This window comes from Amphibalanus amphitrite, unplaced genomic scaffold, assembly GCF_019059575.1.
Source record: "Amphibalanus amphitrite isolate SeventyFive unplaced genomic scaffold, NRLGWU_Aamphi_draft 000041F_arrow, whole genome shotgun sequence".
NCBI lineage: Eukaryota > Metazoa > Arthropoda > Thecostraca > Balanomorpha > Balanidae > Amphibalanus > Amphibalanus amphitrite.
Genome location: NW_024881537.1, coordinates 1356318 through 1500496, shown reverse-complemented (window position 1 = coordinate 1500496; position 144179 = coordinate 1356318). Strand labels below are relative to the sequence as shown.

Here is a 144179-nt window from a genome sequence, read left to right as displayed (position 1 = left end):
GGCCCTGCCGTCCCCTCTGTAGTCTGTACCGTCCCTGAGTCTCCTCAGTGTGCTCCTCAGGCCCTGCCGTCCCCTCTGTAGTCTGTACCGTCCCTGAGTCTCCGCAGTGTGCTCCTCAGGCCCTGCCGTCCCCTCTGTAGTCTGTACCGTCCCTGAGTCTCCGCAGTGTGCTCCTCAGGCCCTGCCGTCCCCTCTGTAGTCTGTACCGTCCCTGAGTCTCCGCAGTGTGCTCCTCAGGCCCTGCCGTCCCCTCTGTAGTCTGTACCGTCCCTGAGTCTCCGCAGTGTGCTCCCCAGGCCCTGCCGTCCCCTCTGTAGTCTGTACCGTCCCTGAGTCTCCGCAGTGTGCTCCTCAGGCCCTGCCGTCCCCTCTGTAGTCTGTACCGTCCCTGAGTCTCCGCAGTGTGCTCCTCGGGCCCCGCCGTCCCCTCTGTAGTCTGTACCGTCCCTGAGTCTCCGCAGTGTGCTCCCCAGGCCCTGCCGTCCCCTCTGTAGTCTGTACCGTCCCTGAGTCTCCGCAGTGTGCTCCTCAGGCCCTGCCGTCCCCTCTGTAGTCTGTACCGTCCCTGAGTCTCCACAGTGTGCTCCTCAGGCCCTGCCGTCCCCTCTAGCTGTAGTCTGTACCGTCCCTGAGTCTCCGCAGTGTGCTCCTCAGGCCCCGCTGTCCCCTCTGTAGTCTGTACCGTCCCTGAGTCTCCGCAGTGTGCTCCTCAGGCCCCGCCGTCCCCTCTGTAGTCTGTACCGTCCCTGAGTCTCCGCAGTGTGCTCCCCAGGCCCTGCCGTCCCCTCTGTAGTCTGTACCGTCCCTGAGTCTCCGCAGTGTGCTCCCCAGGCCCTGCCGTCCCCTCTGTAGTCTGTACCGTCCCTGAGTCTCCGCAGTGTGCTCCCCAGGCCCTGCCGTCCCCTCTGTAGTCTGTACCGTCCCTGAGTCTCCGCAGTGTGCTCCTCAGGCCCTGCCGTCCCCTCTGTAGTCTGTACCGTCCCTTAGTCTCCGCAGTGTGCTCCCCAGGCCCTGCCGTCCCCTCTGTAGTCTGTACCGTCCCTGAGTCTCCGCAGTGTGCTCCTCGGGCCCTGCCGTCCCCTCTGTAGTCTGTACCGTCCCTGAGTCTCCGCAGTGTGCTCCTCGGGCCCCGCCGTCCCCTCTGTAGTCTGTACCGTCCCTGAGTCTCCGCAGTGTGCTCCTCAGGCCCTGCCGTCCCCTCTGTAGTCTGTACCGTCCCTGAGTCTCCGCAGTGTGCTCCTCAGGCCCGCCGTCCCCTCTGTAGTCTGTACCGCCACCTGAGTCTCCGCAGTGTGCTCCTCAGGCCCTGCCGTCCCCTCTGTAGTCTGTACCGTCCCTGAGTCTCCGCAGTGTGCTCCTCGGGCCCTGCCGTCCCCTCTGTAGTCTGTACCGTCCCTGAGTCTCCGCAGTGTGCTCCTCAGGCCCTGCTGTCCCCTCTGTAGTCTGTACCGTCCCTGAGTCTCCGCAGTGTGCTCCTCAGGCCCTGCCGTCCCCTCTGTAGTCTGTGCCATCCCTGAGTCTCCGCAGTGTGCTCCTCAGGCCCTGCCGTCCCCTCTGTGGTCTGTACCGTCCCTGAGTCTCCGCAGTGTGCTCCTCAGGCCCGCCGTCCCCTCTGTAGTCTGTACCGCCACCTGAGTCTCCGCAGTGTGCTCCTCAGGCCCTGCCGTCCCCTCTGTAGTCTGTACCGTCCCTGAGTCTCCGCAGTGTGCTCCTCGGGCCCTGCCGTCCCCTCTGTAGTCTGTACCGTCCCTGAGTCTCCGCAGTGTGCTCCTCAGGCCCTGCTGTCCCCTCTGTAGTCTGTACCGTCCCTGAGTCTCCGCAGTGTGCTCCTCAGGCCCTGCCGTCCCCTCTGTAGTCTGTGCCATCCCTGAGTCTCCGCAGTGTGCTCCTCAGGCCCTGCCGTCCCCTCTGTGGTCTGTACCGTCCCTGAGTCTCCGCAGTGTGCTCCTCAGGCCCTGCCGTCCCCTCTGTAGTCTGTACCGTCCCTGAGTCTCCGCAGTGTGCTCCTCAGGCCCTGCCGTCCCCTCTGTAGTCTGTGCCATCCCTGAGTCTCCGCAGTGTGCTCCTCAGGCCCTGCCGTCCCCTCTGTGGTCTGTACCGTCCCTGAGTCTCCGCAGTGTGCTCCTCGGGCCCTGCCGTCCCCTCTGTAGTCTGTACCGTCCCTGAGTCTCCGCAGTGTGCTCCTCAGGCCCTGCCGTCCCCTCTGTAGTCTGTGCCATCCCTGAGTCTCCGCAGTGTGCTCCTCAGGCCCTGTCGTCCCCTCTGTGGTCTGTACCGTCCCTGAGTCTCCGCAGTGTGCTCCTCAGGCCCGTCGTCACCGGACAGTAACCGGCTGCGCGTGCACTCGGCGCTGATCGGCCGCCGACTCTCCGACAACGAGCTGCTCAACCCGCCAAAGATCCGCGTGGCGTCGCACTCGTGCGGTTCGTCGACGGGCGACCTGCGCGCGGGGCTGCTGCCCATCCGGCGCCACTCGTCCACCTGCTCCAACGAGCGGCGCAACTCCATGTTCAACCTCTCCCCGGCCACGGTAAGAAGGAGGAGGGGGCCGGCACGAGGAGGGAGGTGGAGGGGAGTGGGCGTGAGTGACTGGGGAAAGGTTAGTGGGTGAGTGGGAGGCGCAAGAGTTGATAGCATGACGGGAAGGGTATCAGGATAATTCTGTACAGTCTGTTAGTTTGTGTTTCCAGTCAATGTGTTTGTAAAGAGTGTCAAATCTAAATGTCAGTTTATGTTTTATTGTTAGCATTGTGCTTCCTCCCAAAAACACGTCTCGCACACCTAGCTTTTTGGAATAACTATACAAAATTTATCCAGTGTAGAAACGGATACTTGTATCAAGCATTGATAAGTTATCTTTATGACTATTGATAACCTACCACGAACAACTATCTTATCCTGCCTGTAAATATTGTGTGTCGCCGTGTCCGATGGTCCTGTCATCGCTGGTGCTGTTCTGCCTTTTAGCTGAGTCACCGATACGGTCTGGTGAGTTGGTCTTTCACCCCCGGCCGTCGGCAGAAAACGCATGTCTTTAGAACACGGTAGTCGGTAGAAGTCGCCGCACCAACCTGGTGTAACACCTCATCCTTGTGTATGCAATGCACACTGCACACTGTACGTCCCGCTAACACGTACCTACATTTGTGCATGCCCGTAGTTACACCGTTGACAATTGAGTGTTACATCTTATCTTCTCTAGACTACGTCGCTGTTCAACAAGGGACTCAGCGCTTACCGTTTTGCGATAGTTTTTGTTTCCTGACATTGCGTATGCGGTTTATTTATCATGTTTACTGTCAATACTACAAGTGCTACAAGTTTGCTGCCTCAGCAAGAACAAACAATTGTAAAAATATCCAAAGTTCTCTTTTGACGTAGCCAGATACAAACACAGCTAAGTAATTGTGTGATGTAATGCAAGCATTGCAAAACATTGTCTGGGCAGCTTTTGGACTTAGAAATATGCTCATTGTGTTTCGTTTTGCGCCTTTTTTATAACAAAGTTAGACGAAAACTCACCTATGACACATCTAGGACATTGCATATGTGTTTGAACTGACGTAAGCAGATTTATGACGTTTGTGTGTAGGTCCCACATTTAGTATGTAAATACATGAGAGTACATTTTTGGAGCATCTGGTTAACACACTTTGTTTTTATAATGTTGTATTAGTGGACTAATTGGCTGGTCGTTGAGCATTAAATATGTCCAGCAGATATTGTTTTCTGATCTCATTAGCTCCATACAGGTCTTGTTTTACATTTGAGAAATACGGATTACGGAGCATTACACGTTCTAAGGACGCTCCAGAAGACCCTGAAGTTAGAAGTTTCAGGCGAAATAATGTTTTCCTTCATAGGGGCTTCCAATAAAAGCATGATGGAAACAAAATTTGTTACTTCAGCATTCTCAGTAAGGAATAGGTACAAATGTCAATTTTATCTTTTGGGCAATTGCATGCATACATTTAGCGCAGTAACACAAATGATAGAAAAACATGTAATTAGTTTACCGTGGGTAACCGTGCAACACGTGTTCCAGACATATTTGGGGTTGACCCCGTCCTGGCCCGCCCTACCCCGCCGAGACCCCGTCCTGGCCCGCCCTAATCCCGCCGAGACCCCTCTGTGACCCTGCCCTGACCCCGCCCTGACCCGCCGCTGACCTGCTCGCCAGAGCGGCTCGGTGCCCAACACCAGCCTGCTGACACCGTCTCCGGGCTCGATGGGCCGGCGTAAATCGGCGGCCGGCGCGGCGCTGGGCGCCGTCGGCCTCAGCAGCTCCCTGAAGCACCGGCGCAGCTCCTATGTGGCCCCCGGCTCCAGCAGCGGCATCCTGCAGCAGCTCAGCACCGGCGTGGTGAGTCTGCAGCCAGACGGCTGTCTGTCTGTCTGTCTATCTGTCTGTCTGTCTGTCTGTCTGTCTGTCTGTCTGTCTGTCTGTCTGGTCTGGTCTGGTCTGGTCTGGTCTGTCTGTCTGTCTGTCTGGTTGGTCGGTCGGTTGTCCGGTCGGTCGGTCTGTCGAGCTGGTTGTCCGACCGACCGGTTGAACTTCCCGTCTGTCTGCCCGTATGTTTGCCCATTTGTCCGTCGGTCGAATATCGGATAAATTCGGGCTCAACCGAAATCAAGAAAAATTAACTCGTCAAGAAGTATACAAATCAATTGAAAGGACTTCTAACAATGTCTAGTCAAAATATAAGGAGATGTAAATTTGTTTTGGTTCAGACGCGTGCAGTTTATTTCATTTTTTATCGAAATAGGAGGAAATCCATGCATGGTTTGGCATCCCTTCGGAAGACCTATGAATTGGAGGCCATTATGTGGTTCAAGGAATGCCGGTTCCAAGTCATTCACAGTTCATACGGTCCGCGTTTCATGAGTCGCACATACCTCATCACTCGTCATTGCACAAAATACATCAAGCATCCATGTGCTGGACAATGAATATATGGCATAGGTCTAAGAAAAAAAGCGATTATTTCGAATGCCCAGATATTTTTTCCCAGCTATGCAAGATATATAAGAGAGGAATAATTGGACACTCTTGTTCCGAGAGATCTGGAGAACAGGCCGGCCCTGGAGCATCCGGCGTAGAATCGTGATATTGTTCCCCGGCCCATTGTTAGCTCGCCTTAAATAGAACGATAGCAATGCCCGCCGAGCTCCCGGAGAAGAGTTTCTTCCACAAGGCGGCTTGTGAAGATTTCTGTTTGTGAAATCGGCCATTTAGAAATAGAATGAACGGAAAATATCAGTGAACTGATAATCAGAAGCCAGTAGTTTTAAAACTTGACGATTGATTAGGCCGGTGCTTTGATGGGCGCTCCGCCGGCGCTGAATGAAAATTGTGGAAATCAGTTCGTATATGCCAAAATCTCAGTCAGATTGGTTCACCTATAGTGAAAACTCCTTTCTCTTGCTTCGTTCCGAATGCGGCAAGTAAAACATGTTATATTACAAAATATTTTGTCGAACAGTCATATTGGTAATGTAAATATAGTTATATGATATGCATGAAACACATGAAACATCCACGAACTTACAGCTACCGCCTTTTATCGCTTTGGTGATAAACACATTTTTACGGGGTACTGACTACTGAGCCGTCCTATAGTTGGCTTTGACTGGTCTCACCCCCACCCTAATAAGATACTGACCGCCGTGATTTCCCGCTCTGAGTGGCACTCAAGTCCCAGCACTTCCCATTTCCAGTTCATCAGAAGTTTCCCCATTAGTTTGTGCGGTCTCGGCAGCGGCCTGGCGGTGCCGCTCCAGCCCAACTGTCCCGATAACGAAGCCTGGCTCCCATCAATAAAACGTCGTGCCCATAAGGCCGGTACAACGCCGGCGTTCAACTGTATTCCGACCCTTACTGGTGTCTGGCATTGACTGTGAGGGTACGCGTGGCTGCGACACTTGTATAATGCCGGTGAATGGAGTTAGTCAATAGATCAGAAGAGCATGGCTGCTATGCGATGCCATTCAGAATACCACGCTCAAAAAGAAGATGGTCTAAAAGATTGACAAGATGTCGTTAGGACGCCTTCCTTCGTTTCGCTTTTGTTCACCATATGTGGCACGAAAAATATTGCTGAATGGTGGTATGGATACGAAAGAAAGCAGAAAGTGTGAAGTGGTGAGATAACGATTGCCTGGTTATAAACAACCTTATTTTCAAGCCACCGAAACACTAACGAAGAAGACAGTTTTCAGCAGATGTACTCACCTACTGCTGCGAAAGCAGAAGGTTTCTCAAATACGTGACAAACTGGTCCGGACCGGGTCGGGTGATTTACTCATGATTTCAAGATGTTCCTTTGATTTAGACTGACCTTACAAACACGTTTCACACTCTTTTTCAACAAAACAGGTAACAAATGCCTAACCAAATTATTGACAATTTGATCACGATTCAGGCTGATAGGTATGACAAAGATTACGAATTGATGTCATCTGAATAATACCTAATGAATACCCATAGGTGATGCATTGATAATTCGCGTCTGTGCGCCATGTTATAACGCTTCATTCACATCTAGGTAAATAGGTATCTGGGTATGATAAAATCACCTGTGGCATTAGGTTACGGGAATCAGCAATGCTATTTCAGTCACGTAATTTTAAATTTATATTTTTTCGCAAGGGTAATTCGCGCAAGACAAAGCGGACAACTACTACACCAAGACTCTTGCGATGGTATCTCGTTATATATTTCTGTTTCCAGTAGATCTGAATAAATATCTAAACGGTTTCTACTTGCTTAGCAACGAATCAGATATAGTACACACCTGAGTTGACCGGTTCATATTGCCTTGGAAATGTGCGCCTATTACCAGTCTAACCTTAGCAGTGTCATATGTCCTTGCCAAATTAATCTATTTTGGGTTGTAGGCAGAGCGGCAATTCTCCTCTACTGGTTGCGGACTCACGTTTCGCCACCAGCTATTTTCTGAGCACCTGCCGACCGTCACAAAGTTGAGCTCGGCCGATCGGCGGCGACCTCATCAGCACCGGCGACAACTTCTCGCCGCACGACGGCGTAATCTTCTGCTCAACTAAAACCGTTTAGCGGCGCTCTCCACCGTCGCTAACTAGCAACTTTTCTGCGGTGACGTCACAGGACAGTATAGACTCGCGGCCGTTCAGAGGGTGCTCAGGTGGCCGCCGGCGGCCGGTAACGGTTCATGGCGTCACGTGCGGCCGGCGGCGCCCATCAGACGCGGGATCGCCGGTACAGCGGCCACCTCGGCCGTCCCTGAGGACCTCTGTGGGCCGCGGAGTCCCCAGGTGGGCCGGGGAGAGGCTGCGATGGGCCCGGCACGGCTCCGCTGTCCGCCGCGTACTTACACAGCGCCCCGACACTGTCATTAGCTCCGGGTAACTGGTGGCGCGTGCTGATGAGCCACCTGCGCCCCTGGACAGGAGACAGGGCGCTCCCCGGGCGCAGGAGGGACACCGTGATGATTTTTCAGCTCATCCAATCACAAACGTAACATCAGTGGCGGATCCAGGGACGGCAAATAGTGCAATTACCCCTCTCAAACGGCATAGTTTTAGCATTACACCTATTAGCATTACACACGTACTGATTACGGTACGGTGCATGGAAACAACCACTAAATTGTTATGGTTTGCCCCTCCCAAAACTCGGAGCTGGATCCGCCAGTACGTAGCATAGCATGTCCATCAGTAGCATACAAAATGTGCACGGTTTTGTACGGCTCTGCAGTGTAGGTAACGGGCCATAGCCCATAATATTGGCTTTGTTCTTTTGTAATGAAAAATTAGCTCAGTTCTTGATAAGCACCTACGGCTCATGCCGGCGCAGTACTACCTAAGGCTCATATCATACGACATAGATACAGTTCATCTGTGCCTTATGAACTCGTCTTATTGAGTCTTCATGCTCGTCCTAACCAGCTGCGATCGTCCGAGCGGCCTTTCCGGACGGGTGTCCAAAATCTATGTAACTCTAACGGGCTAATGCTACCGATTTGTCCGTGTCCGAGAGCCGTACGCTGGGATGAAATCTCTGCTGACCCGTGAAGTGATACAAATCGGCCGGCGCGCAATATTGGCCCACTGTGCGGCGCGCGCGCGTGGCGAAGGGCCCTCTGGGCGGCGAGCGCGCCGTGTATGATGTGCTGTTCACAAATCCCGCCGCTCTCTGCGCCGCAATAACGCATCCTATTTGCATTCAATTTCACAGGATCAATAGGCTGCTGCACGGCAGCTGGAGTCTCTCTCTCTCTCTCTCTCTCTCTCTCTCTCTCTCTCTCTCTCTCTCTCTCTCTCTCTCTCTCTCTCTCTCTCTCTCTCTCTCTCTCTCTCTCTCTCTCTCTCTCTCTCTCCTCTCTCTCTCCTCTCTCTCTCTCTCTCTCTCTCTCTCTCTCTCTCTGTCTCTGTCTGTCTCTCTCTCTGTCTCTGTCTGTCTCTCTGTCTCTGTCTGTCTGTCTGTCTGTCTGTCTGTCTGTCTGTCTGTCTGTCTGTCTGTCTGTCTGTCTGTCTCTCTCTCTCTCTCTCTCTCTCTCTCTCTCTCTCTCTCTCTCTCTCTCTCTCTCTCTCTCTCTCTCTCTCTCTCTCTCCCTCTCTCTCTCCCTCTCTCTCTCTCTCTCCTCTCTCTCTCTCTCTCACTCTCTCTCTCTCTCTCTCTCTCTCTCTCTCTCTCTCTCTCTCTCTCTCTCTCTCCCGTCTATTATTTTCATCGAGGGGCCAACCCGATTTAATCCTATTTTGATAGGGGGGGGGGGCATTCCACGATAGATAGTACCAGGCCCGTCACCCTCATCTCTCAGATTTTAATGAAAATCGGTCCTAGGGGTAAGCATAGGCCCCAAAGACGCCTGGCAAAACATCAGACTTCTCAGATCAAAACTTTTTGAGTTATATTGCATTACATTTTTTTAACTTCGGTATGTAACGGTGAGTTTGATGGCCTATAACTCAAGAACGGTTTAAGCAACCAACAAAAAGTAAACAACACTAAGCTTACGATGAATCAAAAATTAATATTACTATTTAAAAATTCCAAAGAAAAAATTTCATTGTTGAGCAAAAACCTTAATCTTTTTTCATTTGCCTCTAATGACTTTAGGGACCAAAATTTTTCACATTTTTATTTTTTCAAAATAATCTTCATGTCATTGCAAATCGACATGCAAAAAATTAGAAAGGTGTTCTTTCTATAAGTTCCTCATTTTCCCGCAAACAAAAAGGGTTTCGGAGGGGTTGATACGACCCCAGCACGCCGTTTCGCTTCTAATAGAGCTAGAGCCTCGCGGAAAAAACGAGCGTGTGTGCCGTTACAAGTCGCAGCGATTGGTACCCGATTTTAAGGTCTCAGGTTAACCGGTAGCGTCTGAGGTCAGGTCACGTGACTGAAGTTACGGGTTCGGTTTTTAGTAAATAACTTCGCAAAAAATGGCCGCAGAGCCGCGATTTTGGCATCATTGTGTTCGCCTAGCTCAGGTGCATCGAATGGTATACTTTTTGCTAGGGTGAGGTCAACTTAAGTAGTTGACCTCAAGTCAAGGTCAGGTCAGAGCCCCTCAGGTCACGAAGCTGGGCAAAGGGTATCATATGGCATATCATTCGATTCGGAAGGTCTTCCTGAGTCTATTGGTGGCTTTCCCGACTCTCTAGCTCGATTTGATCGGGAGTTATTGACGAAAAACTCGTAAGACCCTAGTGACGTCATAACTGACGTCACGCAAGGTTAACAATGCAAAAGTAAAGCATTGGGCTTTGCAAGGAGTGCATGAAATCACGATACCATGTACGTGGGATAGTTTTAGATCATTCTCGGCACAGTTTTTATATTTCCCCATTGATTTATAACAGTGATGTCACGTGACCGACCTGACCTCATGTAACCTTGAAAAATTCCCAGATATACAAGTTGTGAGACCTCTGGATGACACCATGTATGCGTCCTGTAACTTTCATCTCGGACAGCTATGGTCATTGGCGTCCAAAACAATGTCAGAACCAAACAGCCTTTTTAACCCTCGCGATTATAGGAAAGAGGGTTGAATGAACCCTCTTTTAACTTTTTTTTCAGATGACTCAGACTTGAATTGAAATTTCAGTAACCCGTGATGTCACTAGGCAGCTTTACCACGCCATTTGTAAGCTCCCATCCCGAAATCACTATTCGAAACCGTTATCGTGACGTAAAATAAATACATTTATAGAAAGAACACCTTCCTAATTTTTTGCATACTTCTTAACAATGAGCCAAATATTTTTTTAAAGAAATAAAAATTCAAAAAAATTTGGTCCCAAAGTCCAAAAAATACAAATGAAAGAAAACTCGATATGTCATATATCAAAAATAGTGTATTTTTCGAAATTTCAAAAATACATATTAATCTCTGTTTCATTGCAAGTTCAATGTTATATAACATTTGGCATTTGAATAATCCGTCTCAGAGTTACAGCCCGCCAAAGTTAGCGCTGCAAAGCAAGATCCAAAAAATGTTATACACCATAACTAAAAAATACTTATCTGATAAGCCTGAAATTGTTACAGATGGATTCAGAGCCCCTGATTACCTCTGAGACCAATTCTCGTCAAATTCCGAGAGATGAGGGTGTCAAATTGGAAAAAAGTGGTACGATCTATCGTGGAATGCCCCAGGGGAGAGTGGGGTAATTTGGCCGCTTTTTTAGAAAACGATGTAACTTAACCCTCGCATGTGTAGGGGGGTCGGATGGACCCCCCATGGTTTTTCGCATATAACTCGCGTAAAAAGCGGCCGATCGCGACGAAACTTTCAGTACCCTCGCATTGATCAATTTTACACCTACCCTGAAAATTTCATGACCCTGACCCAAATGACCTTTGACCTGTGACCTCTTTTCCGAGACCATGTTTGGCCAGAATCGCGATTTCGCGTATGTCGGCTCGCACTAGCCGCGTGTTTGCAAGCTTTTCGTAGTTTCAAACGTTCAAACATGTGATTTGATGTTACTCCCGTGTGTGTCAAGGTCACCTGAAGGTCAGGTCGGGTCATTGACCTTTGGTGACCTCGGGTGACCTCGGTTCACTTTTTCGAGTTTTACATGTTTCTAGGCTAGTTTTTGGAGCTGAATTCGAATTTAGCAACCATTTGAACATTTACGAAGTAGTTTTGGTGACTTCGTAACATGTTACGAAGCTGTCAGAGGCGGTTGACACGTACTACGAATACCCGTCACGACGCCTACTGGTTGACCTGACCTGACCTGACCCGACCTGGTCTAAATGCTTCAAGACATCATCTGTGATCAAAACTAACACGAATTTCGTGATCAGCACCCCGAAAAACCCCTTAGCAGCCACACTTTACGACTTTCAAACAGGTCCCGATTTTCCCGACTTTGGGTCATTGACCTGACCTGGAAGGTCAACCAATGACCTAGGACCTTAAAATTGGGTATCATCGGCTTCCTCTCGTCACGGGCAACACGCTCGTTTTTTCCGCGAAGCTCTAGCTCGATCAGGGGCCAAACGGCAAGGGGGGGTCCAACCGACCCCCACCCCCCCTACACATTAGAAGCTGGCAAACGCCGCACACATGCGAGGGTTAAAATTGACGACACATTTCTGCATTTTTTCAACGCTGTCAGGTGTTGCATTTATTTTACTTTACTTGACAGTGAACTTGAAATGATAGAGTAATTACTTATATTGAAATTGTGACGTATTACAAAGGTCTGCAAGGCGGCCAAATTGCCCCACTAGCAGGGTTATTTGGCCGGGGGTGTGGGGCAATTTGGCCGGTGTTAGTTAGTTTGCGGTCGGGATTTTCTGTTATATTGCGAGTCAGCTTCAGATTCAGCAATGACGTTTGTCCTATGACGCATTTACCACATTTTGGAGGTTGACTCATGGAGTCAAAGGGGTCAAAATAGCCAAATTAGCGGCTCTAGATGCGAAGACAGTTTTTTTACGAATAACTTTTGAAGTAATCAAGCTAGGCCAAAACTTCGAGTACCATCGTAATTCTCTCGTCATTCCGCATCGAAACTTATCTGTGTTGACCTCGAGAAGTCAAGGTCAAAGGTTGACCTCAGGTCACGTTACCTCAGGTCGCTTGACCTCAAGGTCACGTGATTTCAAGGTCATCATGCATATATATCATTCGATGCGCCTTGGCGAGCTGAACAGAATGAGACCATTTGTGCGGCTGTACCATTTTTATATGTAAGGATTTATTAGCAAAAAACGTTTGGTAACCTTTGATGACGTCACATGCTCTTACAGTTGACCAATCGGAAGTAAGGCATCAAAGTAGTCAAAGTTGGTCATGAAACATGTCATTTATGGTACAATTAACCATGAAAACTCGGCCGTCCCAGCATAGTGACCATGAGCGCACCGGCCAAGTTGCCCCGCTAGTCCCGGCCAAATTACCCCATATTGCCATTCTAAAAATTTTTGTGTATAAAGTCATCACGGCTATACGGAGTTACATGAAATTGCTCTTGGAACCGCTGAACACCCCCAAGAATGGCGCTATAATGTCTGAATTCGTTTTTAGCCCAAATACATGTTATACAACTTTGTAAACAGAAGTAAAGGTTACCATTTGCTAATGAAATTAACGTTTTATTAATTTTGAATAAAACTACGAGGGGCAAAGTTTTGACATTTGTCCTCCAGTTATTTCTACCCATGACAAATGAATAGAGACTAGAGTTATTTCACTCGCTTTTATTAGACATCGTACAGGTGGGGGCGGCCAATTTACACCACCGGCCAAATTACCCCACTCTCCCCTACAATGATTGAAGGTATCACCTATGTTTGGTGTTCTGAAAATGGCTATGGCCGAATATTGATTCGTTACTTAAGTGAGATCCATTTCTGGAAAAGAATGAGGTTGCACCCTCTCCTCTCCTCTCGTTACTGTCCTATCATTGTCCGTAACTACAACAGGAACAGGACCGCAGCCATCTAGCGACCAAGATATAATAACGACCAGGTTGCCATGATACAAAGCGTTAACTTTCAGAGACGACCTACGAAAATGAGAATACAGAACTGGAAAACAGTCAACGCTATAAGTTGTCTTCGCCAGCTGGAGCGTGAAAAAGTTCACTTCAAACTCTCAAAGTTGGTGGGCAAACACTGCCGCTGCCGTTATCGATTTCGTTCGGTGGCGTCCAATCAACTGGGTCCGGTCGTGTTCGTCTGCCGTCTCAAATGATGCCGCTATTCTGAGACTGGGTGCGCCGGCCGTGCGGGGGGCCGGTCTCACCGGTGCAGTGGCCTTATAGGCTGCCTGCGACGGCTGACTGTCTGTGACCCTCTGTGACCGGTCACCGGCCGACTGTCTGTGACCAGTCACCGACCGACTGTCTGTGACCAGTCACCGGCCGACTGTCTGTGACCGGTCACCGGCCGACTGTCTGTGACCGGTCACCGGCCGACCTGTCGACTGACCGGTTACCGGCCGACCGCCGGCACCAGTCCACCGACGCTCCAGCGATAGTAACACGACGCTCCACCGGGCGAGCCGCAATCACGGCCGGCTTTATGATGGTTACATAACGATCAGCGCTGCGCCGCGCGCCGCATACGCCGCCGAGGTGTGTCGCGCAATAAACCGATCCGGACACGAGCGATTTGCGCACCGCTGGTTTACTGAGCCGTCATCGGAAACTGCCCGCCCATCGTGGAGCCTTTTATGTGCCGGCTATTACTGCCCACACTGACCTGCCCACCTGATTTATTTCGGACTCGCTAATACTTACATGCCGCTGACGTCAAGTGGTATCTGTTTCCGCATTTGCGCACAACCTAAATGTACATAGGCGTTACAGCGAGAAATGCCTGTGCACATTTTCTATTACTGATCCTTCAACATTTGTATCCACTTGGAAGCGACTTCGTATCTTTGCCAGAGTGCGCCTGGCTAGGTAGCGCTACTGCTACATCTCGTTGCCTATTTCATGCTATGCTCAGCTACGCTGAAGGTATAAGTGATGGTCAATTAGAACGTACTGTTTCCGAGAATGTCTCGCCACGTCCGATTACGTTACCTATGCTACGAACTGGTGATTGGCGAAACTCTGCATTCGCGCCCAAGAAACCATGACCTCTCCAAAATCTAAAGACTTTTAGTGGTCCGTGCCCCGCCTCCTTCCCCCAAAGAGAATCAATTACAATATAAACTGATGGCACCCGTTCATAAATCTACATGCTAATGCTTCGGACCTTTGACAACTTTTCTACCGAACGACCACGATCGGTGGGTCAGCTACCCCCCCCCCCCCCCACCTCAACAACTGTTCCTGCCGGTCGACGGAAATCAGCTGAGCTCTCCCTCCCCGCTTGGAATGATTCGCGCCGCTGGATCCACCGGAGCCGAAGCAATGTCGATCGTAAAGCCAGGCTGAGCGTCAATCGACAGCCAATACCTACCAAAAGGGCAGGCAGAGGAAGCGGCGAGCCCAGACTGGGCCGGCGAGCCGTAATACATTTAACATAAATAAATGCATATACCTCAAGGCTTTCTGCTCAGGATTGTCAACATATCATAGAAAGTTTTGAGGTAACTTCTAGACAGCTGTTTTACTCGTTTTGTCTCACTTTTTGGCGACGTATTGAAAATGTGTGACAATTGACACCCACCCACCTACCTACTGCGTCGATTGGGAAAGAGAAGGACGATAGTAGTTGTAGTGATGTGACGGGAGACTGTTCAAACACGAGCGAATAAATTGCCTTAATTAGCAGCCTTTCACGTTGCTTTTGTCTGTCAGCCACTTTCGGTCTATCATGGCTGATTGATAGGCCGATTAGCCGTCACGAGCAGCCGAGCGTGAAAAGTGGCCGGCGTGGATCAAAGGCGCCGCACGACCGCGGTCCGTCGACAGTGGCCGTATACTGCCGCTGACGGTACCCGGCTAATGCCACCGTTTCCATGGCAACAGCCACGGCGGGGTGGGCTTTTCTTTGCGATTAAGCACGATTGATGGCCATCCACGTGTTGGCCGGGGCTGCCCGAGTGGGGACGCGTCACGAAGTGGGCCTCGCTCCACCCAGCTCAGGGACTATCCGGCAGCGTCCACACGATGATTATAATGAAATACAGTAATTTAGGTGCTAAAGGAAATATGCTAATGCAAGAAGCTGTTGAAAACATTTAAATAGTTGACATTTTTGTATAGAATCTGATTGGTTGGCAAAATATCGATCAAACACGCCGGCTTCTGGCCAATGTCGATGGTTAAACTCTAAGAAAAAGTTCCTAATTGGTTCTAGACCCAGGGTCACTCGGATTCAATTATGGGACAGTTTCCGCTAGAGCTCATCTATTGGTAGTTTTTATACATGCCTACCTGTTACCCATAACCAAACCGTGGCTAAATCATTGGCTGATTAGCATTCAGGACCTCAACCTAAGATGGATTCTCCCACCAGGCAGCATTCCATTCCTTTCCCGACCATATAATTTATGAGTAAAACCATAAGTCCTGCAGCACAGATTGACGTACCTACACCTACCCGCCGGCCCACAGTGATGCAAATGGGGTTCACGAGTGGCCATAAATACCAAAAAGTCAAGTTTACCAAACCGAGTAAATCGCTATATGGCTAACCAAAGGAATGTTTGGCGCATCTGGATTCACATAGTTTTCATATTTTTGTCAAAACCGGCCTCGTGTATGGTTGTCAGAAGTCGTGACATTTTCTATGTCGTAAAATGACTTTCAGATACTCGCAACTTCAAACGCCGCTAGCGTGCGTTCATTTCATACAAATGACAAAAATTATGCATGGCAATGATCCCTAAAGCCTGCTGCTTCTCATGCCGGGTCACAAAAAGCCGCATCTTTTTTGGTGTGGCGGTGATCTAATCATTTGTCATCATGTTGCGATCGCAGTTTTTTACTAAGAAATATTTGCTTTCGTTTCACCTACAGCAGTTTACACAGTGTGTGCCCGTTGGTGCACCATACCATATCATTCCCTAACCATTTCTGAGTCACACTGGGAAAGAATTAACCCTATTCCTGGCGGGGGGGGGGGCTTCAGGAGCCCCCCCCTGAGGTTTTTTGGTTATATCTCCCAAACGCGTTGAGCTAGGAAGCTCAAATTTTCTGACTTTTCCTAAAAGGCTTCTACGCAACATGTCTGAAAATTTTGAGTTGATCTGACCTCAGGTCAGGTCACCAGAGGCGGTTTGGTGACGCTACCTCAGAAAAGTTTGCAATCACGCCAGAGCTAGAGTTTTTGACCGATCAATTTCTTCTCTTCAGGGTTTAGTTAGGGTACCAGTATGTGCAATTTGTATATCTCGGAATTTTGATATCGGTGACCTAAGGTCAGGTCAATTTCGCGACCTCCCCATTATAAGTCAATGGGGGAAAAATCAACTCCCTGTTTTTACCACTAAAACCGGTCGGAATGGCCCCATATACCATACATGACTTCATATACGATCAACCTTCACTACCTTGAGGTCTGTTTTGCTGTTGGGCAGCTGTGAGGTCATGTGACGTCATCAAAGGTCACCAAAGGTTTTTGGCCAATAACTCCGTACAGGAACAAGATACAGACGCGTGGATGGTCTCATTGTGTTCAGCTCGTCAAGACGCATCGAATGATATACATGATGACCTCGAGGTCACGTGACCTGAGGTCAACCTTTGACCTTGACCTTTCGAGGTCAACATATATATCATTCGATGCGGATTGACGAGAGGATCACGATGATGCCCTTAGTTTGTTCCTATCTTGACTAATTCGAAAGTTATTCGAGAAAAACTCTCTCCATATTTAGTGCCGCCATTTTGACTTTTTCGACCCCTGTGACGTCATCTTTGACCTGACCTGAAAATGACCTTTGTAAAAATTGTAGATCTTGGTCGTGCGTATCCGATGCCGTTTACCGCTTGTCGCTATCTTGCTTCGTTCTCGAGATCTCAGGGGGGGGCCGAATCGGCCCCCCCCCCCCCGCCAGTTTCTTGTCCCGGCGGAGCCCGCCAGGAATAGGGTTAAGGCGCTAGCACAGGGCAGACCGGCGCTATTGAAGTTTTTGTCCGGCGCGGTCGGGTGTCGCGGTCGGGGCGGATTGCTTTCACCGCGGATCGCAATTTCGACGGACGTTTAACTTTGAACTGCTATAAGTAGGTCAAATATTGGCCGTAAGTCAAAAGTAATATGCTCACTCGCGAGATCTTGTCAAGAGCAATCCATTGGTTTTTGTCGCGAGGCGATAGGACACTTCGTTTAGGAACAGCAGAGGGATGCACCGACGAACCCCCGCTGAGACCGCCCGCCCGCGGCGCGGCCGCCCGGGCTGCCCACCGCGCCGCGGCACCCGACCGCAACGGACGAAAACTTCAGTAGCGCCGGTCAGCCCTGTGCTAGCGTCTTCATTCTTTCACAGTGCGGCTCAGAAATGATTAGGGAATGCTATGGTATGGTGCACTAACGGGCACACACTGTGTAAACTGCTCTGGGTGAAATGAAAGCAAATATTTTTAAATAAAAAACTGCGATTGCAACATGATGACAAATAGTTAGATCAACGCCAAACGAAAAGAGATACGGCTTTTTGTGACCCTGCATTAGAATCCGAAGACCTTGGGGATTATTGTCATGTATAATTTTTGTCATTTGTATGAAATGGACGCACGCTAGCGGCGTTTGAAGTTGCGAGTATCTGACAGTCATTTTACGACATAGAAAATGTCACGACTTCTGACAATCATACACGAGGCCGGTTTTGACAAAAACATGAGTCATGTTTTTTCAGACACCCCAAACACTTGCCTGACTGGCCATATTACGATTTATTCAATTAGGTGAACCTGAAATTTGGACCTTTTCACTATTTATGGCCACTCGTGAGCCCCATTTGCATCACTGTGCGGCCGCCACTAATTGTTCTTAGATTCCGTGGGCTGAATAGAACCGCCAGCCCGTGATTTTACGAGTGGGCAATTCGCTCGGGTAATCAATAATTGGCAGCGATGTCGGAGGCCGGAGCTGGTCTCGGTCCACATTGCTCAAGGCTAATTAACCGGGCTCCTTCGTCAGCTGGCCTTCCGGACAGTTAGCTGGGCATCAAACACACCCCTGTGGACCCCAAACACGAAAAGACGGTGTCACAGAGGCCGTATGGCGTGTCTACCACCTACTGTCTGTTGAAGGCACGCCGACCGCCAAGTGTCACCGCAGCCACATCTGATGGAGACCGTGCACAACACGTGTTGGTTGTGACTCGGCACGGGCTGGCTGTGACACGACACGGGTCATCTGGTCCCGTGACACGGCACGGGTCATCTGGTCCGTGACACGACACGGGTCATCTGGTCATTGGTCCGTGACACGACACGGGTCTGACACGACACGAGTCACCTGGTTCGTGACACAGTTGCGATAAGTGTTGTCCTCCATCGGCCATCCAACATGCATTAGGTATTGCAATGGCCGGCCGGCAGCACAGTCATTTCCCCTTGAGGAACCTAGCCCATGTCTTACCAGCCGGTTTGGTGTGCCCAGACGCTCTACGTCGTCTCGGCACGGGTTTTCTGTTCGTGCTGCCCCGGTATATACATACCTACCTATCTACCTACCACAAGAACTATCCTTTGGAATGCAGCGGCTCTTTTTTCAAGGCGGCAGACGACATTAGATTACATAATGATCTGCGCTTTAGGTATAAGTCATTGCTATGTCGCCCCTGGCCTGATATCTTGGCTGGCCAGACGGTGGTCATGGACTCGACCGCGACGACTTGAGAACTTTCATCATGCGATAAACCATAGCAGTTGCATCGAACAAAAAGGGAAATGCTGTGTTACTTTTGGTCCGTGGTCGGGATGTGTAATGTGTATTCACTTACTTCGTAAGTAGACAAATGCAATGTTGCGTGCTCGTCTGTCGATTTTCTGCACTACATAGCCAGTCAATGGAGGAGTGTCGCTCCTACTAACGTGTCAGTATCAAAAGGTCCAAGTGTCCCACGTCCACTTAACAATGGCCCTAAGAATTTAATGAAGCACACTGCACAGAAAGTAACCGTAGTTCCAAGTTAAACCTGCCTACGAGATTGCCTGGTTTCATATTCGCTCTGTAATTAATTTCTAATTTTCTGTTCCAGAGTCAACTATTCAAGTGATTCTTCTACGGGCACTATTAGACAGACTTCTGACAAATCTGCACCGGCCTGGCCACCCGTCGCACCGCCAGCTCCGGCGGCAGCAGCCGGCCGCCGGGTCTGACCTTGAGCGGTTACCATGGTGACAGATCGGTGTGATATGGACGCGGAACTGACCGGCGCGGTGCTGTGGAACCGAACAAGGTGTGCGCCACGCAGAACTTCGTGTAATGAGCTCACGCCCGCATTCGTTGGTAGCACCATTCATTTTCGATTGGGCCATTTTAGAATGCATCAGAAACGCACCAGTCAAACGATCTCAAGTGACAGGTTCTCAGGCCACCAAAGCGATAGCAATGCGACGGGGACAGCCGAACTCGGCGTGCTGGGTCCCGGCGTCCGAGCGTGACTGCGAGGTAGGCTGAGCCGCAGCGCCGGTGTGTGATGTGGGACAGTCTACGCCCCAGTGAAGCGCCGCGGCGGCACGGCACGGCGCTGCTCCTGCCGCGACTTTATCAAATGCCGCGCTGTACAGTTAGTGTGTCGGGGTCGCCTCAACCCTCGCTCTGCCGCGAAAGTGTGGAATGGGCTAACGGGTGGCGCCATACGCCCAGCATTGGACCAGGCCGATACTGAATTTGCAATTCCCCCGGTCTCGTTCTCAGTCAGGGCCCGTGAAGACGACCAATCTGGCGCAGCCCGGGCCGCCCCGGTTCATATCAGTCACTGGAATACACCGGTGTGATACGGTTGGCACCGCACGCGCTGCGCCGCGTGACAGCGAGGGTGCCTATGGTGTCCCGGTGACTAGGGTGTCTATCCTGCCGGGGAAAGGGGGCAGAGCCCGGGGCAGTGGGGGAGGCTCTCAGTGCATGCCAGTTAACGTTCTGCGTTGTTGACTAACCTCGTTAATGGAACAATCATTAAGAATCTTTATCGATTTTGGTCGTTGTGAATAAAGCGTCTCCTTCACATGGCAGCAAAATGCATCTCCGGCTTCCCTTCGTAAGTTCCTGCGTTCAAGATGCAATCTAAAGGCATAAAGGCATAGTCCATCAATATAAACGCAGCAGTAGGATACACGTTGCTTCTTGACTTTATTTTCAGCGAGGTATGACACAAGGCTCAATGATCAGACTACAAATGAACATTACGGAACCACACTCGGTCCACGGCATTACCGCCTCATCAGAACGCGACATGAACGGACAATGCCCGAAAGAGGCGATACACTATAGAGGTGCGTCAACCTGCCTATCCCACACACTAGGCAACAGGCTGACACGGGGGCAGTTTGGGTGTCACAGCCTGACAATGGCTCTAACACAGCTCGAAACAAGGCATACCTACTGAACACTGAAACAGGGCACTTAGTGACGCAGTCGGTCACGCGGCTAGCTGACTGCCTAGCACACGAGCAACAACGTGCGGAGAAGATCAAAAGCGAGAAGGTCACCAAACACAGGTTGACAGACCGGAAAACGCCGCACCAGTCTCAGTGTTCCTAGAAGGCGGTGGCGGACACTAAATCGGTCTTGCCGGCAGGTATCGTGTATCACATCAGACAGGTCCCCGGCGCTCTGCCTGGGACGCGGAGCACGGTCCAAATCACAGACTGCCGCACAGTTAACACCAGACTTCAGTCGTTCACATTGGGCACCCGTCGGCTGCGCTGCAGTAGCGGGCGGGTTTTATCACAGACACCCGTGAGTGGCGGCGCCGTTCGAAGCAGACACACCCCATTCTCGACAGACGCCGGGCCTGAAGGCGGCAGTGACGTGCGGCTGAGATCAATGACACTGGCCGTTCCGTTAGCTCTCGGTCAGTCTCCGAGAGCCCGCCTAATACGGCCGGCCGCCGCGGCACTGGCCCATCACCCGCTGCCGGCCGGCGACCCGTGTCGATCCCCCCCCCCCCCCCCGACAGATCCACACGCCGGCCACGGTCCCGGCGCTGCGAACAGCCCTATCACAGCGCCGCACCTGATACAGACGATCAACGGCACTGTCCGCCGGCCCAGAGCGCCGCTAATACCACCACTCCGCGGAACAGCCAGATGCTTTGACCACACACTCGCCGAGAGAACGCAAAAACAATCAGATCAGACTCCTGAAGTGCACTTATCCTATTCTGAGCCACGAGGGCGGTATGCGCTGCCCAAGTCACGTGTTGTTCGGTATTGTTAGACATATTTATAAAATATGATGGCCAATAGTTGCAAACCAAAATGATAAAAAATAAAAAATGATAAAGAAAAAGATTTAGATTTTAATTACCATTTTGGTTTGCAACTATTGGCCATCAGATTTCACGTGTTGTTCCGTGAATGACTATCCAGGGGTCTCTCACGTAGGTAACAAGACATCCCCCCATCTCCGATAATCCAAGCTCAGACTGTTTTCTGAGTCCGCCTCAGTGACACACCCTCCACTCGCATGTCACCACGGGGCCGAGCTCGGGTCAGCTCGAGGCCGCGCCGCGCCGGTGGCCGCCTCACTGCTGCGGCAGCGGGCGTTTTCGTGAGTAGGTGCGCGGGGCGCCCGCGGCTCGGGTGGCGAACGGACGGAAGGAGGGCGCCGCGGCGACTCCTGCCTGATCAGACGCGACCGCGGGCGGGCCAGCAGGAGACCCTCCACGGGAGGAGATGCTGCCGCAGGGGTCGGCAAGGCACGGCTCGCAGGTTCCCGGGGCCGCCAGCCCCAGCTCTGACCGCTGCTCCGGACGGGTGGCGGCCACAGACTCCTCGGCAGATATCCGCCCAGGTGTGGGGGCAGCTGGCTGCGCGGCAGGTGACTCCGCAGATCTCTGTACCACTGGCTGTGTAGGTGTTTGTTGAGCGGGCTGTAAAGCTGCCTCCACGGGTCTCTGGCCGGCTGGCTGGGTGGATGTCTGGGTAGATGTCTGGGTGGATGTCTGGGTGGATGTCTGGGTAGATGTCTGGGTAGATGTCTGGGCACATGCGCTGGAGGCAGGTGCCTGAGCCGCCAACGTCCCCTTCTTCTTCTTCTTCAAGTATGTTCCCTCTCTCTTGCGCTGTTCACTAGCGCTCTCTGAAATCAGTAGATACCGAATTGTAAAATGAGTAAAAGCGAAATTCTCCCAAAAACAAAAATAAGCGAACTAAAACTACTGAAGAGCAACAGGTAAACACTGACAACAATCACTTGCAAGGTATGTAACGTCGTATGATACATGATTCCGGTACCTGACATCAAAACAAACCACAGACAGCGAGCGAGCAAGAGAGCGAGAGAGATAGAGAGAGATAGAGAGATAGAGAGATAGAGAGATAGAGAGATAGAGAGATAGAGAGATAGAGATAGAGAGACAGAGACAGAGACAGAGACAGAGACAGAGACAGAGAGAGAGAGAGAGAGAGAGAGAGAGAGAGAGAGAGAGAGAGAGAGAGAGAGAGAGAGAGAGAGAGAGAGAGAGAGAGAGAGAGACATGGAGATGGAAATGGAGATGGAGATGGAGAGAAGGAGTAATATCCCCTCCTCCAACCACCCACACAAAATATGCACAGTAACGCCAGACATCAGCTGACTGACGGGGAGATCGAGTCGTCTGTAACCCGGCTTCAGACTGATACATTCCAAGCACAGGAGTTACGGCTGAAGATGAACAAAAGGTCATCTGCCTTGGGATTCCGCAGGGAACCACTTACTTCATTTAATTCATTTATTCAATCGAAACGCAGGTCACGCTTATCCAAATCGCCTTGCCGGTGGGTAAATCTTCCGTAAAAGTGGCTACCTTCCTATGGCAGCCAAGGATTCTATAATCTGAACCCGGTGCAAGGAAGCAGCCATCGACCTCCACGTCCAGCGGCGGCCAGCATTAGGTAAAGCCGGCCTGTATATGGAGGATGCTCCCAGGACATGTTGACTAGAACGAAACGTGTGCTCAGAACGAGACATGTGCTCAATTAGGGAAAGCCAATCGCATCAGTCGCTGTTTGTGAGATAATGTCAGAATTAGGATTCACTCCTGATTTCCATACAGGATTGGCCGTTACGGTCCACTGTACATGCAGGAGGCTGGCGCCAGATGAAAGGAACGGCCGGCGTTGGTAAATGAGCGAATTTCAGGCGAACCGCGGTCGATACAGCGACAGGTCAGTGCAGATCGACTCCCGTTACGCAACTGCGAAATGAGGTTACCGTTGGGAGAATGGCGAAATGGTAATGAAACTTATTATCCAGATGCCATTAGGCATTGAATGAGACAGATCCATAAATGGTAATGTCAGACCATGGTCCAATACTTAAAAGAAGCATAAAATAAGTCAACGAAAAATACTTCTAATAAATCAATGTTTATACGGAATACAGGAAATGATGTCCATCAAAATGCATTTTTCATCAACCGTCCAGAGACCAAAGTGACTAGAGCATCTCACAACTGAACGGAAGGATTTGCAGGATTTCAAAGTAATTTATGTAGCGGACTTGGCGAAAATATCGGTCTGGGGCATATCGTAGCATATCCATCATCAGTATCGTCAGCACATTTCAAACGTAGCGGTTTGGACGCGACTGAAAAATGAGATATCATGGCTATCATGGAGAGTTTGATCCCGTGTGAACTCAGCACTCCATCGGTCTCAGATCATACTATTGAGCAAATGGTAACCCATTTCATAGATGCCGCGTCGTATTCCCGACCACCCTGGTTCTTTACATCAGACCGGCGCAAAGCAGTGCTCTCGCTCAATTCTCATTTCACCTGTACTTCCCATCACGAGGCCCCGCTCCACGCCCTCCCGCGGGCCGTGTGAACTCAGGGCCGCCGCTCTCGCCCTGCCCCGTCTGACGGTCCGCCCAGTGCCGTGCCGCGCGGCCCGCCGTTCCCGGGCCGTAGGGAGCACGCCCGACGGCCATAGCACGGCGCGGCGGCGCGGCGCCGGCCTCCGAACGGGCCGATCGCGCGTGCAGCTCGAATAATGCAGCGTCATTCTACGAGCAGGTGCAGTACGGAACGGCAGCTAACGCAGTGGCCATGGCCGTTTACCCAGAGAACCCTGTCGGTATTGGGTATAGCTGAATCGATGGCATTTCACTAATGAGAAAACTTTAATTGGGCATTCGCTAGGACATTTGCACGCAAAATATATTGGAAATAACATCCATGCATATTGCATATTGCATATTTCATAGGCTTCATAAATCGTAACAAAATACGGAGCATGATCCCACCATATAACGGGTTGTTAAGTATTAAAAAGGGAGCACAATTGAACATTGCACAGGACGGCCAATAAAATTGAATTGTTTCAACAATTTAAGCCCAACTGCCCATTTCAGTCAATAATAGACACACTGCAGTGGAGCAAACGGCCGTAACGCTGCCATCCATTTCAAGCATGAGTTCAAAGGTTTGGAATGCGCACATCCACCACCTGATACGAAAATACAAATTTAACGGCAGCGGCACATCGCAATAATCCTATTACCCACCCTATCATTGATATTATACTGCTGCATGCGGCCGTCCGCCTCTCGTACGTTGGCGTTACTGGATTATCCGAGCCGCTCCCGTAGGGTGAAATCGTGCCGGGCTGCCCGCCCGGCCGGGAGGAGCATTAGCCGGGCCGTGCCAGCGCCGCCAGCCGGCTCAGTGCAGGGCCGGCACGTGCTACCATTTGGAGGGACGTGCCCCGCCTCACACGGAGTCCCCTCACCCCTCCCCCGTCTGCAGGCGATAATAAAACACCGGCAAAACCTGACATATCAAATGTGGCGCAAAAAAAAAGTTCACCAGGCTCGATATCACAACGGTAGGAATTCACTAATCTGTGAATCGCTTTCGTAGATTTCAACCTCGAACATTTTACGTAAAGTCAAACTACTCCAAGAAGTCTTTTTGTTTCTTCTTCAGACCCTGGTGCCCATTTTCATTCTGCGCTGCTTCGGGGCCGAATAGCAAACAGAAAAGCAGAATGGAAACACTAAAAATCCAGCGGCGGTGGTGCGGCAGCATGGACAAAGAGGACAACAAAGGTCGTATTGGTCGACATACCAGCTGCAATCTCAGAAAAAAAGTGAAATCCAATTTAGTAAATGCCGGAAAATCCGCAAAACATGATTGCCGTACAACTATCTTTTCCATTTACGAAAACACCCGTATGAAGGGTTGCACCAGGCTGCCTTAACATTCTATGGAATTCATTGTAATAGCAGATGAGTTGAACCATCACACTGTTGGTAACAACACATTGCCACACTTGTTCCATTGTGAACCAGTGCAGCAGCAGAGTGCGTGTTACAGTGACTCGGTGAGCGGTTCATCCCCGTCTGATCAGGCAGCGAGTGATGAGCGTGACACCGGGACCAGCGCAGCACTGAGCTGCACCTAATAACGTCGAGTCGCTGGGAGGACTCGCGGACCAGCAGAGCCACCTAATAACGGACGCAGCACTGGGAGGCGCCCAGTCAGACATGTCTGGATAGTCAGCGGGCTTCCGGAGGAGAAGCCCAGCCTGAAGCAGCCACTCCAGCCTCAGTGATGAGCGCAGGCACCGGTGAGTTTCCGAGAGGGACCCAGCCGGATACAGCCACTCCCAGTCTCATTAATAAGCCCAGGCACCAGTGAGTTTCCGGGAGACAGCCAGCCGGATACAGTCAGTCCCAGAAAGGACCGAGTCAGGCAGTGAGTTTCCGGGGGAGGGGGAAATTCACGGCTTCAGCCGGGAGTAGTCAGCCGGATAGTCAGTCCCGAGAAGGATCCAGTGAGTTTCCGGCAGGGGCCCAGCCCGATACAGCTGGCCCATCCTGTGAGAAGGACCCATCTAGCCAGTGAGTTTCCGAGAGGGACCCGGTCGGATACAGCTACTCCCGGCTGTATCCGGCCTAGGTAGCCGGGTGAGTCCCCCCCCCCCCCCATTAGGTGGGTCGCTCGGAGTGCACGCACGCCCCCTCCGATCGGGGAGGGGGAGGGGGTGGTCCAGCTCGAGTCATCAGGTCGCATACTGCGTGACCAGATGCTTCCAAGACCTCCTTCGACGGGATCTGAAAAAAGGAAGGGCTAAACCCCACCAGGGATACCTACACGACAGCACGAAAATCAGTGGACAAACCAGACCGGAGTTACACGATACGGATCGTCGATGGGTCGCACGGACCTTTGCAAAATTACAAGGGGAAGTCGGTGTAGAGATTCGCATGCTCCTCTTCAGAATCGCTGAAGCATTCAATTAGCTACACAGTCTGGAAGGGGTGGAGTTGCGCATGCAGGCCTAGCAGAGGAACGAAGACGGACAGGCGTTACAGTGGAACGGAATTACGCAGGCATACTGCCGACTAGCAGACACTGATACGGCCTGACCATGAGAATTAGGTGAGGCTGCTGGCTGAACACCACCAATACATTCCGTGGGCACTGGCAATGGACATCAGTACCGACAGTTTTCAGCGGAGATAACCTAACCGAAGCCAGCGGCACATCACGGTCCACTAAATCTCCGCCGAACCCCGGCAGACTCGGAGACACCAGCATGAATCACCAGTAGGCGACCGCCGCACAGTGGGCCAGGCGCTTCAAAAAAGCGGAATTAAATCAATGAGCACAGTTGCGGTGCCAAAAATGATTCGTTACAGGGTAAAATATCATGCTAAAGCCGAATCCGATATCCATTTTCAAATTTGATTGGTTACGCTAGGTCGCTGACCTATGACGTCATTATTTAATTTCTGCGCTGCACATATGCCTGGGACAGGCGGGCACTATGCCGCATTGGCCGCGCGTTTGCAGTCTTTTCGTGGTTTCAAGCGTTCAAACATGTGATATGATGTTGGTCCCATGCTTTAGGGTGGATGTAAAGGTCACCTGAAGGTCAGGTCAGGTCATTGACCTTCGATGACCTCGGTTCACTTTTTCGAGTTTTACATGTTTCTGGGCTAGTTTTTGGAGCTGAATTCGAATTTCGGAACCATTTGAACATTTACGAAGTAGTTTTGGTGCCTTCGTAACATGTTACGAAGCTGTCAGAGGCGGGTTGACACCTACTACGGATACCCGGCAGGACCCATACTGGTTGACCTGACCTGAGCTGACCCGACCTGGCTTAAATGCATGAAGACATCATCTGTGATCGAAACTAACATGATATTCGTGATCAGCATCCCGAAAAACCCCTTAGCAGCCACACTATACGACGTTCTAACAGGTCCCGACTTTCGGCCATTGACCTGACCTCAGAGGTCACCATTTGACCTATGACCTTAAAACCGGGTACCGTTGGCTTCGTCTCGTGACGACCTACACGATGGTTTTTTCCGCGAGGCTCTAGCTCAATTAGGGGCCAAACGCGAGGAGGGTCGCATCCCCCTGTGCCGTCGAGGGATGCAAAACGGCCTATGCCGGCGAGGGTTAAACCCTTATTTGTCCATTTCGCGCAAAAATGCGCAAAATATTTGCATTGGGCAGCAAGCTATACACCTTGAGGAAAGTCAGGCAGCAAATATCTTCGTGTTGTTCGGTGACGTTTTCTTTATATCCTTATATAAATTCATTGCGTCGTTGCACTACCACGGTTCCGAACAGGCACTGTAAACCCCACCGCTACTAGTAAGCATGAAATAGTTCCCGGGAACTTGAGTACGAGAAACATGCGCAGAAATACCGGCTGTTTTTTAAAGCTATTTTGTACGGAATAACTTTAATGATTTTACGCTGAGAGCTTTTGAACCGGGGGAACGGAAAATGGTACACAGCAGTCATTTCCATCTCCAGTCGGTAAGTCCTACTTTGCGACGTTATAGCATTATCTGCCTTGACATTGGGGAAAGGAAACTTGCTTATTCGGAAACTTTGGACATTTTTACAATACTCTATCCCATAATTACAGGAATTTCACCGAAGTTGATTTTCGACTTAATTCCGCTTTTTTGATGCGCCTGGCCCACTGTGCGCCGTGATCTCACCGCACTGCTGGCTCATGGCTGTCACCCCAATGACAGCTGCACCGAGCGGGGTCAGCGCGCCTGCGCAGTGCCACCTAACGGCGCACACAGCCACCCAGCGGCCCGGCACTCGTTCCATCACACCGCCATCCAATCGGGACGGGTTATTCCATCCAGAGTCACAGAGTCATCGGATCGGGGCGCACCGTTCCGCCTCCTGTCATTCGGTGGGCACCGGACATCCAATCGGGCCGGCCGTGCCTGGATGGCCTGGATGCGGCGGCCACGGTCGGTGGAAAACAGATGGGGGTCATTAACAACGGCCGTCGCAGGCTGTGCACCGCCGGGATGACATTACCTTATTTAATTCGAAACGGTGGGACACAGTACAGCCAGGAAGACTTATGGATATGTCGGCAGGCAGTTGCCGAAGCTTGAACTTGGGAATGTCGTTACACTTCTATAGCTGCCTATCCTAAGCGACTCTGTTTAGGTTCAATGGTGATGTTCACCAGCGCTTAAACTTGACTGCGACTACAAGCAAATCATCTTAACGAGGTCCCTGACATTTTTATCGCGATCACGGTCGGCAGTATGACAGTAAGGGCAGTGTGTGCAATATTCCAATGACCCATTAACCCGCGCGGGGCTGGGGGGGGGTAAATTTTACCCCCCCTCGCGAATTTTTGCGATATCTCAAAAACGGCGGCGCGCAGCGCCGCCAAACTTTCAGTACCTTTTCTTACATCAATTTGACACGTTCCCTGAAAATTTGAGCGAAATCCGTCGGAAAATTTTTGAGAAATTGACGTTTTAGTGACGTCATGTTCGCCATTTTCGCCTCAAAAACGGCAAAAGTTCAAACGCCGCTAACATCTTCATTTTTAAAGGAATCAAGACGTAACAAAAAAGGTTATACGTAATTCTACTTTGTCTATCAAATGGCTATCTCGGTTTTTTGAAAATTTTGGATTTTGGCCTAAATTTTTTCAAAAAACTGACTTTTTTGGGAAAATCATTATAAAATCCAAAATTTTGAGTCTATCGAAAAAACCGGAATATATGTCAGAGAAGTGGTCTATGTGCACCTACATACCAAATTTTAGAAGAATCGGTTCAAAAATGTGGGAGTTATTCAAAATTTTATGACGTCACGACACACAAAATTTTTGAAAAATGACTTTTTTGGAAGTTCTAGACCTCGTACGGAAACAAAAATAGCACCATTCGATTCGCCGTGAAAAACTGCATCAGATAGACACCTTTTTAGGCCTTAAAAACCAACTTCAAAATTTGACCTCACTTGACCTGACCTTGACCTGACCTCGACCTGAAATTCATCCAGAGGTGGTCCATATCACTTATTGAGTGTGCCTATTGAATTCTATGAGTAAAATGACCCATAAAACATGTGTCGCACATGCCCTTTTCTATATTTTGTTTTTTGGTGACCTGACCTGACCTGACCTGACCTTGACCTTGACCTCTGAATGATATTGTATGCAACGAATATTGTCTTGGTAGCCTAAGAACACGTTTTGGGCGATCAGTCTCAGTCCATGACTCCATTCTTCGGCAACTACGGTGCAAGGCCGATACTGTAGAAACTTGCAATTTGTACCCTTGACCTGACCTTGACCTTGACCTCAAACTTTAAATTAAGTGCATGTTTTTAGTAGTTCGTGATGAGAGCTTTCGATTGGCGTTTGAATTTTCCCAATCGGACCATTAGTTTGGGAGATAACAGGGGGGGTAAAATTTACCCCCCCCCAGCCCCGCGCGTTCGGCTGGAGACCCCAGCCCCGCGCGGGTTAACGCTGGTGTCATTTTGAACTGTCGCAGAGACAGAGGGTGCCAGTGCCCACGGTGGTGGTGATTTGATTTTGGCGAACGATACAACTACATACAATGTGTGTTTTATCACACATTACTTCAATCAATGTGTTCTTCAGCTGTATAATGTCAACAGCATCCATCTATTGTGCAATGCAACCATATCTTTCAAACCTTACACTTAACCCTCGTCCGTATAGGGGGGGGGGGGGTCGAACGCCCCACCTCGGTTTTTCGCGAATAACTTGCGTAAAAAGCGGCCAATCGCGACAAAACTTTCAGTACCCTCGCGTTAATCAATTTTACACCTACCCTGAAAATTTCATGACCCTGACCCAAATGACCTACTTTTCGAGACCATGTTTGGCCGGAATCGCGATTCGGCGCATGTCGGCTCGCATTAGCCGCGCGTTTCCAGTCTTTTCGTGGTTTCAAGCGTTCAAACATGTGATATGATGTTGGTCCCATGCATTAGGGTGGGTGCCAAGGTCACCTGAAGGTCAGGTCAGGTCGTTGACCTTTGATGACCTCGGTTCCCCTTTTTTAGTTTTATATATTTCTGGGCTAGTTTTTGGAGCTGAATGCGAAATTAACAACCATTTAAACATTTATGAAGTAGTTTTAGTGCCTTCTTAACGTGTTACGAAGCTGTCAGAGGCGGGTGACACCTACTACGAATACCCGGCAGGACCCCTACTGGTTGACCTGACCTGTCCTGACCCGACCTGGCCTAAATGCATGAAGACATCATCTGTGACCAAAACTAGCATGATATTTGTAATTAGCGCCCCGAAAAAAAAAACATAGCAGGTACAATTTAAGACGTTCTAAAATTTAGCATGTCCCGATTTTTCCGACTTTCGGGCCATTGACCTGACCTGGAATGTCAACCACTGACCTAAGACCTTAAAATTGGGAATCATCGGCTTCCTCTCGTCACGTGCAACATGCTCGTTTTTTTCCGCGAAGCTCTTGTTCGATTAGGGGCGAAAACGGCAAGGGGGCCCAACGCCCCCCCCCCTTATACGTTCGCGGAGCAGGTGGTTAAACACCAATACGGGCGAAGGTTAACCCGCGCCCAGATGGGGTCTGCCGAGCAACGCGGTCTGATGGGGGGGGCGGGCATTTTGGCCCCCCCCCCCTCAGATCTCGAGAACCACGCAACATAGCGACAAGCGGTAAACGGAGTTGGATAGCCCCAACGGGGAACTACCTTGTGACCCAATTTCATTGACCTCGGTTAAACCAATGACGTCACAGGTCAGGTCAAAGGTCGAATTTTCACCGTTTACTGGCATTTCAAGAAATGCGTTGTAAAATCGAGTAAAATGCATTTCATTGAAAATCATCGATGGGGGAATGTTCTTCAAACACATATTTTGCTATTTGAGGTCACTGATACCAGGTCAGGTCACAGAGGTCAGGTCACTGGGCGGGTCACAATATGAAAGTGTCGTGTGATACATGTTTTATGGTCCATTTTACATGACAAATGCGATTATGTGGGTCAGACAGACTTTAGGGCCAGCTTAGGTCACGTTTTGGTCAAGGTCAGGTCAAGGTCAGGTCAAGGTCAGGTCAAATTAGGTCAAATTTCAAAGCTGATATTTTTGCATAAAATGGGTATCGATTCGATGCAGCTCGTCACGGGGAGTTCAATGGTGGTCTCCGTTTTGCGCTACGAGGTCTAGAATTGCTAAAAATTGAGTTCAAAAATTTGACGTCATCAATTTTTAACAGTTTTTTCGCTATAACTTGGCCAAAAAAAGAGGTATCGATCTAAAATTTGGTATGTATATCGAAGAGCGCAGGGACTATCACATATATTCCGTTTTTTTTTCGAAATTCGAAATTTTTTTGAAATTTTTTTGAGTTTTTCTAAAAAAAATCATTTTTTTTATTTTTGGGGGTCAAAATCCCAAAATTTCGAAAATCCGAGATAGCAGTTTTGTAGCGCCGTCTTTTCTCTACACAACCACATAAAGAACTTTAAAATTGCTTGTTAACTGTAGAATTTGTGAGCGTTTAAAGATGCCATGTTTTTTGCTCATTTTTACTCGAACATGACCTCAGTTTGACCTCAATAACTCCTGACCTGAGGTGACCTGTGACTTGAAATTTTGTGTGAAGGTGTCAAATTGATGCCCGGTAAGGTACCCAAATTTGCGCCGCCGTTTTCTCGCTATTTAAGAAAAACCACAGGGGGGGGGGCAAAATGGCCCCCTCATCAGGGCGCGGGTTTTAAGATGACTAAGTAATGTTAAGCAGTGCAATAAAGCATGAAGAAAATAAATCTTAGCCTTGAAAATATTAAGCATTTATGGGCATATAATCACTGGCGGATCAAAGGAGAGGGGCATTTGAGGCAATGTCGTCCCCCCCCCCCCTTCCACGCAGCGTCCGAAATCGATGAATATTTGTCGTTTTCTTAGAAAAAAACAAACTTTATTACCAAAAGTTTCTTTAAACTGCACAGCAATGCATAAAAGAATCGAAATCCAAAGAGCTTTTAGAATTTGGAGAAACTTTTCGAAGGTATGTCACCCCCCTCCCCCCCTTCCAGCGTTCGAGAGCGCCTTCCTGGAAGTTGGAACCGCCTATGAATGCAGCTAAATCCATAGCCATTGGCCATTAACTACATGGAACGCTCATGAAATTTGGATAGAGCACCCGACATCTTGCAATTATTAGCGCCCACTGGACCACATAAAGGTAATAACATGATACTGATTTGTCAGCGTTAAGTGAAGCGCAGACTGTTATAGATCCGACTGCAGATAGTGGTGGCCGAAAGACAGTGAACAATTGTTCTGGGATCATTCAGTGAGGGTTTGATGGCAAAAAAAACTACATGAATAAATGCGAAATTGTTGTTACAGGTTCGCATGATGGTGTTTACATATAAATATTTGTGGTCGTTGTTTCGAGAATTTGTAGCATTCAGGAATGGAGCCAGAGATTCTGTAGCGACTAGCTAGTCAAATCCTTCAGAATTTGGCTCGTAAGAGAATGTTAACATAAATGCTAGCGATATGTCATAACTCATAAGACGTGTGATTATGGAAAGGAAACTGGCAATCTACACCAGCAGCAAAGGATAACGGAATTTTGATACTTCACGCGTCACTCGTCCCCCTGGTTCCCGGTGCACTAAATATATCGTGTACGTACGGCCCTCCAGGTATAAAGTGATTGGTTGCCAACATCACAATTATCGATCTGCGTTGATGAATATGTCTAATGGGCAATGGCTGTTGAAAACCACTGCCGAAATGTGTGCACGAGCCCTCTTCTCATTTGTATTGAGTCATTTTACACGACTGTCTCCGTCATTTAAAGTTATTACACCAAAAGCACATAGGCTAACCAACCACTGTTTTGCTGGAGGGCCATACACTGATACCAGCCCGTCGGCTGCGGCCGGCGCCACCTACCGCGCTAGCCGCTGCCACCTACCGTAGAGGGCGCCGGCGGGCCAGCCACGCAGGTCGGCGTGCGCCAGCAGCTCGTGCATCGGCTGGCCGAGCAGCGGGTGCTGCTGGGCGCCCACGCGCTCGCGCAGTTTGACCGACAGCGGGCTGAGCAGCAGCGCCGGCGGGATGTGCAGACAGTTGGCGGGCGCGGCGGCCAGGTGCGCCAGTGCGCCGCGCAGCTCGGCCGGCACCAGCGACAGGTCGGTCAGCTGCCGCGGCGCCGGCGCGCCCGACTCCGCCTGCCGAGAGCACAGAACGGCACGACGGTCAGGTGCGGCGGGCGAGGTCAAAGTATGTACAATGAAGCAGACGAGCCTTTCTGTTAAACTGCCGTTAAGCGTTATATGAAACATAAAAACAAAGTTCGCATAACAAACGATACGAGAGCATCCGCGGCCATTCGCCGATGACGTTTTGTGAGATGTCAGACGCGGGAGGGACGGCAGGCTCTCACCTCCTCGGCGCCGACCCAGGCCTGCTCGAGCCGCCGGATGCGCTCGTTCTGCCACAGCCACTGACGGTGACGGTCCAGGTGGACGCTCTGCAGAAGCGCCGCCAGGTGCTGCATCAGCGTGAGCAGCCGGCCGCTGGTGGCCGCGCTCGGCTGGGGCGGGATCTGCGGCGGACCAGGTACCCTTCAGTCAGTGGACACCGCACCTCCCGTCAGCGGACCAGACACCCTCCAGTCAGCGGACACGGCTCCATTCCCTCAGCGGACCGGGCACCTCCCGTCAGCGGCAGCACGCTCGGCGGAATAGAGAGCGCAGGTGAGCTCGCCATGAGCCAGCAGTACTTAGCTTAGGGTATGTATTCATCGCTCCCCAAAGAAAATCGCTCCCATTACCCACCCACTACAAATCGTCCCTGTCACTCCTCAAGCTTACTTTGTAGGATGAACTCTTCTCTGATATCCTCCCGAACGAGAGGTCGATTTCTGGGGCAGGCTAGAATAGGCATATACTGGCGCACGTAATGCAAACGTGATGCTAGTGAATCTAAATTGGGTGGCGTAAAAAGTTAATGGGAAATAACAAAAAAGCAATGCTTTTTTAAATTAAAAATAATCATTTCGATTTTTTATCAGCCGTTGAGACAGAAAACAATGTATGGATGTACAACCCGATCTGGTGCACCTTTATCATCCGACGAACAGCTAGCAACATCTGCATTTCTACGATAAATTATCTTGTGGACAGGGTGACTCGAAAAACTCGATAGAGTCGTGCATAGATAGCGCAACTCACTAGCGCAACTAGTGAGTGACATCACAACCTGTATCGGTATTAGTGATCACTTGGCAGTTCTTTTCCAACTTGATGATGTTTGTCGAAGGCGAAAGGTTAGGAGAGAGGTCAAGCTGTTTGATAAGGCAAATTTTGATCTGATTAATTATCAGTTATATCAGTTATACCTAGGCTTCTGCGATAATGCACCAGGAAGAACGGTAGACGAAAACTGGCTCGAATTTAAAGCATCTATAAAGCAAGTAGAAAAATGTATTCCAAGTCGTAAAGCCAACACTAGTGCTGACCCCCCGTGGTATAGCCCCGAACTCAGGCGCCTTGATGACAAACAGCGAAAGCTACATCAAAAGGCTAAGGCGTGTAGGCAAGAGGAGTTTTGGCGTAAATACAAAGAACTGAAAAGGGTCGTAAAACGAGCCCATAGGCAAGCAGAAATGAACTATAAAAGGAAGCTTGGTTCCCTGATTAAAGAAAATAGTAAGTGCTTTTGGAAATACGTAAAAACTATGCGCGGTCAAAAAACAGGAATCTCCTCTATTCGGTCTCAAAGTGGTGAACTAGTGGTAGATCCAAGAGGAATAGCCAATGTGTTAAATATGCAGTACAAAAAAGTGTTTTGTGGCTTGAGTGATGCACCTGAAACTGTTCCATCGAACTATCGTGTAACTGAGTCAATGGGGTCTATGCTGCCCGTAGAAATAGACTATAACGGTGTTGTAGGTCTATTAAAGAACATAAACGTAACCAAGGCCCCTGGACCTGACGGCATCTCTGGCGCTATTCTGAAATATTGTGCCAGAGTTGCTGCAATGTTTTTAAAGATTATATTTGAACAGTCCTTAAGTACGGGGGATGTGCCCCAAGACTGGCGCAGGGCATCAGTTCACCCAGTTTTTAAAGGTGGTAATTCAAAGCAGACCGAGAATTACCGTCCAATATCCCTTACTTGCATCTTCTGTAAATTGATGGAGCGCATTTTAACTTGTGCAATCACAACTTATTTAGAAGAAACAAACCTATTTTCGCGGTTTCAGTTTGGATTCCGAAAGCACTTATCGTGTGAGTCACAATTAATAATGTTGTGTCAAGATACTTTCTCGTCACTTGACCAAAAACATAGTGTAGATCTTGCATTTATCGACTTCAGCAAAGCTTTTGACAAAGTGTCACATTACCACCTCTTAAAGAAGCTTGAAACGTACAAGTTAGATAAAAAAGTAATTGATTGGATTAAAGCATTCCTATGTAACAGAAAACAAAGTGTTGTGTTACATAATTGCCATACTGACGAGATACAGGTAACGTCAGGAGTTCCGCAGGGAAGTGTACTCGGGCCAATTTTGTTTCTCTTATATATAAATGACTTGCCTGATAGAATTGATTGCTCGATACGCATGTACGCTGATGATGTTGTACTATACACAGATGTTGTAAGTAACATAGACTCTACTCATAAGTTGCAGACAAACCTAGATGCATTATTGCAATGGTGTAAGGATTGGAAAATGTCAGTAAATGTAAATAAATGTGCTATAATGAGAATGTCAAGAAACAAGCGTGCGGCAGTCCCAAAGTACTTTTTCAATAACTCAGCAATTCCAGTAGTAGAAGAGTTCAAATACTTAGGAGTGTTCATTTCGAATACTTGTAGCTGGCAAAGATATATACAGTATGTGGCTAGTAGAGGTAACCAAATGTTAAGATTTGTGAAAATAAATTTTAAAGGCTGTCCACAAGTAGTAAAAGAAACAGTGTATACATCTTTAGTTAGGCCATTAATAGAATATGCAAGTTGTGTTTGGGATCCCAACGCAGAAGGAATGAAACACAATTTAGAGATGATACAGAGGCGTGCAGCTCGTTTTACCTTGAACGATTACAGTAGGGATAGCAGCGTCACAGATATGTTGTCATCAATTGGCTGGGACACGCTGGAAGCACGACGCAAAGTTGCCAGATTGTGTTTTTTGTTCAAATTGTACCATGGCGAGAGTAGACATGACACTGATAATATTATTCTTAGGCCTAACTACATAGGGAGGAACGATCATCCCAAAAAGATAAGGCGGATACAATCGCGACTACTATCATACCACAATTCGTTCTTTCCTAAAACTATCCGAGAATGGAACCAACTTGATGTAAATTTAGCCGCAATAGAGACGCTTTCTGACTTCAAAGCGATGTTGTAATGTGTGTACTTGTAGTGTATAATGTTGTGTTCGATGTGTATTTGAAAGAGGAGACTCATGCTACGACCAATCCAGACGAATCGAATTTAGTACGATCCACCGACCATCACCAGGACCTACCAATGGTATTTGTGATGTTTTTCTATGAATACAAATGAATACAAAACTGCTGATCCACCTCCTGAAGTCTCAACGTCGTTAAACGATTTTCGGAGGAGTCACGGGAACGGAAGATTAAAAAGTAGCACTATTTAGCTCCACTGAGCGAGACTGAACGGTACACAACGATTCGTCCACCGACTTTACTCCGTCAAACCTACCTACGTTACCGAAAGCTGCATTATTACGAGCGAGCGAGCGCAGCGAGCGAAGCAAAGTCTTTTCAATATAACGGAAAAATCTCAGTATGAGCGGCCCGGCCCGGCCCGGCCTGTAACGCTTTTGAGAGGCTTATATCTCAGCAACCGCTGGACCGAATGGCCTGCGGTCTTTTTTGCTGGGTAGCACCATCCCTTCTACCCCGTAATTAACTACTTTTGATACATCTCAGTGACCGTCGTGGCACGTGCCACGAGAAAAGTCAAGGGTGTTCAAGCAGTTTTGCCAAAGTAATGATTTTGAGAGGCCCATGCCCCATATCTCAGCAGCGGCTTGAGCGATTGTCTTGCGGTAATTTTTATAGGGTAGCTGCATCCCTTCTACCAAAGGTCGGATACTCTTGATCTATGTGAGTGACCCCCACTGCACGTGCAAAATACAAAAAGAAGAGGTGCCAAATTTGTTCCCATTTCAGTAACTCGGTAATTACTGGGGCGATTTCGCTGAAACTTGGCAACAAGGTAGGCACCCACCAGGCAATGCATACCCATGTGTTGCGGTTAGGGTGCTACTGCACGTGCGCACGTGCAGGGGGCGTTTCCAGATCTCGAGAACGGCTGGGCCGATTGCGCTCAAATTTGGTACACGGTTGGGGACCGGTTAGTAGGGTGCCGTGCAAAAGTCGGTTTGGACCCCGTTTGCACGTGCGCACGTGCAGAATGCCGCTTCCAGATCTCAGGAACGGCTGGGCCGATTGCGTTCAAATTTGGCACACCGCTAGCGACCGGTTAGAAGGGTGTTTTGCACAAGCCCGTTGGAAGTACCCTCTCGCCCTTCCGCACGTGCATGGCTCGCTATCTCGCTCGCTCGTTCTTCGCCCAAAAGGCGTTTTACTGGTGTATAAAGCGGGCAGTCGTATTTCAATAACTCAACTGGAGTAAAATGTCAACCGGGAATAGTTGCATGCTATGAAGCCAGATATATTTTTATTACGCACCCGGTGACACGGTTATGTCTCGCGATAAATAAATCAATATTGACATGGGTGCCCAGCATGCTCACATTGTCACGCCAGATTTACAGGCCGCCACCGAAGCACATCACCGCGAGCTGTGCGTGTCGCTGAGCGCTCACCGTGCCGTTGACGAGGTGGGCCAGGTAGGAGTAGACCTCGCTGAAGTCCTGGCGCTGGTGGAGGGCGGCCTGGTCGCGCTCCCCGGCGGCGGCCAGCTGCAGCGGCACCGAGAGGGCGGCCAGGTCCCGGCGCGGCCCGAAGCCGCCGCCCGGCCGCACCGGCAGGGCGCGGCTGATGCGGCCCAGCCAGTCGTCCAGGGAGCCGCAGCTCGCCGCCGGCGGCGTCGACCGGCTCAGCCGGCGCACGTGCTTCAGCCGGGCCCGGACCTGCGGCCGGTCACAGGGCACAGGTCAGCGCGCCGCTGCTCCAGCCGCGACACCGGGGGTCAGCTGACTGGCCTGGGACAGAACAGGGCCAGGAGAGGGCCCGGCCGGGGAGCGGGGGCAGGAGGTGCGACTGGGACTGGAGAGTGGAGAGGGTGCGTCTCTGATCTCTCCTCGAGGGATGCCGACTGTCACCGGGCTTCGGGACAGAGTCGAACAGACGGGTATATGGGATCAGACAGACCGCCCAGTGGCGGACACAGCTGGCCAGCTGGCATGCAGCAGGGGTTGCCGCCCGATCAAGCAGTTGCTTCCCTCCACGATACTCTGTGATGCACATCAAATTAATCAGTCTATTAGTGAAAAATCTATTGGGTCATGCACAGCTAACTATGTTTGGCAGGACACTGCCTCTTTCTAAAAAAAAAAGTATTTAAGTAGAAAGGCAGCTTTGCAGTATCTAAGAGACATCCACATCTGGCAAAAAGCTCAGTGCCCACTGTCCATCTGGGTGATAATTTCAATATTTTGACACCAAAATGAAAGTGCATAGATCACTATAGGTAGTCACTCACTAGAAACTGAGCTACAATGGGCCATTATTGTAAACACTGGCCATCCTTTGCTGATAATGAAGTCACTAAAGCAGACATTTCATTACCCACTGACCTGATCTAGAGAGCGGCGGGGAACAGCCTTCTGCAACTGGTCCAATGAAGCAGTGCCATACTTCTTGATGGCACTGACCAAAGCGTCCGCCTCCTGCCTACTCCATCGCGCTATCCCGCCAGTTCCAGTGCTGTCAATGATGAAATGGGCAGGGCTATAGTTTTTTGCTTGTTTATTGGGGATGTAGGGCACATTACAAAATGTGTTTGGCTCCAAGTCCATTACCAATCAAAGCTCTTACGTGAGTTTTGGCAACATCAGCGCCTGGCTAAGAATTTCTTAAGTAACACCAAACTATTGGATTTCAAATTGTGTTCAGTAAATACATGGAAATTATGCCTTCCAAAATGAGCATACTATAATGACATCACTGGTAGCAGCTGGCACCAGGGGCGTCGCCACGGATTTTCGACAGGGGGGGGGGGACGGATCGGTCGACTAAAAACCCAAACCTAGGTATTGTTACCATACTTTGTCAGGCCGATGCATTATCTGTCTAATGGTAATGGAACAAATTCCATCACAGTACAGTCTGAAGCCCCATTCAATTTGACACGGTTAAGGGCAAAGTCTGTAGTGTCTACTACGGGGTGTAATTGTCTACGTGTGTGACCAGTTTGATAGGTAATGCATCCATACCTGCGTGTGAGGTGCTTTATTAATCACAACTCACGATCTCTTTTTTACTCGAGTATCGCCGAAAAATTGGCAAAATCACTTGGCAAAACAGCTTCAAAATACATAGGTACATTTTGCAGCCCGTGAATCAAGTTTGATGCCAGTAGTCAGTACACCTAAGCTGATCACCAAGTCAAGTAGCCCTGCATCTAAAAAAATGGGATCCTTAGTTTCAACTTTCAAGTAACCATATAGCTTATGTCCTAGAAGCACAATCCTGAAATATGCCTCCACTTTGATGAAATGCACCTACAAGTTTTCTTTTACAAGCGCCCTTTCGATAGCACGGCGCCCTTCGCAGTTTGCATGCTCTAATGGCGTCCTCCTGACTGTCTCGCGTTCCTGGATAATATAGCGTTGTTAATCACTCGGTCTGGAAGAATGGCGCCACTTTGACAGCACTGCGCCCTTCTCATGGTCTAACGGTGCCCTCCTGACCATCTCGCGCCCTTAGGTCTCTGTCTACCGTGCATCCCTAGACTGTTCGGCGCCCTTCTGGCCTCTCTGCGCCCCTGGACCACATAGCGTTTTCAATCACTCGGCGCCCTCGTAACCGTCTGGCGCCCCTCACGTCCCCCCCAAATATATCTGCTTAGTCAGACATGTTACTTGAAGCACCATTCGGCTAACAATGATATCAAATTTGTTGTTAATTTAGGCTCCCACATAAAGAAGATCCATTGCTCCCCACAGTGGCCTAGCACCCCTACAGCTGGGCACCCACAATCATTTTAGGAAAATTACACCCGATTGGAGAAACATGCCCCCCTCCCCGCCCCCGCAGGCCGCAGCATCCACAAACGCCTTTCTGGATCCGCCAGTGGCCAAAAAACGTTCAGTCAATAGAAAAAGGGCTCATACCACAAGTCATTTTACCGTGCTGCTGGTTTTAGGAGGCATACCCGTTGTCAGAGATAGAGTCTGCGTCGATCAAGATTCAAGGGTACCGGTGCAAGCAATTCATATAATTTGAATTTTATATCTGTGAATCAAAAATAAAAAACTGAAAAACTTGCTCGATTAACAATTACTTTTTTCCGCAGAATGACAGGCAGGTAGCCGGTAGGTAACTGAGAAAAAGCAGCTCAACAACTTTGAATGGCATTCAGTTTGAGGAGGGGATCATCCCCCAGCCTCACTCCAGGGGGGATGGTGTCCCCCCGGCCCCCATCCCCCCTGGCGACGCCCATGGCTGACACCCAATGTCAATGTTGATGTCCTTGACCTTACGATGGCACAAAGTGTCAACGAATTTGAGGAAAACCTTGTTTCCACTGTTACCAATGTTAGAATCGAGGTAACCAACTTACTCAATACTCAGCCATCTGATGAAAGGATTTAGTGTAATATAGTTAGCTTAGTTTTATCACATTATGAGTGTCTGGTGTGCAAAGGCAATTTCCATCCATGACAGTTAAAGCTAGAATAATACTCTGACACAAAAGTGCTGGTACCTATTCCTATGTGTATTATAAGGAATGCATCCTACCTCGCACTTTCCACCTCATGTTCCAGTCTGGGCGCAGATAGCGATCCTCTGTCCCTCAGTTTTGGCATGATGAGCAGGAATAATTTCTTTGACTTGTCACCAACACTGTCACCAAAACTCTTCAAGATACTCGTCACCACGATATCTATTGATATAATCAAGGCTATGATCTTCTTCACATATTACATAAAGTATATTCACATTTCACACATATTCACGTTACACATATCAACCATGGCCGTATAATTATATCAATATTGATATAACAAAATGTGTTATTTCACAGAGTATTTCACCGACGATTTCACATTTGTAAACGTTACATGTGCGCCATAGTCGTAGACCAAAGGCTGCCTAAAAAGCAGACATCAAGGCAACGTGACCATAAACCGCAGACATCAGCCCGCCACGACCACAAGGGCCCCCGGCCCAGAGGTGGAATTTAATATCTCTTTGGGGTCCCGGGACCCCCCCCCAATATTCTCCAGAGCAAGACTTGAGCCCCCAAAGGTTTAAACGCGCCCCTCCGGACTCCGGAGACCACAATATTCCGAGTCGTCAAGATCGATGATTCGATGGAGCCCATCAATGAGAGCCACCGGGGCCCACTTGAATGAAAACTACAGTCGCCCCATCCAAGGTCGATGGCGCCCCTCTAGTCTAGAGCATCCGGCGCCCTTCTGAAAAATCACAGCCGCCCCATGCATTTTACATACTGAAAAGTATCAGATACTCTTTTAGCCCTCGCCCGCACATGCCATTTTCCCATTCTAGAACGCACATGGGGGGGGGGGTGCCATCCCCCCCGCGCCATTTCGTTCCTGTTGGAGATAGAGCTTAGCGGTAAAGACCAAAAAGATTCTTTGGGAAGAGACGAATCCAATGATACCTACCCAGTTTTACCTTCTCAGGTCAGTCATTGACCTTCCAGGTCAGGTCAAACTTAAAAATGTTGCTGTTTTGGGTCACCGTTGGTCGTTGGATATCAAGTGCGCTGCTTATCATATACCGATGACGATGCCGTTTTCTGGTGCCAAGCCAGCTAGAACCTCTTTGTCACACTACCCGACCAGGTTTTTGCTGCTGAGGTCATGTCAGGTCAAGTTAGGTCAAGGTCAATTATATGTGTTTGTATGTCTGTGTGTGTCTGTGTGTATACCTACTGATGTGTGCACCGATTGTTTATTTGTCCATATTACATGAAATCATGATCTGAGAAGCTTTTACCGAAAAAGCAGTCAAAAAAATTCACAAAAAGTAAATTCCGCTTGCCTAAAACGCAATTATCTTAGATGACCTAGGTTGACCTTGACCTTGACATCTGTACATCGTCGAACAACATGTTCCATGATAGGTCGTAGGTAAAACTGACAAAAAAGGCCGAAATCAAGGTGTCAAAAGCTCACAAGACCCATAGCCAACGCAAGATGTTGAGAATTGGCCATTGGGTCATGACATTGACATGACCTTAAAAACACTGGCGGATCCAGGGGGGGGGGCATTAGGGGCATATGCCCCCCCCCGACAGGAGCCTGGGGAGGGCATTCAGTACAAGTATGCCCCCCCCCCCGTTCAAAATCTTACGCCTATAACGAGGAACTAAATAAACATGGATTAGAAAGTCTTCCTATGTAACTACTTTTGTGATCAGAGTCGTTTTAGTAACCTCAATTTAGTTGTCATTGCTTTATTTTGTCTAAAAGTATGTTGCTTCTTAGTTCTTACAACAGGGAAGTCATGCCGCTTCAAGTTTCAACCCTTTTGACCGTATTGTCTAACGATGGCACTCATATTGCGCAAACCAGGAATCGGCCACCGCCTATGCTTGGGAATAGGGACGGTTAGAATATGATTTACCTGTATGGCCACAGCCAGTGCAGCGTAACCGGGGGGGGGGGGGCACAAGGGGCGCGTGCCGCCTCATTAGATGCATGGTGCCCTATGGGCCCGAGAGGCCCTGCAGTGCCAATTGGCCGCTCAGGGTCCAAGCGTGCCTTATTTCGACTGAGATAAGACCCGCAGGACTCGTGAGAGCACCTCCCGGAGTCACGGGCTCCTGGGTCGCCACATATCACACATCTCCATAAGGGCCCCACTCCGGCCTCTGAGGGCCCTGTGCTGGCCTCTGAGTGACCTTGCTGACCTATTAAGCGTCAGCTCTAATTAGAGTCCTGGCCCATACCCGCACATGGAACGGCTCCACACCAGTGTCTCTGAGGGCCCATAACGGCGCCTTTGAGGGTCTCACACCGGCGCCTTTGAGGGCCCAACACCGCCAATCTGAGGGACTAACACCAATCTTTTTTAAGGCCCTACATCGGCGGCGGCTCTGAGGGCCCCACACTGGCGCCTCTGAAGGTCTTACACAGGCTCATCTGCCGGCTACCTACCTGCAACTCAGTGGGCCCCACACTGGTGACTCTGAGGGCTCCCAGTGACGCCTGAGAGTACCACGCCGGTCTCCAGGATCCCACAGGGCTCCTGAAGGCCTCTGCTGGCCCTTGCTGGTCTCTTGAAGACCCCTTGCCCCCATGCATGTGTCTCTGAGGAGTGAGGACTCCCACAACGATGCCTTTGAAAGTCTTCACCGGCGACTGTGAGGGCACCACACAGACACGTCTGAGGGCCCTACACCGCCACCTCTGACACACCAGTGTCTCCTGAGGTCCCACATCGGCGACTCTGAGGGTCCCACACCGGCGCCTCTGGGGCCCCACACCAGTGCCTCTGGCAGTCAGCCACCGGTAACTCTGTAGGTCCTACACCGGTGACTCTGAGGGCCCCACCGGCGTCTGAGAGTACCATGCCGATCTCTAAGGACTCCACAGGGCTCCTGAAGATACTGCCGGCCCTCACTTGCCGGCCTGTGAAGGCCCATTGTTGGCATCATACGGTCCGTTACCGGCCTCTGAGGGCCCTTTGTCGGTCTCTGAGAGGTCCTACTGGGTTATTAAGCATTCGCATTTCGCACCAACAACTCCAAGGGCCCCACACACAGCCATCTGTGAATGGTGTGGGCTTAGCGCCACACCAGTGTCTGAGGCACCACAACGGCGTCCATGTGAGGGCCTCACACCAGCACCTTAGAGGGCTCACACCGGCTCCTTTGTGGTTCCTGCACCAGTGCCTCTGAGGGTCCCACACCACTGCCTCTGGGGAACCCACACCGATAGCTTTGATGGTCCCACGCCAGTACCTCTTAAGGTGCCACACCGGCGGCCCTGGGTCGGCTCTATAGGTACACCAGTCATTCTGAGGGCCCCACCGGCCCCACCAATTTTCGTCGATTTCTGGCGCTGCCCGGGTATTTGTCCCAAAAGCCTCCTCCTCCTGGATCTGCCAATGGGGTTCAGGTGTCCTACAATTTCTGTTTTTTTTTTTAGAAAAAAAAAACTCGTGTCAGGGCTATGACGAAAAATAAGTGGCCTAAATCCGATGAGAAAACAGGATTTGGGGGTACCCTAGGTTTGGCTCCGTGACCTGGTATGCCCCCCCCGCGCTGACACCCTGGATCCGCCAGTGCTTAAAAACAAGATCATATCTCCGAAACCGAAAACCACAGAAACTTGAAATTTTCAGTGGACATCAAGAAAGGATAGAGGAGCAGCTATACGAAAAATCAGCCTTCTAGCTCTAAAAATGTTGATTGCAGAGCAGAAAGACTACCTGGGGGGTGGCAACCCCCCCCCCCCATGTGCGGGCGAGGGCTAAGGACCCTTTTAGGACTATCGGAGGACCCCTTTAGGCCAAGTGCCAACGAGGGACCTTGTGCAGTAAACAAAGGGCCTTAGAACGAACAGGACCTTCTCAGGCACACAGAGGGCCCTCTCAGGCACTCAGAGGGCCCTTTCAGGAACTCAGAGGGCCCTCTCAGGCCGGGCCCCTTAACCTTCCAGGCGGTGGGGGAGGCATTTTTGCCCCCCCCCCCCGGCTTAGTTTTTTTCGATATATCTCGAGAACCACTGCGCCGATCGTCACCAAACTTTCAGTACCCTCCCGTGAATAGCTATTCCACATTGTGACCAATTTTTTCCAAAGGCTATGATACGTTGGCCGCAAATGACGTCAGAGTGACGTCATTTCTGCCATTTTTGACCCAAAAAAGGTTTCGCGGGAAGAGCTGTCAGGCCTACAGCTTTAGAGACACAGAAACATGTTTCAGACATAAACGGTGTAGAATTAAAGGGACCCTCCCACCTTAACAGATTAGTTTTGAGTTGAGATAGCCAAGTTTGCGGCCAGGCTCAGAAACCACCATTTATCCTGGTCGCAACCCCCGCAGCTTTATAGTGTTCAATAAATTTCTTCCCTTTACTTGCAGGGTGGGACCAGCGTAGTCCCTATCTCTTAAAGGTAGTGTGCCACCTTTGAAAGATTTCCCATTTTATTTTTCCTAGGATAAGAAGCTTCTGTTTTTACCTAATACCGCAAAAAAAAATCAAAAATGGGCCTGGAATAGTGCCTTTTTCGCCTAAAAGTTTTTCGGTTTTTAGATATGTAGGTATAACAACTGTAGTGGGCTCACCTGCAAACAGGCGTCGGGCAACAATCGCGAATGCGGCGCACTTGTGACAATAAGCAAAGGTCATTATAGTGTTACGACCACTGAACTCTATAATGTGGAATGCGCATCGGCCGCCAAACTGGCCAATCAGAGGCCTTGTTTGTCATTTCTGGGTGGGATTAATAAACATGCGGCCGCCAAATGGTGTCCAACGGTGCCGCCATGTTGCGCAGACCAGAAAGCGGCCGCCGCCTGTGCTGGGGAATAGGGAATTCGGGACCTCGATTTACGTTTGCGGTCGCTGCATCCGTTACGCTCAAGCTATGTGGACACGGAACCCGGCATCTTACGCAGAATTGAGTAGAGAACAAGATGAAATCCTAAAAAATCATCAGCTATAAGGAACTAATACGTTAAACCCTTATAAGTCAATGGGGAAATATGAAAATTGTTATTTTGGCGCCGAGAATGATCTGAAACTATCTCAAGCATATAAAATCATGATTTCATGCATTCCTTGCAAGGTTCTATGCTTCATATTTGCATTGTTGCCCTTGCGTGACGTCATTTGTGACGTCACAATGGTCACCATTTTTCTTCAATAACTCCCGATTAAATTGAGCTAGCGAGTCGGGAAAGCCACCAATGGACTCAGGAAGACCTGCCGAATCGAATGATATGCGACATGACCTCTTTCGACCAACTTCGTGACCTGGGGGTGCTGACCTGACCTTGACCTGAGGTCAACACCCTAAGTTGACCTGACCCGAACAAAAAGTATATCACTCGATGCGCCTGAGCTAGCTGAACACGATGATGCCAAAATCGCGGCTCTACGGCCATTTTTGGCGAAGTTATTTACCAAAAACCGAACCCGTGCCTTAGATCACTTGACCTGACCTCAGAGGTCACCGGTTCCCAGCAAACATGCCCACATGGGTCCCATATGGGGTGAACATGGGCCAGATGGGCCCACGTGGGACATGGGCTACAGATGGGCTACCCATATGGGCCCCATATGGGATAAAAATGGGCCAAACGCATGTGGGCTGGAGATGGGCATCCCATGTGGGTCCCATATGGGGTGAACATGGGCCAGATGGGCCCACGTGGGACATGGGCTACAGATGGGCTACCCATATGGGTCCCATGTGGGCGCCGCGTGGGTCCCATATGGGGCCTACGTGGGCTGGCCCATATGGGTCCCACGTGTCACCCACTGCCATTCCCATGTGGGACCCATATGGAAGAGGTGGGGGGCCCATGTGGGCCCCATATGGGAACCATGTGGGCATGTTTGCTGGGTTGACCTGAGACCCTTACAGCGGGTTCCTACCAGTCACTCTGCATTATACTTTGCCGCATACGACCACTTTACCGCTTAATTCTAGTTTAACCCGCGCCCTGCTGGGGGTCCTGGATTTCCACGCCCTGCTGGGGGGGGTGTTTGAACACCCCCCCTTGTAACTCGGCTCCTGGGCCACGTAGCGATACGCGGAAGGCGGCGTTCGAAAAAGCGTAAAAAATAATGACGAAATCACTTCGGTCAATTTTTTGGTCAGGTCAAAGGTCAGGTCACCAGAGGTCATTGAAGGCAAAATTTCGCCGATTTCCAGGTCGAATGTCGAAAATTTCCAAGAAGCCAACGCATAACTCGGGAACCAATAGAGCTACAGCGCCGCGGAAAAGCGCATTCGATAGCCCTATTAACGCCCTTTCTGAGTAATTCTCTCAGATTTGACCTAAGGTCAACGGTTTTGCCTGCAGGGGGCAAAAACTGCAAAAATAGCCGATATTTTCGAAAACAGTTTTTCTGCAATAACTTTTGACCCAAGCCTTGTACGAGCTTACTTTTACCGGCATCGTGTTCCTCTCGTCAAGACGCATCGAATGAACTATAACTTGACCTTGAAAGGTCAACTTGAAAATTTGACCTCAGGTCAAGGTCATGACCTGACCGGAAAGGGTCATGTTGCATATCAGTCGATCCGTATCGTCGAGCTGAACACATCTAAGGCGTTTTCATCGCTCTAGCATGCCTCTATCAAAAGTTATTTGCGAAAACTGTTAGATACCATTCGTGACCTAAGATGACCTCAGGGCATAAACAAGGGTCACGGACACCATTTTCAAGTTCAGTGTGTCTAAACCACTTGTAATTCGGTGTTTGGGAGTGTGTATAATGTCTTTCATCCAAAAGAGGCGCATTTCAATTTTCTCCCATTGACTTATAATGGGGAGGTCGCAAAATTGACCTGACCTTAGGTCATCGATATCAAAATTCTGAGATATACATTTTGTACATGCTATTGCTCTTAGCAATCGCTGAAAGTTTCAAAGCGATCGGTCACTCGGTGTAGCTATGACAGACATTGAAAGTTTTTATGAGGTGAGGTCACTTCAAGTGACCTGGTGACCTGACCTTGAATGACCTTGGTCTGAAATTTTCACAAGATGTGTAGAATTGATGTATGATAAGGTGTACCAAAAACGGCGGCGCGGAGCGCCGCCGTTTTTGAGATATTCGCGAAAAACCACAAGGGGGGGTGTTCAAACACCCCCCCCCCAGCAGGGCGCGGGTTAATTAGCGGTGCATTAGCGAGGTGGGTTCAATCAACCCCCTCGGCCGGGGCAAATGTAGGTCAGGCGAGTAAATTTGAGGAATTCTGAAGATACGATCGTGTTCCCCACTCAATTCTGCGTAAGATGCCGGGTTCCGTATCTACGTAACTTGAACGTAACGGATACGGCGGCCGCAAACGTAAATCGAGGTCCCGAATTCCCTATTCCTCAACACAGGCGGCAGCCGGTTTCTGGTCTGCGCAATATGGCCGCCACCGTTAGACACTACGGCCAATAGGGTTGAAGCGGCATTGCTCCCCTGTGGTTACGACCATACGACGTACGGGAATGAGTTATCAGCTGTCTAATCGTAGACAACACAATGTCGAGCCTTAAACTGTAAGCCCGTATTGGTATTGTTTCTTTTATTTGGCTGTCGAACATTATTTATGGTTTGAAATATGATTTTATGTAAAATAATTGATATGAAAAAGCCGTCTTATAAGTTATGACCCCATTTCACCACACGCAAGTGGCAGAAATGACAATGATCAGCTGACGCATTTTTCTTGGCCGAAGTCAGAGCGCGCGGCCCGACGCACCACGCGTATTTGGAAATTCCGACCTCGACGAGCATCAGAAGCCACCTAACAGGCGTGTTCGAAACCGCAGGAGATGATGATGAACGGGTTTATCGAAACTTGATTGGATGAGCATATCGGTAATAGCGATTTCAGTGTGTGCATTTATTGTTCATAGTGGTGTGAAATGTGGTTGGGGTACGACCGACAACCCGTCGGGGCGAATTTCGCACTGGGGTACTCAAAATTTGAAGAATTTAAGACGTTTCCATGAGTTTTGAAGGTATGGATAAGTTCTAAAAATCCGGTTCTCCTTATCTGGGCCATTAACTCCATACGGTCCAAGAAAGCTGGCACACTACCTTTAACACTAACGGACTCTGACAGTGGCGGTCGCAAGGGGGGGCCATCAGGGCCATGCCCCCCCCCCCCAAAGGCAAATCAGGGGGGGCCATCATATCATTTGGCCCCCCCCCCAAACAACCGATGGGCCCCCATGGCCGTATGGGGCCTTGGCCCGTATTCGATTGTCACGAGGCTCGAGACACCCACGCCAGCTATTAACAGCTCTCATACCAGTCTTTGAGGGTCCTACACGGACCTCTGAGGGCCCTTCAGTGGCGGTCATGCGTCCACATTGACCGCTGAGGACCCACATTGACCTCTGAGGGCCCTCCACTGGCCTTTGAGGGCCCCTAAACCGGCCTTAGGGGCCCAACCGGCGTCTGAGAGTCTCACACCGGCATCTGGTGGCCTCATTTCTGTCTCTCGAGTCCCAAGACCAGCCTTTAATAATTGTCTCTGAGGGCCCTGCGCTGGATTATGAAGACCCGATGTCGGCCTCTAAGAGCCCGCATCGGCCTCTGGGGGCCCATCTTGGCCTTTGAGGGCCCTCCGCTGGTTTCTGGGTTCCAATGCCGGCCCATGCCGGCCTTTTAGGGCCCCAAACTGACCTCTAAGGGCCCATGCTGGCCTGTAAGGACCCACATTAGCCTCTGAGGGCCCCCGCACTGGATTCTGAAGACCCAATGCCGGCCGACCCGCATCGGCGTCTGAGGGCCCATCTTGGCCTTTGAGGGCCCACCTTGGCCTTTGAGGGCCCTCCGCTGGCCTCTGGGGTCCAATGCCGGCCCATGCCGGTCTTTTAGGGCCCCACACTGACCTCTGAGGGCCCCATGCTGGCCTGTAAGGACACACATTAGTCTCTATGGGCCCCGCACTGAATTCTGAAGACCCGATGCCGGCCTCTAAGGGCCCGCATCGGCCTCTGATGGCCCATCTTGAACTTCGAGGGCCCTCTACTGGCCTCTGGGGTCCAACGCCGGCCAATGCCAGTCTTTTAGGGTCCCATTCTGACCTCTGAGGGCTCCATGCTGGCCTGTAAGGGCCCACATTAGCCTCTGAGGGCCCTCCCCCGCACTGAATTCCGAAGACCCGATGCCGGCCTCTAAGGGTCAGCATCGGCTTCTGAGGGCCCATCGTGGCCTATGAGGGCCTTCTGTCTGGGGTCCAATGCCGGCCTATGCCGGTCTTCTAGGGCCCCACACTGACCTCTGAGGGCCCGTGCTAGCCTGTAAGGACCCACCTTAGCCTCTGAGGGCCCCGCACGAGCTTCTGAAGACCCGATGCCGGCCTCTAAGGGCCCGCATCGGCCTCTGAGAGCCCATCTTGGCCTTTGAGGGCCCTCTACTGGCCTCTGGGTCCAACGCCGGCTCATGACGGTCTTTTAGGGCCCCCACGCTAACCTCTGTGGGCTCCATGCTGGCCTGTAAGGGCCCACATTGGCCTCTGAGTGCCCAATTCGGTCTCTGATGATCTCAAACTGCCCTTTGCAGGCCCTGTGCTGGCCCCTAAGGGCCCAAACCAGCCTTTAAAAGTCCCACATCGGCCTCTGATGGTCCCATTTCTGTCTCTGGAACCCAAACTGACCCTTATGTGCCTCTGAGGGCCCCGTACTGGCTTCTGAAGGATCGATGCCGGCTTCTGAAGACCCATTACGGTCTTTAAGTGCCTCATACCGACACCTGAGGCACCACACTAGCCTCTGAGGGGCCCCAAACTGGCCTATGAGGTCTCTACACCGGCCAATGATGGCCCTGTTATGTTCTCTGGGGGTCTCATGCCTTACCTTCGGGGGTCATGCACTTGCCTCTGAAGGCTCACATCAGCCTCTAGGGCCCTACCTGGGCCTTTGAGGCCCTTCGCTGACCCTTGGGTCCAACGCCTGCCTCTGGGGGGTCTGACACCGTACTCTAAGGGCCCCATTGCAGCCTCTAGGCGATAGGTATCGCCGAAGCGCTATCGATGGGCCCATAAGTGTAGGAACCATGGGTGCAATAATACAATACAATACAATACAATGCAGTGGGCGCAGTTGCACCAACAATAATTCTGCAGTGAGTGCAAACAATGTATTCTGCATCCACAACAATCTGGAACAAAACCCCCTGTTCTCAGCAACACTACTTTCCATGCAGCACGACAAATTTAGGATATTTTGCCCACTATCCATCTTTCGAAGCATTTGCTACTGTTATGATCTTCAAAACTTACATTTGTGCCCAAGTAAAAAAAAAAAGAAAGATGAAACGGAACACATGTGATTGAACAGTGAACAGATACCGATGACCCACTGTCAAAAGTTTTAGCACGATGATCTTAGAAAATGGCAAAGTTAGCCGCCTAAGCCGCCTTTACTTTTGCGGTAATCCATTCACAGTTGCGTGAATTATTGACAATATCAATGCTTCAAAATGCACTTATCGGTACCTTTTCGACATGGTACACCCTCAAAGCTCGCATTGAGCCTCCGCTCGGGTGCCGCTCCCTACCCCCCCCCCCCCCGCTTCACCGGCCATGGCCTGGATTTCTGCACCCGTGCACTACGCCCGTGGGCCCCTTTAAGCTAGCACCGGGCCCCCCGGGTCAGCGCAGGGGCCCCTTTGCCAAGTTGGCCCCCCCCCCAAACTCCAAGTCTGCGACCGCCCCTGGACTCTGATGACGTCATCAAGCCCATTGACCGCGCGTTATAAAATAAAAGTCTTATATTTCAAAAAACGGGTGAATATTTTTATTTTTTTTCGGTGAAATTTGGTGGATGTTCATTTTCGCTCTTTCTGATTCACGGTACACCACTTTTATGCCAATTCATTAACTTTTTAAGGTGGAAGGGTCCCTTTAAGAGGGCTACAAACTGCTATCTCGAATGTTTGAAATTTTTGGATTTTGACCCCCCCCCCCAAAAAAAGATTTTTTTTTTTAAATGGCCGAAAAATCCAAAAAGTTTTTGAGTTTTGAAAAAAACGGAATATATGTGATAGTCCCTAACGCCTTCTATCTACATACCATATTTGATATCGATACCTCTTTTTTTGGCCAAGTTATAGCGAAAAAAAAACTGTTTGATGACGTCAAATTTTCAAACTCAATTTTTAGCAATTCTAGACCTCGTAGCGCAAAACAAAGACCACCATTAGACTCCCCGTGACAAGCTGCATCGAATAAATACCCATTTTATACAAAAATATCAATCTTTGAAATTTGACCTTTTTGACCTGACCTTGACCTAACCCCCACCAGAAAGTGACCTAAACCGTACCTGATGGTCTAATACCCAACACCATTGAGTTGGAAATGAAAAACTGGCCATAAAACATGCATCGCACAACCTTAGTAAAGTTGGGTTCATGTGGTGACTCTTGGTGACCTTTGGTGACCTGATCTGTGACCTGACCTGGTATGACCAGTGACCTCTAATAGCAACATATGTACTAAACAACTGATGCCCTATCGCTGATTTTCGTCAAAATGCGTTTTACTCGGTGTTATAGCGCTTTCCCTAGAAGCCCCGTGAACGTTGAAACATTTTATCTTTGACCTGACCTGTGACGTCATCGGTGACCCCGAGGTCAACGAAATTTGGTTTCCTTCGACAAATTGGACAGGGCTATCGAACGCCGTTTGAATTTTCCGGATCTGTCCAGTAGTTTCGGAGATACGAGGGGGGGGGGCAAAAAATGCCCCCCCCCCACCGCGCGGAAGGTAGCCGGGAGGCCCACCGCCTGCCGGGTTAAAGGGAGATAATGAGCTTTCTTTTTTCTTAAATAAAAATTACTCGACATCTATACTATTTCTACTGTAGTTTCTATAAAATATGAAAATTTCCTAGCACATTTTCGTATGTTAAAAAGGTTTTTTATTTTTGCAAAAAAGAAGCAGTACTTGCAGTACTTGTAACACCCACCGAAATGCGTTGTCCTTCTCTATAAAAAAGTCGCAGTATATGGCGCTTTTGTTTCAAACAGCGACGCTTGGGTTTTTGTTTATGTTATCGCCTTGTCGTTGCTTGGTTGTAAGGATTCTAATTTGAATTAGAGTTAGGGTAGACCGGGGCAAGTCGCCCCGCCGAGGTAAAACGCCTCACCGATGTTTCTCGGAACTGGCAGAGTTCTGGGGAAACATCCTCTCTTCTGTAAAACGTGCACTATATGATCATTATATGAGCAGACTGGAAAGAAATTGTGATGACTCTTTCGGGAGATATAGCCAAAAATGTGTTTTTTAAGTGATTTTTATGTTTTGTTGTCAGATTATGTATCATGGCGTTCTTTTATGGTCCACATCAGGTTAACGACTTTTATGTGTTTTGAACAACTATTGTCTAACGCTTATCATGCCGGGTTGGTTCGTGTTAAATTATGTCTTGCTGGAGTGCAAGGCGTTGTTCTCTGACCGAACTACGTGATGGGGTAAAACGCCCCAGTAGGTCGCGGGGCAAAAAGCCCCTGGGGCGTTTTACCTCATGTGTTGTTCGGGCTACCCACTTTCTAATGTTCGGTAGCTGGCGAACAGTAAGTTTCTATGCCTTTATGTGTATTTTTCTCAGCAACTGGATGGCAAAGGAAGTATTTTGTTAACATTTGCATTGCAATAATTTATTATTTGGTCTTATGAGGTAGGTGAAAAACCTGCTCATACAATAGTGTCATAGCTGAACACCTGACAGGATGGAATGTGCTAACTTCAGTGCCGTGCCTCCAGAGATCTAACGGACCTCTCACATAAGATTTAGCCAACTACCATGTTAAATCTTTAATCTAAAGTGTGGGGCTACTTGCCCCAGGCCGTGGGGCGTTTTGCCCTGGGGTTGGGGCAAAATGCCCCATTTGCAGTTGCTTCACAAATCACTTCCTAGCTTGGAGTCCGATCATAAGTGAATGAATTTGAGGGGTGCAATTTAAAGTAAAATGTCCAAAGAACGTATTGAGCACAAATTTGGCCTTCCAGGTGATGTGTGACAAAATTTATGTAGCAAAATAAATTATCTGGGGCGTCTTGCCCCAGTCTACCCTAATTCGGTTTAGAATTAATTAGATTCTAATTCGGGGTACATAGTGCCTACTCTTCTTTGTTTCCAAGTATCATTTTGCGCCACAAATGAACGGCATGCGCCAGAAACGCAGCCAAATCTTGCGATTGCGACTACGAAATTCATTATTTTGGCGTCAGAGCCAGGGGCGGAGCTTCCTATACAGTTGGTGGGGCGGCTGCCCCACCAATAAGCGTTTTGCCCCACCAACTTTAACTGATTTCTAAGACTTTGTTGCTTTGCAAATTAATCTTTTTCGTATTGAAGAGCTTTGGAATGTCTCTTTAATTCAAAATATTTTATCTGTAATGATAGGAATTGATTCAGTGCGGCATTTTATTCAACTTCATAATCGGACATTGTGGGTTTGACGACTTTTTGCCCCACCAACTTCCCTGGAAAAGCTCCAAACATGGTCAGAGCCTGAAGCGAAAAATACAAGCATATTTATTTCAAAAAGACTTCAGGTTTGTCGAACGGTGTTATGAGAAATTTGATAACAGTACTGCGTAAGTTTTTCAGTGATGCCGCAAAAGTGTTGTATCTATCTTCTTTTATTGTACAGTCGGCGGGACCGATTCAAAATTGAGTCGTTGCTACTAAAATAGCAGCATATGGCGTCAGATGATGAACAGGAAAAATAGTTGCGTAAATTTAGACATAAACCACCCCAAAAACTATGAATATCTTTTGAAGGCACTATAGACGACCATTAACTAACTAGATGTGATGAAGATCAAATGTAAGGAATACGCTCATTTTACAAAATTACATGCAAGTAGGTACCAACAAGCGATGTAAGTACTTATTCAACGGTCATTTTCAGCGCTCCCCGCTAACGTGACTTCAAGTTAAGATATTTGCGGCAAGGTACCGAATTGAGCAAAATGGTTTTAATTTACATTATAACTTGTTGTGTTTTGTCAGAAAATGGTCCTAACTCAGATTTTGTGGAAAAAGGTCATTATCTCCCTTTAAAGGAAATAGTTCACTTTCACGAAATTATATTTTTTTTGCAATGGATTTATGATTTTTTATGTTCAAAATGATCAGCAAAGAAAATAAAACCTTTTAATAACAAAATATTATTTTCTATATTTTTGATATTGGAAGAACTTTTCAGTTTCTGTAAGGCACACGCGATCCAGTATGAAAAGAGCATGGGTCCCGAAAATTCTTCAGAAGCTAGAGAAATTATCGCGGCCACCGGCATTTGGGCGATCTGCTCATGCTTTTGTTACTGGAGCGCCTCTGAAGAATTTTCCGAATAATTTTCTTTTGTTACTGGAGCGTTTCTGAAGAATTTTCGGGACCCATGCTCGTTTCATACTGGATGCAAATATATGCAAGGCACACAACCTCAACGCAAGGCACCTTTTTCGGGACGAGAAATAGAATATCTTTGCCTAGGGTGATCGTTGGGCTGTAAAAGCTCCTGATTTATGCTCGTCTCAGCCCAAGCTACGGAACTGCTATTCCAGTTAAAAACCCATGTTAAAATGTGAACTATTTCCTTTAACACGCGCACCGACGGGGGGGGGCGGATATCCGCCCCCTGAAGTTTTTCGCGAATAGCGGGAAAACCGCGGCGCGTAGCGCCGCGAAATTTGGTACGACTATTCTCTCATCAATTTTACATATGGTGTGCAAGTTTGAATCTCCTAACTTTTAAGGTCAGGTCACCAGGTCACTTTGAATGACCCAACCTCAAGTCACTTTTTGCAACTTTGTCACCGTGCCAGAGCTACAGTAGATGTCGGAGGCCTTTGAAAGTTGCAGGATGTTATTAGGTCATTAGTAGCTACAATTTGTATATCTCGGAATTTTGATATCGGTGACCTAAGGTCAGGTCAATTTCTCGACCTCCCCATTATAAGTCAATGGGGGGAAAATCAACTCCCTGTTTTTACCACTAAAACGGGTCGGAATGGCCCCATAAACCTTATATGACCTCATATACGATCAACCTTCACTACCTTGAGGTCTGTTTTGCTGTTGGGCAGCTGTAAGGTCATGTGATGTCATCAAAGGTCACCAGCGGTTTTTTTACAATAACTCCGTACAGGAACAAGATACAGCCGCGCGGATGGTCTCATTGTGTTCAGCTCGTCAAGGCGCATCGAATGATATACATGATGACCTCGAGGTCACGTGACCTGAGGTCAACCTTTGACCTTGACCTTTCGAGGTCAACATATATATCATTCGATGCGGATTGACGAGAGGATCACGATGGTGCCCCTAGCTATAAGCCATTGTATGACATATACAATTACATAAATTGCATACATTTAGTGAAAGTTAAATAAACACGGTGGTTCCAAACGCCACCGTGCTGGGACTCAAATGCTGTTGGAGAACCCGACGTAGCACCTGTGCGTCCTCTTGTCAGCAGCAGAACCGTGCTCCAGAGCACCACGTCGTAAGTAGAACCGGAAACAGCAGTGTATGTGGCGTCGCATGCTAAGTAAGTTCCTGCAACGCGGTCAAATCCAGTGAAAAATACAGTGCAATGCATACATGTTGCTCTGAGTGGCTATTAGCATTACCCGCAATCCGCCACGTGGAGGCTGCCACATCGGATTGCGTCTCTATTATCGCCCGAGACCCCTCAGGTAGTGCAGAGCACACCATTTCCTGAGGGAAGACATGGCAGCCATACGGCCCCGAGTAGCACTCGGTGTGTGCTACTCGCAGCCGATTGCTGAGGGTAACCGCCCCATTGGGTGAGACAGCTCTCCGCCCCACGGTGGAGGCAGACTTGTCGAGCACTCATCTGCCGTGGATGGCCCGCATTAATTGATCCTGCTGGCTGAAAGCACACCGACGAGTCAGAGGGATAGGTACTGTTAAATCGTCAACTACGCTCGCACATTGGAGGTCACCAAACTATCCAGTTGCGGCAACATTTGAATGTGTAAGTTTACCATTTGGCGGACCACGTGCAGCTGTCTGCCCGTGGCGAATATTGGCTCCTCCAGAACGACGGCCACCCGACTGGGACTTGGGAGTCTGTCGCTAAACTTTGTTCATCATCATGGCGAAAGCTGACCTCACGGGGAACTGGCAACGCTCCCAGCGGAAGGGAAACGCGTCATCCGGGGGCAGGCAATACAAATAATTAGTATGAGTACTTTTAAATGCTGCAAACCACTAATCGCCTGGCATTAAGTATATTCACAATTACTGAAACAAAAATGTGCATTATACAAACACAAATCAGCTACCCAACTAACCTGTCTCGGGAGGCCCGTCATCCTGTGACTGGCGAGTGTGCGGCAGCGGAAACACGGAACTGCCGCATTGGCTCCGGCGGTCGACGGCTTAGGTGTGCCACAACCGCACGCCCGCCTCCATTAATCTGCCAGTGCATGTAAATGAACAAGCCATTATTGCAGCTGATCTATGTACGATGTTAACCCGCGCACGACGGGGGTCTGCGCCAACTTCGCACCGACGGGGGGAGGCGGATGACCGCCCCCCCTGAGATCTCGAGAACGAAGCAAGATAGCGACAAGCGGTAAACGGCATCGGATACGCACGGACAATGTCTACAATTTTTACAAAGGTCATTTTCAGGTCAGGTCAAAGATGACGTCACAGGGGTCGAAAAAGTCAAAATGGCGGCGCTAGACATGGAGAGTTTTTCTCGAATAACTTTCGAATTAGTCAAGAAAGGAACAAATTAAGGGCACCATCGTGATCCTCTCGTCAATCCGCATCGAATGATATATATGTTGACCTCGAAAGGTCAAGGTCAAAGGTTGACCTCAGGTCACGTGACCTCGAGGTCATCATGTATATCATTCGATGCGTCTTGACGAGCTGAACACAATGAGACCATCCACGCGTCTGTATCTTGTTCCTGTACGGAGTTATTGGCCAAAAACCTTTGGTGACCTTTGATGACGTCACATGACCTCACAGCTGCCCAACAGCAAAACAGACCTCAAGGTAGTGAAGGTTGATCGTATATGAAGTCATGTATGGTATATGGGGCCATTCCGACCCGTTTTAGTGGTAAAAACAGGGAGTTGATTTTCCCCATTGACTTATAATGGGGAGGTCGCGAAATTGACCTGACCTTAGGTCACCGATATAAAAATTCCGAGATTTACAAATTGTAGTTATTAATGACCTAATAACATCCTGCGACTTTCAAAGGCCTCCGACATCTACTGTAGCTCTGGCACGGTGACAAAGTTGCAAAAAAGTGACTTGAGGTTGGGTCATTCAAAGTGACCTGGTGACCTGACCTTGAAAGGTAGGAGGTTCAAACTTGCACACCATGTGTAAAATTGATGAGGGAATAGTCGTACTATATTTCGCGGCGCTACGCGCCGCGGTTTTCCCGCTATTCGCGAAAAACCTCAGGGGGGGGGGGGGCGGATATCCGCCCCCACCCCCGTTGGTGCGCGGGTTAATAGTGTCATGTAGTCACCAGTAAAGCGCCTTTTGGGCCGACCAACGAGAAGGTGGGCCTTGCACGTGCGAAATTGCGAGGGGGTATCTCTAACTAACTTTTGCACTGCACCCTACTAACCGGTCCCTAGTGATGTGCCAAATTTGAGCGCAATTGGGCTAGCCGTTCTCGAGATCTAGAAGCGGCACCCTGCACGTGCGCACGTGCAAAATGGGTCCCAACTGACTTTTGCACGGTACCCTACTAACCGGTCCCTAATCGTCTACCAACTTTCAGCGCAATCGATTTAGCCGTTCTCGAGATCTGGAATCAACCCCTGCACGTGCGCACGTGCAGCAGCACCCTAAATGTAGCACGTGGATATGCATTGCCTAGTAGGTGCCTAGCTACCTGCGAATTTTCGGCGCAATCGGTCCAGTAGTTAGTAGTTACCGCGATACTGCAATTGTTACAAAACTGACACCTCTTCGTTTTGCACGTGGCACGTGCATTAGGGGTCCCCCACATGCATCGGGAATAGTCCAATGCTTGGTAAAAGGAATGAAGGTACCCTACATAAGTTACCGCATGTACGAGTAGGTCGGTCAAGTGGTTGCTGAGATATAAGCCTTGCAGAAGCGTCCGCACGGCCGGCCGGCCGGCCGGCCGCTCATATTCAGAAATGTCCGTTAACTACAAAAGACTACGCTCGTTTCGCTCGCTCCGTAACAACAATTGAGAACAAACGTAAAGGGAAATTGTTAGGGCACAAAACTGGAACGGGACACGGGTACGGGAATAGCCAAAAGGGAATATAACACGGAACGGATTACGGGAAGACGGGAACGGGACTAGGAAACGGGAAAATGTATGTATAAGTAGCAAATTTAAACAAGCTTAAAAACAAAAAGGAGATTTTGTTGGTTTGGTGTACTCACGGCTGCTGGTGTTGTGCATGGTCCTGAGGCCGGCGGTGCTGGTGGTGGTTCTGCCAGTGCTGGCAGGGGATCTGAAATAATTATTTAACAACATTTTTGCTATTGTCACTACTCACTGGCAGACCCAGTGGGGGGGGGGGGAGAGGACATTTGGGATAAATGTCCTCTCCCCTCAGCGCCTAAAAACGACCAAAATCTGCGGTTTTCGGGGATAAAACGAAAGCTTAACAACTTTTACAAGGAAAGGCTTGTTTTACACTGCACAGAAGTGCCGAAAGAAGAGCAATCGAAATCCGATAAATTTCTATTTGATTTTTGTTTTTGTTTGGAGGGGCTATGAACGCCCCCTCAGAATTATAGCCGCCTTTCTGGATCCGCCAGTCGCTATGACAATTGTATTCAATGGTGCCCCATAACCGTCAATAGTGCGTCAGAAACTGCTAAATGCGTCACATTGGCCTGTGCTTACCAGAGTGGTGTGGTAGTTTTGGCCGGCTCATCTGCGCCACCGCCGCTCACCGGTCTCAGACGATCGGAGCGGTGGCTGGTGGTGATGGTGGATCTAAAATAAAAGGTGTGATTCTGATTCATATTTGATCATATTTTTACATTTATTTGCTAAGCTTCTGTAGATAACTGAACGGTTTGGAGAGAACAACCTCAGTTTTGGCATGACGGCCAAACATTTACGAAATATAAGGGTGTTAACGTCATAGTAACGGTTCTGCAAGCAAGCGAACAAACAAACAAACAAACAAACAAACAAACAAACAAACACAAACACGCAGTCCATATTTCACATTGTGTTACAAAGTTTAAAACATCATAAAGGTTAAAGTTTTTGAAACCTGGATTTTTTACTTTTTTTCTAAGCAATTTTTGCTGGTGGAGGTGCTGGTGGAGATGCTGGTAGACGATCTGAAAAACAATCAGAACATTTTTATATCTGCGTGCTATACACTGAAAGACAAAGAAGAGAGACGAGCAGAGTGTTGTCAACATTACGACGATAGTAAAACCTTTTGTCACACGTGGCAGAAGCTCGCAGGTACCCTATGTCTTTCACTAGATCCCCAGAGATTCGAACCCATGGAACATGATGCGGTGACCCTAACCACTACACTATGTATGTACATACACTACCACTCCCCTCCAGGTATGCGGCCGGCGGCCGGTAGAGAACGGAAACGTGGATGCGTACCTATTGTGAAAAAGGAGAAGAGTTTGTAACTATAGTTTAGAGGCCCGAACGATCAGTCAGCGCTGTATTGTGTCTAGTCACCAACTGCCGGCGCACAGTAGGCCAGGCGCTTCAAAAAAGCGGAATTAACCCGTGCCCCAGTGGCGGTCTCAGCCAACTTCGCCCTAGTGGGGGAGAGGGGGGGGGCATATGTAACCACCCACCTCTAACTCAAATACTAAGATGGCTAGAAAGACGCGGTAAAAAGCAGTCGATAGCTCTCAATGCGTACGTTTGAAAGTGTTTTAGTCATTTTTCACATTAGAGCAACCATTATATTTTTTCAGAAAACATGCCATTATCTCAGGAACTATGACAGCTAGAAAAACGCATGGAAAAACAATCGATAGCTTTTGACCTCTTCTTTTGATAAGGTCATCATCAAAAATGACCTCAGGTCAACGGTTTAGCCTCCAGAGGGCAAAAACTCCAAAAAAAATTGCGCCTCGGCAAGACAAACATAATGAGGCCATCCCCGGCGTTCTATCTCTTTCCAATCGATGTTCTGTTTTAACGAAAAGTGTTTTTCGACAATAACTTTTGACTAAAAAAAAAACACGACATTTCTATTGCCAGAATCGTGTTCCGCTCGCCGAGACGCGTCTAATGAACTATACTACGACCTTGAAAGGTCAATTTCAAAATTTGACCTCAGGTCAAGGTCATGACCTGACCAGAAAAGGTCACGTTGCATATCAGTCGATGCGCCTCGGCAAGACAAACATAATGAGGCCATCCCCGGCGTTCTATCTCTTTCCAATCGAGAGTTATTGGCAAAAATCTGTTTGTGGCCTTAAATGACCTAGTAGGATGACCTTTCTAGAGGCTATCAGCAAAACAGACACCTTGGTCGTCACGGGTTATCCAATCAGCAAATGTCAAATTGATGGGAGAAAGGGTACTGAAAGTTTCGCCTTCTTATCCCTAAGCGTTCGGGAGAGCTATCACAAATATTCGCCAGAGGGGCCACCTCCCCCGCCAGGCCCGCGAGGGTTAAAAGCTGAAACATAATGTTTATGTTTATGTTTATGTTTAAACATAATATGTACCTAATTAATGCCTAACAGAGATAAAGCGGCATTCATTTTGCATTGCCCGCTAATCGTGTAGGTACTTCCCGGAGCCCCGGAACATGACAACTAGTGCTTACCCTCGTCAAGCTGCGTCTCCAGCTCCCTCTCCAGCTCCTTCCGCAGCTGCCTACGCATCCTCCTGCTGCCCCTCCAGCCGTTCCTCCAGCTGCCCATCCAACTCCTTCTGCAGCTCCACCTGCAGCTTTTGACGTCTGCTGCTGCACTCCTCCAGCATCCGTTCCAACTCCCCTTCTAATCGGACGCTCGGGAGTCTCTTCTCCAGCTCTTGTGACTCCTGTTGGTGTCGGCGCTCCATTTTGTTCCACTGTTTTCGGAGTTTCTTCCCAAGGTCTGTCCACTGTGCGGCGTGCTGCTGCTCCATAGTTTCCCACTGTCTCCGCTGTCTGCGCTGTCTCCGAGCCTGCTGTTTCCGCTGTCCTTTGGTCACGGATCTCTGCAGCTGTGGCTGTCCCCTGGTTGGCACGTGCAGGCATTCAGTGTCCTCTTCATGCTGCTGATGAAGCTCAATGCGCTCCTCATAGTGGCGTTTGCCCAGGTCCTGCCACTTCTCACCGTGTTTCCGATCCAGATTTCGACGCTCCTCTTCATGCTGTTTGTCCATCCTCATTCTTTCTTCGTGTCCTGGGTACTCCAGCTCCTGCCAAAGCTGCTGATGTTGCAGTTCCAGCTCTTTCCACCGCTGCTGATGCTGCTCCTCGATCAGTTGCCACTTCTGCCGGTGTGGGTGAGGCAGACCCGCTGATGTCTGCTCCTCCTTATCCCTGTGCTGCTTCACGTCTTCGACCTCTCCGTCGCGGTCACCCCGCGTCGAGTCTGGAACACAGCAGGTCAGACAGAAGTCACACACTGGGTGGACGGTTGATAGTCAAAAGTCAACCAAATCGAAAGGAAAACTGGATCACTATTCAAAATGCAACACTGAGGGGGGACAACAACGACCTCTCTTCTAACTCGGCTCCTGGACCATGTAGCGACACGGAGAAGGCGGCGTTCGAAAGAGCGTCAAAAATAATGACGAAATTACTTTGATATGGTTTAGTGAGATCAAAGGTGAGGTCACCAAAGGTCAGCAAAGGCTACATTTTGCCGTTTTTCAGGTCAAATATAGACAATTTCAACCCGCGCCAGGCCGGTGCTGTGAGATTCCGCGCCGGGCCGGGGGGGGGGCGTGTGTCTGAACACCCCCCCCCTTCTAACTCGGCTCTTAAGCCATGTAGCGACACGCGGTAAGCGGCAATCGAAAGAAAGTCCAAAATAAGGACGAAAACCCATGGTCATTTTTTTGGTCAGGTCAAAGGTCAGGTCACCAGAGGTCCCCAAAGGTAAAATGTTGACTGTTTCAACATTTTGGAAACTGCCAACGGCTATCTCGGGAACCGATAGAGCTACAGCGCCGAGGAAAAGCGCATTCGATAGCCCTTTTACAGAACTTTCTGAGAAATGTACTCAGATTTGACCTCAGGTCAACGGTTTAGCCTCCAGAGGGCAAAAACTCTAAAAATAGCTGTTTTTACGAAAAGTGTTTTTCGACGATAACTTTTGACTAAAAAAGCAAGGATATTTCTATCGCCAGAATCGTGTTCCTCTCGCCGAGACGCGTCGAATGAACTATAATTTGACCTTGAAAGGTCAACTTCAAAATTTGACCTCAGGTCAAGGTCATGACCTGACCGGAAAAGGTCATGTTGCATATCAGTCGATGCGTCTCGGCAAGACAAACACAATGAGGTCAACCCCAGCGTTCTATCTTTTTCCAATCGAGAGTTATTGGCAAAAAACTGTTTGTAGCCTCAAATGACCTCGGATGACCTTTCTAGAGGCTATCAGCAAAAACGACACCTTGCTCGTCACTGGTCGTCCAAATCACTGTGATTCTGAAATATTTGGACTGTTCCTATGCGTACACACGGATCTGGAGCCATTTTCGTTTTTCTCCATTGACTTATAATGGAAAGGTCACACCACTGACCTGACCTTAGGTCACGCATATAAAAAATCTGAGATATACAAATTCTAGGCACCCATACCATCATGCAATCCACTAAGTTTAAAACCTCTCTGACAAACAATGCAGGCTGGACATGATTGCAAACTTTTTTAGGCTTGGTCAGTTAACTTGACCTGGTGACCTGACCTGACTTGACCTGGGGTCAAAAATTTCACACATTGTCCAAAATTGATGTACCAAATGCTACCCCAAGCGGCCCGCGGTTTTTTATTCACACGCAAAAAACGCGACAGGGTGGTAACATATGCCCCCCCCCCCACTGGGGCGAAGGTTAATTAACCCGCGCCCCGTAGGGGAGGGCCGAAACGGCCCCCCCTGTCCTTTTCGGTCGATATCTCCTAAACCGCTTCAGATATCGCCACCAAACTTTCAGGACCCCTCCGGGCATCAATTTTACACATTGTGACCAAAAATTTTTCCAGAGGCTATGATAGGTTGGCCACAAATGACGTCAGAATGACGTCATGTTCTGTCATTTTCGACCGAAAAAAAGACCTTCGCGAGAAGACCTGTCAGACCTACAGTTTTGAAGATACAGAAAAATGATCAAGACATAAAAGGTGTAAAATTGACAGGGCTACAAAACTACAATCTCGGATTTTTGAAATTTTAGTGTTTTGAACCCCAAAAATCAAAAAAACTTTTTTTTTGACATATTAGCCAAAAAATCCAAAAAGTTTTTTGAGTTTCAAAAAAACCAGAATAAATGTGATAGTACCTACCGTCTTCTATCTACATACCGAATTTCAGATCGATACCTCGTTTTTTGGCCAAGTTATAGCGAAAAACTGTTCAAAATTGATGACGTCAAATTTTCAAACTCAATTTTTGGCAGTTCTAGACCTCGTAGAGCAAAACAAAGACCACCATTAGACTCCCCGTGACGAGCTGCATCGAATCGATACCCATTTTATGCAAAAATATCAACTTTGAAATTTGACCTTATTTGACCTGACCTTGACCTGACCTTCACCAAAACGTGACCTAGGCTGGCCCCAAAGGCTGTCTAACCCACATAATCGCATTTGTCATGTAAAATGGACCATAAAACATGTATCACACGACACTTTCATATTGTGACTCCGGTGACCTGACCTCGCTGTGACCTGACCTGGTATCAGTGACCTCAGATAGCAAAGTATGTGTTTGACGAACAATGTACCATCGATGGTTCTCAATAAATTACCAATTAACTCGATTTCACAACACATTTCTTGAAATGCCTGTGAACGGTGAAAATCTGACCTTTGACCTGACCTGTGACGTCATCGGTTTGACCTAGGTCAATGAAATTTGGTCACAAGGTAGTTCCCGGGTGGGGCTATCGAACGCCGTTTGAATTTTGAAAATCGGCCGGTAACTTTCCGAGATCTTAGGGGGGGGGGGGGCAAAACGCCCCCCCCCCCCTACGGGTGGTAGGGTCCGCCGGTAGCCCTACGGGGCGCGGGTTAACATGCGCACCGACTTACTCTGCGCCAACTTAGTACCAACGGGGGGCGGATGACCGCCCCCCTGAGATCTCGAGAACGAAGCAAGATAGCGACAAGCGGTAAACGGCATCGGATACGCACGGACAAGGTTTACAATTTTTCATTTTTTTCGTGAATTACAATTTTTCTACATTTTTTTCGTGAAAGGTCACACCACTGACCTGACCTTAGGTCACAGATATCAAAATTCCGAGATATACAAATTGTAGCTACTAATGGCCTGCGATTCTGGCCATCCTGCGATTTTCAAAGGCCTCCGACATCTACTGTAGGCATGGGTGAAACTTTGACATCACCAATGGGGTCCCAAACGTCATAGGGGGCCTCCATTTAGTGGGGGCCTCCAAGCAATTAGGGGCCTCCAATTGCGGAAGCGGTAATTTACGAACCACGCCAGGGCCTCCTCTAAGAAATTTTCACTGGGGGACCGGAGGCTCAGAAGCCAAGCCTAGGGTATCCCCAAATCCAGTTTTATCATCGGATTTAGGCCACTTATTTTTCGTCACAGCCCGGATGCCATGATTTTTGTCAATATTAATAAAGAAATGGTACTTCACCTGACCCATACTGGTGGATTCAGGCCAGCAGGGTGACATTGTATGTAAATATGCCCGTGGCGTCCGAAATCGATGAAAATTTCTGGCATTTTCACTTTCGACGATAAAACAAAATGCCTTTATTATAGAAAAAAGAATTTAATGGCACAGTATTGCGCAAGGAATCTAACCTATACCCCAGAAAGTGTGCGGCTTAATCCTCGCCCGCACCTGGGGGGGGGGGGGTGCCACCCCCAAGTTAGTTTTCCTGCTCTACACTGAACATTTTTAAAGCTAGAAACCCGATTTTTGGATAGCTGCTTTTCTATCTTTTCTCAGCGTCACTTTGAAAATTTCAAGTTTCTGTGGCTTTTGGGTTTGGAAATATGACCTTGTTCTTCAGGTCATGTCATTACCTAAATGAGGAATACCCAACATCTTGCGTTCAGTGTTGGCTATGGGCCTTGTGAGCTTTTGACACCTTGATTTCCGCTTTTTTTTGCCAGTCTTACCTCCCACCTATCATTGAACATGTTGTTCTGCGATGTACAGATGTCAGGGTCAGGGTTAAGGTCAACCTAGGTCATCTAAAATTATTTTCGTTAAGTTTCTTTGACTGCATGTTTAGTAAAAGCTTCTCAGTTCATGATCTCATGTAATAAGGACACACAACCCAATCTGTGCAGTGTGCACACATCAGTACATACACAGACATACACAGACATACAAACACATATCATTGACCTTGACGTAACTTGACGTGAGATGACCACAGCCAGCAAATTAGTCGGATAGTGTGACAAAGAGCTGTTCTAGCTGGCTTGGCACCAATACGGCAGTGTCATCGGTATATGATGGGTTGGCCCGCTGCTTGTGTAGGTATTTTATTCGACATCACCACAATTTATTCAAACAAGATTTTAAGCTTCGCGGTCAAGAGCAACAGATTCTTTGGGAAGAGACGAATCCAATGATACCAAATTTAACCTCATCAGGTCAGTAATTGACTTTCCAGGTCAGGTCAAACTAAAGAATGTTGCTGTTTGAGGTCACCGTTGCCCGTTGGAATATCACGTGCGCTGCTCATCATATACCGATGACGCTGCCGTATTGTGGTGCCAAGCCAGCTAGAACCTCTTTGTCACACTATCCGACTAGGCTGTGGTCATTTCAGGTCAAGTTAGGTCAAGGTCAATGATATGTGTTTGTATGTCTGTGTGTGTCTGTTTGTATACTGATGTGTCCCTATAGCATGAGATCATGAACTGAGAAGCTTTTACAGTCAAAGAAACTTCACGAAAGTCAACTCAGCTTGCCTAAAACGCAATATTTTTAGATGACCTAGGTTGACCTTGATCCTGGCATCTCTACATCATCAAACAACATGTTCCATGATAGGTGGGAGGTGAGACTGGCAAAAAAGGCCGAAATCAAGGTGTCAAACGCTCACAAGACCCATAGCCAACGCAGGATATTGGGCATTTGTCATTTGGGTTATGACATCACCTGAAGAATAAAGTCATATCTCCGAAACCAAAAACCACAGAAACTTGAAATTTTTAGTGGACGCTAAGAAAGGATAGAGAAGCAGATATACGAAACATTCGGCTTCTAGCAATCAAAATGTTGAGTGCAGAGCAGAAAAAACTACCTGGAGGGAGGGAGTGGCAACCACTGCCCCCCCCCCCCCATGTGCGGGCGAGGATTAAATAATTTGAATATCAGGAAAACAATTTATTCAAACAGGCATTCCAACAGAGTACCGCTTTTTTATAGGTGCCCTCCGATTTGTGTAGCCTCTAAGTTGCCCAGGGGGCCTCTTATTTGTAGGTATAGTACAGAGAACCTCCTACTTCGACTACTTGCACAGAGAGCCTCCTTTTTGTACATACAGCTAAGCTTCTACAGGCCGAGCGCCGGCCTCCTATTTGCACGTACAGAGAGCCTCCTACTGTTACAGAGTCTATTTGTCTAGGGGGCCTCCTATTTGTCCAAGCGGCCTCCAATTCGTCTAGGGGGGCTCCTATTTGTCCAGGAGGCCTCCTGTTTGTCCAGAAGGTCCCCTATTAATCCAGGGGGCTTCTATTTTCCAGGGGGCCTCCTCTTTATCCAGGGGGCCTCCTACATGTCCCGCGCCCTGGTGGGGGGGGGCTATTTTTTGCCCCCCCTCCAGACTTTTCGATATATCTCCAGAACCACTGCGCCGATCGTCACCAAACTTTCAGTACCCTCCCGGACATCAATTTTACACATTGTGACCAAAAATTTTTCCAAAGGCTATGATAGGTTGGCCGGAAATGACGTCAGAGTGACGTCATGTTCTGCCGTTTTCGACCCAAAAAAGGGTTTCGCGGGAAGAGCTGTCAGGCCTATAGCTTTGCAAATACAGAAAAATGATACAGACATAAAAGCTGTAAAATAGACAGGGCTACAAAACTGTTATCTCGGATTTTTGAAATTTTTGGATTTTGACCCCCAAAAATCAAAAAATAGATTTTTTGAATATAATAGCCAAAAAATCCAAAAAGTTTTTTGAATTTCGAAAAAACCGGAATATATGTGATAGTCCCTACCGCCTTCTATCTACATACCAAATTTGAGATCGATACCTCTTTTTTTGGCCAAGTTATAGCGAAAAAACTGTTCAAAATTGATGACGTCAAATTTTCAAACTCGATTTTCAGCAATTCTAGACCTCGTAGCGCAAAACAAAGACCACCATTAGACTCCCCTTGACGAGCTGCATCGAATCAATACCCATTTTATGCAAAAATATCAACTTTGAAATTTGACCTTTTTTGACCTGACCTTGACCTGACCTCCACCAGAAAGTGACCTAAACCGTACCTGATGGTCTTATAACCAACACCATTGAGTTGGAAATGAAAAACTGGCCATAAAACATGCATCGCATAACCTTAGTAAAGTTGGGTTCATGTGGTGACCCTTGGTGACCTTTGGTGACCTGACCTGTGACCTGACCTGGTATGACCAGTGACCTCTAACAGCAACATATCTACTAGGCAACTGACGCCCTATCGCTGATTCCCGACAAAATGCGTTTTCCTCGGTGTTATAGCGCATTCCCTAGAAGACCCGTGAACGGTGAAACATTTCATCTTTGACCTGACCTGTGACGTCATCGGTGACCCCGAGGTCAATAAAATTTGGTTTCCCTCGACAAATTTGACAGGCCTTTCGAACGCCGTTTGAATTTTTCGGATCCGTCCAGTAGTTTCGGAGATACGAGGGGGGCAAAAAATAGCCCCCCCCCCCCACCAGGTCGCGTTATAAACAGACCCCACCAGGGCGCGGGATGTTCAGGGGCCTCCTAATTATCCAGGGTTTTTTATTCTACCAGGGGTCTCTTATTTGTGCAGGGGCCTCCTATTTGCCCGGGGGTCTCCTACTTGTCCAGGGGCCTCCTTTTTTGAAGGGCGTCCTTTTTGTTAAGGGAGCCTTCTATTTGTCCAGGGGGCCTCCTATTCGTACAGAGGACCTCTAGCTCCTACTTGTCCATGGGGCCTCCTACAGGGTGTTTCACTAAAAATGTCAAAAAGTAAAAGGTCATAATGCACATAATAACAATGTTTTCTAAGGAAATTTGCATATCATTTCATCCGCAATTGTTGGACATTTGAATATATAAAAACGATATCACCGTCACTCAAACCTATTCCACACATCTGCCCCTTCTTTTGATGCACCGTTTCGGCACGTGTCCGGAGGTGCCTCACAGCCCGTTTTCATCTTCAGCGTCCAGACTGTCGGCAAAGCCTTGAATTGTGCTCTTCAGCTCCCGAAGTGATGCGACTTGAGTCTTCCTCAGCTCTGCGAGAGCTACTGAGTCACTGACCAAACCAGAGGCTTAGCGGTGACAGATCGGGGCTTCGCGCTGGCCAGGGGCGGGCGGCAAGGCAGCTGATTATTCGGCCCAGGAGCTTCTGGTCCAGTCAGTTCCTGGTGGCTACAGCCGTTACAGTGGTTGATTTTAATAACTTGTAAGGCCCTGGCTATTTCTGATGTTGGAATTAGCTTCTTGTTATCTTCAAAGGCCCTCAAAAAGACCCTGACCTTCTCAACGGTTTTCGCCGAGAGGTGGGGGCAACCCCGCCTTTTTTGGACTGGAACCGGCATCGAAGGAACCCTTTTAAACCTCTCAACAAGCCCTTTGAAACTTTTATAATCTGGAACGTAGCGAGGTGAGAGAGTAAAAAGTTTCCTGAAAAGTCGGCATACGGTTTCAATGTTTCTGATGGCACCAAATGTACATAAGTGTAATTCATCCCTCCTGTTGCGGTGTAAATAACCTGTTCTTGTTCTGCATAAGGAAAAAATGACTAGTAACTTTGGCCTACTGCCCTCGCTCCGTATGAGTGTAAAATATATCTTAAATGGATAAATAATAAATGTCCAAAAATTTGCAACAAAGCCACGTGCGCAGACACGTGATTTGCATATTCTATATATCTTTAATAGGCATTTACTTTTTGACACTTTTAGTGAAACACCCTGTATTTGCTCAAGAGGCCCCCTATTAGTACAGGGGCCTCCTATTTGTTCAGGGGGCCTCCTATTTATCCAAGGGGCCTGCTATTTTTCTAGGGGCCTCCTATTTGCCCAAGAGGCCTCCTATTTGTCCAGCGGGCCTCCTTCTTATTCAGGGGCCTCCTTTTTTTCCATGTGACCTCCTATTGGTTAAAGTAGCCTCCTATTTTCCAAGCGGCCTCCTATTTATCCAGAGGGCTCCTATTTTAGGGGGCTTCCTCTTTATCCAGGGGGCCTCCTATTTATCCAGGGTCCTTCTATTCATAAAGGGGGCCTCCTATTTGTCCAGGGGGTCTCCTAATTGTCCAAGGGGTCTCCTTTTGTGAAAGGGGCCTCCTATTTGTCCAGGGGGCTCATAATTGTCCAGGGGGCCTCCTTTTGTGAAAGGGGCCTCCTTTTGTGAAAGGGGCCTCCGGTTTGTCTAGTTCTAGGGCCTCCTGTTTGTTCATAGGGCCTCCTATTTTTTCCCAGGGGGCCTCCTAGTTGCAGAGGGCCTCCTACTTGCCCATGGGGCCTCCTATTTGTTCAGGGGGCTTTTAGTTTGTACAGAGGGCCTCCTATTTGTCTAGGGCCTCCTATTTGTTCAGGAGGCCTCCTGCTTGTCCAGAGAGCCTCCCTATTTCTCCAGGGGGCCTCCTATTTATCCAGGGGGCCTCCTGTTTTCCGGGGGGCCTCCTACTTGTTCAGGGGGCCTCCTATTTGTCCAGGGGGCCTCCCATTTGTCCAACAGGGCCTCCGATTTGTCCAAAAGACCTCCTTTTTATACAGAAAACCTTCCATATGAACATCGGACCTCCATTTGTAAAGTAGCTGGTGCGTCTCGGGGGCCTCCACTATTGGGGTCCCAAAATGCCAATTGGGGTCCCAAATGTTCGCATTGGGGTCCCACATGGGACCTCAAAAGTATACAAAGTTACACCCATGACTGTAGGTAGCTCTGGCACGGTGACAAAGTTGCAAAAAAGTGACTTGAGGTTGGTTCGTTCAAAGCGACCTGGTGACCTGACCTTAAACGTTAGGAGGTTCAAACTTGCACACCACATGTGTAAAAGTGATTAGAGAATAGTGGTATCAAATTTTGCGGCGCTACGCGTCGCGGTTTTCCCGCTATTTGCGAAAAACCTCAGGGGGCGGATACCCGCCCCCCGTCGGTGCGCGTGTTAAAGGGACTATCCCACCTTCTAAAATGTTGTTAAAACCAGTTAAATTGTGCCCGACTTTATAGATTGGATGACCAGGAACACGGTTCTGGCATTTATTTTTCATTAAACATCTTAGGCTTCCCATATTCCAAACACAAACTTTCAAATATGTGACGTCACAGCCCAAAATCACCTCCTTCCCCAGGCCACATTACTGTCATAAAGCTGATTCTTTTTACTCTGTAGGCACCACAACAAAGTTCAGACCAAGTTTTAAGCGATTTTTCAACGAACAAACCCATTTAAATCAGAATGACTAAACGAGGTGACGTCACACTAACGGTCGCTCCATGTTGAAGATAGGGCCTTGTACAAGGCCCATTTTCAAATGAAGGGAACGAATTTCTTCAACACCAAGAGGCCGCGGGGGTTGCAACCTAGATAGATAGTGGTTTCTGAACCTCGCCGCAAACTTGGCTATCTCAACTCAAACCCCATGTTAAAGGTGGGATAGTCCCTTTAACTTGACCTGGTGACCGGACCTGACATGGCCTGGGGTCAAAAATTTCACACATTGTCCAAAATTTATGTACAAAAGCGTAGCGCCAGCGCCGCGGTTTTTTATTCACACGCGAAAAACGCGACAGGGTGGTAACATATGCCCCCCCCGCCCCACTGGGGCGAAGGTTCACACCTCTTCTACTTTTTGCACTTTGCACGTGCAGCGGGGCTCATTCACGTGCACCAAGGGTATCCAACGTTTGTTAGAAGGGATACAGTTACTCCACAAAAGTTACCGCAAATCAATCGCCCCAGTGGTTACTGAGATATAGGCATCTCAAAATTGTTAGGGGAGAGCGGGGAGAGTTGTATCATGTCCAAGTTGTATCAGGGCGAATTGTGCCAAACTTATCCAATAGATAGCGCTCGTGACACGACCAGCCGACGAGGTTTTCCGGGCGCCATCTTTCCCTGTTCTGTCGTGTGGCTGGGTGTACGCGTCTCGAGGTGAGAGCCGATTTTATGTTTTTTTAATGTCATTCTAAAAAAAAATGAGTTGCAAGAAAATGTGTGTTTTGGGCATTTAGATATGCCCGAATTTAAAAGATCTCCGTAGCGGTGGTGAGGGTAGGTTCTAAGGCTGCGTGAGCGAAAATGGATTTCTCCAGCTGTCCGCTGTTTTTGAGCACGAGGATGTTTTTTTCCAAGATGGTGGCGAGGTACATGTTGTGTCAGAGCCGGGTGGGGTATGTTGTAACATGTATGTATGTATGGGCATGTTGCTTTTGATCGCGAAAGCTAAGCCCTGTCTCGCGTTTGTAGGTAGCTAGTCAATACTCGTTCCATTTCGGCACAATGTGTTAGCTTCTTTGCTCTTAACGGGCCACTTTTGCATCTAGTCTGTTGATGTTTCGTTCGTTTCGATGTTTCGTTCGGATTGCATTGACCTAAGTTTGGTCTGATAAAAGTGAAGCCTTTGAGCATATACATTGTATTAGCCCCATTTAATGTTGTTGTTATGTTCAAAACCAGTAGCAAGCACACTCCCTGAAACGTGAAATACCTAGTGATACAAATTACCCCACCATGTGATACAACTCACCCAAGCCATGGGGCAAGTTGTATCAAAAACATTGTTCTATTCGGCAGACCGTAGAAGAAAAACTGGTAGAGGTAGCGGAAAAGTTACTTTGCACAAAAAAGCAGAAGAATCAAGGAAGGAGATAGTATGGAAATAATGAGTTTATCACGGATAGTTACGAGGTAATGGGTCTCGGAGTAAAAACTGATACAACCCACCCCACTCTCCCCTACTTCAACAGAACGACTTGAACACCCCGACTCTTCACGTGCCACGTGCCACGACGGTCACCTGAATGCATCATGAGCAGTGAATTACGGGGCAGAAAGGATGGGGCTACCAACAAAGAAGACCGCAGGCCAATCGGCCCAGCGGTTGCTGAGACATCAGTCTCAAAATGCTGATTGCAAATCCGTCAGAAAAAAATAAAAGGCCAAAGTGGCCTCTTATTTTTCGCGCCAAAAACGAGTGTCCAATCCAGGTAGTTAATGTTATCTATGCTAAAGCGAATCCCAAACGGCGGCGCCGGTCGTGGTCTTACCTTGTGAATCGGTCTTGTCCTCGGCCAGGTAATATTGCAGCAGCTGCCACCGGTCTGGCCACCGGCTGACGGCAGCGTCATAGGCTGCGCGCAGCCGGTCACCGGACAGCAGCTGCTGCGTCCGCCGGCGCCAGAGGCCGGCCGTGGCGACCACCGTCGGGCCGTCCATCTCTGGTAGATTGACACGGATGCTGTGCTGCAGGTCACGGCCGAGGTCACGCTCTAACTCCTCCCGGCACCACTGATAGGTGTTCAGTGGTCGGAAATTTACCGCCCACCTCTTACACACCCTCCAGTCCAACTCTCGCTGCCAGGATATCTCGCGCGGCGCGCCCTCACTGATGGCCCGCGTCAGCAGCCCCGGCCGCAGCAGCAGCTCGGCCCGGCCCCGCGGTGTGTCCAGCTCGGCGGTCAGGCCGGCCGGCCGCTCCGCCAGCGGCCGATGCAGCTGCCGACCCCACCAGGTGGTCACCCCGCGAGGGTCACCCAGCAGGAGCTCCAAGTCGGACTCGGTGAGGAGCCGGGTGAGCGGCGTCACGTCGACAGTGATAGTGTTACCGACCTGTGGCGTCATCGGCTCGCTGTCCGCAAGGTCCGCTGGGTCGACCACGCTCCACGCCATGAGCAGGTAACACTGCTGCTGGTGTGGAGCCGACATCTGGTGGTGGAGCCACTGGAGCAGGTAAGGGGCCGCGCGGGCCAGGCGGGGGATGGACCAACTCCACCAGAACTGCCAGCAGGGAGCCTTGGGGCGGTACCTGATGCCGAACGACACAGCGAGCCGGATTAACATCCGTGCCAGATGGAGCCGCAGCTGGCGCTCAGACAGCGGCTCCGTCCCGTCCTCCAGCAATGCGCTCAGGTTAAATAGCTTCTCGCAGCAGGCCATCATGAGGAGTGTTGAGTGCTCCCTCACCAGTCGGAGGGAGCCGATGATGGCCTGCCGCTGCTCCGCGGTCAGTTCTGCCGCCACATCGATGTCGGGATAGAAGAAGCAGGGTAGCCATCCTTCGGCGAGGCGCCGCTCCAGCCAGTCCAGGAGCCGGTGGACGCCGTCCGTGACGCCTGTCCACGGTCCACCGTGCGGCTCCTGGGCCAGCCAGAGCGCCGCCGTCTTGATGAAGTACGACTTCAACCCGACGATGGCTAACCCGCTCTCCTTCAGCACGTTTTTCACGGTCTTGAGTGTTTTTACCGCAGCTCGCAGCACGTGCGGGAGCTGACGGACGGCGAGCAGCTCCGCCCGCGACAGCGAGATGCGATATTCTATGTTTTTAGTTTCGCTGTCCCACCGGCCGGTCGGCACCAGGTGCACCCCGAACCGGGGAATCTCGTCCCGCGCCGCCGCCGACGGGAAGTTGGTCTCCCGGGGGGCGCCGGCGGGCCAGTTTGGCTCGGGCCACCACCCACGCACAAACAGGCAGAAGACTAAGTCCACTCCCCCGTCTTTGCGAGCTGATCCTTTGACGTTGATTGCCGGGCCGGTGGAGGTGACCTCATCAGGGTAACCGGCCCGGCAGTAGTCTTCCATGAGCCGACGAACGAAGTCGCCCGGCAGCGCCTCCAGCGGCTCCTCATGGCCGCACCGGTCCGTCCGCACCCAGTGCAGCGTCACAAAGCCGGCGTTGCTGGTAGGCCGGCCCCACAGCTGTGGCGCAGACTGCGGATCGATGTCGGCCGGCTCCACCCTCGGTGTCGTCCAGCGGAAGGGGCCGTCGAACTCCAACATCATGTCAAAGTCTGACGTGCCCCCATCACCGATGATAAAGTCCTCCAACCCCTCAGCGTTACTCCCCGACGCGTTCCAGGAAACCAGCTGGAGCGGCTGACGGGGCTGGCAGTGACGACACCGGACGGTGGCGGCGGCCGCCCTGGTCTCCGTCAACGCCGACAACAGCGGCCTTTTCACCAGACTCCGGACGGCGCTTTCGACCTCCAGAGCGGTATTGTAGGCCTGTCGCACGAGGCCGGGGTTTCCCTTCATATCATGCGCCTCCAGCATAGTGTCGGCGACCAGATGTGCCGCCGACCCGCACCTCGCCACCAGCCGACCCGCATCTCGGTTCAGCTTCTTGTGCACACGCCTCCAATTCTGCTGCATCCTGCGAAAACGAATGGCGTCGAAGATGTTAGACATGTCTACGAGTATTTAGTTGAAATAGTAAGTCACTCGCAAAACACGCACAATACCACTGGCTGTCACAAACGGACTGGCCGGGTGCGGCCGGCACCGCTGCTGATATGCCACCAGAGCCGACGGCCGCCGGCAGCGACAGACGCGCGCAGAGGCGGATCCAGCCGGTCCGTTTGGGGATGGCAAAAGTTTCTGACCCATTCAGCGACCCCAACCAACCGCCACACCGGTGACCAAGCGACTTAACAACGCCACACTACATCTACATGCATTCACTTCAGGGAGTTTCATCTACTATCAGCATACCGACCAAAATCATCAGCGACGATCGGTCAACTCCAAGGTTATGTAAACCAGGTAGAACGCTCCTGACGAAAAAGCGGGGAACAAAATGAATTTAGCACCGAACCGGACTGCTAATCGGAGCCCAATGTCCAGAGCCTCAAGCCCAAACTGCTGGAGCTGTCGGACAAACTCAGCCGCCAAGATCTCGACGTTATGCTCCTGTCCGAAACTTGGCTTCGACCGAGCACACCAAATCGCCTTCTGGTCATCTCCGGCTACTCCATCAGCCGGGTAGACCGACCCGACGGCCGGGGCTACGGCGGTGTCGCCATCATCACCAAAGCTAACAGTACGCCTGTAGCGCTGAAGCCACCAGGCTCGCAGTGCCCTGACAGTCAACTAGAATCGCAGTGGGCGTTGCTAAAATTACAAAAAAAAAAAAAACGCAATCTGATTGTATGCTCGGTGTACCGACCGCCGCGTTATTCCGCGACCGCACTGCGTGCAGATTTTACAGACCTCGAAACCCAAATTCAGCGCGTCCTAATCGACCTCCCAAATGTCCCGTTTGTCATATGCGGCGATCTGAATTGTGACTTGTTAAAGAGCGCTAGCTCTCCCGCTCGTCAACACGTTAGCGAGTTCCTTTCTGACTACTCCCTGGATCAACTCGTAACAACATCAACTTTCGCATCCGGTTCTCTCTTGGACGTGTGTATTGTAAAAAATCGAAAATTTGTGCGTTCTTGTAGCGTAGCCCATTGCCATTTCAGTCCACACAAATTCGTCTATGTGACCGTTGACGTGCCTAAGCAGCGCCTAAAACCATCTATCATCCAATCTAGATCTTTTAAACGATTGGACGCTCACTCTATCAACATAGAGCTGTTGACTGTCGATTGGCAGGAAGTGTATAACTCGACGTCGGTTGGCGACAAGTGGCAGGCCTTTTTAGATAACTTCCTACCTGTCTTCGACGACCACGCCCCCTCAAAAATGTGTTGATAAGAAACCCTACCGCGCCCCCTGTATCTGCCGCTACCCGCCAGATTATGTCCCGGTGTCGCTCCGCGTTACGCCGGCTAGGCCGCGAGTCTCCCGAGTATAAGACGCTTAAAGGGACTATCCCACCTTTAACCCGCGCACCGACGGGGGGGGGGCGGATATCCGCCCCCCCTGAGGTTTTTCGCGGATAGCGGGAAAACTGCGGCGCGTAGCACCGCGAAATTTGGTATGACTATTCTCTCATCAATTTTACACATGGTGTGCAAGTTTGAACCTCCTAACTTTTAAGGTCAGGTCACCAGATCACTTTGAATGACCCAACCTCAAGTCACTTTTTTGCAACTTTGTCACCGTGCCAGAGCTACAGTAGATGTCGGAGGCCTTTGAAAGTCGCAGGATGTTATTAGGTCATTAGTAGCTACAATTTGCATATCTCGGAATTTTGATGTCGGTGACCTAAGGTCAGGTCAATTTCGCGACCTCCCCATTATAAGTCAATGGGGGAAAAATCAACTCCCTGTTTTTACCACTAAAACGGGTCGGAATGGCCCCATATACCATACATGACTTCACATACGATCAACCTTCACTACCTTGAGGTCTGTTTTGCTGTTGGGCAGCTGTAAGGTCATGTGACGTCATCAAAGGTCACCAAAGGTTTTTTGCCAATAACTCCGTACAGGAACAAGATACAGCCGCGCGGATGGTCTCATTGTGTTCAGCTCGTCAAGACGCATCGAATGATATACATGATGACCTCGAGGTCACGTGACCTGAGGTCAACCTTTGACCTTGACCTTTCGAGGTCAACATATATATCATTCGATGCGGATTGACGAGAGGATCACGATGATGCCCTTAGTTTGTTCCTATCTTGACTACTTCGAAAGTTATTCGAGAAAACCCTCTCCATATCTAGCGCCGCCATTTTGACTTTTTCGACCCCTGTGACGTCATCTTTGACCTGAACTGAAAATGACCTTTGTAAAAATTGTAGACCTTGTCCGTGCGTATCCGATGCCGTTTACCGCTTGTCGCTATCTTGCTTCGTTCTCGAGATCTCAGGGGGGGCGGTCATCCGCCCCCCCCCCCCGTCGGTACTAAGTTGGCGCAGACCCCCGTCGGTGCGCGGGTTAACATGGGGTTTGAGTTGAGATAGCCAAGTTTGCGGCGAGGTTCAGAAACCACTATCTATCTAGGTTGCAACCCCCGCGGCCTCTTGGTGTTGAAGAAATTCGTTCCCTTCATTTGAAAATGGGCCTTGCGCAAGGCCCTACCTTCAACATGGAGCGACCGTTAGTGTGACGTCACCTCGTTTAGTCATTCTGATTTAAATGGGTTTGTTCGTTGCAAAATCGCTTAAAACTTGGTCTGAACTTTGTTGTGGTGCCTACAGAGTAAAAAGAATCAGCTTTATGACAGTAATGTGCCCTGGGGAAGGAGGTAATTTTGGGCTGTGACGTCACATATTTGAAAGTTTGTGTTTGGAATATGGGAAGCCTAAGATGTTTAACCCGCGCACCGACGGGGGTCTGCGCCAACTTAGTACCGACGGGGGGGGGGCGGATGACCGCCCCCCCCCCTGAGATCTCGAGAACGAAGCAAGATAGCGACAAGCGGTAAACGGCATCGGATACGCACGGACAAGGTCTACAATTTTTACAAAGGTCATTTTCAGGTCAGGTCAAAGATGACGTCACAGGGGTCGAAAAAGTCAAAATGGCGGCGCTAGATATGGAGAGGGTTTTTCTCGAATAACTTTCGGAGTAGTCAAGATAGGAACAAACTAAGGGCATCATCGTGATCCTCTCGTCGATCCGCATCGAATGATATATATGTTGACCTCGAAAGATCAAGGTCAAAGGTTGACCTCAGGTCACGTGACCTCGAGGTCATCATGTATATCATTCGATGCGTCTTGACGAGCTGAACACAATGAGATCATCCGCGCGGCTGTATCTTGTTCCTGTAAGGAGTTATTGGCAAAAAGCCTTTGGTGACCTTTGATGACGTCACATGACCTTACAGCTGCCCAACAGCAAAACAGACCTCAAGGTAGTGAAGGTTGATCGTATGTGAAGTCATGTATGGTATATGGGGCCATTCCGACCCGTTTTAGTGGTAAAAACAGGGAGTTGATTTTTCCCCCATTGACTTATAATGGGGAGGTCGCGAAATTGACCTGACCTTAGGTCACCGACATCAAAATTCCGAGATAAACAAATTGTAGCTACTAATGACCTAATAACATCCTGCGACTTTCAAAGGCCTCCGACATCTACTGTAGCTCTGGCACGGTGACAAAGTTGCAAAAAAGTGACTTGAGGTTGGGTCATTCAAAGTGACCTGGTGACCTGACCTTAAAAGTTAGGAGGTTCAAACTTGCACACCATGTGTAAAATTGATGAGAGAATAGTCATACCAAATTTCGCGGCGCTACGCGCCACGGTTTTCCCGCTATCCGCGAAAAAACTCAGGGGGGGGCGGATATCCGCCCCCCCGTCGGTGCGCGGGTTAATGAAAAATAAATGCCAGAACCGTGTTCCTGAACCGTGGGGGGGGGGCGGATGACCGCCCCCCCCTGAGATCTCGAGAACGAAGCAAGATAGCGACAAGCAGTAAACGGCATCGGATACGCACGGACAAGGTCTACAATTTTTACCAAGGTCATTTTCAGGTCAGGTCAAAGATGACGTCACAGGGGTCGAAAAAGTCAAAATGGCAGCGCTAGATATGGAGAGAGTTTTTCTCGAATAACTTTCAAATTATTCAAGATATGAAAAAACTAAGGGCAGCATCGTGATCCTCTCGTCAATCCGCATCGAATTATATATATGTTGACCTCGAAAGGTCAAGGTCAAAGGTTTACCTAAGGTCACGTGACCTCGAGGTCATCATGTATATCAATCGCTGCGTCTTGACGAGCTGAACACAATGAGACCATCCGCGCGGCTGTATCTTGTTCCTGTACGGAGTTATTGGCAAAAAAAAAACCTTTGGAGAACTTTGGTGACGTCACATGACCTTACAGCTGCCCAACAGCAAAACAGACCTCAAGGTAGTGAAGGTTGATCGTATATGAAGTCATGTATGGTGTATGGGGCCATTCCGACACATTTTAGTGGTAAAACAGGGAGTTGATTTTCCCCTATTGACTTATAATGGGGAGGTCGAGAAATTGACCTGACCTTAGGTCATCGATATCAAAATTCCGAGATAAACGAATTGTAGCTACTAATCACTTAATAGCATCCTGCGGCTTTCAAAGGCCTCCAACATCTTCTGTAGCTCTGGCACGGTGACAAAGTTGCAAAAAAGTGAGATGAGGTTGGGCCATTCAAAGTGACCGGATGACCTGACCTTAAAAGTAAGGAGGTTCAAACTTGCACACCATGTGTAAAATTGATGAGAGAATAGTCGTCCCAAATTTCGCGGCGCTACGCGCCGCGGTTTTTCCGCTATTTGCGAAAAACCTCAGGGGTGGCGGATATCCGCCCCCCGTCGGTGCGCGTGTTAAAAACTTGCTTCCAAACCATTGGCGACATTATTTTGCACATCATAAACACCTCCATCACCCGTTCCGACATACCAACCTAACTCCTGGAAACACTATCGTCCAACCCATCTTCAAGTCTGGCAACCCATCTGACCCCAGCAATTTCAGACCGATCTCCCTAGTTCCCGTTATCATGAAAATCATCGAGCGTGTGCATCCATCGGCAGCCCTATCACAACCTCTCCCAAACCACCTTCTTTCGTCTACCCAGCACGGATTCCGCCCTCGGCACTCCACTGAGACTGCACTGCTGTCAGTCACAGATAGCATCCTTGCCGCCACCGATAGGGGTGAGATCTCAATGCTGTGCCTCATAGATCTCAGCAAATGTTTCGACGTCATCAATCATGAACTCCTAGTAAAAACAAAAAAACTTGAAATGCACGGCATTGAGACCTCCTGGTTTTCCGCTTATCTCCATGGTCACACGCAGAGCGTGTCCCTGAAAGATAAAACCGGCCGTAAGATGACCCCCGATCGCTCCCAAACACCGTGGGCGTTTTCCAGGGATCGGCGCTGGGCCCCCTGCTTTTCACAATATTCTCGAATGACCTTTCATTCTTTGCTGGAGATGCCACCGACTATCAGTACGCCGACGACACACAGATATTGGTGAGTAGGGTGTGTCGACAGAGGGGTTTTTCTCACAGATTTGCGTTAGACAAGGATATAAATTGGCGCGAGCATGCCAAAACACTAGCCCTGCAGTTGGTTTTGCGTAAAAATGCGATTTGACGGGGCTCGGGCAGGTCAAAGTTACAGCGAAAAAGTCGCAGTCGACGGTGCTGCCACCTACATTGCCAATAACGGGCACTATCATATCGTGATAATTGGGGTAGTTTCAAATGAGAAATGACTTCTATTTTTGTTCATACTGCTTAAGAAGAAATAAAACAATTCGGAAACATACATTTTTCCCAAATATCGCGTTCCATTTTTTCCTGTTGAGTTGTTAGGAAAGTGGTAAATTTCAAGGTTGACGGCTAAAAAACGAAACAGGAGGAACAGAGCAGGAATCACCAAGACGTGTGCCGCGCCGATGCTGTAGATAAGGGGTGAGCAACAGAACCAGCATACCTAACGATTTTGATTAGTGATAGATATTTTTCTCTAAATGTAAGACTATAAGTAACTCAGGCAAGCCTTCTAATACCTATCGGTATCGACAGGGTTGCGGTAAAAGGTACAATCGATGGCACATTACAATTATTCTGAGTTGGGTAACAACATTCTTCAGATACCTACCATCAACAACCTCACTATCTCCTATATGGGAGCTATATCATCTGATTCCAGCGCCCTGAAAACAAACAGGTTATCACCAAAAATCTCTGTATTAGCGCCTACCGACATATGCTGAATGACGCTATCAATACCCCACATTTGTAAAAGGTGATTCGCCACACAGCCCGCCGGCGTCTGAGGGGTTGAATCAGTGAGCCAGATTGCCAGCGACTCATCACTGAACTACCGGGCGTAACAAAACGGACGATGGGACATGACTCAGAGATCACCACAGACGCGACGGTAAGCCGCCAACAGCTCCTCTGATGTATGCTTTAAGGATGTTGGCCAAAATTTAAGATCGATGTTATCTAGTGCTAATATTTGGGTTTTTTGGTTTTTCTAATCCCCTCTATTTCGCGTATTGCTTGAAGAAAAAGCTAGAGGGTTTCTTTTCACCGATGTCAAGTGATTTTAGTTCAAAAGATTGGTGGTGCTGCTACTGGCAACATTATTGGCGCAATATAACCGTTCTTTAGTCACCGTGTCAATAATATTGACACAGTCAATGACCACCGACTCTCACTGAATGTGTCTTCCTGTTCCGCAGGAAGCTGAGCTGTGACTGACTGCCGGCCATTGCGTGTCATCAGTTCGGCCAGTAGCGGCGGAATACCTTCAATTAAGGGGGGCACTGCCGACTTTTGGTCCCATTCTTTCCATGCAACGCCCATAGGGCTAATGTTAAAATGCCAAAATCAAAGGGGGAACGGTGCCGCGGTGCCCTCCCCGTTCCGCCGCCTATGAGTTCGGCTTGACAAGGGAACTGCGAGGTGGCAGATAGCGATATCACGTATCTGAACGAGGGTTCCGCACGAGCTCAGATGGCCTTCGGTTACATTTGTCGTTGCGTCTGTGATGATCTCTGAGTCATGTCGCATCGTCCGTTTTGTTATGCCCGGTAGTTCAGCGGTGAGTCGCTGGCAATCTGGCTCACTGATTCAACCCCTCAGACAGGGGCCCGGGAACGATTTTCAAGTTGGGGGGCGAGCCTAAAATACCTGACATGATGCATATGAAACAGTGGCGTAGCTAGGGGTCTAAGGGGACACGTACCCCCCCCCCCCCCCCATCGGGTTCAAAGGGACCTTCGGGTCCGAGGGGCCCTGCGGCGCCATTTGACCGCTGAAGGTCAAACCGCTGACGCCCCATGGGGCTCGTTAGAGCACCTCATGGGCCCTAAATAGCCACACTAAGATCTCCATAAGGGCCCACGCCGGCTTCTGAGCGCCTCTTGCGCCTTTTCAGGGCACCTCGGTGGTCTCCAAAGGCCCGTTACTGGCCTCTGAGAGTCCTTACCGGCCTATGAGGGGCCAGTTCTAGGGGCATTTCCCGCAGGTGTGATGGTCCCACACTTATTTTTCTGAGGGCCCCATAACGGCAACTATGGGGCCCTCATTGGCGCCTATGAGGGCCCACACCGGTGTCTGAGGGTTTCACACCTCCAACTCTGAGTGCCTACACCAGTGCCTATTAAAATTAAGCCCTGTATCGGCGGCTCTGAGGACCCAACCAACACCTGTGCATCTGAAGGCCACCCACTGGTGACTTTTGAGGGTCCCACATCGGTGAGTCTGAGGGCCCCACCGGCGTCTGACAGTACCATGCCGGTCTCTAAGGACCCCACAGGACTTCTTCTGGCGGCCTAAGGACCCCTTGCCGGTCACTGAGACCGCCTGCCGGCTTGTAGAGAGTTCGCGTCAGCAGCTCTAAAGCCCCCACACCCGTCTGTAACGGCTCCACACCAGCGTCTATGAGGGCCCACAGCAACGCCTGTAAGGACCCTCATCGGCGCCTCTGAGAGAATCACACTAGCACCTCTGAGCGCCCACACCGGCACCTGCATGACGGCCCCACACCGGTACCTCTAAAGGCCCCTTACCGGCGGCTCTGAGCGCCCTATGCCGGTGATTCTGAGGGTGCTGCCGATAACCGAAGGCACCACATAAGCCCTTAGTGTCGCTGAGCTTTAATCCCATACCGGCCCTCTAATGTATCCCGTGCATCCCATCCCATACCGAGGGCGCCACGTCAGTGCACTCATTGCCCCACACCCCTCCCTCACACCCGGAGCGGGTAAACTGCGTTATACCTAACCTATAGCAACGATTTTACCACCGTTGTACGTTATGCATTTCTCAAAGTTGACTGAAAATGGTCCAGTATAAAACTGGCCTGCCAAGCTTATGGCCAAGGTCAGGCCCAAATCAAAGCGGGATGACAATAGCAGATGTTGTCAAATCGATACTTTATCAGCAGAAACCATTTGAAGTGGTCAGGTAAAGGCTACGTGCTCTGTGATTGGAAGGAAAATGATTGTTCTGCCAAAATGACACGTGGGACGAAAGACAATGTTTAGGTAAGCGAGATAACGAGAGATCAGCGGTAAAAATTAAGGAAAAACGTGAGGAAAGCTCGCGCGAATACTCAGCCTGTCAGACGCCACTGTGCACTGTAGAAAAGCTATATTTAGCGTAGATATATCGAGATGTGAAACAACTGTGTAACGAGAGCCGGAATAACAACGGAGCGAAAGCGACAGTGCCAGAAACACAAACTATTTTAGATAAAAGATAGAAACGGGCTTACAGAAAACAACGAAATAATTACGCCAATTAAAGCACAATAAACTTATTTTAGAACGCAAGTAACATTATATAATCTTAAGACAATAGCGAAGATAATACGATTTAAATATAATACTAAAAACGAGATCAGAAGGTACTTGAAAAGGAAACAGTATTTGCGCACACGCGACAAAACAATAGCGCACTTGGGCGGAGACGCCGCAACTAAATAATGTGCCGGTGGGCTGCGCGGCACCACACATTCAGATGGCAAGGAAAATGCCGCGTGTTGATGTTTAGATGTATAAAGGAAACAAGAAGGAAAAAAGTCCGGAAAAGGGAGGAAAGACCTTTTCTCGCTGCCTCAATGTTGAGGGGGCGCCGCCCCCTCGGCTCCCAAGTTGGGGGGGGGGGGACAAGCGCCCCCGCTGCCCCCCCCCCTGTTCCCGGGTCTATGCGGTCTCAGACGCCGGCGGGCTGTGTGGCGAATCACCTTTTACAAATGCGGGGTATTGATAGCGTCATTCAGCATATGTCGGTAGGCGCTAATACAGAGATTTTTGGTGATAACCTGTTTGTTTTCAGGGCGCTGGAATCAGATGATATAGCTCCCATATAGGAGATAGTGAGGTTGTTGATGGTAGGTATCTGAAGAATGTTGTTACCCAACTCAGAATAATTGTAATGTGCCATCGATTGTACCTTTTACCGCAACCCTGTCGATACCGATAGGTATTAGAAGGCTTGCCTGAGTTACTTATAGTCTTACATTTAGAGAAAAATATCTATCACTAATCAAAATCGTTAGGTATGCTGGTTCTGTTGCTCACCCCTTATCTACAGCATCGGCGCGGCACACGTCTTGGTGATTCCTGCTCTGTTCCTCCTGTTTCGTTTTTTAGCCGTCAACCTTGAAATTTACCACTTTCCTAACAACTCAACAGGAAAAAATGGAACGCGATATTTGGGAAAAATGTATGTTTCCGAATTGTTTTATTTCTTCTTAAGCAGTATGAACAAAAATAGAAGTCATTTCTCATTTGAAACTACCCCAATTATCACGATATGATAGTGCCCGTTATTGGCAATGTAGGTGGCAGCACCGTCGACTGCGACTTTTTCGCTGTAACTTTGACCTGCCCGAGCCCCGTCAAATCGCATTTTTACGCAAAACCAACTGCAGGGCTAGTGTTTTGGCATGCTCGCGCCAATTTATATCTTTGTCTAACGCGAATCTGCGACTATCGACACACCCTAGAGCGGCCCACGCGACGACATCAGGGGCCTCATCTCGCGCATGGAGGCATCATTCGCGTCACTTAACCCTCGCCCATGTAGGGGGGGGGGGGGGTGGTGCAACCCCCCCTGAGGTTTTTCTTAGCTACACGCCGAACCGTTTCAGATAGCCTGCTCAAATTTTCAGTACCCTTTGGGGCATCCTTTGCGCAACTTTTGGTAAAAAACTTTTGTCAAGGTCATGTCAGGTCACGGAGTTATGAAGTCATAAAGGGAACAACCTCCGGCCAGATTTACGCTAAATTGGAGATTGCCTCACAATGGTATAAATGCCGACTGACCTGACACACTGATGGATTGTTTTAGAATCATAACTGGCTGATTTGACATTGGCACAATGTCCGTTGACCTTTTCAAGGTTACTAAAGGTCAAGGTCAGGTCAGTGACCTCGGTTGACCTGTAATGACTTCTTGCACTTGTAGGTATGCCTTTTCGGGGTATTTTGATGCCCTGAATTCGAATTTGCTATCCATTTCAGGCATCGTCAGTTGTTTCTTGTAGCTCATTTTGGGTCAGGGTCAGGTCAGTGACGTCACACGCCTGACGTGACCCAATGCACAAATGACCTTGCAGACTTCCGATGCTCCCAACGCATCATTTTTAGAGGTATGACATCGAAATACACACCAAACGATAGAGAATTGATCAAGGATCACGATAGTGAAGGTTTCAAGTCGATATCTCTTACCGTTTTGCCGCAATCGGCGCGGAAATCTGAAAAAGTTAAATTTTTCCGAAAATTTGACCTTTGACCGGTCATAAGTAGGTCAAATGTTGACCTAGGACCAAAAAATATACCACCAATCGCGAGATCTCGTTGAGAGCAATCCGTTGGTCTTTTCCGCTAAGCTCTACGACGCTCCGTTTTCAAACGCCAGGGGGGGGGGTCGCACCAACCCCCCCCCCCTGCATGGGCGAAGGTGGCAAAACACCGTTTACGGGCGAGGGTTAACGCCTGGTTCTGCCCACACGCCCTGAGAGTCAACGCTTCTAAAACTCAACTCATAGTATTCTGTAGTCAACAAAATCCACGTAAACTGCCTCGCTTCAAAATTTCATTCCGTGACGCTGAGCTCCAGCCGTGTGCTCAGGTGGGAAACCTGGGCGTTGTATTCGACGGCGCACTCACCTGGGAGGCACACGTAGCCGAGCTGAGCCGTCGTTGCAAGGGCGCACTGATCGGCCTCTCCCACGCACGACACTGTCTCCCAGACGGCATCCTCAAAACGATCGTAACAGCACTTGTCATCTCGCGCGTCTGCCTCACTGTCTACGGAAATGGCTCCCGGAAAAACTTTGACCGGCTCCAAAAAATTATGAACTTCGCAGCACGGGTCATCTTCGGCCGCCGTAAATAGAATTCGGCCACGTGTCTGGCCTCCGCGACTCGCATGGATGGATACATCCGAAAGCTATGGCCGATATTCAAACCCTCATCATCATCATCATCATCATTTATTTCGTTTGGAAATCCATATTCACGGCTATTCTGTTCAAGTGTCAATCATCATGTATTACATCAACAGACACTCCACACATGGTTGTGGCTATTCTGTGCCTTAACCCGCGCCCTGCTGGGGGGGGGGGGGTGTTTGAACACCCCCCTTTGTGGTTTTTCGCGAATATCTCAAAAACGGCGGCGCTCCGCGCCGCCGTTTTTGGTACACCTTATCATACATCAATTCTACACATGTTGTGAAAATTTCAGACCAAGGTCATTCAAGGTCAGGTCACCAGGTCACTTGAAGTGACCTCACCTCATAAAAAGTTCCAATGTCTGTCATAGCTACACCGAGTGACCGATCGCTTTGAAACTTTCAGCGATTGCTAAGTGCAATAACATGTACAAAATGTATATCTCAGAATTTTGATGTCGATGACCTAAGGTCAGGTCAATTTTGCGACCTCCCCATTATAAGTCAATGGGAGAAAATTGAAATGCGCCTCTTTTGGACGAAAGACATTATAAACACTCCCAAACACCGAATTACAAGTGGTTTAGACACACTGAACATGAAAATGGTGTCCGTGACCCTTGTTTATGTCCTGAGGTCATCTTAGGTCACGAATGGTATCTAACAGTTTTTCGCAAATAACTTTTGATAGAGGCATGCTAGAGCGATGAAAACGCCTTAGATGTGTTCAGCTCGACGATACGGATCGACTGATATGCAACATGACCCTTTCCGGTCAGGTCATGACCTTGACCTGAGGTCAAATTTTCAAGTTGACCTTTCAAGGTCAAGTTATAGTTCATTCGATGCGTCTTGACGAGAGGAACACGATGCCGGTAAAAGTAAGCTCGTACAAGGCTTGGGTCAAAAGTTATTGCAGAAAAACTGTTTCCGAAAAAATCGGCTATTTTTGCAGTTTTTGCCCCCTGCAGGCAAAACCGTTGACGTTAGGTCAAATCTGAGAGAATTACTCAGAAAGGGCGTTAATAGGGCTATCGAATGCGCTTTTCCGCGGCGCTGTAGCTCTATTGGTTCCCGAGTTATGCGTTGGTTTCTTGGAAATTTTCGACATTCGACCTGGAAATCGGCGAAATTTTGCCTTCAATGACCCCTGGTGACCTGACCTTTGACCTGACCAAAAAATTGACCGAAGTGATTTCGTCATTATTTTTTACGCTCTTTCGAACGCCGCCTTCCGCGTATCGCTACGTGGCCCAGGAGCCGAGTTACAAGGGGGGGGATGTTCAAACACCCCCCCAGCAGGGCGTGGAAATCCAGGACCCCCAGCCGGGCGCGGGTTAAGTAAGATAGATAAAACAAAGTGTCAATGAGGTGGGAGGGATGTCACGCAACATGTATGTTGCAGGCACTTTAGAAAATCAGTCATTTTGTAAAATGCCTAGGCATTTTACAAAAAGACGGCTGTTTGAAAAATGACTGAACGCAACCAGGCTTTTTCAAAATGGCTAGCCATTTTACAAAATGACTAGGCATTTTGCAAAATGCCTGACCAGCATGGAACGTAGATCCCACTACAGATACTATGGCCAACAGTTTTTGGACGTCTTCCTATACCCTATAGGTAAGTGTTCAGCCTGTAGCTGATCGATTTGAAGCTCTGTGATGACGACAATGCTGAGTAACGACCAGGTTGACGCACGGACGCTCACTCACAGCCCACGCATCAACAAAGAAGCCCAGTGTGGACCACCCCTCCCCTCCTCAGTTGACTGGACAGCGCTCATTGGCTCTAAGGAACTTCAACAAGTCTACCCTAGGCCTAGTCCACGCAATTGTTTACAGTATTATTGTTTAGGTTTTCTTCCTAACTTTTCTTTGGAATAAAAAAGCTCTCTGATCACAATGAATATTAAAGCAATAATTAACAAAACACGATTAATTTTGTTCTGTGGCAACAGCTTTGAGTACCTACTTGCACGGTCCCAGTTAAAAATATCAAGCTCCACATCGGGAGAATCATCAGGTCGCTTGGCGTAGGACGAGAGCGTTGGTTTCAAAAGACACTAACGCCTAAGTGTGTGGTATCGAATCCTCGCGACCTCTAATAGTTTTACAGATACAGGCCGGCATAGGGCCAGTCGTTTGTTGACGCTCCAGATCGATCATTTTAAATCCAGCAGCGTCGCTGACGTGGGGGTTGGAAATGTCGCGGGCCTGCACTTCTCATAATAGAGGTAGGTATGGACTTCCCACTGCTGGACTCCTCTGGTCATAATGTTGGACTCCTCGGTCCAGCTACACGCTACCAAAACGTATATAATTAGGTACTCGTATCTACAACACGCTGCTCAGTCATTTTGTAAAATGGCTAGGTATTTTGCAAAATGCCTAGGCATTTTGCAAAATGACTGGAGAGTCAGTCATTTTGTAAAATGCCTAGGCTTTTTGCAAAAAGCCTGGAGAATCAGGCATTTTGCAAAATGCCTAGGCATTTTACAAAATGACTGATTTTCTAAAGTGCCTGCAACATGTACACAGCATACATACACGCACACACCGCTCATGCACACACGGTCGTAAAAGCTACTGCAGTACCAGCGACTTGGCAGCGCGCTTAAAGCAGACGGGCCCAGAGCTCGGGTCTCGATTGGTAGGCGGTTGAGAAGCGTCACAGCTCGGTAACTAAAAGATCGCTGTCCGGTCACGGTTCGGAAAGCCGGCGGCCGAAGACGCCCGTCCTGTCTAGTTGGCCGGTCACAATTGCGCGCGTCGGAAAAGCACAGGAAGAGTGAGGCCAGTTCGGACGGCTCTCCACTGACAAGTATCTTGTGAGCTGCAGTCAAGGTATACAAATCATGCATTTGCCGCGGCACCATAAAACACAACTGATTTCGCGCTCGAGAGATGTGATCAGATTTCCTAAGACCGGTCACTACACGCGCTGCAAAATTGACAACCTTGAGCATCCGAGCATCGTTCGCCGCGGATCCGTTCCCGTAAACTGTGATGCAGTAAGATACTCGCGAAAGCACCAAACTCTGAACTATTGAGAGCAGAGCCCTCTGCGGGAGGAAATATCTCAGGTGACGGAGACCGATCAGGATGCCGATGCACTTGTGAACGATATCGGTCACGTGTGCTTACCAAGTCAGATGTTTGTCAAAAATAACGCCGAGATTTTTAGCAGTGCGGCTCTCCTGAACGGTCTCCCCACCGATCCGTACGCTGACAGGAGGGAGGTGGCGGGTGTTCTGTCTGGTACCAAGGAGAAGGAGTTCAGTTTTGGAAGCGTTGAGTTTCAGACCATGAGCATGGAACCATGAAGACAGGGATGCAAGGATGGTCTCCATGCGTTGGATGAGGGATGGGAGATTGGATTTGACGTCGGATATTAGGATTTGGGTATCGTCAGCGTACTGGATCACATGGGCGTCCGGCGCGTGCAGACTGAGGTCATTAGCGAAGATGGTGAACAGGAGAGGACCGAGGACGGATCCCTGGAACACTCCAATGGTGTTAGGAAGGGGCTTTGAAACCACTCTACGACCGGAAGGACTGGACATAGAGACTGACTGAGAATGACCGGAAAGGTAAGCGGAAAACCAAGTGGGATCTATGTTGTACAGTTCTAGCTTGGAAAGGAGTAGATGATGTGGGATGACATCAAAACATTTGCTAAGGTCCAGGAGACATAGGAGTGAGATATGACCATGATCCATGTTGGAAAGGATACGGTTTGTGACAGATAGTAGAGCGGTTTCAGTGGAATGACGAGGACGGAAGCCGTGCTGGGATGAGGATAGGAGGTGATTGTGATAAAATGCATATATTGTGATAAATACATATAGGGGAAGCCGGGGGAAACCCGGGCGCGGGGGAAGCCCGGCCACCCCGTTTGCGGCTAAATTATTCATAATAAAATGCTTAAGTGCTTGTCCTTTCAGCGTCTGAGGTAACGCCAGCGTAAAAGTTAACGCTAACAAAAATTGTATATTGTTAAAGTTATAGAGCAAAAATGATATTTTAAGGGTTTTTAGCTAAAAACTGAGATATGTTGCATTGTTAATGTTACACACATACAACCCTAATATTTATACGAATGTTATGAAAGGATCGTTTAAGTGTTTGTAGTGAGGGGTGATGAAGCAGGCTGGCTTAAGTATGACATTTTTTCCAAACATCGCTGTTCTAAAATAAAATTAGCATATTGGGGTAACCCCGGGCGAGTGGGCGAGCTTACCCCCAACCGAGAGCTACGCTACTAAACCACTGTTTTCCATGAGATGATATGTACTTAGTACTGGTTTACACTTATCCCAAAGATAAATTTCGAAAATAAACATGTCATCATAGACAAAACCTCTTCGGCCTGTCGCTCTATTCCAGTGCCTATATCTATCAAGTTTGGTTTAAGGGTGATTGCTTGCCTGGGTTTTATTGTAAAATATGGGAGATATCCGCTCCATTTTAACAGTTTTAACCCTATTCCTGGCGGGCTCCGCCGGGACAAGAAACTGGCGGGGGGGGGGGGCGATTCGGCCCCCCCCTTCAGATCTCATAAACTACACATCGCAGCGACAAACGGCGAACGGCGTTTGATAGGTCGTTTAAAGATCTACAACTTTCACATAAAACATTTTCAGGTCAGGTCAATATTGAGGTCACCAGAGGTCATCAACGATAAAATGTTTTGGAATTAGTTACCTATATAACTTTTAAACTAAGAAACATAGAGACATAAAACCAGTACATTTTTTGTTGCTCTCACCGAGGCGATGCGAAATAAGTATGTGATGACCTTCACAGGTCAATTTGAAATTTGACCTGAGGTCAAGGTCAGGTCATTCATCAATGAGGTTGTGGGGTATGGTCATGCTGCATACCAAACGACGCGCCTTGACCAGACGAGCAGTTTGGTACCACTTACAAGTCTTTAGCACCATCATGTCGTGATTTATTGACAGAAAAACGATTTATGACGTCACATGACCTCAGATGACCTTTGCCGGTGCCCCTGTCAATTAGATTAGCGGCACCAGGATCATCACCGATGAGATAATCTTCCATAATACTGAAAGAACTCGATCTGGCAGCGATTTGGGGCACCAGAGCCACCCACTTTCTTTTCTTTCGGCAACAAAACGCGTAACACACTACACACACGATTGAGAGTGGGCATGACGACTCTCAAGGCACACCTGTTCAATATACAACACCTCAACACACCCAGCCCAGTATGTGCTTGCGGTTATCATGATGAGAACACAACTCACTTCATACTCTGGTGCCAACTTTACCATACACAAAGAGTAAAACTTATAAATGCAGTTCGAATCATCACTCCAAATTTTGACAATTTCTCAGCAAAATTAAAACTTGATACCCTTCTCTTTGCAAAAGACTTAAACAAGCATCAAGGCACACAAATCACCCATCACCTCCAGAATTTATTGTAGAGACAAATCGGTTTACCAATACAACATAACTGTTTAGTTAGTGCATTTAAGTACCATTGATATTAATGCAACACACTGCTTACATAACACTACATTACATTACAAAACACAAAACATGACACTATGACGCAAGCTGGCCCGATTGGAGTCGTCCGGCGCCTGGGGCCGGGTACTGTCTGCTTTTTTGGCTCGGCGGGTTTCGGGCGGGGTCGACGCTTTCTGATACTTTGGTTTGGTCATGTGTTCTTTGTTTAACACGCGCAGTGGAAGGGTTGCGAGTACTACGCCCAGTGGAAGGGGGGGCGGATGTCGCCCCCCCCTAAGATCTCAGCTCCCACTGGAGCTAGAAAGACGAAATTTGGAGGGTAGGTGGGGGCCATGGAAAACTCTGTTGTGTGTGAATTTCATGACCCTAGGTCAATATCTTCAAGGTCAAATGAGGTCAAATGTGGTCAAATTTGCCATATTAGCGACTTTTTTGCGTTTACACGCCGATAACTCAAAAAGTTACCGGCCGATTTTTTAAAATCTTTCACTATACGAAAGAGCAAACATTTGTGAGTATTTATGGTGAATTTCTAGATAATCCAACGATAAATATGGCAGTTAGAAGCACTGGCGGATCCAGGGGGGGGCATTAGGGGCATATGCCCCCCCCGACAGGAGCCTGGGGAGGGCATTCAGTACAAGTATGCCCCCCCCCGTTCAGACTTACACTTCTTACGCCTATAACGAGGAACTAAATAAAAATGGATTAGAAATCCTTCCTAGTAACTACTTTTGTGATCAGAGTCGTTTTAGTAGCCTCAATTTAGTTGTCATTGCTTTATTTTGTAAGTATGTTGCTTCTTAGTTCTTACCACAGGGGAGTCATGCCGCTTCAACACTTTTGACCGTATTGTCTAACGATGGCACTCATATTGCGCAAACCAGGTATCGGCCGCCGCCTATGCTTGAGAATAGGGACGGTTAGAATATGATTTACCTTTATCAGTATGGCCGCAGCCAGTGCAGCGTAACCGGGGGGGGGGGGGGCACAAGGGGCGCGTGCCGCCTCATTAGATGCATGGTGCCCTATGGGCCCGAGAGGCCCTGCAGTGCCAATTGGCCGCTCAGGGTCCAAGCATGCCTTATTTCGACTGAGATAAGACCCGCAGGACTCGTGAGAGCACCTCACGGAGTCACGGCCTCCTGAGTCGCCACACATCACACATCTCCATAAGGGCCCCACTCCGGCTTCTGAGGGCCCTGTGCTGACCTCTGAGTGACCTTGCTGACCCATTAAGCGTCAGCTCAGCTTTAATTAGGGTCCTGACCCATACCCGCATGGAACGGCTCCACACCAGTGCCTCTGAGGGCCCATAACGGCGCCTGTGAGGGTCTCACACTGGCGCCTTTGAGGGCCCAACACCGCCAATCTGAGGGACTAACACCAATATTTCTTAAGGCCCTACATCGGCGGCCGCTCTGAGGGCCCCACACTGGCGCCTCTGAAGGTCTTACACAGGCGCATCTGACGGCTACCTACCTGCAACTCTGTGGGCCCCACACTGGTGACTCTGAGGGCTCCCACGCCTGAGAGTACCACGCCGGTCTCCTGGATCCCACAGGGCTCCTGAAGGCCTCTGCTGGCCCTTGCTGGTCTCTTGAAGACCCCTTGCCCCCATGCATGTGTCTCTGAGGAGTGAGGACTCCCACAACGATGCCTTTGAAAGTCTTCACCGGCGACTGAGAGGGCACCACACAGACACGTCTGAGGGCCCTACACCGCCACCTCTGACACACCAGTGTCTCCTGAGGTCCCACATAGGCGACTCTGAGGGTCCCACACTGGCGCCTCTGGGGCCCCACACCAATGCCTCTGTCAGTCAGCCACCGGTAACACCGGTGACTCTGAGGGCCCCACCGGCGTCTGAGAGTACCATGCCGATCTCTAAGGACTCCACAGGGCTCCTGAAGATACTGCCGGCCCTCACTTGCCGGCCTGTGAAGGCCCATTGTTGGCATCATACGGCCCGTTACCGGCCTCTGAGGGCCCTTTGTCGGTCTCTGAGAGGTCCTACTGGGTTATTAAGCATTCGCATTTCGCACCAACCACTCCAAGGGCCCCACACACAGCCATCTGTGAATGGTGTGGGCTTAGCGCCACACCAGTGTCTGAGGCACCACAACGGCGTCCATGTGAGGGCCTCACACCAGCACCTTAGAGGGCCCACACCGGCTCCTTTGTGGTTCCTGCACCAGTGCCTCTGAGGGCTCCACACCACTGCCTCTGGGGAACCCACACCGATACCTTTGATGGTCCCACGCCAGTACCTCTTAAGGTTCCACACCGGCGACCCTGGGTCGGCTCTTTACCTACACCAGTCATTCTGAGGGCCCCACCGGCCCCACCAATTTTCGTCGATTTCTGGCGCTGCCCGGGTGTTTGTCCCAAAAGCCTCCTCCTCCTGGATCTGCCAATGGGGGTCAGGTGTCCTACCATTTTTTTTTTAGAAAAAAAAACTCGTGTCAGGGCTATGACGAAAAATAAGTGGCCTAAATCCGATGAGAAAACAGGATTTGGGGGTACCCTAGGTTTGGCTCCGTGACCTGGTATGCCCCCCCCCGCGCTGACACCCTGGATCCGCCAGTGGTTAGAAGCCTGCGAAGGGTAAGATGTCGCCGGCTGAAGCGGCATCGGCCGACGCGGGAAACGCGGCAATCACAATTTTGTGTTTACACACTCATAACTCAAGTTGTTACCGGTCGATTTTCAAAATTCTTTGACCATATGATTGCCTGTACATTTCTCAGTCTTCTCACCGAATTTGACGCGAATCTAATATAATCAGCGGTAAGGAGCGCGATGTAAAGACGGAACCGTCCCGCCCCGGCACAGTCTACAATTCAGGCGGCGCGTAACGGCTAGCGCCGGCCGCCGCGCCGCCGCGCCGCCGCGGCGGCAGGATGTTTGACTTTACACCGCTATTACTAGAAAAGTTGTGAACCGATTTTCTTACTTCTTGCACGAGAAGATCCGCAGTTCGATTCTGGACAGGTAGCCGAAATTTCACATTGATATTATGCTTGCGGCGCGAGTTATTGGCGAAAAACAGGAGGGGTGGGCGAAATCCGCCCCCCCCCCTTCCACTGCGCGTGTTAACTTAATTGGAGAGGCGCCTTTGATTTAAGCTTTTTGCTTTTGCGCCAATCCTCTATTGTTTTGTTCGTTGTTCTTGTTTACATATGATAAAATACAATGAACTGAACTGAACTGAACTGAACTGGGTGGTTTTGACTCATTTACACGAAGCAGGAGGCGTTTCAATATTTTCCCATAGGCTTGCAATGTAAAGGTCACGAGTCTGGCCTGACCTCAGGTCACAGATATGAAAATTCTGAGATATACAAATTGCACATACTGGTACCCTAACTAAAGCCTGAAGAGAAGAAATTGATCGGTCAAAAACTCTAGCTCTGGCGTGATTGCAAACTTTTCTGAGGTAGGGTCACCAAACCGCCTCTGGTGACCTGACCTGAGGTCAGATCAACTCAAAATTTTCAGAAATGTTGCGTAAAAGCCTTTTAGAAAAAGTCAGAAAATTTGAGCTTCCTAGCTCAAAGCGTTTGGGAGATATAACAAAAAACCCCAGGGGGGGGGGCTCCTGAGGCACCCCCCCCCTGCCAGGAATAGGGTTAAGTTACCCTCCATCAGCTTAGATCAATAAGTGACTAAGTTTATGTTTGCATGCTACATGAACAGTCATGTCACTTGAGGTTTACTAGGGTCAAACTACGTTTTTGCAGATAACGCGACAGACAATGAAGGTAGAGCTTCAAAAATGGTGTCGTCTTGTTCTTCATCAGCCGAGTCGAATGATATGCAATAGCCGTTTTCACGACGGAACTTTCGCAGAGGAACCTATTTGATCTGAGAAGTACCTACCCTTTGAAGCCTTACCATCCCTCCAACTGAAATATTTTATGTTCAAAATAATTTTAGAAGTTTAAATCCGGGCAGCCATTATGTGCCCTCAAATCACTTATTTATTTACAAACACAGCAATTTTCGGTTCTAGAAGCCCACCTTTCGACTATGAGGTATCAAATCAGCGTGGCAACTTGCTCCCTCTTTGGTCCCTCGGGTATCTAATTCCGGAATTCCTAAAAACAAGGAAAGTATATATCGAGTTCTCTTTTGTACCTATTCAGTTATGTTTTAATGGTGATTAAAATATGGCAAATTTTTTAATTACATTTCATATAAGAAAACACGCAAAACAATGAAACAAAAATAACTACGGCAGATAATTACATTCAGGTATCTAATTCCGACCAATCAGCACCTCAGTAGGATATGACGTCATACAAGAATGGTGTTGTAGGCCGTTTGCAGTCCCGGCCGGTAGGTCACGTGACCGCTGGGGCCTCGGGTCACGCAGCGGCCGGGAGTCGGACGCGGGACGTGGTCGCGGGCGGACGCGCGGGGCATCATGCTTTGATTTGTTTGCTTTGTCAACTTAACCCGCGTCCTGCTGGGGGGGGGGGGGTTGAACACCCCCCTTGTGGTTTTTCGCGAATTTCTCAAAAACGGCGGCGCTCCGCGCCGCCGTTTTTGGTACACCTTATCATACATAAATTCTACACATGTTGTGAAAATTTCAGACCAAGGTCATTCAAGGTCAGGTCACCAGGTCACTTGAAGTGACCTCACCTCATAAAAACTTTCAATGTCTGTCATAGCTACACCGAGTGACCGATTGCTTTGAAACTTTCAGCGATTGCTAAGAGCAATAGCATGTACAAAATGTATATCTCAGAATTTTGATATCGATGACCTAAGGTCAGGTCAATTTTGCGACCTCCCCATTATAAGGCAATGGGAGAAAATTGAAATGCGCCTCTTTTGGACGAAAGACATTATAAACACTCCCAAACACTGAATTACAAGTGGTTTAGACACACTGAACATGAAAATGGTGTCCGTGACCCCTGTTTATGCCCTGATGTCATCTTAGGTCACGAATGGTATCTAACAGTTTTTCGCAAATAACTTTTGATAGAGGCATGCTAGAGCGATGAAAACGCCTTAGATGTGTTCAGCTCGACGATACGGATCGACTGATATGCAAGATGACCCTTTCTGGTCAGGTCATGACCTTGACCTGAGGTCAAATTTTCAAGTTGACCTTTCAAGGTCAAGTTATAATTCATTCGATGCGTCTTGACGAGAGGAACACGATGCCGGTAAAAGTAAGCTAGTACAAGGCTTGGGTCAAAAGTTATTGCAGAAAAACTGTTTCCGAAAAAAATCGGCTATTTTTGCAGTTTTTGCCCCCTGCAGGCAAAACCGTTGACGTTAGGTCAAATCTGAGAGAATTACTCAGAAAGGGCGTTAATAGGGCTATCGAATGCGCTTTTCTGCGGTGCTGTAGCTCTTTTGGTTCCCGAGTTATGCGTTGGCATCTTGGAAATTGTCGACATTCGACCTGGAAATCGGCGAAATTTTGCCTTCAATGACCTCTGGTGACCTGACCTTTGACCTGAGCAAAAAATTGACCGAAGTGATTTCCTCATTATGTTTTACGCTCTTTCGAATGCCGCCTTCTGCGTATCGCTACGTGGCCCAGGAGCCGAGTTAGAAGGGGGTGTTCAAACACCCCCCCCCAGCAGGGCGTGGAAATCCAGGACCCCCAGCCGGGCGCGGGTTAATGTAACTTACGATAGCATACGTGTGAAACCCAAACACTGCTCAGTGCCCTTAGAAATTGAGTTTTGGAAAGCTCAAGTCCCTATAGCTCCTCAGGTCGGCAACAGTTGAAGCCTCATCTGAACCCATCTGAAAAAGCGAGGGTAAGGAACCTTGTGTTGCTTTTTCTTTTACCGTCATAATTATCTCAAACCATCGCAGTTTTGAGTTGCCACATTGTCTGGTTCACTACATTCGTGTAGAACTTGGGTGAAGGCTGGTGGCTCAAAGAAAGGTGAAGATATTTCTTTAAGTGCCTAATCCGTGAAATATCCCGGCTTTACAAATCTACACTTTTTGTTTTCTCCATGATACATTTGTTGAAATTGTTAAAATTTAATCTACATTTGTTAAAATCGGGGCTTTGGTTTTGTGTCTACTAGATCAGAAAGTTTACATTAGTTTTGTTTAAAACCTGGTGGCTGAAGAAAAGTGATTTTGCTAAAATGATTTTCGGAAATTTGTTGCTTTCCAAATCAAATAACTTATACCTATATTTCATTCAAATTAGGAGGCATTATTACTGTTTTTTGTAACATGAACTGAGTTTGGGTACAGTGCTCCGGAAACGTTGTGGAACTTTAAGCTAGCTAGAGCAGTTTCCAAAAAAATTGTGTAGATAGTTGACGTGGCTTGTTGACAACTGTTTTGATGTTTCTAAAAAAAGTGAAAAATATTTTCCTGCATTAAGCAGACAAGGCATGCTATTCTCATAAGCTATTGAATGTGTGTGCGTGTGTGTGTGTTTTTTTTAGCTGTCAATTGTAACTTCAGTTACTTCACTTTAGAACATATTGCCCAGAATGCGTCACTGATCATATCATATCATATGTAGCAAATACATAAATGAGAATAGTGTGTCATGAATATTTGTGCATGCTTCTGGATCATCTGTAATTACATCAAAGGTTCGGCTCAAGAGTGTCCTGCCGACCAGCTTATGCCCAACCCTTTCTGTCCGCAGAACGTCTTCCGTCGCCTGCGACTCCCGCACGCCGTTTGCGCCCCGTCCGTCCGTACCGGTCTTCGCGCTGCGAGCCGCGCTGCTGGAGTTCGCGGCAGCGTCGTGGAGCTCCCATCGGGACGGCGTGTGATGCCCGCGTCGAGCTTATAAGCCGTGAGCTTCGATTGGCGGCTCACGCGGTCACCAGCTGTATGTACAGCCTCGGCCCCGACGACCTCGCTAATGGCCGAGACCGGCATACCCCCGGCATGGGTCCGCTGTCCGGCGCAGCGCTGGCCGCCCGCATGTTACGTTTGGCTGCATCGCTGCCCAGCGGGAGCGCGCTCCACGCTGCGGTAGAGGTACACGTTGCGACCCGACTGAGGACCGCAACCGGATGGTGAGACGTCGGCCTCTGCGCCCTGGCCGGGGCAGGCGTGACCGACGTCACAGGGGAGGAACGCCCAAACAAGACCAGCCCACCGTCGGAACAGCATGGAAATATCATGTTCTGCCTGGACGTCGGACCCGGCGGCCGCAGAGCACCTGCACACGTGCGGAGAGGGGCGCTGGAGGCTACTCTGGAGCTTCTGCCATCCCGCGGCGCGGCTGCTGGCAACACCTGACAACGGCGGCGATGGAGGCGGTTGGGAACAGCTGCAGCAATGGTGATGGTGGTGATGGCGACATGGCGGTTTGGGACTTAATCTCAGCGCGGCCGCCGCCCAGGCGCCGCTGCGCCCGGCTGCTCAGCCACCTACCGGATGGCGGGGTGGCCCTTACGGCTCTCACGCCCGTTCGGTCTGTGGCCACGTTCTGGGGTGGCGGTCGCGGGGTTAGCGGCGTTGGACTTCGTCCTTTATCCACACTGCACCGTACCATCTGGACGGATGGATCTGCCAAGAAAGATGACATCCAAGGTGGCTATGAGGCGATCACAAAGCTTCACCAAGAGCTTCTCCTTCATGGGGCCGGCCGGCCGTTAAGTCGCAACACAGGCTGCCGAGTGCCAACAGCTGCGTGCTCTGGCGCCGACGCGTTGTGGGCCGCGCTGCTGACGCCCAAGCTGCGATATCAACCATCTATGAATAAGTGGCAGCGGTGGCGGCTTGTCTGTTGTTAACGTGTCTTTGCAGACGTTGTGAATAGCCCGCGTTGGAATCGCATGGTTTGCAACACCACGCAAGTTAACCCTCGCCCATGTAGGGGGGGGGGTTGGTGCAACCCCCCCCCCCCTGAGGCTTTTCGGAAATAGTGCAAAAACGGCGCCGCCAAATTTTGGGTACCTTATGGGGCAAACCTTGCGCATCTTTTGCTAAAAAAAAAATTGACCGGGTCATGTCAGGTCACGGAGTTATGACGTCACAAAGGGAACAGCCTCCGGCCAGATTTTCACAAACTGAGTGCCAACGCCCGAGGTTTCCTGCCGGTGGTACGAACATCGGTTGATGGATCGTGATGAAACTTCCCATCCATGTTGGGGCAAGTATTGGCTATCATATGGTATAAGAAACTTGACCGGGTCAGGTCAGGTCAGGGAGCTATGACGTCACAAGAGGAACAGCGTCCGGTACTATTTTTGAAAAGCGCCCGAACCACTATTTTGCTAATTCTTGTCACCTCAATGGGAATATGCAGCAATATTAGCTTCTATAGGGAGCAAATGAACCTCCCAAATCCAAAAATACAATCAGATTTCAAAAATTTAAATTTTGATTTTTTCGAATTTCTGCCGCCGACTGTGACCTTGCCGACTTCCGGCGCTCCCAAGGCGCCATTTTTAGAGCTAGGGAAACGAAATACATACCAAACGATAGAGAATTGAACAAGGAACACGATAGTGAAGGCCACCGTTTGGCCGCAATCGCCGCCGAAAGTTGAAAAAGGTCTATTTTTCCGAAAATATGACCTTTGACCGGTCAAAAGTAGGTCAAATATTGACCTAGGACCAAAAAATATACCACCAATCGCGAGATCTCGGCGAGAGCAATCCGTTGGTCTTTTCCGCTAAGCTCTACGACGCTCCGTTTTCAAACGCCAAGGGGGGGTCGCACCAACCCTTCCCCCCCTGCATGGGCGAAGGTGGCAGATCGCCGTTTACGGGCGGGGGTTAAAATGGGCTTCCTTGATGAACCTACTTTTTAAGCATTGTAGCCTTTGTAATTTTGGATGTTTTGCCGTAGGTATTATTTATTTTCTACATATATACTATAGGCACTCACGTGCTTTAAATCGCGCAATGCAATTGAACCATGGTAAAGACAATGAAAAATGAACTGAGAGCTGACATGCCCCATGCTTTGTGTGTGTGTGTGTGTTTTTTTTTTTTTGGCGAGTCGATAAAAGTGGTTTTGGACACTGGATAAGTTTTTAGGGGTGTGTTGAGGGGGATGTAATTTCACAGACCTTTTGTCAGATTCACTAATGCAGTAGGTCTGTGCGGTATTTAGTTATCGGAGCATTCTTTGAAAGTCGTGAATAGGGCCACTGAGTACCTATAGCCGTGATATTCCCCCACAAAAAAACTTCTTTTGAATAACCGGGGATAGGTACATGAGCCGAGTAAATGCTATTACGAACGCCTATCACAATACTGAGCGAATAGGAAAATCAATAGATGGAGAATTGTGCCGCGTTACGGGTGCTCGGGCGCAGCCAATCCACCGTTACCCCAGCGGTGACCTTGACCCGCATCGTCTGTCTCGGCTCCAAAGCCAAACCGGCGTGGAATTGGGAGCGCTCGAGCACTCATGGTCCAACGCAATTCTCCACATAAATCCATTCCTGATACACATTTGCTTGCTCATAGTCATGTAACCCCGGTAAATTCACCCAACTTTCATATTGGTCGCTCCATAGACAGATGGCCACAGAGATCAACTTAAAAGGCCATTGTTGCATTCATTTAGTGGAGATCATTAACCCTATTAGTGGCAGGCTCCTGGCTACCCCTATTAGTGGCAGGGGGGGGGGGCTGTTTACGCCCCCCCTTGATATCTCGAGATCTAATGGGCTGATTTTCAAAATTCAAACGGCATTCGATTTCGCTGAACGTGATCTACATTTCTAAAAAATAAACATTGAAAAATGTCAATAGGGGGATAGAGGGGGTAAAAACGGGCAAAATGCAGATACATTTTAGACTGTTTAGCACGGCCAGGTTTCTGAACCAATCTTAACCCGCGCCCCGTAGGGCTACCGGCGGACCCTACCACCCGTAGGGGGGGGGCGCTTCGGCCCCCCCCCCTAAGATCTTGGAAAGTTACCGGCCGATTTTCAAAATTCAAACGGCGTTCGATAGCCCCACCCGGGAACTACCTTGTGACCAAATTTCATTGACCTAGGTCAAACCGATGACGTCAAAGGTCAGGTCAAAGGTCAGATTTTCACCGTTCACAGGCATTTCAAGAAATGTGTTGTGAAATCGAGTAAATTGGTAATTTATTGAAAACCATCGATGGTACATTGTTCGTCAAACACATACTTTGCTATCTGAGGTCACTGATACCAGGTCAGGTCACAGTGAGGTCAGGTCACCGGGGGACATTATGAAAGTGTCGTGTGATACATGTTTTATGGTCTATTTTACATGACAAATGCGATTATGTGGGTTAGGTAGCCTTTGGGGCCAGCCTAGGTCACGTTTTGGTGAAGGTCAGGTCAAGGTCAGGTCAAATTAGGTCAAATTTCAAAGTTGATATTTTTGCATAAAATGGGTATCGATTCGATGCAGCTCGTCACGGGGAGTCCAATGGTGGTCTTTGTTTTGCTCTACGAGGTCTAGAATTGCCAAAAATTGAGTTTGAAAATTTGACGTCATCATTTTTGAACAGTTTTTTTTTCGCTAAAACTTGGCCAAAAAACGAGGTATCGATCTGAAATTTGGTATGTAGATAGAAGACGGTAGGTACTATCACATATATTCCGGTTTTTTTCGAAAATCAAAAAACTTTTTGGATTTTTCGGCTTATATATCCAAAAAATGCATTTTTGATTTTTGGGGGTCAAAACTCAAAAATTTCAAAAATCTGAGATAGCAGTTTTGTAGCCCTGTTAATTCTACACCTTTTGTGTCTTGATCATTTTTCTGTATCTTCAAAGCTGTAGGCCTGACAGGTCTTCTCGCGAAGGTCTTTTTTCGGTCGAAAATGACAGAACATGACGTCATTCTGACGTCATTTGTGGCCAACCTATCATAGCCTCTGGAAAATTTTTGGTCACAATGTGTAAAATCGATGCCCGGAGGGGTCCTGAAAGTTTGGTGGCGATATCTCCAGCCGTTTAGGAGATACCGACCGAAAAGGACAGGGGGGGGCCGTTTCGGCCCCCCTACGGGGCGCGGGTTAACGCAACTTTTGCCGATCGATAGAGAATGAACCAGGAATTCACATGGATCCTAAAAATATGCATTTTCAAAAATCATAGGCGGATACAGATCATTGAGATTGGGGGTACACAAAAAGTATAGTAAATAAGGTTTTTGTTGGTACTGTTTCTAAAAAGGGTGGTAATGATCTTGTTATGTTACAATTTTCTTATGAGAGAACGACTACAATTGTATTGCTCATGCATAGGCGATGTCAGGGCACCTATGTTGGGAGGTAAAACATAACCCCCCTTTTTGGACGCCTGGATCCGCCTATTATAGCAAAAACGTGTCAAAAGAGGATGCACAATAACTTTGTATATGTTATCACATGATACCTTTCATTCACTGTTCGTAAAACTGGTGCAGCATCGTGATCTTCGCCCAAATGACTCGCTTCACGAATAGGACCAAAATTTCAGCATCGTAGCTTCAGCGGTTTTGGAGATATTCCCGAAAAGCCTGAGGGGTGGATGAAAACAACCCCCCCCCCCTGCCACTGTCACGCACATCCAGGGCCAGTGAGTTCCAGCGTGCAACGGCGCGGCACCGGAAGAACCGCCGCGCCTGCTCGGTGCGGGGTTTCGGCAGCTGGAGCAGGTCGCTCTCAGTGGCACGAGTCTCCCTACTAGAGACGTCACTGCGGCGCTCGAGCCGCTCCGAGAGACACCTCGGCGCACTGGTATTGTTCACCAAGTAGTGAACAACACCGCAGTCACTCTCCGCCGCAAGCTCGTCTATCTGGGGCCACCCGAGCTCCTCCAACAGCGAAGTCACGTGAGCTGAGCCGTGAGCGGCGCGCTCCCATAACCACCTGTGTGCAGTGATTAATAACTCGCTGCACGTGGCGACGCTGAACAACGCCACAGCCCGACCAGTCCGACAAACAGTAGCGTGGGGAAGATCAGCATCTCAACGATCAGTTTCTTCACTTCTTTCGGTAAGCATCGCGAAGATTTACACAGTCCTCCTAGTGTGGTGTAGCATCGGCGAATCACCGCTGTCACATGTGACTCAAAGGTCAAGCCAGAGTCGACAATTACACCCAATACCTTAATGCTAGCGGAAGTTTGAATATTGTATGGTGAAAGCAAGTGACACATGAGCTACTGAAACAGTTTTTCTTCGTCTAGGGTTGAGCTGGAATTTGGTACAACGGAGAAGACGTAAAAATATGTTTAAATTATCCCACACTACCCTACCTTCTATAGATTGCCTTGACGGAGTCTCCTCGAGACAGATGAAACGTCCGATCGGTGCGGAGCCCCGTCGCCTTCTGCCTCAGTCCCCCGTCCGGGGTGACCCGAGCAGAGCTAGCTTACTGTCAGGACGGGGGTCCTCTAACCTGCGCGGCAGCTTGCTATTGGCCTGAAGCATTGCTTTATAAGGCGTGCACAGTTGCGATTGGTCGTCATCCCGTCGAATGATCGGGAATTATTCCAGCGATCACGCGTCACGTGGGCATGCATTGCACATCACGCGCTGGTCTCGTGGTGTTAAATAATGCATCCAGCTACTCAACGTTGCAAGGACATGAGACGACACTTAGCAAACAGCACACAGCAGGCGATCCAGGCGTTCTAGCGCTTCAGGGGCCAGATTGTAACATTGGAAAATGTAACTAGGTTCCATGGTTCATAAACCATGACCTAAACCTAAACCATGGTTCATTGTGTAGCCAGATATCCTAGCACGTCAAAATTGATACCATGTTTAGCATTGACCAAGGCATTTTCAAATAATATGCATCCAAGCGGATATCGGCGCCGCTTGGGTCACCAGCCGGACGATCATTGTTCTTATAGCGGGAGCCAATCTTTGTCAACTCAGTGTGTGTGACCCGTAAAATCACAACGAAGCAAAGTTCCGCTATAACCCTAAAACGCTCAAATAAAGGACCATGTGGCTAGAGAGCACATAACTTTTATTAGAATCCACTAGCGGATGCACTTGCAACCAGAACCATGGATGCATTCTGTTAGAGGGTGCAACTGATGTCTTTTTCGTATTCGTGCACGGGTTTCCGAATTTTAATAAGTTCAGTTATAATTCCTGAGAAGTTGTCTATCCCTGTGGGGTTAAGAATACTTATAATAGGCAAATGCGAGAGCTGCGAGTCTGGGAACTAGGAGCCAAGCAGAAATAATTTTGATGTAGTCTGTGAAATACGAGCATATGTGCGCCAACCTGTTTCCCCAGTTATGCAGTTAGCAATGCCGTCCTGTTTTTAAAGAGGCGTTTACGGTGAGGGTTGAACTTTAACCCGCGACCCGTTGGGGGGGGGGGGGCAAAGGGCCCCCTGTGGATTTTCGAAGATAACTCAGAAACCGCTGCGAATTTCGACTTGAAACTTTCAGTAGCTCTTCGGACATCAATTTTACACAACTCCTGAACAAATTAGGTCCCAGGTCATCTCAGGTCACGAGTTATAGAGGTCAAGCTGAGGTCATGATCGGCGATTTTTCGTCGAAAAAGTTGTTCACGGAGGAAAATCGTAGAAAATCATGGTTTCAACTTAGCGACTAAAAAATTGAACCGTAGGTATAAAAATGCATGACAAACAAAATGGCTATCTCGAAATTTCCAAACTATAAAAATCCGAGATCTAGGGATTTTCTAACTCAAAATTTAGATTTCTTGAGATATTTTTTTTCTTTTTAATTTGGGGAAATATTCAAAAACCGGGAACTCTTACTGGCCTTACACATACCAAAAATTAACAAAATAACTCTAAAACTGCCTGAGATATAGCCATTTAAATGACTGAAAAAGTAGCGACTGTTCTTATGACGTCACAACATTTTCGGTATTTGTGCTTGAAATCAGTCAGGAGAAATATTTATGATTCTTATCAACCTCTTGCTGGCTGAATATGATCCTTTACGTGACTAAAGTCACTTTTACGTAAACAATTGTTTTTCGTTGTAAGCCGGTACAATTTGACCTTATTTGACCTTTCTGTGACGTCATAGATCCAAGAAAAATGGTCAAGGAGGTTTTTGTGGATGCATACCGGGTGTCCCAAAAAAAAGTTTACCCAGACCATTCCTTCGCAGTTGTTGGTTTTTAATCTGATTCGAATAAAAATTGGCGTGTAAAAACATGGCAAACACGAAAAACATAATAGCGATCATTCAGGATATAAAACATCTTTGGGAAAACGTTTTGACAAAAGACATCCAATTTGGACACATTTCACAGCCGCTTCTCACAGTCTGTGGTTCAAACGGGACTCGATCATCATCGGACTAAAAATTATATCTATGGATCACATTTCAAAAGCACTTGAAACAAGAATAAATGACCAAAATGATTCCTGCAGGGGCTGAAATGAGTCACACAGCACTAAAAAAATGTCACCAATAAGGTCTCCTCATGGGAAGCTGGTCAGCTTAAAAATCAAATGTCGACTAGACGCCCTGCGTCCGCCTCAGGGCCTCAGTCCATGATATTCCTTAAGAAAGAAATTAAAAAAGGACTACGCCTATTATTCTTTGTTTAGTTGGGCTGGATGGGTAAAGGGTAATCGCTCAAATTGAGGGTCATACGGTAATTTGTTTCCATACGCTTGCATTGGTGCAGTGGACTGATAATCGGGTCTTCAAGGGGTCATGGCCCGCCTGCTACCCCTCACATTAGGACGATAATGTGAGGGACAAAAATCACCCTCACAAAAATCCCTCACCCGCACAAAAATCACGCAGCACTGAAGAACTGCGAAGTCATGACTGAAATTAGCCATATTTCACATTTCACAAGCAATGCAAAGCACCAGGATAGCGTGCATCTTCCCACACCGATGTGGCGCACGGGCTGTTATTTCGAGCACCTCCTCTGAGGAGAGTCGACTGAAGGTGGGAACTATGTTTGGTGTCATTAGTTTTGCCATGTCACGAGGAGTTGAATGGTGTGTCACTCGAGTTTGTCAAATGACCAATGCAGAAGTTATTGGCATTTAGCCGAGTAAACTTTTTATTGGGACGCATGGTATATATATACCTAGGTATGTATATATATATATATATATATATATATATATATATATATATATATATATATATATATATATATATATATATATATATATATATATATATTTATATATATGTAAACTTCTTACCCTCTGTGGAGCCATAACATGTCTTCATAAATACTCGAATATTCACAATTTAACCCTCGCATGTGTAGGGGGGTCGGATGGACCCCCATGGTTTTTCGCGAATAACTCGCGTAAAAAGCGGCCGATCGCGACGAAACTTTCAGTACCTTCGCATTGATCAATTTTACATCTACCCTGAAAATTTCATGACCCTGACCCAAATGACCTCTGACCTGTGACCTCTTTTCCGAGACCATGTTTGGCTGGAATCGCGATTTCGCGTATGTCGGCTCGCACTAGCCGCGTGTTTGCAAGCTTTTCGTGGTTTCAAACGTTCAAACATGTGATTTGATGTTACTCCCGTGTGTGTCAAGGTCACCTGAAGGTCAGGTCAGGTCATTGACCTTTGGTGACCTCGGGTGACCTCGGGTCACTTTTTCGAGTTTTACATGTTTCTAGGCTAGTTTTTGGAGCTGAATTCGAATTTAGCAACCATTTGAACATTTACGAAGTAGTTTTGGTGACTTCGTAACATGTTACGAAGCTGTCAGAGGTGGTTGACACGTACTACGAATACCCGTCACGACGCCTACTGGTTGACCTGACCTGACCTGACCCGACCTGGTCTAAATGCTTCAAGACATCATCTGTGATCAAAACTAACACGATATTCGTGATCAGCACCCCGAAAAACCCCTTAGCAGCCACACTTTACGACTTTCTAACAGGTCCCGATTTTCCCGACTTTGGGTCATTGACCTGACCTGGAAGGTCAACCAATGACCTAGGACCTTAAAATTGGGTATCATCGGCTTCCTCTCGTCACGGGCAGCACGCTCGTTTTTTCCGCGAAGCTCTAGCTCGATCAGGGGCCAAACGGCAAGGGGGGGGGGGTCCAACCGACCCCCCCCCTACACATTAGAAGCTGGCAAACGCCGCACACATGCGAGGGTTAACATGCCATTCCTTACGATTCACCTGTGTTTTCTGATTGGTCGAAAACTCATATTTCATTTTTATGACCGACTTTTCGTCATTGCAAATTAGACTGATTTGACCTTGTTTGACCTCCCTGTGACGTCACAGGTCAAATATCAAGGTCATCGACATCTTATATTGTGCATCCCGATGGGCTCTTTCGATTGCCGTTTGAATTTTCCGATCCGGCTATTGGTTCCAGAGATACGACGGGGGCCCTTTGCCCCCCCCCCCCCCACAGGACGTGGAACCTGCCAGACCTCAACGGGCCGCGGGTTAACCCGGCCGGGCCCGGGGGTAATCCCAACCACCGCAGCCCGGGGGCGTTTTTCGCCCTTCCCTTTATAACTCCGTAAATAAGAGAGCTACGCAAACAAAAGCGATTTCAAACGAAAGTTCCTTACGAGACGATTCCAAAGCACTCAAAATTTTTGAACGCAGGTCAATTTTCAAGGTCAGAGGTCAAGGTCAAAGGCAAAAAACGGCACATGTGTAGTGATCTGAAACTAACATTGGCTGGCCTTGACCCCTGACCCCTTCCTGGGCTCTTCTGAAAGACGCCCTAGAAAGAACAGAGGGAGACAAAAAAAAATTGCTGCGCGCACTCCGTCGCTCGGCGTCCTAACGGAAAAGGCCGCTTGGGCAGCGTTGCCTCGAGTCCAACATAAGTCGTATGTCGGACTTACTTACGTGCAGTTGTGGTAGCCGTTGTGGTTCAGTGCCTGCGCCCACGCTGTGAGTTGCTAAAATACATTCATGGTAGAAATCAACGCTGTTACAATATATCACCCACGTTCTAAAATCCATATATCTGCGCCTGTCGTGTGTGCGCGACATCTGGTGGCACTATGCGACCTGTAGTTCTCCCCGGCGCACCTAGGTGGCACTACCTGTCCCGTGATGAGGCACGAACTGGCGCTGGCGGAGGTGGGAGGTGACTAGGGATGACGCAACTTCCCGCTAATATAATTTGCAAGGTTCCATCGTGAAATGACCATTAGCGTTAAGGTTGCTAAGTGAGTCCGGGCTAAGCTATTAGGTTCGGTGTTTTGGCATTGGCTGGCCTCGACCCCTGACCCCTTCCTGGGCTTTTCTGAAAGACGCCAAAGTTGACCCAAGGAAGGGGTCAGGGGTCGAGGCCAGCCAATGCCAAAACACCGAACGTAATAGCTTAGCCCGGACTCACTTAGCAACCTTAACCCTCGCCCATGTAGGGGGGGTTGGTGCACCCCCCCCCCCTGAGGCTTTTCGGAAATAGTGCAAAAACGGCGGCGCGCAGCGCCGCCAAATTTTAAGTACCTTATGGGGCAAACGTTGCGCATCTTTTGATAAAAAATTTTTGACCGGGTCATGTCAGGTCACGGAGTTATGACGTCACAAAGGGAACAGCCTCCGGCCGGATTTTCACAAACTGAGTGCCAACGCCCGAGGTTTCCTGCCGGTGGTACGGACATCGGTTGATGGATCGTGATGAAACTTCCCATGCATGTTGGGGCAAGTATTGGCTATCATATGGTATAAGAAACTTGACCGGGTCAGGTCAGGTCACGGAGCTATGACGTCACAAGAGGAACAGCGTCCGGTACTATTTTTGAAAAGCGCCCGAACCACTATTTTGCTAATTCTTGTCACCTCAATGGGAATATGCAGCAATATTAGCTTCTATAGGGAGCAAATGGACCTCCCAAATCCAAAAATACAATCAGATTTGAAAAATTTAAATTTTGATTTTTCGAATTTCTGCCGCCGACTGTGACCTTGCCGACTTCCGGCGCTCCCAACGCGCCATTTTTAGAGCTAGGGAAACGAAATACATACCAAACGATAGAAAATTGATCAAGGAACACGATAGTGAAAGTTTCAAGTCGATATCTTTTACGGTTTTGCCGCAATCGCCGCGGAAAGTTGAAAAAGTCTATTTTTTCCGAAAATTTGCCTTTGACCGGTCAAAAGTAGGTCAAATGTTGACCTAGGACCAAAAATATACCACCAATCGCGAGATCTCGGCGAGAGCAATCCGTTGGTCTTTTCCGCTAAGCTCTACGACGCTCCGTTTTCAAACGCCAAGGGGGGGGGGGGGGTCGCACCAACCCCCCCCTGCATGGGCGAAGGTGGCAGATCGCCGTTTACGGGCGAGGGTTAACGCTAAAGACAATTTTGCCATCTGGAGGCTCTAAATGAAGTCTTAGAGGAAAATGAATGCCAGATTCGTGATCAGCGGGTACGAATCCACCATATACGACCGTTCATGTGTCAAAGTCAACCAAAGGTCATTCGAGGTCACCTGAGGTCAACATAAAACTTGACCTTTTCCGAACAAAACATATATATATATATATATATATATATATATATATATATATATATATATATATATATATCCCGCGCCCTGGTGTGGGTCTGAGCCACCTTCGCCCTGGTGGGGGGGGGCCAAAATGACCCCCCCCGTCTAACTCGAAAGCGAAGAGGGCTAGGAAGACGCGGAAAAAAGCAAACGAAAGCCCATAACAAGTACGTTCGAAAGTATTTCAGTCATTTTTTCGCTAAGGTCAATATTGAGGTCGCTAGAGGTCATCATAGGTCAAATTTCAGTGTTTTCGGTGTTGCCGGACATATTCCGCTGTAGCTCGGAAACTAGAAGAGCTAGAGAGCCGCGGAAAAAAGCAATCGATAGCTCTTTTCAAGCTCTTTCGCCAAGGTTCGTCAGATTTGACCTCAGCTCAACGGTTTGGCCCACAGAGGTCATGCAAGGTCAACTTGGCAAATTTCGTTGAAAATGTTTTTAACTATAGCATGCATTCACGAGAAAATAGAGAAACGATTCATGCACCATCGTGCTTGGCTCGTCGAGACGCGTCGAATGATATATAGTTTGACCTCGAAAGGTCATTTTGAAAATTTGACCTCAGGTCAAGGTCATGACCTTACCGAAATAGGTCATGCTGCATATCATTCGATCCGCATTGACGAGACAAACACGATAAACGTCGAACGGAGTCTCTATCTCTATTCAATAACAAGTAAGTGCAGAAAAACCGCTGGTGACCTCTGGTGACCAGGGAGATGACCTAGCGTGACCTCAGCGAGGTCACAAGCAAATGGTTTCACATGGGCTGTGATTTGCTGACCCAAGACACTTCAATAACGAAATATAGGAACAATCACGCCCGATTTAGCTGAAAAACAACTACTTTTCGATTCTCCCATTGACTTATAATGGGGAGCAGCGATGACCTGACCTGACCTTAGGTCACATTTATAAAAAATCCGAGATAGCCATTTTGTAGAGCTGGGTGACATCTTCAAGTACTGTAAATTTTACATCGATCGGATAAAAGCTGTGCCTTTGAGAGAGCTTTGAACTTTTTTAGAGGTGGTGTCAGTTTTGGTGACCTTGTGACCTGACCTGACCTGACCCGAACCCCCCAAAAAAGGACATGATGTAAAAATGTTGAATAAACAGCTATACAAAGTTTCAGGGCGCTAACTCAAGTGGTTTCTGAGTTATCGCTGAAAAACCACAGGGGGGGGCCAAAATGGCCCCCCCCCCCACCAGGGCGAAGGATATATATATATATATATATATATATATATATATATATATATATATATATATCATTCGACGCGACTTGACAAGGCAAATGCGATGGTACCACTGCCGTAGCTCTGGGGCCATTTTTGTTGAAGTTATTTGCGAAAAACTAAAATCACAGCTCCGGGTCGTTGACCTGACCTTTGACCTCAGAGAACCAAAATTATTTTTTTTTAGGTCAAAAGCTACACAACCGTGCTCGTCATTTGTCCTTATCTCTAAAACTCTATTCTTAGCAGCTATTTGAAGTCGGCGTCTGTGACGCCGAAGTTTGCCGTGCAGGGGTCTAGCAAAATCGAGCCTGTGACGTCATCAATGGGGCTAGATCCAAAAATTTTACTTCAGAAGATGTCAAATTGATGGGAGAAAATGTACTGAAAGTTTCGCTTTCCTATCCCTAAGCGTTCGGGAGCAATCGCAACTATTTGCCGGGGGCGGAAAATGCCCCCGGGCCCGCGAGGGTTAACCCGCGCCCCGCTGGGCTATTCAGCCATACGCGCCCTGCTGGGGGGGACAAATTCTGCCCCCCCCCCCTGTCTAACTTCCGAACCGATGGTCGTAGAAAGACGGGGAAAACGGCAATCGAAAGCTCTCAACAAGGCGGATCTTCAGAGCCCAATTTTTTTTTGCTTAAGTAGGTCAGAGGTCAGGTAAAGGTCAGGTCAAGGGTACAAAATGCAAGTTTCTACAGTATCGGCCTTATGCAAGTTTCTACAGTATCGGCCTTGCACCGTAGTGGCCGAAGAATGGACTGAGACTGATTGCCCAAAACGTGTTCTTAGACTACCAAGACAATATTCGTTGCATACAATGTCATTCAAAGGTCAAGGTCAAGGTCAGGTCAAATCAGGTCAGGTCACCAAAAACAAAATATAGAAAAGGGCATGTGCGACACATGTTTTATGAGTCATTTTACTCAGAGAATTCAATAGGCACACTCAATAAGTGATATGGACCACCTCTGGATGAATTTCAGGTCGAGGTCAGGTCAAGGTCAGGTCAAGTGAGGTCAAATTGTGAAGTTGGTTATTAAGGCCTAAAAAGGTGTCTATCTGATGCAGTTTTTCGCGGCGAATCGATTGGTGCTATTTTTGTTTCCGTACGAGGTCTAGAACGTCCAAAAAATCATTTTCAAAATTTTTGTTTGTCGTGAGTCGTGACGTCATAAAATTTTGAATAACTCCCACATTTTTTAGCCGATTCTTTTTAAAATTGGTATGTAGGTGCACATAGACCACTTCTCTAACATATATTCCGATTTCTTCGATACACTCATAATTTATGATTTTATAATTATTTTCCCAAAAAAAGTCAGTTTTTTTAGAAAAAATGGGGCAAAATCCAACATTTTCAAAAAACCGAGATAGCCATTTGATAGACAAAGTAGAATCACGTATAACCTTTTTGTTACGTCTTGATTCCTTCAAAAATGAAGATGTTAGCGGCGTTGGAAATTGGCGAAAAAGGCGAAAATGGCGAACATGACGTCACTAAAACGTCAATTTCTCAAAAATTTACCAACGGATTTTGCCCAAATTTTCAGGAAACGTGTCAAATTGATGTATAATAAGGTATCGAAAATTTGACGCCGCTGGCGTAACGCGTTTAGAAGTTATTGGCGAAAAACGGGAGGGGGGGCAGATTCTGCCCCCCCCCCCCCCAACGGGGCGCAGGTTAAACAGGCGCCGCCGGGGAGGAGGGCATAAAGTTACCCCCTCCTGCGTTTCGTGGAAAATCTCCGAAACCTGATTAGCTACGAACGTGAAACTTGGCATAACTTTACATGAATACCTTGGCAATCATTGAGGAAAGTTTGGTGGTTGTATCAATAAAGATGACGTCACAGTGACGTCATAAGTTTTTGTCATTTTCCGACATAGGGCGCTTCTGATGTCGCTGAGCATGAAACTCAACTGTAAATGAACTAAACAGCATCTGCTGTCATCCTAAAACATCTAAGTACACTTTCAACTGGTTCTTGACCAATATATAATTGGTCCTTTTTATTCGGTCTCATACATAGGCGGCGTAACGGGGAGGGCACCGGCCACCGGGGAACCGTGCCGGCCCCCTTGATTTTGACATTTTAACATTAGCCCTATGGGCGTTGCATGGAAAGAATGGGACCAAAAGTCGTCAGTGCCCCCCCCCCCCCTTAAAAATGAAGGTGTTCCGCCGCTAATGGTCTCATATGCCGTATATATCGTGAGTAAACTGAGAGTCGCAAAACTATAATTTGACTTAAGACGTTACTGTGACGTCATTTCAAATGAAATCAACACCAAATTTGGACACCAACTCGGTTAGGTATTCAGAAAGATGTGTGCAAAGTTTCGTTTCTCTATCTTTATGCGTTGCGTCGATATCGTCGCAGAAGTAAAGGGAGCAACTATTATATGCCCCCCCCCCCTCCCCCGCCAGCGGCCGGCGGGTGGCGCGGAGGCCCAGCGGGCGCCGGGTTAAAACAAAAATAGTCACGTATTCATATAAACTCAAGTGGTTCTGTTTTGCTGTTGGGTAGCTGTGAGGTCATGTGACGTCATCAAAGGTCACCAAAGGTTTTTGGCCAATAACTCCGTACAGGAACAAGATACAGACGCGTGGATGGTCTCATTGTGTTCAGCTCGTCAAGACGCATCGAATGATATACATGATGACCTCGAGGTCACGTGACCTGAGGTCAACCTTTGACCTTGACCTTTCGAGGTCAACATATATATCATTCGATGCGGATTGACAAGAGGATCACGATGATGCCCTTAGTTTGTTCCTATCTTGACTAATTCGAAAGTTATTCGAGAAAAACTCTCTCCATATCTAGCGCCGCCATTTTGACTTTTTTCGACCCCTGTGACGTCATCTTTGACCTGACCTGAAAATGACCTTTGTAAAAATTGTAGATCTTGACCGTGCGTATCCGATGCCGTTTACCGCTTGTTGCTATCTTGCTTCGTTCTCGAGATCTCAGGGGGGGCGGTCATCCGCCCCCCCCCCCCCGTCGGTGCGAAGTTGGCGCAGACCCCCGTCGGTGCGCGGGTTAATTTTCAACATATAAACTTTTACTTTTTAAAAACCAGTTTTGAGATCAAAACGATGCTACATCAAAAAATTATTTTGAATTACATCGGATAAGTACTTCATTTTTGCATCGGTACCATGGTGGCAAAGTCACCCCATGTTGTCTGCATTTCACTTGGAAAAATCGCCAATAGCTAAATGAAGTGACAAATGCAAGTTTTGTTGGATATGCTAACTTAACAGTCTTGTCATGATCAACCATACCAAGTATCAGCATCGCAGTTGGTCTAAAACATGGTTAGATAATACAAAGTTCGGACCTCTTCAAATTTAACCATTTCAATGACTCCAATAAAATAGAGCCCAGTTAGGCATTTAGTGATAACTTATCTCTCAGTGTTGGTTTTATTGAAAGGCCTATCAATTATCTTTCATTTGTGCATAACAAATTATTACATTCTTCGTAAAATATCATTGGAGATCTTCCTCAAGCATTTTTCGAGAAGCATGGCAAATCACCCCGCAAGGCAAAGTCACCCCCGTTTACGGTACCTATGAGCGGTCCCTCTCGTAATGACGTAAGTAATAAAGCTGGTCTACGGGAAAAATAAGAAGGGCGCCTGGAGGGTTTCTACTTCTAGTGACTTTGAATAAGGTGTTCGTGAATTGCTGAAGGGGGAGGGGCGAGGGGGATCCGATATCGTCACGGGGGGGGGGGGGGGCACCGTGCGCCGGCGTCTCACTGTTGCAACGATAAACAGCTGATCATTGCATCAGCCTGGTGGGTGACGGCGCGAGCCGCGAACCCATGGCTATGCTTGGACTTCGCGCAGGGCTGCGACTTGGTTTCCGAAGTCACAAACGGTCTCGAATTTTCAGACTGTGTCACTCTCGTAGCTGTTCTGTATTTTATCATGGGTCAAGTCGCTGTGCATCTATTAGAGCTCCCAGGAGTGGGGCCTCCGGCGGTGTTCTGCGGGTTTTCCCCAGCTGCCTATCTGACTCGTGACTCACGCTAGCGGCGGCGGGCGGCGGGCGGACACTGCGCAGCAGCCAGTCGAGGGACGGACGCGCCGTCGGCAGGAACACCGCTATAACCAGGTGAGAAAAAAAGGGTTCGGCACCTCAGAGGGCGCTACCGAAAGGGACCGAGTAGCCAGAAGAAATTGAACGCATATAGCATAGGTATTCACGAACCACAGACATCGGAATTATCGTAGCGATTAGCCCTCGCCGGCGAGGGGGGACGAGGGGAAGAGGTTGATGCACCCCCCCCCCCCCCCACCTATGGTTTTTCGCTGAATTGTGCTGAATTTGCCTTTGTTCCTTTGCCGCCTTATGAAATTTTCTGACGACAATAACCTTAGGTTTTTAAAAATTGTCTCGTTCATTTTTTTTTTGTACCACGTTTGTTTCCTTATCTTTTTATCAACTCGCCTTCTTGAAAGTTGAGCCTTCTGGATTTCAACGCCCTGCTGGGGGAGGTGTTTGATCTTGCTTGTACCTTCTAACTCGGCTCCTGGGCCTGGTAGGTACACGCGGTAGACGGCTTTCGAAGGTGTGTAGAATATAATGACGAAATTACGCATTTTAGGTCAGGCATAGACCTCTACATACCGGTATGTAGACTAGGTCTATGGGTCAGGTCAAAGGTCAGGCTAACAGAGGTCATCAAAGGTCAAGGTTCGCCTTTTGAGAAAATTTCCGTGAATACTGCCGATTCTTTTCTTTTTGGAATTTGTAGTCATATGAACACCAAATTATCATTTTAAACTTTAAAATTGAATAGTCAATATACATACACATGCAGGTGACGTTCAGAGTAGTGGCATTAAGTTTGTTAAATCAAAATCAGCCACATACCTAGTTGTCGAGATGGCTATACCTATTGTAAAATTCGGGCCAGATCCGTCCCCCAGACCAATTATCCCTCCTCCATAAAGCCAATCGTACACCATGAATAGGGCTAAATTATCATTTTCTATCGAGTCTTCAACCGCTACTGTGTAGAAGTGGCTCAGTTTTCGGAGATTATAAAATTGGGTTGCTTCATACCTATCTAATTGAAGGTGATAAAAAGCGCAGCATAAACGAACGTCGCATAAAACATAATTAGATACCAACAGCATACTGCATACTTTTCCTCATTTTTAGCATATTGCAAGCTGCTTTACAAGCATTTCATTGTTTTTAGCTCGGTATTGATAAATGTTTTTGCCTCCATTTCAGTTTTAAAGTGAGAGTTATCTACCGCCATCGTAGTAACTAGTAGACCAGCGTCACCATCGTTGGGAGGATGACTGGTGGCAAGCAACCAAGACCAAGAGACGCCGGGAAAATGACGCATGAGGACGCGTCACCTGTGGGATCGGACGCCTCCAATAAACCAGCCCCGCAGCCGCCGGACAAAACATCTGTCCGTCAGTCTGGCCCGCAGGAAACACCTGAGTCCAGGGGACTAGAAAATCCACCTCACGTTTATGCACGGGACTCCGGTGAAACAAAACAACAGCCAGTGCCCTCAGCACAGAAAACAGGAGCCGCGAAAGGAAGGAAGAACAAAACAAAAAAGAAGCGAAAGCAAGCCGCAGCTCAGAAGCAGGCATTTCTCTCCGGATTGGAGCAAATGTCCTTAACTTTTGGCCCGGCCAACCTTCCTCTAGATGAAGCAGAACAAGGAGCTGTATCCTCAGAAGGTGGTTCGGCGGTACAAATGAAAGTCGGAGATACGAGCAATGCTCGTTCGCAGAAAATGCTTCAGGAGACGACAGAAATGCAGAAAGACGTGAAGTCTAAGCTCTCAACAGATGATGGTTCAAACATGGATATGGAACTCGGAGACGAGCCCTCGGTAGTACTGCCTGACATGACGGACTGGGAGACTCTTCTAGAGGAAGAAGAGCCATTGGAGGTCCCAATAAATCGAGCGGCAACGATGTATGTGGAAACGAGCCGTGCACTTATCGCCGAATCAGATCTTGGAAAACGGAACGCCTGCAAACGATCTGCAGAGATCGATGCTGCAGGAAATGCAGAGAAGACTCGATATCCCAACAAAAAGGCAAAAGGACCGCATAAATTGTCTGCGGCGTTCCCTGAAAGACAGGACAGAGCTGTTGCTGGCTTGTCCCAACGGCTTCTCTCTCTAAGGGTAGGAGAGAGCGAAAACAACGAGACAATGGAGGCTGTTCTTCTCCCACCAACATCAGGAGAAATGGAGTATCTCTTCTGGATCAGTCTGGAAAAGGGACTGCCTTATCATTTCTCTACGAAGAGCCTGCGCGCGAACCGAATGAATGGTAGAGTTCATATGACCAATCCACATACCCTTGTCAAGGACTGTTCGATCAGCATCAGCTACCCTCTTCTGTTCGGCAAGTTTACTGACGGAGATTACCAGGCTGGGCCCGTTGTCAAAACTCTGGACGACATGGTGCCGTTCCTTAAGAGGAAGGCCGAGCAAGCCATCAAGAAGGCAAGAGGGTATCTAAAAGAAGCCTACATTATCCGCAGCGAAGAGCTTTGTGAAAAGTCGAAGTCATACAAGTCGCACTTGAACATGGTACGCATTGTTGGTGGTACGCTCAGCTACCTCGACGAGCTCGTGCAGTGGTTGGACCAGACGGACGCCGACCCGTGGGTTCCATGGGACGAGCGGCCGAACGTCCCACGCTAGAGTAGCCGCGAAATGCACAGAGGTGCATTGCGCGGCAAGCTCCATTGGATAGCTCTCTTTTGATTCACTGGGCGGTAGCGCTGCCTTCCTGGCAGTCGGAACCGTCAGGCACTGTCAGGCGTCAGCGCACGACGGGCATTGCGTGTGTGTTACGCTGTAATCCTTTTCGGAAGCTGTCAATTCAGTGACTGAGCGGTAGACTATTGTGACCGAGTGTTGCGGACCAACTAGCGTCACGGCTAATCGGTGCGTTTTAGGCCACCATTATATTGTACGTGATGTGAACTCAAACACGATTTAAATCGACCCGTCGAATCTGTAGGTACAGGGACCCGCAGTTGCTACTGTACACATATATAACCAATTTAGAGTTGTGCTATTATTTGCTAAGTTCTGGTCAGTGGAGAAAGGAAATGTAGCGCAAAGTATGGAGGAATAAGTCATGTTTGCTCCTAGGACGTATGTTTTGTATAATTCCTCTTACCGCAACAGATATTCTTCCAAAACTACAATCGTGCTATTTTTCTGTGCCCGTTGCCTCCCCAGAGCCCGTCCTTGGTATCGCCTATAGCTTCCGTTCCCGCTACGCGAATGAAAGTCACGTGACTTCTACACGTTTGCGCTCAGTACTAACACACCTAGCCCGATGGCCGGTCCATAGCGGGGAGGGGAAGAACGCCAGAGCTCCAGCGCAGTTGAGGTGGTGGTATTATATAATACTGAACGAGGCCGGTGTAAATAAATTTTCAAGACCGAGGTCCTTACTGGATTTTTGAACGAGGCCGAAGGCCGAGTTCAAAAATCAGTAAGGACTGAGGTCTTGAAAATTTATCACCGGCCGAGTTTGGTATGTATTTTACTGTATGCCAACGATAAATTTATTTTCTGGATCGAAGCTCTTAGCCGACTTAGGAACGAGACCATCCCAAAATGTTGGCTTTAGCATAGCTTTAGTGCATTCTGGTAATGCATTTTTGACCGTGGTCAATTTGCTTACACCAGTTATTACCACACCCCTCTGGCTAATGTATTTGAATAGGCCAGGCATACAGTAAAAGTAAGAATTGAGGTTACATAAGTATCATAAAGAGACAACCGTAAACAGAACTACAATTGCCGCAATATGAGATTATGATAAAGTTTTCTTTAAATGTATTGATTGACAAGAAAGTACAATGCTTATCCGATATAATAAAACGGTGTCCAAGGCCTTGGAAGAACTGCAAAACATATTCAGGAACGTATAGGTACATTTCTGATACAGGCCATGACCTTTCACCTTGCCTCCGGGAAGGACCGCTCAGGAATCCACATACCGAACGAACGAATCGATGCCTCGCAGCGCGGCGGCAGACGAGGTGGATAAACCATCGCCAGATCTTTCGGTTACTTATGTTTCCAGAAGAAGGAGGGGGGGGGGGGGGTGGAGGGTGAGGGCCGTTTTCAGCCCACTCACCAACCCTTTCCTTATTATCCCGCGCCCCGTAGGGGGGGGGCGAAACGGCCCCCTGTCCTTTTCCGTCGATATCTCCTGAACGGCTGGAGATATACATAGAGGATTCTTCATGGCTCCGATTGGAAGATAAGGATATCTTTTCCAAGCGGGTTACTGAAAAACCGAGCGACGAAGGAGCGAGGTTTTTCTATTACACGCGAGAAAAAGATATCCGATCTTCCACGAGTGAGCCATGAGGAATCCTACGAGATGTCTCGTATATCTTTCTACGTTGAGGTTTATTCTTAATTAATTAAACATTATATTTAAATGTTCTCATCTATGGAAAAATAGATTTAGAGTACTTTGTTTTAATATTTCATAAGTTTCATACGCAAACAACATTAAAAATGGTTCGATTATTCACCCATCATCACTTGAACTCTTGATTTTTAGCTATGAACCCTCGAGACCTTATCTTTGCATCTCAGAGGAGTGCGAGATAGAAATATCCCTGCACTGTAGACCCAATGGCAAATAAACCTCAACTAGAAAGATATCCCGGCACCGCCTGGGCTATTTCCGTACCCACGACAGTCTGGGGGGGGGGGTCGGATCCGACCCCCCCCCTGTCATCTCGAGAACCAATGGTCGTATCGAGCCCCGCGAGGCAGCGTTCGAAAGGTCTCTACGAGACCTTCCCAAAGCACTCTTAAGATTTTAAGATTGAGGTCAACTTTCGGGTCAAGGTCAGGTCAAAGGTCAAATTCAGGGGTTTTGCATGATTAGGCTTACGGACAGCGGAATCGATAGCTGCTGCTCGAAACTCACCAAAAATGACCTCAAAGCCTAGTGAAGGTACCATGTGCGTATAGGGGTCATACTAAGTACGGGTCGATGTCAGGTCAGGTCACGAAAGGTCACGGTTTTCACTTTCTGCTACATGGGCGTGCGACACATGTTTTATGGCTTATTTTTCACGCCGAATCCGATGGTAATGGTTATATGTGACCCCAAATCACTGTGCTGGTGATAAGTGTGCATTAAAAGCATAAAAAATCGTTTATACCATACATAACTAAACGAGGGCCCAGAAAAAGGTCAATTTTTCAACTTTTTATTTTTTACATAAAAATGCACTTTCCTAGACGAGCTTTGTCCCAGGAATCTAGTGGTGCCATTTGTTTTCACATGCGATGTTCAGAAGTGCCTCTAATTCACGAAAATGCTTATGACGTCATTATGCCCTATGCATGTTGGAGCTATTTTTTACAATTTGGGGGTCAAAAATCAAGATAGAGAGTTGAAATTTTAGACATCTAGTGTTCTAATAGAGCTCTATAACATATATTCCAGTTTTTCTTGGAAATTTCAAAATTTTACGATTTTATTAGCTGTTTACCAAAAAATATAGTTTTTTGAATTTTTAGGGGTAAAAAAAACGCATTTTATGGAAAATCCGAGATAGCAATTTTAAAGAACTCGTTAAGTTGCGTCTATTCATGTCCTTAACTTGCAATTTGCTTAAAACCTCGATTTTTGGCGATTTTTTAAACATTTACCATTTTTTGACTGTAAACGCCATGTATTTACATCACGAAAATCGATATATCTCAAAAAGTTTTGGAAATTTTTTCTTAAAAATTGCACAGGAGACGTCAAATTGATGGAGAAGAAGGTATGCCAAGTTTCAAGTAGATAGCGTAAGCGGTTCATGAGTTATTCAAGAAAAACGGAGGGGGGGTCGGATCCGACCCCCCCAGGCGGTCGCGGGATATCGCCACCAAACTTTCCAAACTCCTCCGGGCATCAATTTTACACATTGTGAACACAAGTTTTTCCAGAGTCATGTTCTGCCATTTTCGACCGAAAAAAGACCTTCGCGAGAAGAGCTGTGAGGCCTACAGCTTTGAAGATAGAGAAAAATGATTAGACATACAAGATGTAGAATTGACTGGGCTACAAAACTGATATCTCGGAACTTTAAAATTTTACAGTTTTGACCCCCCAGATATAAAAAAACTTTTTTTATATATCAGCCAAAGAATCCAAAAAGGTTCTGATTTTCAAAAAAAGGGAATATATGTGATAGTACATAACGTCTACTATCTACGTATGTACCCAATTTCAGATCGATATCTCGTTTTTTGGCCAAGTTATAGCGAAAAAAAGTTCAAAAATGATGCCGTAAAATTTTCAAACTCAATTTTTGGCAATTCTAGACCACGTAGGGCAAAACGGACACCACCATTAGACTCCCCGTGACGAGCTGCATCGAATTGATACCGAGTTATGCAAAAATATCGACACTAAAATTTGACCTAATTTGACCTGACCTTGACCTGACCTTCACCAAAACGTGACCTAAGCTGGCCCCAAAGGCCCCAAAGGCCTGACCCACATATTCGCATTTGTCATGTAAAATGGACCATAAAACATGTATCACACGATACTTTCATATTGTAACCCCAGTGACCTGACCTCTGTGACCTGACTTGGTATCAGTGACCTCAGATAGCAAAGTATGTGTTTGACGAACAATGTACCATCGATGGTTTTCAATAACTTACCAATTTACTCGATTTCACAACACATTTCTTGAAATGCCTGTGAACGGTGAAAATCCGACTTTTGACCTGACCTGTGACGTCATCGGTTTGACTTCGGTCAATGAAATTTGGTCACAAGGTATTTTCCCTGTGGGGCTATCGAACACCGTTTGAATTTTGAAAATCGGCCGGTAAATTTCCGAGATCTTAGGAGGGGCGAAATGCTCCCCGTGGCATCGTTAGTCATCCTGCATACCTATAAATCGATTCGTCACCTCGGTTCGAGCGAGCTCAATAGTTCTTTTCGCGGATGATCGGTTTCGTTTTTTTTGGGGGGGACAGGTTTTGAGCCAGCAACCACCCTCCCCAGTCCCCCCAACAACAATTGTTGACAAACTGTGATGGCCTAAAATGCCCTTAATTGTGTTACGTATTTGGGGCTCTCAACTTTGATTTGTTAAAGTTATTTGTCAATTCATTATAAAAGCTGTGAAATTTGCCGTATCATCAAACTTTTATTGAGTTTGTATTTCACACTTATCTAAAACGTGCGCCGGCGTCTCACTGTTGCAACGACAAACAGCTGATCATTGCATCAGCCTGGTGGGTGACGGCGCGAACCCATGGCCATGCTTGGACTTCGCGCAGGGCTGCGACTTGGTTTCCGAAATCACAAACGGTCTCGAATTTTCAGACTGTGTCACTCTCGTAGCCGCTCTGTATTTTGGCATGGGTCAAGTCAGATGTGATCTATTAGAGCTCACAGGAGTGGGGGCGGGGCCTCCGGCGCGGCGGTGTTCTGCGGGTTTTCCCCAGCTGTTTGACTCGTGACTCACGCTAGCGCCGCGGGCGGCGGCGGCGACTGCGCAGCAGCCAGTCGTGGGACGGACGCGCCGTCGGCAGGAACACCGCTATAACCAGGTGGGAAAAAAAAGGGTTTGGCACCTCAGAGGGCTACCGAAAGGGACCGAGTAGCCAGAAGAAATTGAACGCATATAGCATAGGTATTCACGAACCACACACATCGGAATTATCGTAGCGATTAGCCCTCGGAATTTGCCTTTGTTCTTTTACCTTAACCCTATTAGTGACAGGCTCCTGGCTGCCCCTATTAGTGGCAGGGGGGGGGGGGCTGTTTACGACCCCCCTGATATCTCGAGATCTAATGGACCGATTTTCAAAATTCAACCGGCATTCGATTTTGCTCAACGTGATCTACATTTCTAAAAAATAAAAATTAAAAATGTCAATAGGGGGGTAGAGGGGGGTAAAAACGGGCAAATTGCAGATACATTTTAGACTGTTTATCACGGCCAGGTTTCTGAACCAATCTTAACGCAACTTTTGCCGATCGATAGAGAATGAACCAGGAATTCACACGGATCCTAAAAATACGCATTTTCAAAAATCATAGGCGGATACAGATCATTGAGATTGGGGGTACACAAAAAGTATAGTAAATAAGGTTTTTGTTGGTACTGTTTCTAAAAAGGGTGGCAATGGTCTTGTTATGTTACAATTTTCTTATGAGAGAACGACTACAACTGTATTGGTCATGCATAGGCGGTGTCAGGGCACCTATGTTGGGAGGTAAAACATAACCCCCCTTTTTGGACGTCTGGATCCGCCTATTATAGCAAAAACGTGTCAAAAGAGGATGCACAATAACTTTGTATATGTTATCACATGATACCTTTCATTCACTGATCGTAAAACTGGTGCATACAGTTATAATACATCAGCATCGTGATCTTCGCCCAAATGACTCGCTTCACGAACAGGACCCCCCAATTCCCAGTGCTCTGGAGCCGCCCCTGATAAAGTTATGAACTTGAAATTTTCAGGGAATGTGCCCAATTTAGTTTTAGGAAAAGTCAGAAAATTTCAGCATCGTAGCTTCAGCGGTTTTGGAGATATTCCCGAAAAACCTGAGGGGTGGATGAAAACAACCCTCCCTGCCACTAATAGTTAAGCCTTATGAACTTGTCTGACGACAATAACCTTAGGTTTCTAAAAATTGTCTCGCTCATTTTTTTGTACCACGTTTGTTTCCTTATCTTTTTATCAACTCGCGCCCCGTTGAGCCTTCTGGATTTCAACGCCCTGCTGGGGGAGGTGTTTGATCTTGCTTGAACCTTCTAACTCGGCTCCTGGGCCTGGTAGGTACACGCGGTAGACGGCTTTCGAAGGTGTGAAGAATATAATGACGAAATTACGCATTTCATTTTTAGGTCAGGCATAGACCTCTACATACTGGTATGTAGACTAGGTCTATGGGTCAGGTCAAAGGTCAGGGTAACAGAGGTCATCAAAGGTCAAGGTTCGCCTGTTAAGAAAATTTCCGTGAATACTGCCGATTCTTTTTTTAGGAATTTGTAGTCATCTGAACACCAAATTATCATTTTAAACTTCAATATTGAATAGTCAATATACATACACATGCAGGTGACGTTTAGAGTAGTGGCATTAAGTTTGTTAACCCGCGCCCCACTGGGGTCTGCGTATAACACGCCCTACTGGGGGGGGGGGCTATTCATAGCCCCCCCCCCCTCCTAACTCCGAAACTACTGCGCCGATCGTCAAAATTCAAACGGCGTCTGATAGCCCCGGAAAAACTGTCGAACGAAGCCTAATTTCATTGACCTCGAGGTCACCGATGACGTCACAGGTCAGGTCAAAGTAAAAATTATTAGCATTTTGGCTTGTTCAAGTTTTGGGCTTTGGCCGCCGTCTTACAAGTCAGATCAGGCTCATTTTTGGATCACACACTCGGGAACAGATGCTCTAGTTACCCTGAGGGTACCAAACTTGTACTTTGATTTTCAGGTCAAGGTCAGGTCATCACAGGTCACGAAAATATTATATCATGCGTCGGTCACGTGACACATGTTTTATGGTCCATTTAGGTCAGAGATTTCGAATTTGATGTCGTCTGTGTCATTCGAGGTCATTTTGAGTCGAATTTAGCTTAGGTCAGGTCACTTTCAGGTCAAAAAAGGTCAAATTTTGAAGTTGAAATTTTTCAACAAAAAAGGTGTCTATTGGATGCACCTTGAGCTCAGGAACACGATGGTGCTATTTATATTGGCGTACGATGTCAAATACGTGCTGAAAAATTGATATGAAAAATTAATAATTGTGAATTTTTTGCAATAATGCGTAAAACTTGGCCATTTTTGAAGATATTTAGCTAAAACTTGCTAGAGTTAGTCATAATAATGCGTTCTATCACATATATTCCGGTCTTTTCGAAAAGTCAAAAACTTTTTGAAGAAAATGTAAAAATATAAATTTTGGATTTTATTTTATTTAATTTTCCAAATTTTCCAAATTTCGAAAATCCGAGATAGCAGTTTGATAGCGCAATCTATTCTGAGTCCTCTCATGCAAAGAAATTGGATCTACCTTAAAAACTGAGCTGTTGGGAGCGATTGCCGTGGTTCAATGTTTTGCGTCGAAATCGGCCGAACATGACGTCACTCTGACGTCATTTCCGGCCGACCTATGGTAGTTACGAAGTTCAAATTTTGACACAAGGTGTCAAATTGATGCAGCCTAAGGTACTGAAAGTTTGGCGTCGATACGTCAAACGGTTTGGAAGTTATTGCAGAAAAACGGGAGGGGGGCTATAAATAGCCCCCCCCCCCCAGTGGGGCGCGGTTTAAGTCAAAATCAGCCAATAGCTGTCGAGATGGCTATACCTATTGTGAAATTCGGGCCGGATCCGTCCCTCAGACCAATTATCCCTCCTCCACAAAGCCAATCGTACACCATAAACAGGGCTAAATTATCATCGAGTCTTCATCCGCTACTGTGTAGAAGTGGTTCGGTTTTCGCAGATTATAAAATTGGGTAGCTTCATACCTACCTAATTGAAGGTGATAAATCACAGCATAAACGAACGTCGCATAAAACATAAGTACATACCAACAGCATACTGCATAGGTACTTCTCTTCATTTTTTAGGATATTGCAAGCTGCTTTACAAGCATTTCATTGTTTTTAGCTCGGTATTGATGGATGTTTTTGCCTCCATTTCAGTTTTGAAGAGAGAGTCATCTACCGCCATCGTAGTAGACCAGCGTCGCCATCGTTGCGAGGATGACTGGTGGCAAGCAACCAAGACCAAGCGACGCCGGGAAGGTGACGCATGAGAACGCGTCACCTGTGGGATCGGACGCCCCAAACAAACCAGCCCCGCAGCCGCCGGACAAAACATCTGTCCTGCAGTCTGGCCTGCAGGAAACACCCGAGTCCAGGGGACTAGAAAATCCACCTCACGTTCACGCATGGGACTCCGGTGAGACAAAACAACAGACAGTGCCCTCGGCACAGAAAACAGGAGCCGCGAAAGGATGCAAGAACAAAACGAAAAAGAAGCGAAAGCGAGCCACATCTCAGAAAGAGACATCCCTCTCCCAGTCGGAGAGTATCTCCTCAACTTCTGGTCCCGCCGACCTTCCTCCAGGTGAAGCAAACCATGGCGCTGTATCCTCAGAGGGTCGTTCGGCGGGACAAACGAAAGGTGGAGATGTGAGCAATGCTCGTTCGCAGAAGATGCTTCAGGAGACACCGACAGAGGTGCAGAATTATCAGGAGGGTTCTAAATTCTCAACAGATGATGGGTCTAAAATGGATGTGGAAATCGAAGACGAACCATTGGTGGTACTGCAGGACATGGGGGACTGGGCGACACTTCTAGAGGAAGAGCCACCTGAGATCCCTAAAAATCGAGCGACAACAACGATGCCTGTGGAAACGAGCCGTGGACTTCTCACCAAGTCAAATCTTGGAAAACGGAGCGCCTGCAAACGATCTGCAGAGATCAATGCCGCAGAAGATGCAGAGAAGACTCAATATCTCAACAAAAAGGCAAAGAGACAACATAAATCGTCTGCGGCGTGCCCTGAAAGGCAGGACAGAGCTGTTGCTGGCTTGTCCCAACAGCTGCTCTCTATAAAGATAGAAGAGATCGAAAGCAGCGAGACAAGTGACGCTGTTTTTCTCCCACCCACATCAGGAGAAGTGGAGCAGCTCTTCTGGGTCACTCTGGAGAAAGGATTGCCTCTTCATTTCTCTACGAAGAGTCTGCGTGCGAAGCGAGAGAACGGCAGACCTATTATAACTAATCCGCATACTCTTGTCAAGGACTGTTCGAACTGCAGCTACCCTGCTCTCTTCGGCAAGATTACTGACGGAGGTTACCAGGCCGGGCCCATTGTCAAAACTCTGGACGACATGGTGCCGTTCCTAAAGAAGAAGTCTGAGCAAGCCATCAAGAAGGCAAGAGGGTATCTAAAAGAAGCCTACATTATCCGCACAGGAGAGCTACGTAAGAAGTCGAAGTCATACGATTCGCACCTGTACATGGCGCACGTTCTTCGGGGTACGCTCGACTACCTCGACGAGCTCGTGCGGTGGTTGGACCAGGTGGACGCCGACCCGTGGGTTCCATGGGACGAGCGGCCGAACGCCTCTCGGTAGAGTGACTCCTAGCCTTTGATGTCCCGCTGTTACGGAACGGTGCGTGGTGCTTGTGCTGCATGACCTGCGTTACGTTCAGCGAGCTGTGTAACCCAGCAGGACGTCAACGAGCTGGGACGGCCAACATGCAGGCCGTCACAGCTTGCTGACGTCCTGCATTGGCCGTGACGGCTCGTTGACGTCCTGCTGGCCGTCACAGTTCGTTGACGTCCTGCTGGCCGTCACAGTTCGTTGACGTCCTGCTGGCCGTCACAGTTCGTTGACGTCCTGCTGGCCGTTACGGCTCGTTGGCGTCCTGCTGGCCTTCACGGCTCGTTGACCGTGACGCAGGTCATGCAGCACATCCACACGTACCGTCCTGTTCCAGGGGACCGTGGAGCCACATCTGGGCCCTCAGTGGGGGGTCGGGATGTGACACTCGGTGCCTAGCGCGACCTTTCGCCCCATCCCGTCCGCCGCATTAGTTGGGTGCCATCTAGCGATGGATAGACGCTCTGACACACACGCCCATGTCTGCTGTTGGACGGGAGGACGGAGGTGGCAATCCCACCTCCGTCCTCCTCTCTCGCAGTGTCCATGTGTTTGTGTGTTGGTCCGTCGGTCCATCGCCAGATCGTGCCTAACCACTGCAGCGGACGGGATGGGGCGAAAGGCCGCGCCGAGCACACACGAGGTGGCACGTGCGAGCCCGAGACTCGGCGCGGCTGGCCGGCCTCGTGTGGTGCCAACTGCGAGGGACCTTTTTCCGGCCTAAAGGGAAGCTGGCGCGCTGATGACGTAAATGAGTACGCTGAAAACTGACAAAATGGATCAAATATCGAATTGAGCGTACACTGTAACAAATATTTGCAAACTTTCGTGTTATCCTGGAAAAATCTAGCTTTTAGCTTAGGCCGTGTTGAATCGGTATCTCACGAGCCGCGTGTCAATGTCGATTCAACACGCCTCGGGTTATTGAGTTTGGCCAGGATAACATGGAACTTAGTGAATCTTTTTTACAGTGTATAATCTATATTTATGAGCCATAGTCATTGCTAGAAGTGCGCCAGCCCCTTTGACGTTGGAAAGGGTGACATCCCTCTCAAATGCACCAACACCGCATTGGTATGATAGTTCGTAGTTAAGTAGGTGTGTGTGTGTGTGTGTACTGTGTGTGTGTTCGCATCCAACTGGTCATTTTCTATAAAAACGCATTTAACTGCATTAGTTAAGACTAGTAGTTCTGTGCTTAGCTCCAAGTTGTGAATGTTATGTAGAGCGTTCGAATCGAATCTTTGCATGGTCTGAAGGCCACGCACGCTGAGTACCGCTGGCATTGCAGCCTAGATAAGGTTGTGTGTTAGGTGCTTAATTGGTTGGGTAATTTGTTCCAATGTAAACTGGAGTGGTGGTCTTACTAATTTGTTTCATATTCTTGAAAGGACAAACTATAAACATCAGGCAATGGGTATGGTGTGCATGTGGTGTGATTTTTGAAATACACCCCCGGTGGAAACCTGGGCAAAAAAAATCAGGCAATGGGTCAGGGTGTGTGATTTCTTGCTAGTGTAACTGAACGCTTGTAGTGCCTATAGTCCGCACTACACGCGTGTACGCGTTGTACAGTACACAATGCACCACTTCACCGTATATCATCCAAGCGCGAGCAAAACGCGGTGATGAGCTGGAGTACAGTCTGTAGGTGGCTGAGCGGGTCGGAAGTCCAGACGTTTCTGCCGGGGGCTGCCGAGGGCTTCCTGCCCGCTCCGGTTCGGCCGGCGCTCAGTTGCACACGTCACACATGTACAGGTCTCGCGGGTTTCAACGGTCGGAAGGGTAACTGCAGCTCCGCACCTGTATCGGCGACCCTTTGCTCCGCCCAGCTACGCACGAGCGCGTTAGTAGGTATGTACTTCATCACGTGGTGGCGTAGAGAGGGGAGAGTTAGAGTGGCAGCTTGTGTAGAGGCTAAAACCGGTTTCTACCACCTGGGTCGGCGACACAGCATGCGGTCAGGGGGCAGGGAGGGGTCAGAACCCAGAGGTCGTATACAATGTGCAGTGTGCAGTATATTGTAGGTATTTGTGTATTTGACAATAGCATACACTCGAAGGCAATGCGTAGCTTGTAAGTACAGTGGATCTAGTTAGGATCTCCAGACGTAACTACTAAGTAGTTTTAGTAGTTTAGTACTTAGTACTAAGCGAAGTAGTTTTGGTGCCTTCGTAACATGTTACGAAGTTGTCAGAGGCGGATGACAGCCGACAGGTACTACGTCGAATACCCGTCCGTCACGACCCCTACCGGTTGACCTGACCTGGCCTGACCCGACCTGGTCTAAACGCGACATCATCTGTGATCAAAACTAACACGATATTCGTGATCAGCACCCCGGAAAACGCCTTAGCAGCCACACTTTACCGACTTTCTAACAGATCCCGATATTCCCGATTTTTTGGTCATTGACCTGACCTGGAAGGTCAACCGATGACCTAGGACCTTAAAATTGGATATCATTGGCTTTCTCTCGTGACGGGCAGCACGCTCGTTTTTCCGCGAAGCTCTAGCTCCATGAGGGGCCAAACGCGAGGAGGGTCGTACCAACTACCAACCCCCACTTGTGCCGTCGGGGATTCAAAATGGCCTGTGCCGAGTCCGACAAGGGTTAAGGCCTTGGTCGCAACCAGTGGTGTAGCCGGGGAGCACAAGGGGCACTTGCCATTAGATGCATGGTGCCCCTCGGGCCCGAGAGGCCCTGTGGTGCCAACAATCGGCCGCTCAGGATTTATGCGTGTTATATTTCGACTTAGATAAGACCCACAGAACTACTCAAGTCACTACTCCTAAGCAGTCACACTTGTCTCTTTATAAGGACCCGACTACGGATTTTGAGGGCCCTTTGCCAGCCTCTGAGTGCCCTTGCCGGCCTATGAGGCGTCGGTTCTTAGAGTCAATTACCCGCATGGGACGGCTCCACACCAGCGTCTCTGAGGGCCCATAATGGCGCCTGTGAGGGCCTCACATCGGCGCCTCTGATGGCCAAACACCAATGCTCCTGAAGGCCCTACATCGCGGTTCTGAGGGCCCCACACCAGTGACTGAGGGCTCCCAGCGGCGCTGGCCTTATGCAGTGTTTGCACCGGCAACTCTAATGGCCACACACACGCTTGTAATGGCCCCATACCTGTGTCTATGAGGACCTCACAATGGCGCCTGTGAAAGTCATCACCGGCAACTGTGAGGGTCCCACACAGACACCTCTGAGGGCCCTACATCGCCGCCTCTGAGTCCCCCACACCAGTGTCTCTTGAGATCCCACATCGACGACTTTGAGGGTCCCACACCGGCACCTGTGGGGCCCCCGGCCCCCACACCGGCGCCTCTGACAGCCAGCCACCAGTAACTCTGTATGTCCTATACCGGCGGGTCTGAGGGTCATACACCAGTGACTCTAAGGTGTCTGAGAGTGCCATGCGGATCTCCAGGATTCCACAGGGCTCCTGATACTGCCGGTCTCTGAGGATCCCTTGCCGGCCTGTGAAGGCCCCTTGTTGGCATCATATGAGCCCTTAACCCGGCATCGCCTGGGCTATTTCCGTACCCACGAGCACGACAGCCTGGGGGGGGGGGGTCGGATCCGACCCCCCCTGTTATCTCGAGAACCAATGGTCGTATCGAGCCCCGCGAGGCGGCGTTCGAAAGGTCTCTACAAGACCTTCCCAACGCACTCTTAAGATTTTAAGATTGAGGTCAACTTTCGGGTCAAGGTCAGGTCAAAGGTCAAATTCAGGGGTTTTGCATGATTAGGCTTACGGACAGCGGAATCGATAGCTGCTGCTCGAAACTCACCAAAAATGACCTCAAAGGCCTAGTGAAGGTACCATGTGCGTATAGGGGTCATACTAAGTACGGGTCAAGGTCAGGTCAGGTCACGAAAGGTCACGGTTTTCAATTTCTGTTACATGGGCGTGCGACACATGTTTTATGGCTTATTTTTCACGCCGAATCCTATGGTAATGGTTATATGTGACCCCAAGTCACTGTGCTGGTGATAAGTGTGCATTGAAACTGCATAAAAAATCGTTTATACTATACGAGGGCTGAGAAAAAAGGTCAATTTTTCAACTTTTTATTTTTGACATAAAAATGCACTTTTCTAGACGAGCTTTGTCCCAGGAATCTAGTGGTGCCATTTGTTTTCACATGCGATGTTCAGAAGTGCCTCTAATTCACGAAAATGCTTATGACGTCACCATGCCCTATGCATGTTGGGGCTATTGTTTACAATTTGGGGGTCAAAAATCAAGATAGAAAGTTGAAATTTGGGGCATCTAATGTTCTAAAAGAGCTCTACAACATATATTCCTGTTTTTTGGAAATTCCCAAAATTTTGGATTTTATTAGCTGTTTTCCAAAAAATATAGTTTTTTGAATTTTTAGGGGTGAAAAACGCATTTTATGGAAAATCCGAGATAGCCATTTTAAAGAACTCGTTGAGCTGCGTCTTTTCATGTCCTTAATTTGCAATTTGCTTAAAACCCTGATTTTTGGCGATTTTTTAAACATTTACCACTTTTTGACTAAAAACGCCATGTAGTTACATCACTAAAATCGATATATCTTAAAAAATTTTGGAAATTTTTTCTTAAAAATTGCACAGGAGACGTCAAATTGATAGGGGAGAAGGTATGCCAAGTTTCAAGTAGATAGCGAAAGTGGTTCATGAGTTATTCAAGAAAAACGGAGGGGGGGGGGTCGGATCCGACCCCCCCAGGCGGTCGCGGGTTAACCCTCGCCCATGTAGGGGGGGGGGTTGGTGCAACCCCCCCCCCCTGAGGTTTTTCGGAAATAGTGCAAAAACGGCGGCGCGTAGCGCCGCCAAATTTTGGGTACCTTATGGGGCAAACCTTGCGCATCTTTTGATAAAAAAAATTTGACCGGGTCATGTCAGGTCACGGAGTTATGACGTCACAAAGGGAACAGCCTCCGGCCGGATTTTCACAAACTGAGTGCCAACACCCGAGGTTTCCTGCCGGAGGCACGGAGATCGGTTGATGGATCGTGATGAAACTTCCCATGCATGTTGGGGCAAGTATTGGCTATCATATGGTATAAGAAACTTGACCGGGTCAGGTCAGGTCACGGAGCTATGACGTCACAAGAGGAACAGCGTCCGGTACTATTTTTGAAAAGCGCACGAACCACTATTTTGCTAATTCTTGTCACCTCAATGGGAATATGCAGCAATATTAGCTTCTATAGGGAGCAAATGGACCTCCCAAATCCAAAAATACAATCAGATTTCAAAAATTTAAATTTTGATTTTTCGAATTTCTGCCGCCGACTGTGACCTTGCCGACTTCCGGCGCTCCCAACGCGCCATTTTTAGAGCTAGGGAAACGAAATACATACCAAAGGATAGAGAATTGATCAAGGAACACGATAGTGAAGGTTTCAAGTCGATATCTCCCACCGTTTTGCCGCAATCGCCGCCGAAAGTTAAAAAAAGTCTATTTTTCCGAAAATTTGACCTTTGACCGGTCAAAAGTAGGTCAAATGTTGACCTAGGACCAAAAAATATACCACCAATCGCGAGATCTCGGCGAGAGCAATCCGTTGGTTTTTTCCGCTAAGCTCTACGACGCTCCGTTTTCAAACGCCAAGGGGGGGGTCGCACCAACCCCCCCCCTGCATGGGCGAAGGTGGCAGATCGCCGTTTACGGGCGAGGGTTAACCCGCGCCCCACTGGGGTCTGCGTATAACACGCCCTACTGGGGGGGGGGGGGGGCTATTCATAGCCCCCTCCTAACTCCGAAACTACTGGGCCGATCGTCAAAATTCAAACGGCGTCTGATAGCCCCGGAAAAACTATCGAGCGAAACCTAATTTCATTGACCTCGAGGTCACCGATGACGTCACAGGTCAGGTCAATGTAAAAATTATTAGCATTTTGGCTTGTTCACGTTTTGGGCTCTGGCCGCCGTCTTACAAGTCAGATCAGGCTCATTTTTGGTTCACACACTCGAGAACAGATGCTCTAGATGCTCTGAGGGTACCAAACTTGTACTTTGATTTTCAGGTCAAGGTCAGGTCATCACAGGTCACGGAAATATTATTTCATGCGTCGGTCACGTGACACATGTTTTATGGTCCATTTAGGCCATAGATTTCGAATTTGATGTCGTCTGTGTCATTCGAGGTCATTTTGAGTCGAATTTAGCATAGGTCAAGTCACTTCAGGTCAAAAAAGGTCAAATTTTGAAGTTAAAATTTTTCGACAAAAAAGGTGTCTATTGGATGAAGTTTGAGCTCAGGAACACGACGGTGCTATTTATATTGGCGCACGATGTCAAATTCGTGCTGAAAAATTGATTTGAAAAATTAATAATTGTTAATGTTTTGCAATAATGCGTATAACTTGGCCATTTTTGAAGATATTTAGCTAATTAGACTCTAAGAACCGACGCCTCATAGGCCGGCAAGGGCACTCAGAGGCTGGCAGAGGGCCCTCAAAATCCGTAGTCGGGATCTTATAAAGAGACAAGTGTGACTGCTTAGGAGTAGTGACTCCGTGAGATGATCTCACGAGTTATGTGGGTCTTATCTAAGTCGAAATATAACACGCATAAATCCTGAGCGGCCGATTGTTGGCACCACAGGGCCTCTCGGGCCCGAGGGGCACCATGCATCTAATGGCAAGTGCCCCTTGTGCTCCCCGGCTACACCACTGGTTGCGACCAAGGCCTTACCTCGCCCGCACATGCCATTTTCCCATCCTAGAACGCACATGGGGGGGGGGGTTGCCACCCCCGCGCCATTTCGTTCCTGTTGGAGATAGAGCTTAGCGGTAAAGACCAAAAAGATTCTTTGGGAGAAGACGAATCCAATGATACCCAGTTTTACCTCTTCAGGTCAGTCATTGACCTTCCAGGTCAGGTCAAACTAAAAAATGTTGCTGTTTTGGGTCACCGTTGGATATCAAGTGCGCTGCTTATCAAATACCGATGACGATGCTGTTTTCTGGTGCCAAGCCAGCTAGAACCTCTTTGTCACACTACCCGACCAGAATTTTGCTGCTGAGTGCTGAGGTCATTTCAGGTCAAGTTAGGTCAAGGTCAATTATATGTGTTTGTATGTCTGTGTGTATCTGTGTGTATACTGATGTGTGCACCGATTGTTTTTGGGTCCATATTACATGAAATCATGACCTGAGAAGCTTTTACCAAAAATGCAGTCAAAAAACTTCACAAAAAGTAAATTCAGCTTGCCTAAAACGCAATTATCTTAGATGACCTAGGTTGACCTTGACCCTGACCTTGACCCCTGGGGCATTCCACGATAGATCGTACCAGGCCCGTCACCCTCATCTCTCAGATTTTAATGAAAATCGGTCCTAGGGGTAATCATAGGCCCCAAAGACGCCTGGCAAAATATCAGACTTCTCAGATCAAAACTTTTTGAGTTATATTGCATTACATTTTTTTTAACTTCGGTATGGAACGGTGAGTTTGATGGCCTATAACTCAAGAACGGGTTAAGCAACCAACAAAAAGTAAACGACACTAAGCTTGCGATGAATCAAAAATTAATATTACTATATAAAAATTCCAAAGAAAAAATTTTATTGTTGAGCAAAAACCTTAATCTTTTTTCATTTGCCTCTAATGACTTTTGGGACCAAAATTTTTCACATTTTCATTTTTTCAAAATAATCTTCATGTCATTGCAAATCGACATGCAAAAAATTAGAAAGGTGTTCTTTCTATAAGTTCCTCATTTTCCCGCAAACAAAATGGGTTTCGGAGGGGTTGATACGACCCCAGCACGCCGTTTCGCTTCTAATAGAGCTAGAGCCTCGCGGAAAAAACGAGCGTGTGTGCCGTTACAAGTCGCAGCGATTGGTACCCGATTTTAACCCTATTCCTGGCGGGGGGGGCCTCAGGAGCCCCCCCTGAGGTTTTTTGGTTATATCTCCCAAACGCGTTGAGCTAGGAAGCTCAAATTTTCTGACTTTTCCTAAAAGGCTTCTACGCAACATGTCTGAAAATTTTGAGTTGATCTGACCTCAGGTCAGGTCACCAGAGGCGGTTTGGTGACGCTACCTCAGAAAAGTTTGCAATCACGCCAGAGCTAGAGTTTTTGACCGATCAATTTCTTCTCTTCAGGGTTTAGTTAGGGTACCAGTATGTGCAATTTGTATATCTCGGAATTTTGATATCGGTGACCTAAGGTCAGGTCAATTTCGCGACCTCCCCATTATAAGTCAATGGGGAAAAAATCAACTCCCTGTTTTTACCACTAAAACGGGTCGGAATGGCCCCATATACCATACATGACTTCATATACGATCAACCTTCACTACCTTGAGGTCTGTTTTGCTGTTGGGCAGCTGTGAGGTCATGTGACGTCATCAAAGGTCACCAAAGGTTTTTGGCCAATAACTCCGTACAGGAACAAGATACAGACGCGTGGATGGTCTCATTGTGTTCAGCTCGTCAAGACGCATCGAATGATATACATAATGACCTCGAGGTCACGTGACCTGAGGTCAACCTTTGACCTTGACCTTTCGAGGTCAACATATATATCATTCGATGCGGATTGACGAGAGGATCACGATGATGCCCTTAGTTTGTTCCTATCTTGACTAATTCGAAAGTTATTCGAGAAAAACTCTCTCCATATCTAGTGCCGCCATTTTGACTTTTTCGACCCCTGTGACGTCATCTTTGACCTGACCTGAAAATGACCTTAGTAAAAATTGTAGATCTTGGCCGTGCGTATCCGATGCCGTTTACTGCTTGTCGCTATCTTGCTTCGTTCTCGAGATCTCAGGGGGGGGGGGCCGAATCGGCCCCCCCCGCCAGTTTCTTGTCCCGGCGGAGCCCGCCAGGAATAGGGTTAAGGTCTCAGGTACTTGAACTTGAACTTGACGGTTTTGAGGAATTGCCTTTGCAACGGCTCCTCCTTTTCTTTTTAAACTTTAACTTAAACTATCGCGCTATGAGTTGGTACGGGGTGCTTAACAAGTATTGAGCTCTTTTTGCCTTTTAGTTCTTAGGGTCCACATGCTGTACAAAATCTGTTTCTTTTCTTCCATATTCCTTCTTTCCTTATCAAATAGAAATCTCATTATAACTTCTTCTTTGTCTTCCAGGTATGGCTGTTGTAATTCACGATGCTTCACCCTAACTTCATTTAATATTGGACATTCTAGCAAGAAATGATTAATATCTTCATTTTCCGCTTCACACAAGGCACAGTTCGTTCTTTCTTTTGTAAACTTCTTCCTTGCGTTCAGAGGGAGAGTATCCGTCCTCGCTTGAAAGAGGATTCTTGATTGCGGGGTGTTGTCATAAACATCATCCTCTTTTATCTTCAGCTTCCATCTCTTGTATACCTTCAAACTTGTTTTAGTCTCTACTTCCTCTTTCCATCTTTTATCGTCCCAACTAATCATCTTCTTATTTAGTTCTTCTTTCTTCATGTTTCTAAGGTCGCCTTGGTTTAGATTTAGGGTTTCTAAGTGTGTGATAATCATCCTCGCCCATTTCGTACCCTTTTCTTCCAATTGAGTTTCTATCACTTCCTTCAATAGTTGGTTATTTCCTTGTAGAGTGCTTCTAACATACTGTAGATGTCCTTTGATTACTCTTGTTTTCATCGCCGAAGCTCCAATTTCTCCTCGGAGGGCACAGTTGGCTGTGTATTTCGGTGCACCAAGTATCTGCCGATATACTCCGTTTTCTATAACTTCCAGCTTCTTGACCTCTTCTTCTGTTACGTGGAATATATTGACACCATATAATATGGATGGCAGAGCAAGGCTCTTCCAGAAGGTTTTCCCTATCAGCAGTTTGTTGCAGCTTCTTGCGACCACCCCATACGTCATATTTGCCATTCTTTGAGCTTTTTGTATCATCTGCCTTTTCTGCTCTTTGAACATATTCCTCTGATTTCCGATCTTCACACCAAGATACTTCAACTTGTCTGCCGTGGGTATTCCTTCTACTTCCTCCGGCTGTTCTTTACAGTTAAATATCAATACAGCACTTTTGTCTTTGTTTATATCTAGACCACACTTCTTACTCACTTCATTTAAAACTTTTATCAGTAGCTGTGTTTCTTGCAGTGAAGCTGCCAGTATCAATCCATCATCCGCAAAGAACAGTATTGGAATGTAAAACTTCTCGTTTCTGAAACCAAGAGTTGTCTTTTGTATTTCTCTGGTGATTATATATGTGACAATCTTGAATAAGGCTGTGGAGCCGGTACACCCTTGTCGGATTCCGCTTGTCACGTCCAACTTTTCTGTTGTGTCATCATTCAAGCTGATAAGTGTTGAGTCGCCTTGGTAAATATCTGCTACGGCATCGATAACTTTAGGATGAATCTTATATGTCATCAAAGCACTTATCATCTCACTTCTTTTCACTGAATCGAATGCTTTTCTGTAATCGATAGATGTAACATAGAGTGGGGTCCGGTAGCGTCTGAGGTTAGGTCACGTGACTGAAGTTACGGGTTCGGTTTTTAGTAAATAACTTCGCAAAAAATGGCCGAAGAGCCGCGATTTTGGCATCATTGTGTTCGCCTAGCTCAGGTGCATCGAATGGTATACTTTTTGCTAGGGTGAGGTCAACTTAAGTAGTTGACCTCGGGTCAAGGTCAGGTCAGAGCCCCTCAGGTCACGAAGCTGGGCAAAGGGTATCATATGGCATATCATTCGATTCGGAAGGTCTTCCCGAGTCCATTGGTGGCTTTCCCGACTCTCTAGCTCCATTTGATCGGGAGTTATTGACGAAAAACTCGTGCGACCCTAGTGACGTCATAAATGACGTCACGCAAGGTTAACAATGCAAACGTAAAGCATTGGAATTTGCAAGGAGTGCATGAAATCACGATACCATGTACGTGGGATAGTTTTAGATCATTCTCGGCGCCAAAATAACAGTTTTTATATTTCCCCATTGATTTATAACAGTGATGTCACGCGACCGACCTGACCTCATGTAACCTTGAAAAAAATCCCAGATATACAAGTTGTGAGACCTCTGGAGGACACCATGTATGCGTCCTGTAACTTTCATCTCGGACAGCTATGGTCATTGGCGTCCAAAACAATGTCAGAACCAAGCAGCCTTTTTCACCCTCGCGCTTATAGGAAAGAGGGTTGAATGAACCCTCTTTTCACTTTTTCAGATGACTCAGACTTGAATTGAAATTTCAGCAACCCGTGGTGTCACTAGGCAGCTTTACCACGCCATTTGTAAGCTCCCCTCCCGAAATCACTATTCGAAACCGATATCGTGACGTAAAATAAATACATTTATAGAAAGAACACCTTTCTAATTTTTTTCATACTTCTTATCAATGAGCCAAATATTTTTTTTAAAGAAATAAAAATTCAAAAAAAATTGGTCCCAAAGTCCAAAAAATACAAATGAAAGAAAACTCGATATGTCATATATCAAAAAAAGCGTATTTTTCGAAATTTCAAAAATACATATTAATCTCTGTTTCATTGCAAGTTCAATGTTATATAACATTTGGCATTTGAATAATCCGTCTTAGAGTTACAGCCCGCCAAACTTAGCGCTGCAAAGCAAGATCCAAAAAATGTTATACACCATAACTTAAAAAAAATACTTACCTGATAAGCCTGAAATTGTTACAGGAGGATTCAGAGCCCCTGATTACCCCTGAGACCAATTCTCGTCAAATTCCGAGAGATGAGGGTGTCAAATTGGAAAAAGGTGGTACGATCTATCGTGGAATGCCCCCCCTGTACATCGTCGAACAACATGTTCCATGATAGGTGGGAGGTAAGACTGGCAAAAAAGGCCGAAATCAGGGTGTCAAACGCCCACAAGGCCCATGGCAAACGCAAGATGTTGAGAATTGGCCATTTGGGTCATGACATGACCTGAAAAACAAGGTCATATCTCCGAAACCAAAAATCACAGAAACTTGAAATTTTCAGTGGACATCAAGAAAAGATAGAGGAGCAGCTATACGAAAAATCAGTCTTCTAGCTCTAAAATTGTCGAGTGCAGAGCAGAAAGACTACCTGGGGGGGGGTGGCAACCACCCCCCCCCCCATGTGCGGGTGAGGGTTAACCCTTGTCGGACTCGGCACAGGCCATTTTGAATCCTTCGACGGCACAAGTGGGGGTTGGTACGACCCTCCTCGCGTTTGGCCCCTCATGGAGCTAGAGCTTCGCGGAAAAACGAGCGTGCTGCCCGTCACGAGATAAAGCCAATGATATCCAATTTTAAGGTCCTAGGTCATCGGTTGACCTTCCAGGTCAGGTCAATGACCCAAAAATCGGGAATATCGGGATCTGTTAGAAAGTCGGTAAAGTGTGGCTGATAAGGCGTTTTCCGGGGTGCTGATCACGAATATCGTGTTAGTTTTGATCACAGATGATGTCGTTAAGCGTTTAGACCAGGTCGGGTCAGGCCAGGTCAGGTCAACCGGTAGGGGTCGTGACGGACGGGTATTCGTAGTACCAGCTGTCATCCGCCTCTGACAACTTCGTATCATGTTACGAAGGCACCAAAACTACTTCGCTTAGTACGAAGTACTAAACTACTAAAACTACTTAGTAGTTACGTCTGGAGATCCTAACTAGATCCACTGTACCTTACAAGCTACGCATTGCCTTCGAGTGTCTGCTATTGTCAAATACACAAATACCTACTGTAACCGCGTTTCGTCAACTACCATCAATAGAGAAGGACAGTTAGGATTGCCCCAGTGATGTATTGCAGCAGTAGTCCATTCATTTGTCACGTAAAAGCTGCAAAAAACACGCACAGATCACGCACCGTCAGTCACATGAAGCTCATGCAGTGCTCATGCACGATTCATGCACGACAGCCCTGCGCAAGAAGCTATGCGGACAAGACAATCGAGCAAGCATTCTAGCGATTTGTTTGACAGTGCATTATTCACAAGCAATCATTCACATTTTGTACTGTCTGGCGTCTGCTGAACATTCTGTTGTGATCAGTGTCAATTCAAAGTAGTGGCCAGCTCATTAGAAAACAAATGACTCCATAGCGTAGCCACAGTTGACCGCAGACATTTAACCCTCGCCGGACCTATTGGTTTTCTACATACGCGCCGGCCGAGGGGGGGGGCGGGTACGACCCCCCCCCCTCGCCGTTTCGCCCCTGGTGGAGCTAGCGCGTCGCGGAAAAAACGAGCGTGTGCGCCGTTACGAGACGCAGAGATTGGTACCCGATTTTAAGGTCCTAGGTCAACCGGTGACCTCTGAGGTCAGGTCAAGTGCCCCAAGGTACGGTTCAGTTTTTGGTGAATAACTTCGCAAAAAACGGCCGCAGAGCGCCGATTTTGGCAGCATCGTGTTCGTCTCGCTCAGGCGCGTCGAATGATATACTTTTTGCCCGGGTCAGGTCAACTTGGGGTGTTGACCTCAGGTCAAGGTCAGGTCAGCACCCCCAGGTCACGAAATTGGTCGAAAGAGGTCATGTCGCATATCATTCGATTCGGCAGGTCTTCCTGAGTCCATTGGTGGTCTTCCCGACTCGCTAGCTCAATTTGATCAAGAGTTATTGACGAAAAACTAATATGACCTTGATGACGTCATAAATGACGTCATGCAAGGTCAACATTGCAAAAGTGACGCATCTAACCTTGCAAGGAGTGCATCAAATCACGATTCTGTGTGCTTGAGATAGTTGGAGATCGTTCCCGGCGCCAGAATAGCAGTTTGAATTTTTCCCCATTGACTTATAATGGTGAGGTCACGAAAATGACCTGACCTCATATGACCTTTAGGAAAAATCCGAGATATACAAGTTGTGGGACTCATAATGGATACTAGATCCTGCAAGTTTCATTTCCCTGTGACATCTCCTCTGGCAGTGAGGGCGTTGCGAAGTTGCGACATCTGAAGACCGTGCAGAGGTTCACTTATGACGTCATAGGTCAGTGACCTGACCTGACCTAAAAATGCGGTTGGTGTCAAAAGATCCGGCTTGGATCAAAGGTCAGGTATGCCAAGTTTCAGCTCTCTATCGCCAGCGTGTTCGGAGCTATCGCGAAAAAACCCTATGGGGGGGGCGGCACCCGCCCCCCCCCCCCTCGGCCGGCGAGGGTTAACACATAAACGTATGGATACGTACTTCGTTTGCAAGATGAAGGAGTTCAATGGTCCACAATACGCCTGTCATCAATGAACAATTACTTTAGCACGTTTGCACTGTAAGAGAAGGCAAAACATGTGTGAGCAAACCCGGCAGCCACGATTGCAACACAAAGCAAACGTTCCAACATCCCATGCAGTGCAAATTCCGCAGGCAGACATGCACAGGTAAGTGTTGCACATTCGCATGCCCTAAGCAATAAACTGAACTGGCACCTCCTATTCCTTCAATTCCCTCTCTCGGCGGTAACATGGCTCCCCAAAATCCGGTGAGGATTTTATGATCCTGAGAACAAATCCCGGATGCACAGAGGCGCACTTAACAAACTTAAAGATAACTTCCGCAAACACCCCATCACAGCTGAGTTCTTTGCAGCCGCTCCGCCGGGTGCCGCAATCACTGGCCGCGTTGTCTCAGCACTCGCCCAAAGTCCGCGCAAAAACCGCAACGGCCGATTCGACGAACCACTCTGTTCCAGCTCCGTCGAAGATCGCGAGCTGAAATCTCCAGCCCCGCTGCTCGACTCACTGACTCCCCGACTGGGAATCACACTGCCCACGTCTCATGAGAGAAATGAGACGGTGCACGGGGCGGTCATACTCCTGACCGTTTACACGCACTCGCACCCTTCGCACAAGTCCGTCCGTAGCCGGGTACGTCGCCACAACCAGGCCTAGTGGCCAGGCGCCTCGCGGTTGGCTGTCATCAACCATGATGACAACGTCGTCCTCCTGCAGGTTGTGTTCTGGCCGCTGCCATTTCCGCCTCTCCTGCAGAGACGGCAGGAACTCGCGTCGCCACCGCGTCCAGAATTCGGTGGCGAGGTGCTGTACTCTCCTCCACCGTCGTCGCCCATACAGGTCCGCGGAGCAGAACATCCCAGGGGCAGGAAGGACGACCTTTGATTTTAGGGTGAGGAGTTGGAGAGGTGTCAATGGCTCCACAGTATCACTACTGGACATGCTACAGTAGGTCAAGGGCCTGCTGTTGATGATGGCTTCAGCCTCGGCGAAAAGAGTTTGCAGAAGTTCGTCGTCGAGCTGTTGACCATTAGCGCTCAGCAGACTGGTCAGCGCCGTTCTCGCCGTTCGGATTTGGCGTTCCCAAACGCCTCCCATATGGCTCGCATATGGCACATTGAATGCGAACTCCACCCAGTCGCAGTTGTCTTTACTGAGTGTCTGAGCGATTCGCTTGTGATCCTCTTCTTTCAGAGCGCTCTCCAACAGGTTCTTCCCACCAATGAAGTTAGTTCCATTGTCGCAGTATATACGCCTGATGGGACCTCTTCTGCAGATAAAACGACGATATGCGTT

General features: G+C 48.3%; 5 protein-coding genes across 6 annotated transcripts in view; 3 read left to right on the top strand and 2 right to left on the bottom strand.

Annotated features, from left to right (window-relative positions):
- Positions 1 to 20093, top strand: part of LOC122375388 (SCY1-like protein 2) — an 87010-nt gene extending 66917 nt beyond the window's left edge. Inside the window, exons 12-15 of the mRNA XM_043354744.1 lie at positions 2307 to 2530; positions 2968 to 2988; positions 4181 to 4363; positions 19110 to 20093. Coding sequence (XP_043210679.1) covers positions 2307 to 2530; positions 2968 to 2988; positions 4181 to 4363; positions 19110 to 19127 — 446 coding nt within the window. The 3' untranslated portion in view covers positions 19128 to 20093. The remainder of the gene's footprint in view (positions 1 to 2306; positions 2531 to 2967; positions 2989 to 4180; positions 4364 to 19109) is intronic.
- A 94-nt stretch (positions 20094 to 20187) lies between these two features.
- LOC122375403 lies at positions 20188 to 41710 on the bottom strand. 2 transcript variants are annotated; one of them, XR_006255386.1, is made up of 7 exons: positions 41304 to 41710; positions 39137 to 39266; positions 38204 to 38470; positions 33770 to 33931; positions 33299 to 33554; positions 21428 to 22156; positions 20188 to 21281 (listed from the first exon to the last, which is right to left on the bottom strand). XR_006255386.1 is itself a non-coding variant. In XM_043354770.1 (6 exons), the coding sequence occupies exons 1-6, from the start codon at positions 41369 to 41371 to the stop codon at positions 21600 to 21602; spliced, it is 1440 nt and encodes a 479-aa protein (XP_043210705.1). In that variant the 5' UTR covers positions 41372 to 41710; the 3' UTR covers positions 20188 to 21599. The 2 variants fall into 2 exon arrangements, 1 of the variants encoding a protein (XP_043210705.1); XM_043354770.1 differs by having other exon boundaries at positions 20188 to 22156.
- An 18801-nt stretch (positions 41711 to 60511) lies between these two features.
- LOC122375343 lies at positions 60512 to 105153 on the bottom strand. Its single transcript, XM_043354673.1, has 3 exons — positions 105081 to 105153; positions 73840 to 75941; positions 60512 to 62805 (listed from the first exon to the last, which is right to left on the bottom strand). Exons 2-3 carry the CDS (start codon positions 75938 to 75940, stop codon positions 62099 to 62101), a joined length of 2808 nt encoding a protein of 935 aa, XP_043210608.1. The 5' UTR covers position 75941; positions 105081 to 105153; the 3' UTR covers positions 60512 to 62098.
- An 11214-nt stretch (positions 105154 to 116367) lies between these two features.
- On the top strand, positions 116368 to 119747 carry LOC122375396. Its single transcript, XM_043354756.1, has 2 exons — positions 116368 to 116666; positions 117795 to 119747. Exon 2 carries the CDS (start codon positions 117862 to 117864, stop codon positions 119239 to 119241), a length of 1380 nt encoding a protein of 459 aa, XP_043210691.1. The 5' UTR covers positions 116368 to 116666; positions 117795 to 117861; the 3' UTR covers positions 119242 to 119747.
- A 4348-nt stretch (positions 119748 to 124095) lies between these two features.
- On the top strand, positions 124096 to 130205 carry LOC122375346. Its single transcript, XM_043354686.1, has 3 exons — positions 124096 to 124146; positions 127267 to 128045; positions 128196 to 130205. The coding sequence occupies exons 2-3, from the start codon at positions 127327 to 127329 to the stop codon at positions 128707 to 128709; spliced, it is 1233 nt and encodes a 410-aa protein (XP_043210621.1). The 5' UTR covers positions 124096 to 124146; positions 127267 to 127326; the 3' UTR covers positions 128710 to 130205.
- Positions 130206 to 144179: the final 13974 nt, after the last annotated feature.

What these genes read in the sequence shown, in the direction of transcription:
- LOC122375403 (XM_043354770.1), bottom strand. Translation starts at nt 41,371, where the DNA reads ATGCCAAAACTGAGGGACAGAGGATCGCTATCTGCGCCCAGACTGGAA. An exon ending in CATGAGGTGGAAAGTGCGAG is followed by an intron (nt 39,267 to 41,303) that starts GTAGGATGCATT and finishes CATCATTGACAG; the next exon opens with CACTGGAACTGGCGGGATAG. An exon ending in CCCACCTCGTCAACGGCACG is followed by an intron (nt 33,932 to 38,203) that starts GTGAGCGCTCAG and finishes GGTCCGCCGCAG; the next exon opens with ATCCCGCCCCAGCCGAGCGC.
- LOC122375343 (XM_043354673.1), bottom strand. Translation starts at nt 75,940, where the DNA reads ATGCAGCAGAATTGGAGGCGTGTGCACAAGAAGCTGAACCGAGATGCG. An exon ending in GGACAAGACCGATTCACAAG is followed by an intron (nt 62,806 to 73,839) that starts GTAAGACCACGA and finishes GCTGTGTTCCAG; the next exon opens with ACTCGACGCGGGGTGACCGC.
- LOC122375396 (XM_043354756.1), top strand. Translation starts at nt 117,862, where the DNA reads ATGACTGGTGGCAAGCAACCAAGACCAAGAGACGCCGGGAAAATGACG.
- LOC122375346 (XM_043354686.1), top strand. Translation starts at nt 127,327, where the DNA reads ATGACTGGTGGCAAGCAACCAAGACCAAGCGACGCCGGGAAGGTGACG. An exon ending in AGCGCCTGCAAACGATCTGC is followed by an intron (nt 128,046 to 128,195) that starts AGAGATCAATGC and finishes AAAGATAGAAGA; the next exon opens with GATCGAAAGCAGCGAGACAA.